The sequence below is a fragment of the Bufo gargarizans genome, chromosome 7 (genome assembly GCF_014858855.1).
Source record: "Bufo gargarizans isolate SCDJY-AF-19 chromosome 7, ASM1485885v1, whole genome shotgun sequence".
In the NCBI taxonomy this organism is placed as follows: Eukaryota; Metazoa; Chordata; class Amphibia; order Anura; family Bufonidae; genus Bufo; species Bufo gargarizans.
The window spans coordinates 22,181,789-22,311,105 of record NC_058086.1 but is presented as its reverse complement, the minus strand read 5'-3'; the positions used below and the strand labels follow the sequence as shown (position 1 = coordinate 22,311,105).

The 129,317-nt window shown below is 43.9% G+C and overlaps 1 protein-coding gene across 1 annotated transcript; it reads right to left on the bottom strand.

The window, feature by feature from the left end:
* Positions 1-25,184: 25,184 nt before the first annotated feature.
* Positions 25,185-127,026, bottom strand: EFCC1 (EF-hand and coiled-coil domain containing 1). The gene is made up of 9 exons (XM_044302349.1): positions 126,015-127,026; positions 107,945-107,988; positions 103,966-104,372; positions 39,939-40,063; positions 36,742-36,868; positions 33,349-33,514; positions 31,848-32,006; positions 29,543-29,612; positions 25,185-26,505 (listed from the first exon to the last, which is right to left on the bottom strand). The coding sequence occupies exons 1-9, from the start codon at positions 126,577-126,579 to the stop codon at positions 26,375-26,377; spliced, it is 1,794 nt and encodes a 597-aa protein (XP_044158284.1). The 5' UTR covers positions 126,580-127,026; the 3' UTR covers positions 25,185-26,374.
* Positions 127,027-129,317: the final 2,291 nt, after the last annotated feature.

The following is a 129,317-nucleotide window of genomic DNA, read 5'->3' as shown; positions in this document are numbered from 1 at the left end:
CATGTCAGGATAGGTTTCGATAGACACATAGCCATGGTTCACCTGATTAAAGCACTGTTTTAGTTTTGTTGATCCGAGGCTCCGTTTCCAAGTTATGATACTTGGGGTTGTCCCATGAAAAATATTCTACAGTTTTAAAACCAGCACCAGGATCTAAATACTTTTGTAATTGTATGTAAATAAAAATGTTGCATAGCCACTGAGTTATTCAATAAAATATATCTATATAGCGCCACCTGCTGTTTGTTTTTTTCTTTTTTCTTTGACCTGCTCACTGAGATGGCCGCACATGCTCAGTTTCATCCTTCAACTGCCTCCTGAGCTGTGATAGGGAGAGCTTAGACACGCCCCCTGAGCTGTGACACTCCCCTGAGTTGTCGGCTTGATATAAATCTCACAGAGCAATGAATGTGGAGATCTCTGGATCCATGTGAGGTACAGGGCTGGTTCTAGCTTTGTTAGAAAGAGAATGTCATGTACTATATGATGTATGGTTTTTATTTTTATATTAGTCATGGGATAACCCCTTTAATATGCAAATTAGGTCACCATTGCTCTTTTTGCATCCAAGCTCCACTCCATTCTGTGGCCATCCCCTCTCTCACTGCTTTGCTACCGCCTGGCCCTGTCAATCAAAGGAACAATGAAAGGACTGGCCTCAGAAATAAGTAGAGCTAATTTTTTTCATTGTCACGTCAAGTTTCAAAAGCTGTAACTTGTTATTTTTCCATCGATGTAGGAGGCCTGCTTTTTGCAAGACAAGTTGTAGTTTTTAATGGCACCATTTTGGGGTACACATCACTAACTGATTCACCTTTATTAACTTTTTCTGGAGGCGGATGGGAAAAATAGCATTACTGCCACTGAGTTTTTAGGTTATAAACTTTGCAGCTTTCATTTTTTACTGTAACCTTATTCTCTGGGTCAGTAAAATTGAATGATACCAAATACATATAATTTGTTATGGTTTACTACTTTTGCACAATAAAGAAAACCTAATATATATTTTTTGCATTGCCACATTCATAAGCTTATAAGTTTTCTTTTTTATGGAGCTGTGTGAGGGCTTGATTTTTGTGGGATGATGTGTAGTTTTCATTGGTACCATTTTGGGGTTCATTACACTTTTTGACCCCATTTATTTCGTTTTTTTTGGTGGCAAAAAAGCAAAAACTGCAATATCCCTTGCGGGATATACAGTATTTGCATGATAATTGTGCATTGCTGGTCGTTACAGACACATTGATACCAAATATGTAAAAAGGATTATGATTTTTGCCATTGAAAAGCATGCTTTCAAAGGTGCATTTTTAAAAATGTAATAAAACTTTTATTCAGTACAGTGTATTATACTGTCAGAGCTTATACTGACAGGTATTCTTGAGCAAATCGAGCTTAGGATCATAGATCCGAAGTCGATTAGTTCAAAAACTTAAATTGTCACCATCTGACCTGGCTGAAAATCCTTACTGGTGCAAGAGAAGATTTGCACTTAACATCTGCTGCTACTGAATGTATTTGAAGTTCTATATTGCACTTAGAAAAAAAAAATTGTTACGTTAAATTCTGGCATTATTCTTCAATACGTCATTTCCCCTCCCCGATCCCTAGGTAGCAACGGCCTGAGGAAGCATGTGACACAACAGTTCAACAGGGCCACTACCAATCCCATCCACTGCATCCGCTCCTCTGAGGCTCAGTGCACTGGAACTAATGCAGAACAGCTTATTGGCAGGGGTTCAGGGTGTCACACCCCTGCCGATCAGAAATGAATGGTCTATTCTGAAGGTAGACCATCAATATTAAAATGTTGTACATCCCCTTTAAGAAATCAATAAAGAATAGACTTAGAACTCTTTGCATAAGCACATTTGGGGGGGGGGGGGGGGCGGGGGGTTGAGCAGAGGCTTCAGAAGTACAGTGCATGTGTTCTTCATAGTGCACTTTAACACAGAATTTAAATCCGTTCAATGGGCAGCAAGTTGGATTGTTCAATATTCTAAGACAGAAGCGAATAGTAGAGACAATTTAGAAGGTACAGGATTGCATTTAGTTACCTGGAGACCAGAGCTGCCTAGTGTCAGCTATAAAAGTTTTATGTTCAGCCGGCTCCAAAAATGAAGAGAATTTACTGTTTGCAGGTTTAAAGAAACAGAGCGCTCCATCATGCATTGGGGCCACAACTTGTAAAACTAAAACAAGCAAATATTCCCCAATCAAATTTAGCTCAAATTTTACTCGTTTATTTTTATTCTTTTTTGGCCCACCCACCCTGAGTACAATTAAAGGGAGTCTTTCCATGTTTAACCCTTTGCATCACAGTGTAGCTCTCCTAGTGTGATTTCCAAATATATCTTTGTCCTGCTCCCTCTTCTCTTGACCCTTTAAAGAAGGTTTTTATAATTATGCTAATGAGGAATGAAAGACACCAATTGGCTGTACTTATCCATAAAGGAGCCCAGCCGCGTCCATTAGAGTGGAGGCCCGCTCCTTCTCTCTTCTTCATCCCTATATGGAGCATACTAATGGCCGGCCTAAAGGGTGTGCGACCTGTGCGCTACCCTGGAATCCTGAATGGGACACCATATGGTCCCCTTTTTACCGGCACCCAGTCACCCAGACAATTCACCCAGTCTGGGTCTACAGCATGACGGTGGGTGGTAATGGTATGTTTTGTGAAACTACCACTCCCAGCATATCTTTACACCTGTTCAGACCATACTGGTACCTGTAGTTTCACCCTTTACATACTTATATATGAAGGGCTAACCGGACCATGCAAATTATATCTGTATTGTGGTGTTTTTGAGCTGGTTCTGTATGTATGTACCATATTGGTTATAGTACTGTATTTACAGTGCTGCCCATAATTATTCATATCAAATTTTGTGAAAAAAATAGGACCTGTCCTATTTTTTTCACGGACAACGGTTCACGGAACCATTCAAGTCAATGGGTCCGTGAAAAATCACGGATGCACACAAGATCGTCATCCGCGTCCGTGATCCGTGTCCGTGATCCATGTTCTTTTTTTTACTATCATTTCAAAGGCAAACTTGACTTAGATTTTTTTTTCATTTTTCATGTCCGTGGATCCTCCAAAAATCAAGAAAGACCCACGGAAGAAAAAAAGGACACGGATCACGGAACAACGGAAACCATTTTAGCTGACCGCAAAAAAAAAGTCTGTGTGCATGAGGCCTTAAAGTTACTTTTATTCAACCAGCAAGTCATTTTTGGACGGGAAATGACATAGGTGTCTCCCAAAAGATAATAAGACGATGTACAAGAGGCATTATTGTGGAAAAAAAAACATTTCTCAGCTTTTATTTACATTTGAGCAAAAAGTGTCCAGTCCAAAATTATTCATACCCTTCTCAATAATCAATAGAAAAGCCTTTATTGGCTATTACAGCAATCAAACGCTTCCTATAATTGCAGACCAGCTTTTTGCATGTCTCCACAGGTATTTTTGCCCATTCATCTTTAGCAATGAGCGCCAAATCTTTCAGGATGGAGGGTCTTCTTGCCATCACCCTGATCTTTAGCTCCCTCCACAGATTCTCAATTGGATTCAAGTCTGGACTCTGGCTGGGTCATTCCAAAACGTTAATGTTGTTGTCCGCTAACCATTTCTTCACCACTTTTGCTGTGTGTTTTGGGTCATTGTCCTGCTGAAATGTCCACTGGTGCCCCAGGCCAAGTTTCTCTGCAGATTGCCTGATGTTGTCGCTGGGAATCCTCATGTATTGCTCTTTTTTCATGTTGCCGTTTACTGTGATTAGGTTCCCTGGTCCATTGGCTAAAAAACACCCCCAAAGCATTAGGTTCCCACCACCATGTTTGACAGTGAGGATGGTGTTCTTTGGGTTGAAGGCTTCTCCTTTTTTACGCCAAATGAAGGAAACATCATTGTGACCAAACAATTCAATTTTAGTTTCATTTGACCATAATACAGAAGACCAGAAGTCTTCTTCTTTGTCCAGATGAGCTTTTGCAAAGGCCAAGCGAGCTTTTGTGTGCCTTATCTGGAGAAGTGGCGTCCTCCTTGGTCTGCATTGTGCAGTGTCCGTTGGATTGTCTGCCTTGAGACATTGCCACCAGCAGAGCCAAGATTCACCAGGATGGCCTTGGTGGTGATCTTTTTTTTACCTCTCTAACTATCCTCCTGGCCAGCACAGGTGTCACTTCTGGCTTCCGACCATGTCTTCTGACATTTTCCACAGTGCGGAACATCTTGTATTTTTTGGTCAAATGTAAATAAAAGCTGATAAATGTTTTTTTCCACAATACTGCCTCTTGTACACCATCTTATTATCTTTTGGGAGACACCTATGTCATTTCCCGTCAAAAAATTACTTGATGGTTGAATAAAAGTAACTTTAAGTCAAAATTTGCCACGGGTATGAATAATTATGGGCAGCACTGTATGTAATAGCGTGGTTCTGTATTCATGTGCTGTGTTTGGTTCTGGTGCCGAATTATATAATGAGCTCAGTTCTGTGCTTTATTTATGTTCTTTGCCTAGTTCTAGTGTTGTATTTACCCATATGTACTGTGCTTGGACCTGGTACTGCATTTATGTGATGAGCTTGGTTCTGGTGCTGTATTTATGTACCATGCTTGGTTCTGGTACTGTATGTATGTAGCATGCTTTGTTCTCGTGCTGTATTTATATAATGAGCTTCTTATGGCACCACTACTACTGTGCATGCATGGCATCCTATCCATTCACTGCTAAGGAACTTCTGAAAATTTCTATGGGGGTGATTGCACATCGTTGCTGAGGTATGTGTGTTGGGGGGGGGGGGGGCACACAAAAAGACATCTTGCACAGGGTGCTATGTAACTAAAGGTCAGCTCTGAGCATACTGGGCCAGAAGTCAATGGGCAGCCAGATTGGAATATCAAAAATCATAATACATGCAATGGTGCAGTGTGTTTTTCAACACGCTGTTTGTTAACAATGTCAACCATGCATTTACCCAAAACTATATATGTCAGCGTCACATTGAAATTATTTGCTACTACTGTCATTACATTAAAAGAGCTTAAAGAGGGAATGGGGAGTGGGAGAGCGAGAGAAATGTAAAAAAAAATATGAAAAGATATAAAAATCTGATTCCTAGGAGACCTCACAGTGCCTTATACAATTTTTCAAACCAATTGGAGCATATTTGATTCATGTAGATTTGGACACTAATTGAATTTTTTTTTAAAAAATTGCCAATTCGGACACAAAATGATTTGCTCGTCTCTATGTTAAATATATTTTTACTCTTCTGGATCCTATTCTGCCCGATGTTGGACAGCCTTGCTGTACTGTATCCTGATTCTGTCCAGACCCAGGACATTGAGTGTGCGATTGTATAGCAGCACCATTTAAACTGGAGCAAAAAAAATTGCCAGGAAGCTAAGGACATCCAGGCACCTACAATATCCAATTCTATTTTGTGGGCACAGTATCTACCTGCTGACTATCTGCTCGCTTTATCAGATGAACTGTGCTGAATCATAGGCCCCAGTCAGCAACCGCCCCCTCCCCGCCGCGCCATCGCCTGCACTTCATTTTTATTGAGATTGAGGCTGTCATGTGGCAAAACACGTAATTGCAAAATCGCGACAATGTGTGGTCAATTATCTGGGCGTGATATAAATAAATAAATATATTGTATATATATGCATATATTGTTTGGATTTGCTCTGGTAGGCAGGGTAAGCGGACGCAGTACAGAGGCAAAACAAGTTCGTAAATCAAAATGTCAGCGTTTATTCACACAAAAGGAAAAGGAAAAACCACTCATAACAGTCTTGGTGTTAATTCACACAACGAAAAGTCCATATAACAGACACGTCACCTTGCTAGTCTTTTTATCCCCGGCAGTCCACAGCAGGCTTTAAGGGCCTGTTTCCCAGCATACAGCGGCTCTGAACCTTCCAGCACAGCAACCATGCTTCAGATCCCAAGACAGAGACTCAGATTCTGATCACAGCTGCATATATAAAGGAAAGCCAGGTGCTGCCAAAACTCGGACCGCCACTTAAACTCCAGTCTGGTATTTGATCTCACCTGGCTGGAAATCAACCCAGCCGCCCATGTTGGGAGAACAATACCTGCCTTCCCAAACAAAACCCCTTGCTATGTCACAATATGTGAGGAACAGAAGTATTTGAACACCCTGTGATTTTGCAAGTTCTCTCACTTAGAAATCATGGAGGGGTCTGAAATTCACATTGTAGGTGCATTCCCACTCTGAGAGACAGAATAAGAAAATAAAATCTGGAGATCACATTGTATGATTTTTAAAGAATGTATTTGTCTTGCACTGCTGAACATAAGTATTTGAACCTGAGAAAATCAGTATTAATATCTGGTACAGAAGCGTTTGTTTGCAATTACAGAGGACAAACGTTTCCTGTAGTTCTTGACCAGGTTTGCACACACTGCAGCAGGGATTTTGGCCCACTCCTCAACACAGATCTCCTCTAGATCTGTCAGGTTTCGGGGCTGTCGCTGAGCAACAAGGAGTTTCAGCTCCCTCCAAATATGTTCTATTGGATTTAGGTCTGGAAACTCGGTTAGGCCACTCCAGAACCTTGATATGCTTCTTACGGAGCCACTCCTTAGTTATCCTGGCTGTGTTCTTCGGGTAGTTGTCATGTTGGAATACCCAGCCACGACCCATCTTCAATGCTCTGACTCAGGGAAGAAGTTGTTGCTCAAAATATCACAATAAATGGCCCCATTCATCCTCTCCTTAATACAGTGCAGTCGTCCTGTCCCCTTCACAGAAAAGCACCCCCAAAGCATGATATTACCACCCCCATGCTTCACAGTAGGGATGGTGCTCTTGAGATGCAACTCATCCTTCTTTTTCCTCCAAACACCACGAGTGAAGTTTAGACCAAAAAGAACAAAAAAAAACTTTGGTCTCATCTGACCACATGACTTTCTCCCATGCCTCCTCTGAATCATCCAGATGGTCATTGGCAAACTTCAGATGGGCCTGGACATGTGATGACTTGAGCAGGGGAATGTTCTGTGCAATGCATGATTTGAAACCATGACTGCGTAGTGTTCTACCGACAGTGGCCTTTGAAACTGTGGTCCCAGCTCTCTTCATGTCACTGACCAGCTCCTCCGTTGTAGTTCTGGGCTGATTCTTCACCTTTCTTATCATCAGTGATACCCCACGAGGTGAGATCTTGCATGGAGCCCCAGTCCGAGGGAGACTGACAGTCGTCTTTAGCCTCTTCCATTTTCTAACAATTGCTCCAACAGTTGATCTATTTTCACACAGCTGCTTGGCAATTGCCCCGTAGCCCTTTCCAGCCTTGTGGAGGTCCACAATTTTGTCTCTGGTGTCTTTTGACAGCTCTTTGGTCTTGCACATGGTAGTATTTGGCCTCTGACTGACTGTGGGGTGGACAGGGGTCTTTAAAGAGCTCAGACAGGTGCTACTAAGTTAGATTAATGAGTGGAGTAGAGGTGGAATTTTTAACCCCTTAAGGACACAGCCTTATTTCACCTTAGGACCAGGCATTTTTTTGCAAATCTGACCAGTGTCACTTTAAGTGCTGATAACTTTAAAACACTTTGACTTATCCAGGCCATTCTGAGATAGTTCTTTCGTCACATATTGTACTTCATGACACTGGTAAAATGAAGTAAAAAAAATATATTTTTTTGCACAAAAAATACCTAATTTAGAAAAAAATTGGAAAAATTAGCAAATTTCAAAGTTTCAGTTTCTCTACTTCTGAAATACATAGTAATACCCCCAAAAATTGTGATGACTTTACATTCCCCATATGTCTACTTCATGTTTGAATTATTTTGGGAATGATATTTTATTTTTTGGGGATGTTATAAGGCTTAGAAGTTTAGAAGCAAATCTTGAAATTTTTCAGAAATTTGCAAAAACTAAATCTTTAAGGACCAGTTCAGGTCTGAAGTCACTTTGCGAGGCTTACATAATAGAAACCACCCAAAAATGACCCCATCTAAGAAACTACACCCCTCAAGGTATTCCTAACTGATTTTACATACGTTGTTAACCCTTTAGGTGTTGCACAAGAGTTATTGGCAAATGGGGATGAAATGTGAAAATTTAATTTTTTTGCCTTATTTTCCATTTTAACTCATTTTTTCCACTAACAAAGCAAGGGTTAACAGCCAAACAAGACTGTATCTTTATTGCCCTGACTCTGCCGTTTACAGAAACACCCAATATGTGGTCGTACACTACTGTACGGCCACACAGCGGGGCGTAGAGTGAAAGGTGCGGCGTTTGGTTTTTGGAGGGCTGATTTTTATGGACCGGTTTATTTACACCGTGTCCTGTTTCAACCCCCCTGATGCACCCCTGGAGTAGAAACTCCCTAAAAGTGACCCCATCTAAGAAACTACACCCCTCAAGGTATTCAAAACTGATTTTACATACGTCGTTAACCCTTTAGGTGTTGCACAAGAGTTATTGGCAAATGGGGATGAAATTTAAAAACCCCCCTGATGCACCCCTGGAGTAGAAACTCCCTAAAAGTAACCCCATTTTAGAAACTACGGGATAAGGTGGCATTTTTTGGGGGACTATTTTTAGGGTAAATATGATTTTTGGTTGCTCTATATTACATTTTTGTGAGGCAACGTTACCAAAAATTGAAATTCTGAAATTTCATCTCCATTTGCCATTAACTGTTGAGGAACACCTAAAGGGTTAATAAAGTTTGTATACTCAGTTTTGAATACCTTGAGGGGTGTAGTTTCTTAGATGGGGTCACTTTTAGGGAGTTTTTACTCTAGGGGGGCATCAGGGGGGCGTCAAAAGGGACATGGTGTCAATAAAAAAAGGCCATCAAAATCGGCCTTCCAGAAACCATGTCGGTCCTTTCCTTTTGCGGCCTCCCTTTTACTGATACAGCAGTTTACGACCACAAATGTGGCGTTTCTATAAACTGCAGTATCAGGGTAATAAATTTTAACTTTTGTTTGGTTGTTAACCCTTGTTTTGTTCCCGGAAAAAACGGATTGATATGGAAAAGTGCCCAAAACAGCGGTTTTGGCACAGTTTTTCTTTTTTTAACCGTGTTAATCTGGGAGGGTTAGGTCATGGGATATTTTTACAGAGGAGATTCTTACGGGTGCGGCAATACCTAATTTTTTACAAAAAGGCCACCTTTTTTTTACAATTATTTAGGTTTTTGACTATATTATCCTTTTTGATACAATTTTTTTTGCTATCTCTAAAGTCTAAGTGTCATTTTTTTTATTTTATTTTTATCCAATTATCTTATGTGGGGGCTCATTTTTTGCGGGATGAGACGACGGTTTTATTGGCACTATTTTGGCGGCTATTAAACTTTTTGTTATGTAAGGTGACCCAAAAATTATTTTTTTGCACCAATTTTTATTTTATTTTTTGACCGTGTTAATCTGGGGGGTTGGTTCATGGGGTATTTTATAGAGGAGATTCTTACGGACGTGGCGATACCTAATAAGTCTACTTTTAATAAATTAGATGATGAGGAGGACGCGGATGACAACAGGAATGTGGGGTCATCCTCGTCCTCACTGGGACTCTCGGAGTCAGAGGCAAGCTAGGCGTATGCCTCCTCGGCCGAGAACGTCCGGCGGGCCATAGGGGAGTGTGTGTCTGAGTGTGTATGTGCGTGTGTGGAAATCTTTATTTGGTGTGAGTGTGTGTTCACGTACTCACCCTAAAACTAACAGAAAAAAATATATAAACTAACTAAAAAAAGGGCAAAAAATGTGGAAATTTTTTTTTTATCAGCGGTGGGGTGTGCGATGCGCTAACAGTGGTCGGACGCTAAGAATGCTGGCCGCAGTCAGCGTACACAAAAAAAAACAACTGCACCCCAAAAAAGGTGGGGGGCCAAGCAGCAGCACCCCTGGGGGGGGGGGGTTAGGGTCAGCTGACCCCAGACACCCTAACTAGGGTGATGCAATAAAAGTTTACAAACTAACTTTCCCTTTTTTTTCCCTGCCTAACCCAAACTTTGCCTATGCTTTCCCTATGTACCTGATGGGGGGTGCGGGGGGGCACAGATCGGGTCCTGGGGGCACAGATCGGGTCCTGGGGGCAGCGATGGCGGACACGTGCAGGCAGCTCCTCTCTCCTCCGGCTCCGGAAGACAAAAGGAGGAGGAGCGCCTGCCTCTTTTGAATCTGCCGCCGGACCGCCCACAGACCAATCAGAAGCGATCCTGAGTGGTGATGTCACCATCACCACTCAGGATCACTGGATGGTGATTGGTGAGGTGAAATCACACCACCATCACCACCCTGTTCGGGGTTATCGGGTCTTCAGAGACCTGAATAACCCGGAAACGCAGAAAACCGCACGTCTGAATTGACCTGCGGTTTTCTGCGATCGCATACATGGGGGGTCACAGGACCCCCCGGCGCATTTGCCCCAAGGGCTCCGATCACCGCGCGGCGGTGATCGAAAATACACAGGGCGTACATGTACGCCCTGTGTCCTTAAGTACCAGGACACAAGGGTGTACCTGTACGCCCTATGTCCTTAAGGGGTTAAAGGCACAGTAACAGGTCTTTGAGAGCCAGAATTCTTGCTGTTTCTCAGGTGTTCAAATATGTTCAGCAGTGCAAGACAAATAAATTATTTAAAAAAATCATACAATGTGATTTCGTAATTATTATTTTTTTCAATCTGTCTCTCAAAGTGGAAATGCACTTGTGAATTTCAGACCCCTCCATGATTTCTAAGTGGGAGAACTCGCAAAATCGCAGGGTGTTCAAATACTTCTGTTCCTCACTGTATGTACGTATATATATATATATATATATATATATATATATATATATATAGTAATTAATGTATTGTATGCACTCTTTTATATTTTGCATTGCTTTATACTCAGTGCCTTCATATTAATAAAGCCTTACTAATAGTCCTTGGAGTATTCTCTAAGTAGATGAACAGGGAATTATTTAATTACATCCGTACAGAAAATTAAATGCACAAAGCACAGAACATTTCCAATCATATATGAACAAATTGCAGCTCAATGACACCGCTTTTGAATGACTGAGGAGCCGAGCTGAATGTAAATACAAATGTGTTAAACAGCTATTTTAAACTATATTGAAAAATATATTGAATAATCTACATGGCTGTCTGTACGTGACATCTCATGACTGATGGGGCTTTGCTACCTTTGGAGCTCCCCACAAAACCATGTAGAGTGGCCTTTTAGGTAGACATGCAGTTGGTCTGAAGTGAGGTCCCAAGCCTAAGGGATCCTTCCATATTTCACCAGGGTTCCTGGGAAAGATGTTTGGACTTAAAGGGGTATTCCCTCTTGAACACTGGGAGCATGTCACTAGGTTAGGTGCAGATACAACCTCTGTGACCCACATCTATAGAGATCGGAGCCAGAAAAGTGCCAAAGGGTGCACCATGCTGTCACGACCATTCATTTCTATGGGACTGTTGAAAAGGCAAGCGCGGCCACCACTCCATTTACGTCTATGGGGCTTACAGAAATAGCTGAGCCACCACTCAGATATTTTAAGCTGTCCCATAGAAATTAAGGGAAGGAGGCTGCGCATGTGGTGGTGCACCCTCTAGCACTTTAGGTGCAGTTCCCAGAGGTGGAACCCACACCAATCAGACATTGGGGGGCATATCTTAGCGATATGCCCCCAAAGTTCGAGATGAGAATACCTCTTTAACCAGTAGACTACCCAGGTCACAATCCTCAAAGTAGTCATTGATTAGCAGGGGGACAATCATCACAATTCTTTTGTGAAGCATTTTATACTCTGTACCTTTTTTTATTCCTACTCTGGAAATCAATGAGCTGGTACAAGCAGGAATTACCCCTTTTTTCTGAGGGCTTCATACCAATTTTTTTGCTGTATATTATCGCCCTGTGGGCATTCAGTTCTCTAAATGTGTTGCAAAGTACCTTATCTGTGCTGTGAATTTAAAATCACATATACCCCTTCTCCACACCACTACTGACCCTCCTGTTGTGCAGCTTCTTTAAGGCGTTGGCCCTGCATGGTTTTTGTTGAAATGTTGGTCATTGTTCACCTGTTGTTACGTCATTATTAGAGATGACCGAAGCAAAGCATTCAAAGTAAAATTCGGAATTTAGGAAAACTTTGATTCAAAACAATCAAAATTTCCTCGCGCTTCATGGTAACAAATTAGTTTTTCCTAAAATGGCGGCTGCATGTGTTACAAAGTGAAAGTAAGAAGCCCAGGAATGCGAGATCACCCATAATGCTGTCCAGCCAGCCAATCCAGAGATAGCCAAGACTACCTCTTGAAGCTCATCAAGAGAATGCCAAGAGTGTGCAAAGCAGTAATCAAAGCAAAAGGTGGCTACTTTGAAGAACCTAGAATATGACATATTTTCAGTTGTTTCACACTTTTTTGTTATGTATATAATTCCACATGTGTTAATTCATAGTTTTGATGCCTTCAGTGTGAATCTACAATTTTCATAGTCATGAAAATAAAGAAAACTCTTTGAATGAGAAGGTGTGTCCAAACTTTTGGTCTGTACTGTACCTTTCTTATTTCTTTCCAGGCCATAATCGTGTCCCTAAGGAGTACAGACCTTTTGATTTGGACTGGAATATCTCGTAACCTTGTGTGCAGTAAGGCTGCTAAATCCCAGGGATATGCTAATTCTCGTTCTAGCTGTCCTGCCGAAAAATATGAGGTTTCCCAAATCCAATCTTTTACATGTCTAAATAAAGCAGCTAAGTTATAGTGTCTTACATTTGGCAATTGCAGTCCCCCCTCCCATTTTAACATACATAGTTTCTTGTATGCTATACGCAGTCTCTTTTTTTTCCAAAGGAAAGATGTAAATGGTCCCTTTTACCAGGCACGGACATGTGTATCCACAGCGCATGCGCGAGCTTATGGCTCAGCAAACGCATTCCGTGGATACACGTCAGCGCCTGGAATTGGCCTCACAGGACGCACTGCACATGCGCCAGCCGGCAATGAGGAGTGAATAAATTAGCAGTGGGCGGTGCTGGGCTCCAGGAGAAGGGGCGCGTCTGGGCTCCAACGGGCGGAGGGATAGCCCCTTGGGCACCTTACTCAGGTAATTACCATATTAATAAAAGCGATTTTCTAGACAAATGACAACACGTAGGGTAGTAATACTAGTATATTTTAATGCAAAACGAGCAGACTGATGTGATGATGTTAAAAGCTCTGACACTAAAATCCAGGTGACAGAATCCCTTTAAGATATCTTAATACCATCATACGTTTGTGTTGCGAGCGCAAGCCTTTTACATTCCAGGTGATAACCTTCATGTCAATCCTATTAAATAAAATTGCTGCAGGAGACACACCCCAACGAGAGAGACCCCCTCCCCGGATCCCCTCCTGATTTGCGACCTTACCAGCATGGAGCATAAACATAACCCAACCCCTTCCCCCCACTTCCCCCTCCCCTTCCCGAACCTGAAACCCCAAACATTTCCCAACAACGATGTCATAAACTGTTGTGACTTCTCTTTTTTCGCACAATCCTGGGTGTAGTCGTTGTCACTAGCCATCCCAGAATAACATATTTTCTTTCCTTCTTGATATCCCTACTCCGCTACTACCATGGCCCTACATAACACCTTATCTATCAATTCTCCCAGATAACATCATTTACCTCTCACAATTTTATCCTCTAGACCTGGGATCAGCAACCTTCGGCACTCCAGCTGTGGTGAAACTACGACTCCCAGCATGCACACCTCCTTGGCTGTACTCAGAACTCCCAAAGGAGTGAATGGAGCATGCTGGGAGTCGTAGTTTCACAACAGCTGGAGTGCCGAAGGTTGCTGATCCCTGCTCTAGACACCCTGAACTACTCCTCCCCCCAATTACATATGTCACATTTAAGGCATTGAAGAGTTGTGATTAGGCACAAAAAATAAATAAATAATAAAAAAAAAATATATATATATATATATAAAACGATATTTTTTTAAACTATCACAGTCGCCTCTGTATCTCACATGACCCGTCGGGTATTATGATTTCTTTTCACATACTGTATGTCCCGTCCAGTGTTATTCTATCTTCACTCCCATACTGAACTCTGTTCTTGTGATTCTCCCGGAGCATCAATGTTGATTGGCGATCTCGGGGAGCCATGTCTCACCGCCACTCTCTCACGTCTCCCTCTGCCTGAGAAACCACCTCTTTGCGATATGCTAGCTTGGTAAGATGGCAGATCATTTTCTTTTTTTCACATTTTTTTATAGAATTTTTCATTGCCAAATAGAAGTATACAATCCAATACAAACATAGTCATTGTTGTATTCAACAACAAAAGGAACATCATATAGGCAAAATTTCTGAAAAGCTTACAAAAATAAAAATAACCCAAAACTGAAAAGATTACTCACCCCCCCCCCCCTCCCCCACTCCCTTTTTCAAACCCAAATCTCAGCCTATCTTCACCCTCCTCCCAGTTGAACATTTATGGCAAGGCAGATCATTTTCTATGTCCAAAGCCTCCATAGCATCTTTTGGGGAGAGAAAGGTCTCTGTACAGCCATTTGGACTAAATACTCTCAGTGTCGCCAGGTATAAGAAGGCGAAATTGATTTTTTTCTTTACCAACGTGGAGCAGACATGTGAAAAGGACCTTTGCTACCTCAGCCGAATAATCACTGAAAAGCAATACTTTGTGGTCCCGCACTATCAGCGACTGGAAGCTGCGTCTGTACTTGTTAAGCATTGCCTCCTTTGCTTCATAATTTAAATATTTCCCAATGGTGGGTCTTGGTCTGGGTTTTCCTATCTCTGGATCCGAGGCCATACCATTACCCAGGTTGGCAATTGTGTGCACCTCCACAAAGAGGCCAAAATATTATGGGCCACATTCTCATGGCTGTCATATATTGCTCCTCCACCTCCATACCATTTGCAACCACCATATGCCTCGCCACAGCAACATGTACTCAAGAGGTACCCTTCTAGCACTGATGACCCAAGTGGTGAGGAGGACAGGTCACATTTGTGATAATGTTTATTTCTTTAATATAATAATATTAATAAACTTTTTGGGTTCTTCGATTTTTCTTCAAGTTTGCGTGCCTGTGTGGGTGTTTTATTGCAGTTATTCTCCAATAAAAGACATTCTGCTTCCCATATGCACTTTCACTGTCTGAAATCTCCACAATACTGGTAGTAAACACTGCTGCCAGCATTTCTATTATATTTTTGGCCACATTAAAAAAATAAACAGCCAATAAGGGAACCTTTGCACTTTTGTTCAGTACACAGCAGACCATTTATAGTGGACAATTTTCAAGAAGAAGTGATGTGCATGGAAATGGTCAATACAATTGAACTGGAAACTGTTTTGTTTTCAACTATGAAAATGGGACTGAAGTGGATGTCTATCATGTACTGGTTTGTTAACTTCAAGGGTTTGTCCATTTTGGATATATTGCTCCACAGGATAGGTGAGAAGTATACTATTTCTTGTCATCCAACATCTGCCACCAACAATCATCGAAGAGCTGCATGTAAAAACACAGTGGATGCAGGTGGAAGGAATAGATCCAGCAACTGGATTTTGGCATGATGGAAACAGTAGCTGAAAAACACACGCTGGGTGTCAGACCATCAACAATGTGGACCATCAATAAGTGGAGTTCTTGCATAGATATAAACCTTCAAAGCCCACAAAAAATGCTGATCCTAAAATAAAAGCTAACAAACTTTGTCCTCCACAAGGATATATACATCAGAATCAGAACTATAAGAATCACAATGCGAATCAATAATTTCCTTTGAAAACAGGACAAAGTGAGCTCAAAATACGTTTATCCGTACCAGTCGAACCTAATCAATTGTGTTTATGCATGTGTTTACATCAAAACAACACAAGAAACCAACAAAAGAGATTGAGGCGATTGCACTTTGGCCAAAGTAAACAAAAAAATATAATGACTTGCATATTTAGGACTAAATACATACTGTAAGGCTGCAACCCACGTCAAAGGTCATCATCATCTTGCAAGTTCCTATCAAAAGGGAGACACTAAACCAAATCCAGTGACAAAATACAGGCCAAAAATGTATCTGCAAACAGGAATACAGGCCTACTGCCGTCAGAGAGCTCCCTCAAGTGAGATAAAGTAGTCAGCAAATTGGTCGCCGAGACAGAGTCCAGATAGCCCAGGTCTTCCTATTGGGATTTCTTCAGTATGGTCTGTAGAAGCCGCATGATGGAGATCCTGAACAGGAACTATTGTGGCATCATAGATCCAGATAAAATTATGCAGAACCATACACACTTTGATGACTACTTAGAAGTTATCTGGAGAGTGCTCAGGAACACTCTCCATTTGGACATGGGAATGGCAACCATGCATTTAACATATCAACAAGCTCTTGACAGCCGAGATTTAAAAATGCACCTACGCTTGACCAACCTATGGCGTGCAGCAGGGCGCATCACATGACTAGTGAGTCCAAAACTCTGATCTGCCAATATTACAAAAGTGGCTGGGGGGGAGGGGGCTGAAAATCTAATAAGTTGGCGTGGTTCAAGTCCTCCAGCAGTCTGTCGAAGGTTGTTATCAACAGACGGCAGAAGACTATAAACTTGCGAAAATCTGCAAACAGGGTATGGAAGTACTGTTTGCTGGACCACCGAGCCTCTTGCGCCTCCACATTTCTTCCTCCAGCTTCAGATGTCACTTTCCAAAATGCCTACAGAGGAGCCACACAAGTGCCAGATGGTCTCATGTTGGACATGTTTGGCAGAAAATCAAACCATCAACAGCCAAAATGCTTGGATAAGGGAACAAAGGGAAGGAATATCAAAAACTAAAGAAAATGCCATCTAAGGCCTTCCTTTTATGTAATTTTAGTAGGCTGGCCTTTAATGGGCCTACTTCCATTTTCAATAGGTTTACTTCCGTCCTCTACTGCCATAGAGGACGAAAAATTGAACCTTTACAGAAAGTGTCATGGATGAAACACATACATTGATCTGGTGGATGAGATGTTAGATGTAGATGCTCCTGAAATATGAAGAAATGAGTCACTTGTCATAAATGTTACATACAATAAGCAGGTCATGCTAAACAGTCATTTAAAGGAGACATTTTGAGGTGATTATAAGATATTTTAGAAAATACCTGGGAGCTTGATAAAAGAATTGATGTTGATAGAAGCAGCAGATGGAATTGCTGATGTGAGCAGGAGAGATGGTGACTGGTTCAGTAGATGTAAATTTAGATGGTCATAGATCTTGTGTTAGGCCTGGGCCTTCTGCCATACCTCCTGCTTTCTCACCTGTCATATCCCCAGCATCTCCTGCCTTGCCGCCCGCTGATGTCTCCACCAGATTTGGCAGGTGCATGCCTGCCAGAAGCGTCCTCCGGCCACGCTGCCTCCGTGCTCCAGTCCCTGCTTGCCTACCCTAGGGGCACGCGCCCACTGCTTTTTGTCATTTATGGTTCTAGCGGCGTGTGCTTCCTGGCTCCCAGCACGGCCCTGGGTTACAAGGTTGAATAGCAGCTTCCTCTTCCAGAAAGTTGCCTGAGCGCTGAGTTACTATCAGTAATAGCAAAGGTGTTCTGTTCTGATCTTCTGTGTTTGACCCAGCCTGTTTGACCATTCTGTTTGCCTGCATCCACTACTGGACCTGTCTGACCCTGAGCCTTTGTGACCCTCTGTACCACGCTACTATCTGATACCAGCTTCTGACCTCTGGCTTGTCTCTGACTATGCTTCAGCTTCTACCCCTGCAATCATCATCATCAGCTGCTGCTGCCAGTCTTCTCTGCAATATCTGCTATTGGACTCAGTTCACACTAACTTTGGTTCTTACTGCAACTTGAGCTATAGAAGCGTTACCTGTTGTGTGACTCTCTGAGTCAGCTGTCAGCCATATTAGCTATTCCTGTAGGTAGTGGTTCAGTTTTTCTCTTGCTGCATTCTGTCCTGTCTCCTGTGTGAGTGCTCAATAACACCCTAGGGTGTCAGTGGCTGCCATCCCTTGGTTGACACAGAGAATCCATACTCTCTGGTTTGACCAGTGGGTCCCACGCACTGGTTGTAACACGTTGGTAGTGATAGGTGAAGGGGATTGGTCCATTTTAGACTTGCTGATGGTGTGGTGGATGAAATGTCAGGTGCAGATATTCCTGAAATGTGAAGAAAAGAGTCACTTGTAATAAATATGACATATAAAACAGGTCATGCTGAAATGACTGAAATTTAAAGGAGACTTTGAAGGGTGATATGAGAAAATTAGTAAAATACAAGAGTTTGATAAAATTGATGTTGATGGAAGCAGCTAATAAAGTTGCTGATGTGAAGAAGAAACAAGTACTGAAGGAGGAGAGATGGTAATTGCTTCAATGGTTATAAATTTAGCCGCTCATAGATGTTAGATGGGTGGACTTGTCCTTGTAAGCCTTGCTGTTGTTATTGCAGCTTAAGAATGCACTTCCACCAGTCGATGACATAGGAGAAGTCGCAGAACAGCTTCTGATCCTCTGGTGTTATAGGTTGCTTTTGATCTTCTAGCATAACATAATTTTTGGTGGTATCCATGAATAGGGTCTATGAAAGGGAAAAATCAAGTTAATTAATTAGCTAATTAATTTTACCAACCTCTTCCAAAGGGTGCTATTACATGTGTAGCTTCAACCATGAGTTCCACACAATGGTCACCACGAATTGTCGAGCTGTATCTGGACTGGCAAGTCCAGAAGCAGCCCAGAAATGAGTAATCACTACATTGTGGTACCCACTGCTCAAGTAACACATGTAATAGCACCCTTGTGAATCCAAGTTTACTCATCACACAGCTTGCTGATGAAATAAAGGCACTTAACTGAACTTTCCATAAATATGTGAGCATCTCTCCATTCTGCCCCGTTTCCTCATGTTCACACCGGCAGTGGAGACTATGTATAATAGTTGCCCATTACTTGAATAGTACTTACACATATTACAGCACTGCATGAAGGATAATGTCACAGCATAATAAACTGTGTACTTACAAATGCCATTGTAAATGGCGGACGTGATGTTCCCGCCTCTAATTCCACCCAGTTAATGGGCTAGAAGAACAGATGTTCTTTTAAATTGCCACAAAGAATCTGTCTCTTCTTTGGTGACTTACACAAGAGCTATGAATACATAATATCCATTATATTTTATACACTAATATAAATCATGGCAGAAAAGCAGCGGTTACACAATCTTATCTTGATTTACCTATAGAAGAATTAATGTAAGAATTATTCTCAGGGATGTGTATGTAACATCCATAGCTTAGAAGCCAACACTCTTAATATACAGTATTTACAGCTCACTCATTTTTTACATATCTATACTTTCCCTTGTCTCCAGCCATAAGTGTCTATATAAAGTATAGTATAGTCTGAGCACTCACATATGGGCATATGGAACGAAAATCATTAATAAAAACATTTAATAAACATTATAATGCAATACAATAAAGACTGAAAACAAAAATAAAAATAAAAACCCGGATAATGAGACTCCAGTTGGGGATGTATCTATATAAAGTGCTTGTGCTTGGAAACGTATTTCGTAAGAAAATAAACGTCCTGGGAACGATGAATAAAGTTGATACAACTTTAAACGGGGTGATGCATACGAAACACCATGAATGTGCACAGATAGTTACTGAAAAAACCTGCCAGTCAAAAGGGACCCACAGCAATAGTTAAATCCAAACCAAGTTTGGCAAATGTGGTGCGGTACTGATAACCCACACGCCGAGGCGTCCCACGGCTGTGCGAGACCAACACCACTTGTTACCTGTCCCGAGGTCTTCAGATGGAAATACCGTCCTCACAATAAGTAAGTAGTACGTCCTGCTGTGATGGGCCCAAACAAAAGCCACACCAAACGAAGGTAGAGAATGCTGGCTTGTCACGTGATGTGTCGGCAGGAAGTGCTGGCTGGTGACGTGATGTATCACGTGGTCATGGTGATCCTGATATCCTCAATCGAGTATGAAGAAAGTGGATCCAATAAAATAACCATCCAATGGTGTAAAAATAGCACAAAGTTCTGATTCATCCAGGGAATCTTCAAACTGACATGTCAAGATGGGTCTCTTAGAACCAAACAGGTTTCGGGGTAAACAACTGCCCCCTTCCCTGACCACTGAGGAAGAGGGCAGTTGTATACCCCGAAACGCGTTTGGTTCTAAGAGACCCATCCTGACATGTAATACCGTATTACACCAGCATAGCTGGTATTTTGCTCAGACTTTTTTACAGGCCCATTGACTCTCTACAATGCTTGAAAGTCTCTGCTCAGATTCCAAATATGTCTGTACATAAATGAAGTGAGGGACACCCCTGTGTATTTAACTTTCATTCAGTCTTTATTTTTAAAAATGTATCTCTGCCAGTAATCTAACCAACAGCCATCTGTATTGAAGGACCCTAACAACTGAGCTATAGGGCTTAATTCTAGTAAATGGAAAATTTTCTATGGCTAAAAACCTCAGTAGTGGTTTTCCTGTGTATTATATATTCAGATGTCCAATGTACTGGAACCTACAGATATATCTCTATATATACCAGGACATTGTATGGGAGTTTTTTCTGTACATATCTGCAGGACATTTAATATTGTTTAGCAATTGCAAAAAAAAAATGTAGCACAAGGTAAATTACAATAATCACAAAACTGTCCATTATAGAAGAAGAACAATTAAAATAAAGGAAACATCCTCTCTATCAAATGACAGAAATGAACGTCACCTGATGGACTATAAGGCCACATGCACACAACTGTATTTGTTTTGCAGCAGATCCATAGCTGAAAGATACAATCTTCTGGTGAACAAGCAAGAGAAAAGAGGGGTCTAGTGTGTCTAATGTTAGTACACCAGAAGAGAAGCCTGTGTGAGGATCCAGGGAGACACCTTCACTGAGTAATTTACAGCTACCAGAAAATCAACTTTGCTAGGATTCAACCTTTGAGGGAAAGAAACATTGAAGTTCTATAGAGGGTTGAGGACTATAAGGGACAGTGGATGGGCATAGACAGTAAAAGTAATGGACACTTATGGCTTTGGACTTTACTGCACATGGCTAGAGTTAGTTGCTTCTGGCGCCTGCCACACTGCTAAAACAGACTGGCAATTCAATCCAGGACTGCACCCCGCAGTCGGGAACCACAGAAATATACAGCAAGGGTTTAAACGCCTTTGTTAATTTGGGAAGATAGCATGGTATTCCTAGAGACAGACTTAGAGGGGACCATCAAATTGCCCATCCTGTATACAAAACCTTTTGGGAATGTGAAATACTTGAGAATTGTGCTTACTACTTGTATTTGCACCCATCATCTATTAACAGAGAGGCTTTATTTGACCAAAATCAAGATGGCCTGGTCATTGGTCTCTGTTCATCTAACATTAAGGGCACCCCACCAGGCAAGAGGCCCTAAGCCTAGGACGTGCCCCGAGGGGAAGAAGTAGAAACGCCACAAGGAGGTTTGCATTGCTGGATCCCAGGTTATATGGCAGTAAGGATTTGTGTATTCTGCCGAGATCTCCTGTTTAATGTTTAATCAAATATTGCCTGTTGATTAACTCAGCTATCAGTAAGGGTGTAGTCCACCTGAAACGCGCAAGAAGTGTAGGCCATTTTAATATGAAGAAATAAAGATGGATATTTTATCCTCAATGCTGGGATTTTGCATTTAAGAAACTATTGCCTGTTGATTCCCGTTGCTATTAACTTGTAGAAAAACAGGATATTAATAGATCCTGTATTTGATAGCACAGAAAAATGTCAAATAATGCGGACACTTCATGCGGATAGACCATCAATAGGAAAATCCTTGCATACCCTTTAATTTATTACAACTACATGAATGGTCCAAAAACAAGATAATTTATTGAATGCAATAGACATTATTAATTCAGCTGAAAAATATGCATATTTTATTTAGTCACACAGTCGAAAGCCTCTGTAAAAATAGATCTGTATAGAATGAAAACAATATAATAAGTGCCAAGCTTCAAGCTCATCAAATATTTTTAAGACATATCTCATAAAAAGAAAGCTAAGAAGCAGTTATTGAAATACCTTCAGGGGTAGAAGAGATTGAAAAAAAAAACATTCTTTATTAACCTTTTTAGATTAAAATATCAAGTTCTATGGAATCTAATCTACATATATTACCTTTATTACCTTTAATCTAATCATCTGCCAGATGTAAATACATTTCCACATGTCATCACTATGCTCAGGTAATCTATTGTACCTTGGGAATTTTGGGGTGTTTGGCTAAAGCTTTACTTAATTGGAGTCTCTCTGAAATGGGTCTTGGAGGTTAAAGCAAAAACTGTTGCTTCCTGTTTCATAAGTAGTCATGCAGTCCTGGTATCACAAGTCAGCTCCAGGGTCATCCAGCGCATGTGCAGTGCAAAGATGTAGCCGGGGCCGGCACACCTCGCTTTACTGTGCATGCGTATATGCTACTGAAGCTGGCCTGTGATGCCAGCTCTGCATGACTGCTCCTAAGATTATTCCTTATTAGCACATGCTCATTTCTAACTCTTTATTTTCATTTATGCTCCAAGGCCCATTTCTATATAAAGGTATTATCATCCGGTATAGCACTAAAGGGGTAGCTAAGGGATGGGATATGTGATGACAGGTTCTATTTAAAGGAGAAGAACATCACCAACTACATCAATGTTCACGTACATGATTCGTGGCAGATGTTCACACAATGTTTTAGATCAGGCATCCTCAAACTGCGGCCCTCCAGCTGTTGTAAAACTACAACTCCCACAATGCCCCGCTGTAGGCTGATACCTGTAGGCTGTTCGGGCATGCTGGGAGTTGTAGTTTTGCAACAGCTGAAGGGCCGCAGTTTGAGGATGCCTGTTTTAGATCCACACTATATGTTGAAGTGTCAGGCCACATAACAAGAAATGTTTTCATGAGGACCTAGATGTAGAGACGCTGCAGTGAACAGTGATGGCGAATCTTTTAGAGACCTAAACTGCAACCCAAAACCCACCTTTTTAAAGCAAAGTGCCAATTTAACCTGAATACTGAAAAATACCGTCCAAGTTAAGCTGTGGGGGCATGGCTTATAAAAAACGTCCCATTAGTGGACCCCAGTATTAATAATGCCCTAGTAGTGCCCCCCAGTATTAATGAGGCCCCCATCAGTGCCCCCCAGTATTAATAAGGCCTCAATTAGTGGATCCCAGAATTAATAAGGCCCCCATTAATGGCCCCCAGTATTAATGAGGCCCCCCACTAATGGCCCCCAGTAAAATTAATTCCACCATTAGTGCTTATCTGAACACTGGCTTTGACTGCCTTTATTTTGGACGCCTTCTGGATAATTTGAGCAGCACGGTCCTCATTATGATTCCCCATAAGTGCCCCCCTAGTATTATTTTTCCTCCATTAGTGACTCCCAGTATTAATACTGCCCCATTAGAGGCCACAGTATTATTAATGCCCCCTTTCCCACTGTTCTTGTGCAAAAAAATAAAATAAAAAATAAATAAAACTTGCCTCATCCACCTGAACCCTACGTGGTGAACACTTGCTGCTCACTGGATGTGCAGGACAAGACCTGCGCTCCAGTGTGATGACGTTTCGCAGGTCCTGCTGCTTCCAGTCAATGCTGCCAAAAGTCATCACTCTGAAGCGCAGGTCCTGTCCTGCATCCAGTGAGCAGCGAGTGTTCCCCGCGGCGCGATCAAATGGATGAGGTGAGTTTTTTTTTTACATAGGCAGAAGCGGGGAGCAAAGGCTTTACTAATGAGTGCTCCAGAATGGAAGAGCTCATTAGCTATAATGCACAGGAGGCAACCCTACACACGGCCCGCGCAGAGCCGCATGCCCACAGAGATGGCTCTGAGTGCCCACTCTGACTCACGTGCCATAGGTTCGTCACCACTGCATTAGAACAACCTCTTTCGCATTATTTCATCTCCCACAAGAAGATGATACCGGGCTCCTCCACTACTGGAACCACAAGATAAATTAAAAGGGTGTTTTGGTAATTTTATATTGATGGACTATCCTCAGCCTATATCTGATTGGTGAGGGTCCGAAACCCCACACCCCTGCCGATCAGCTGTCTTGCAGTAGTTCTTGAAGCCTGAGCCATAACTACACAGCTCCCTCCTTTGTGTAGTGGATGGAACTGGTAACTGCAGCGCTTCTCTTATAACCAGCTCAGTCCATGGCGCTGACTTACTGCACCCAAACTGCAGAATGTCTTGACCGAAGGTGGTGGTAGCTATCGGACCCCCCAGATAACATATTGATGGCCTAGCCTGAAAATAGGCCACCAATATCAAAAAGCCCTTAAACTGAAATTTTATTATTGCCACACAGGGTGCATGGGTATAAAAAAAGGCCTGTCACCGCTGCTCCTGTCCAAGCTCCCCTGTCCTCCGTTTCTGGTCCCCATTTGACCTGAAGTGTAGCATGCCATCTACAGTATGTGCGTGTCATCGCTGTTGCCTGATTGGCTTCAGTGGCTGCTGCGCTCATGTCACCGCTGAGGCCACTGATTTGGCAGCAGAGGCGGCATGTATGTAGATGGTACACATCACACTTCCTGTCCAGTAGGAAGGAGGAGAAGGGAGTTCAGCACTGGAAACAGACCTCAGGTAATAGGTGTTTTTTTTATATCCTTGCATCTGGCCTGTCAGGGAACCCCTTTAAAGGGCATCTGTCAGCAGATCTGTACCTATGACACTGGCTGACCTGTTACATGTGCACTTGGCAGCTGAAGACATCTGTGCTGGTCCCATGTTCATATGTGTCTGCATTACTGAGAAAAATGATGTTTTAATATATGCAAATGAGCCTCTAGGAGCAACGGGGGCGTCACCATTACACCTAGAGGCTCTGCTCTCTCTGCAACCGCCGCACCCTCTCCACTTTGATTGACAGGACCAGGCAGTGAAAACATACTCAGACCTGGTCCTGTCAATCACAGTGGAGAGAGTGAGGCAGTTGCAGAGAGAGCAGAGCCTCTAGGTGTAATGCTAACGCCCCCGTTGCTCCTAGAGGCTAATTTGCATATATTAAAACATCATTTTTCTCAGTAATGCGGGCACATATGAACATGGGAGCAACACAGATGTCTTCAGCTGCCAAGCGCACATGTAACAGGTCAGCCAGTGTCATAGGGACAAAACTGCTGACAGATGCCCTTTAAGTATTACACTGAAATCAATGTTCTGCATGGATGTGTCAGGTCCTCCAGATTGACAGGTGATTTAAGCTGTTTTCTGCACAGGCCTTGACAGAAGAATTATCTAAAAAAAAGATAATTTACCGATATTTACAATTTCATACAATACGTTTTTACACATTAATAAGTATATTGGGGAGTAATTCTTAAAGCATAAACAAATGCTTTTGGGAAGTATATTGTAATATATAATGTTATCTTTTCACTGCTCCATTAGACAGAGCGATTTGTGAAATGAATTGATTTTTTTGTCACACACCATCACCAGTATTAGTCCTGGACAGGGGCGTAGCTATAGGGAAAGCAGGGGAAGCGGCTGCTTTGGGGCCCTGACCCAGAAGGGGCCCCTCCAGGAGAAGGAGGACTATAGGATTTGGTCAGGTCCCCCTCAACAGTATTACACAATGAAATTAAATACAGTGGCAGTATAGACAGTGTAGAAATCGGATGGAACAGCTGTCGGGCCTGGTCTGAGCGAGCGATCTCTTTACTAGTCATGAGAATGGGGGCGGCATGAAAGGAAGGGGTTGCGAAAAAATTACTGGCGGAGGGGGGGGGGGCCCATTCAAAAATTTGCTGTGGGGCCCAATAATTTCTTGCTACGCCACTGGTTCTGGATGAGTACACTGTTGAACAATAAATGGCTATGCTGTCCTCTCTGCAATATCACAGTCAGGGGCCCCTAGTCGGGGGAAATCTGGCATTTCATTGCTATATTTTTATTTTAATTGTTCACATTTTAACTTGTTCCCATATGGCAGTCATTGGCAGTGCTAACTGATGAATTCCTTTCAGGCACATGGGCCATCTGCAGGTAAAAAATTAATTTAATTTTTTTTGGGGTCTGTATCAACCAATGAAAATGTTTCATGTGCTCATTGTCTGGGCTCTTCTTGGGCTGCTTTGCCCGGAAACAGTCAAGCAAATGCTCCGGCTCTGTGTGATCCAGCTTGTGGAGTATAGCTTGGGGAGATGGATTAGTGCTGGTTTCTCCTTGTCATCCAATCCAGTTCACTCACAGTCTGTCTCAGGGCATCCAGATAGTTTTCATGCTCCTCTGAGATGCACTGTCACGGATGACCCATAGATGGCGCTGTTGTTCAACAAGATACAACTAGGGAACCGGCCAAGGACTGCCCGCTATCTCCTTCATTGTGCTGGTGATGAAGTAATTCACAGACAGATAATTCATGGTATAAAGTGTCCAAAACACCAAAGATATGTTCCTTTCCTAAAAAAACAAAAGGACAAAAGTTAGATAGCACTGACATTAGTGATTAACGGCTGCTTTTCATACATTTGTGTCAAGTATTTGTTTATTCCGAGATAAAAATCTATAACCGGTGAAAATAATTTAGCCATTCACGCAATAAAGAAAACTGTGGCAGGAGCACAGCATGCCTCACGTTACCGCTTCTAATTGGCATTGTTTAGAGGCAGTGTTGGACTGGGATGCCTAAGGCCCACCAGTAAAATGTATTCTGGGGCCCACTGCACAGACGCAGATATGACCTCCTCACACGGCGCCTGCAGCAGCAAGACGCTACAAGATGATTGATTGTGGGGGTCCCGTCAAGAAGATGGGTCCCTAGGAAATGAGAATAGGGCTCCCCTACCTCCAAACCTAGAAGTCATCTCAGCAAGCTGATGCATCTATAATAATAAACTGGGTGGTTTGTTAAATAATGCACCCAGTTTTTATAAGAACATAGGCTGGTGGAGGTGCTGCACGCTGCCTATCTGTATGCAGTAGCTCTACTGTGCCATGTGTCACTTGTGCAGGTGGTGGTGGAATAGGGCCCCATCCTGCTCATGGGCCCACCGGGGGATTCACCTGTACCTCTGTGGACCAGTCTGAGCCTGCTTAGAGATGTTATTATGTCTGGGTACCAAGATTGAATATTGTTTTAGACTATGTCCAGTTTTGGAAGGGTTGCTAGGTAATCAGGGGTGAGACTTCCACCATTAAAAAATTGCTAACTTGTGTGCCAACTTTATGAAGGGGAGGGCATTTTACTTTCCAGCTCAGGCAGCTGAAGACTGGCAGCCGCCACTGCGTTTACAGGTGACCTATCATAATAAGTTACTGTGCCAGAAACATATGTACCTATGAAAGCGGTATTCCCATCTCAGACAATGGGGGCATATCTCTAGGATATGTCTATCTCATAAAGGCAGCCGGCAAAGTCCCGGAGGGCACACTGTGCACGCGCGGCTGCCCTCCATTCATTTCTATGGGGCTGCCGAAAATAGCCGAGCGCTGGCTCGGCTATTTCTGTTGACCCCAGAGAAATGAATAGGAGCGGTGGCCACACAAGCACAGTGTGCTCCCATTCACTACTATGGGGGAAAGCGCTTGGTGGTAGCCGGACCCGGGGAAACCCAGTAACCACCAGCCATCACTTTCTCCGCTTCATTCTCGAAATAGGTGCAGGTCCCAGAGGTAGGACCTGCACCTATCAGACAATGGGGACATATCCTAGCGATATGCCCCCATTGTCTCAGATGGGAGTACCTCTTTAAGAAAGTTGCAGTCCATTTACATCTAAAATATAAAATCAAGTAACTGTAAATTGTCTTTAATAAATATATCCTACAGTTTTGTGTACACAGCTTCCAGGCAGACTTATGTGTCTCTGTGGTGACAGACTACAAACAAACCCTGTATAGTCTAATCCTGCAGCCATACTCTATTGTTCCCTGCTTCCTGCTATCCTACATTTGGTACAGTTATGTCCTTCCTTACCTTTTTGTCTCTTTTAAGATATCCCAAGATAAATGCTACAAGAGGACAGCTTTAAATAAAAATAAAAAATTGCAGGAACTGAGAGAAACACCACAGTCTTTTTTTATTTTTCAAAGCTGATCATCTTGCACTTTTTATTATCTTGAAACAGGTGAAAAGTTAAAGGGAACCTGTCACCGGGATTCTGTGTATAGAGCTGAAGGACATGGGTTGCTAGATGGCCGCTAGCACATCCGCAATATCCAGTCCCCATAGCTCTGTGTGCTTTTATTGTGCAAAAAAAACAACGATTTGATACATATGCAAATTAGCCTGAGATAAGTCCTGTCTGTGAGATGAGTCAGGGACAGGACTCCTCTCAGGTAATTTGCATATGTATCAAATCGTTTTTTTTACACAATAAAAGCACACAGAGCTATGGGGACTGGGTATTGCAGATGTGCTAGCGGCAGGGGCGTAGCTAAAGGCTCATGGGCCCTGGTGCAAGAGTTAGGCTTGGGCCCCCCTTCCCTCAGTGCTTTGTGTGTCTTCTTATGCAGCACAAGGGTCTTTGGGCCCCCTCAGGCTCCTGGACCCGGTAGCGACTGCTACCTCTGCACCCCCTATAGCTACGCCCCTGGCTAGCAGCGATCTAGCAACCCATGTCCTCAGCTATATACACAAAATCCAGGCGACAGGTTCCCTTTAAAGACTATACAGGCATCAGACGGGATTTGTTTATAGTCTGTAACCATGGAGACATAATTCTGCTTAGGCACTATTTTAATTTTAATTTGAGATGCATTAAAGCAATGAAAAACATGTCTGTAAAGGTTGTTAGGGAATTTATCACGCCCTGTACTCTAATTCTTGCTTCAAACAGTCGCATAATAGGCCTTTGCGACTTTTTGTGATCATTTACATAAATAACTTGCAACATTTTGCAAGTACTTTACTTAGATTATTTTTTAAAGTAAGTGGGAATGTGGGCATAGTTAGATTCTTGAGCTGATTTATCTACTGCAGCTTTTTAAAAAAATCTGAAAATCACACGTCCTAGAATATATTCTTCCAAGCTGCTGTCATTGCTAGAATCTACACAGAATAACTAGATGGTATTATCATTAAAGGGGTTATCCAACCCCAAAAATGTCTGCCCCCCAAATACCCGGGCCTCTCGCACAGGTTCTACTTACCTCACTCCTCAGCACCCTCGTCACTCCTGATGACCGCATGGCTGCCGCTGCATCTCCCTGTCCTGATGCTAGTTCCCGTTGCGGCCTGCTATTGGCTGACCCCCATTCCCTCCCACCCTCACACTGTCGCTGGATGTTTTGATCGCGCGACGGGAAGATGCAGCGGCGGACATCAGGAGCGACGCGGGTGCCTGGGAGGAAGGTAAGTACACTCTGTGGGGACATTATTGGGGTTGGATAACCCCTTTAAACATAACAATAGCAGTACTGTCACTATATCAATCCAACTCAATAGTGTTATTTTCAGTATGGAAAAATCATCTCTAGAAATATATCCATTTTCATACCATTCTGCGGTTCTCTACATCTTTCCAGGGTGTTTAATAGGACTCTTCCCAATTCCTGATGCGGTATTTGCTAAAATAAACGTGTACAAGTGAAATGAGTGACCTGTGACAATCAATCACGGAGAAGCGCAGGATACAAGCAGCATGCAGAATGCAAATAGCAGCGTTCTGATTTATGGGAGCAGGTACACAATGGCATATGCACAATATAACGAGCGCTGCATAGATTATACTATACTGCAAGATTCATCGGGAACGGCTTGTTTGGGCTTGTTATACCATTACAGAACCTTTTGCTGATTTGCTAAACTTCACACACGTATTTAATACAATAAAGCAGAACTAGAAAGCAGGCAATGTAAATCTCTGTTCACATTTATTTTCCATGAGTTTTCCAATGGTCACAAGTGCCGGGTGCCGGACTCCAGATGGTCGGCGGGAGTGTCGGGTGCCGGACCCCAACCATTCAGATATTGATGACCAATCCAGGGGTGCACCACCAATGAGGCCAGGTGAGGTGATCGCCTCAGGCAGCACCAGGTAGGGGCAAGAGGGGGGAAGCAAAACGGCCATGGGCAATGAGCGCTTTTATTGTGCTGTTTCAGTTTTTGCCTCAGGGAGCAGAAAGGCTAGGTGCACCCCTGGAGCTATCCTGAGGATAGGTCATCAATATAAAACCCCTTTGACTTTGTCTACGTGCTAAATGCTATTTGCTGAAGAGACAACCCCTTTAATGCCGTTACTATTCTACCTTTTGAGCAATAACTTCTATGTATTAGAACAATAAAACAACTCACGGAAGCTTTGATCTTATCTAATATAAACAGGCAGCAATAGCAATAAAAACATAAAATGTTATCTCATTTACGCTGGTTATAGTGATGACAGGTGAAATATTTCTTTCCGATGAAAGGTGGGCAGTGCCTACCCGCCACATAAAACCGCCAGACTGGCAGTAAACTTGTTCTTTGGTTTAATATACACAGTTACAAGCATGAAATGCCCTTTATATATTACCTAAATGTGTTTTTTCAGTGAAGTGAATGGATTACTAAATGCTTGTGAATGCTAACAAGTCTGCTGCATAGATAGGGAGGTATTAAAATGTGTTATTTCGTAGTTCCCATTAGGTAACGTCTCATTTCCATGAAACGTCCTGGAGAAAAGATCTGCCACTGTATTTACAGCGTGTCCCCGCGGTAAATGGTCTGCCATTGTCTTCGGATCCTTCAGCTTCGCTCCATGTCATTACTTATATTTAAAAGGAAAATATTTATTTCCAACTCAGCGCTTCTAGAGAATCACACGCATACATATTCATAAAGAATGAGTGAGAAAGTCACAGCGAAGGGAGGTGGAGGATTGCCAGAATATTTGAATTATCCTTGACGATAGACTATGAAAATATATAAAATGCTAATAAACGACAAACTGGGGTCAACAGAGTCTTGGAGTTTAAAATGGATGAAGTCCAAATCCTAGTGGAGAAGTGTTTCATATTTGGATATTTCTCGCTCTTCTTCAGAATTTCCATAGCATTCATTCTTCAATCTGTGCTCCTATGTTAAATCTACACGTTTGTGACGGCTTCTGATTGGTCCTGTAGACCTGCCATTCTCCATTGACAGCTGCTTCGAATGAAAGCATCTAGGAATTGGGCTTTCTCATTCAGATGTCCTACCAATGGCTATTCGGAAGTCTTGAAGTCTCCGGAAGTCTTGCCAGACTTGTTAAGTGAGTAAATCAAAGGCAGTAAATATTAGTGTAGACCAAGAATAGACTTGGCGTTTTGACATATCACAACATAATAAAAACATCTGTTCAGTTTTCTTTGTGTGGAGATGAGAAACTTTAAAAAAAAAAAAAAAAAAAACAGCACAAATAAGGAAAAACAGGATAAATAAAATCGAGTGCTGGTAAAAAAAGTATCGGTAAAAATCCCCAAATTGCATGTATTTTGGTCATTAACTTTGTAATAAAATGTATATATATTAAAAAAAACTTATTACCATGTGTCCCATAGGTAATGCTTCCCACCTGAGGCAAAGTTGACCCTGCTTTGGTCTCTTCTTTTATAGCAATGTACCAGGAGTACTATTTCAAAAAATTGCCATATCTCCACCCTCTACTGTGCATTTATTTGAATGGTTGCCTTCTGTGGTTCCTGTGGTGGATATCAACTTATCTCTGAAGGTTTCTGAAGCTGGACCCACAGTGATTATCTAATCCCTGGCTTTAATCTGAAAATGGGTTGCTGTGATGAGACAAATTGAATTGCTGTGTACTAAAATGACCAATCTCTTACCAGATCCCCTAGCTGTTGAAGAATCTGTAGAACATCAAGAAGTTTTTCCTCTACTAGGGAAAGGCGAACCCTCTCTGTCTCCAACATCTGAAGGTCTAACCTTAATAGCTCAATCTCTTCATCTTTTCTTTCAAGTTCATCAATCAATGGATCCTTGGTCTAGCAAAATGGAATGAATAGCTTAGTGTAAGGTTAACACGGCAATAAGAGAGATCAAACACAGTTCGTGATGAACAGTGGAACCTTAATACAGACATGACTAGAAACAGGGAGCTCACACCACGTAAACATGCACAGTGGGCATACTTTTGGGCATACACACAGTAGATCAGATTGTCAACAGATACCAGCAAAACTTGCAGAACCACAAACATTTATCTAACGTCTCTAGAAATATACGAGCAGATAGGCCAATAAAGGCCATTACATGAACTAGCTGAGCAGGCAATTATTGGGAACAAACCATTCATTCCCAATAATTGCCTGCTTTTCAGAGGACGTTAAAGCTACATGCAGCAATCACATCCGCTGTATGAGGATTAGGCTAGTTTCACACTAGCAGCAGGGGACTCCGGCAGGCTGTTCCTGGCGGGTGAACAGCCTGTTGGATCTGTCCTGCCGCTAGTTCACCTGTGCCACCGGACTGCCTGCTCCGTCCCCATTGACTATAATGGGGGGCGGGGGTGGAGTTCCGGTGGCAGCACGCAGTACTTTTAGTCCGGATGCCTCTCGGCATGCGCTGCCGTTCTGCCGCCGTAACTCCACCCCCATTATAGTCAGTGGAGATGGAGCGGCAGTACGGAGGCATACGTGAACTTGCGGCAAGACAGATCCGACAGGCTGTCCTCTGCCACTAGTGTGAAAGAACTCTTAGTAATTGTTATTGCAATCGCTTGGGCCCATACTGATTCCATGTTTCTGGGCAGCAGATCCAGGGCAATCTGCTGCCCAGAATCAATAATTTTGGTGTCCACATCAGCTATGCTTTTCACCCGATGAAAGAGCATTTGCTCATTCATTGGGTGAACCTTGGTACCTTTACATGGGCCAGTTGTCCAGATAATTGCCCATGAAGAGGGGGCAGTCTTAGATTTTTAAACAATTCTCTGCATGGTGAAGTCTTATACAGCGGCAGGCTGGAGGAATGGAGGCAGCATGGGAGAAACAGAAGGAGCTAAATATGTTGATTATACATGTGTTATGCATAGTCGAATTTTAGGTTTCGGCTGGAAGGTTATTCTTAGTCAATGTAAAAATCTAAATTATAGACAAATATTATTGCATGCACAGTGTTATGAAGAGCCTTATGTAAATACGACAGAACAACTGGGTAAACGTTTCTCCTTTTAAAAGTATGACTTTCTTCATAGAACTAAATTGCCTCTTGCTAATGACTACCCATCTATCTTGGTCCCAGCTGGCTCTAGTTAGATGCAGATATTGGTGACATCTTCTGTCATCACCTGTGGATGGATCACCAGTTACCGCGACTTTTAATTACCTCTTCCATCAGCAGTTCTAGATCCCTCATTTCCTGCTCTTTTACCGTCAGCTCTTCAGTCAATTTGGAGATCCTTTCCACCAATAATGCAGGTAAATCCCTGGGATCAATAATATCAGTTCCAACAATATCAGTCAGGAGCTTCCATATCCTTCTGTCCTCGCACCTGAGATTGGAAAACCCCACATGAATGTAACACGCTCCACACTAACTTTTATTACCCAATTTAAAGAGATATCAGGTAGAAAGATAAAACCTTGCATAATACATAATACAACCATCACACTAACACATTCACAGAAGCTGTGGTGGATATATGGTGCATCTTCATATTCCGGGGAGAAGACGCAATTTATGTATATCAGCAGATTCTGATACTGAATAGATAATGAATGGGAATGTAAAGTTTTCTGAAATACAGACAAAGGGGCACATTTATTAAGACCAGCGTTTTAGACCCCTAAGCTGGCGGTGGTTACGCCGAAGTTATGAAGAGGCGCCGGCCTTAGTCGGATCCTCCGCCAGTTCTAAATGTAAGACAGCTTCTGAGCCATCTTACATTTAGACCTAGAAAATAGTAAATGAGACGGGCCTCCCAGTCTGTTTCCTTCCCGCCCATGCCCACAATTTTAGACCTGGCGTGAGCGGGGTGAAGTAGCTCAGCCTAGTAAATGACCCCCAAAATGCTATAGTAGTGTTATACCACATTTTATGTAAAATAAAAGGTCCTCATCACTTCCTAGAGTAGAGCCACATATTTCCTGCAGCAGATCTGGCTAAAAACCGCCCCCACAAAAAACACGCAAAATGGGATGGTTTTTGTGGTGTCATTGATGCTGGTACATCTCAAGAGGTCGCAAACTGACATGCTGCAGGTTTTCTCCACAGTGTTTGGGTGGAATTTCTGAAATATCATCCACTTTGCTTGTGCTGTAACTGCTGCAGATTTTCTGCACAAAATTCAGCTGGAGAGAATGCACAGCATTTACGCCATGTGTGGCCGTACCCTGAGGGTACCAGTATCATTTAGTGTTTTGATTAGGTTTTGTTCATGTTTTTTTATGCCATTTTGAAGCCAAGACCAGGTGAGGATCAGAAAAGGAAGGACAGTGTATTAGGCTACTTTCACACTTGCGTTCGGGCTTTCCGGATGTGAGTTCCGTTTGAAGGCTCTCACAAGCGGCCCCAAACGGATCCGTACAGCCCCAATGCATTCTGAGTGGATGCGGATCCGCTCAGAATGCATCAGTATGGCTCCGTTTTGCCTCCGTTCCGCTCAGCAGGCGGACACCCGAACGCAGCTTGCAGCGTTTTCGTGTCCTCCTGGCCGTGCGGAGGCAAACGGATCCGTCCAGACTTACAATGTAAGTCAATGGGGACGGATCTGTTTGACGTTGACACAATATGGTGCAATTTCAAACGGATCCGTCCCCCATTGACTTTCAATGCAAAGTCTGGACGGATCCGTCTGACTACAAATTGGACTTAGACTTTTTTCTGAAATATAATGCAGACGGATCCGTTCTGAACGGATACCATTGTTTGCATTATAGGAGCTGATCCGTCTGTGCAGACACCAGACGGATCCGCTCCGAACGCAAGTGTGAAAGTAGCCTTAGGCCTCATGCACACGGCCGTGTTCCACAGCCGAGAGCGGACCGTGGAAACCCGGCCGGGATTCCTGCTGACAGCATGAGCGCACAGCGTCATTGGTTGCTAGTATAGTGTATTACTGTACAGCAGCGGCTGCATGAAGCACACGGGGTCATAGCAACCAATGACGCCGTGCGCTCATGCTGTCAGCAGGAATCCCGGCCGGGTTTCCACGGTCCGCTCTCGGCCGTGTGCATGAGGCCTTAGGTAGATTCTAGATCCACTTTTTTTTTAAATCCACTATACGTGCTAAGAACCTGAATGTGTACTGGCACTCTTAGGCTGGCTTCACTTCTGCAGAGGAGGTTCCTTTAGGCACCCTTGTTCTAGGTTCCAAACCCTAACACAGTCTATAGGGTATTGGTGTCCAGCATAAGCCAGATCTAACTCTTCATTTTTCGGAAAAGTGCTGCAGAAGTGAACTTAGCCCACGGATGGTATTTCTAAGGAAACCAGTACAGTGGGGAACATAGTAGACAGACAATGATACAGTTCAGGACATATGGTCGCCTAAACAATCAGACCACCCATTTTCCTATCAGAATTTCTAATCTGTCAATGAAATGCCAGAATCATCATTAGGGCTCATGCACACGAATATATTTTTATTCCGTTTCTGTGCTGTTTTTTTGCAGCCCATTCACTTCAATGGGGCTGCATGAAAAACTGAATTTACTCCATGTCTATTTCCATATATTGCATAACGGACAAGGGTAGGACAGTTTTATTATGGGCCAGACGTTTCATTCCGCAAAATGCGAAACTCACACGACCAGTATCCGTGTTTTGCAGATCTGCAATTTGCGGGCTGTAAAACAGCCAACGGTCTTGTGTATGAGGCCTTACAGATTTCCTTTAAGCCAGTCTGAGAACATAGTAAACAGACCCTATTCATCTATTTTCCACATTTAGTAGGTCAGACCTTCAGGACTGGAAGGGTATGGCCACACTTGCAGCTTCTTTGATGCAGTTTTTGAGGCCAAATTCAGAAGTGGATCATAAAAAGAGAAAACAAATTAAGGATATATACTACTTCTGTTATTTGAATCAATGAATCAAAAGAGCCGCACACGTTGCCGCACCCAAAGACTTTTTGGTTACTTACACAAAGACATATTAGCAAATATGTCACTTAGGATGACATTAATATGGGCAACACGGTGGCTCAGCAGTTAGTATTGGTGCCCTGCAACCGCTGGGACCTGCACCTATATCGAGAATGAAGCGAGCAATGTGGTGGCAGGAGGACCCATAGAAGTGAATGGGAGCGCACCACGCTTGCATGGCGACCGCTCCCTTTAATTTCTATGGGGCCGACTGGCACTAGCTCGGCTACTTTCAGCAGCCACATAGAAATGAATGGAGGGCAGTCGTGCGGTGTGCCCTCCGGGACTTTGCAGGCTGCTTTTACGAGGTAGGTGCAGGTCCTAGCGGTGGGACCCACACTTATCAGACAATGGGGGCATATACTAGCGATATACCCCCATTGGTTGAGATGGGAATAACCCCATAAGTTCAAATCCAACAAAGTTTGGGTTTCTTTCTACACTAAAAAAAATATACGGGCAGGCTTCTGTCAACATTGGTCTTATTTGGGTTGGTCCTAGAAGGTTATCAACTATTTACATCATAGGAGATAAGTTTGTAATAATGATGGTCCAACTGCTGGAACCCCATGAAGAATATAACACAAAGATAGTAGCGTGTATCATCTGATATTTAGCACTGTAGTTGACATACCCGCTCGTGCAGCATGAGATGCTGGATAGAAGCCCTTGCATTGCATCTGTTGGGTTCCCGGCCCACTTGTCCTCCTCTTCATCAGATGCTGCTTGTCCTTCCACAGAGCGAAATATCTGATCTTCTGCTACAATAACACATAGTTAAATGTTGAAGTCACTGTGCATGATTCAGTACTGGGGTAAATGTCATGTTGTTACTATATATTTCAGTATGGGAGATTATGTAATATTCACTATTATCACCTGAAACGTAAAAAAAACAACCAATGAGAAACATTCGATGCATGTATTAGTCAAAAGTGAAATAGGCTGCAATGTAGTTAATGGCAAGGAATAAAGTAACCCATGGGCTAAATCTGTAACCAAATGAAATATGGGCTTAGGGTGGCGAGACTGTGTTGCCATCCATTCCATAAAAGTTCTAGGCGCCTAGTAACTGGCATGTGATTGGGAGCCTTAGGTCAGGGGCGGATTGGCCATAGACCCTGCAGGGAAATTTCCTGACTAGGAGGGACACCCAAGCCCTCCTCATTGTTGCCAGCCGGGTTCATAACGAGCTGATTCTGTCTTTTGCACCTGAACAACAGCCACAGGTGCCCTCCAGTTGAATACTGTGGCACAGGTGGCAGAATTTTGTACTGCACTGTGGTATTTGGTTCTGCTGGGGCGGTATATTGCTCTGAACTAGGGTATTGCTGGCCCTCCTACTTCTGTTGCCCTGTCTCCTGTCAATATGGACCCACCTGCAACATAAGGCCACTTTTAGCTTTTTTTCCAGGGCCACTTTTAGCTTTTTTTCCAGGGCCACTTTTAGTTCCCAGTCTGCCCTTGCCTTAGGTGATCATAGGTTCTGGCTTAAAAATAGGGAAAATGGCATGATTTCTGTCTGAGGAAAGTACTGCCACCTCCCTCGACTGCAGATTATGTAGATGCATCCACTGCCAACAGCTGATCGGCGGGGTACCCCACTGATCCAACACTGGTAACCGATCCTAAGGACAGGTCATCAGTACTTGAAGGGGTTATCTCACAAATTTAATTTCACCTTATCTATGGGTGGGTAGGAACTAACATGAGACAAACAAGCACCTGCATCTCCCAGGATTCACTGCAATTAGCTCTTGTTAACCCCTTCCTCCCCTGCAAATAGTCCCTTGCATATAGTCCTGGTGATACATATGGTATGTAATGTCAACACAGTTTCCTCCTCCACTGTCTAGGAAGAGATATAGCTGTATACAGGGAGTGCAGAATTATTAGGCAAATGAGTATTTTGACCACATCATCCTCTTTATGCATGTTGTCTTACTCCAAGCTGTATAGGCTCGAAAGCCTACTACCAATTAAGCATATTAGGTGATGTGCATCTCTGTAATGAGAAGGGGTGTGGTCTAATGACATCAACACCCTATATCAGGTGTGCATAATTATTAGGCAACTTCCTTTCCTTTGGCAAAATGGGTCAAAAGAAGGACTTGACAGGCTCAGAAAAGTCAAAAATAGTGAGATATCTTGCAGAGGGATGCAGTACTCTTAAAATTGCAAAGCTTCTGAAGCGTGATCATCGAACAATCAAGCGTTTCATTCAAAATAGTCAACAGGGTCGCAAGAAGCGTGTGGAAAAACCAAGGCGCAAAATAACTGCCCATGAACTGAGAAAAGTCAAGCGTGCAGCTGCCAAGATGCCACTTGCCACCAGTTTGGCCATATTTCAGAGCTGCAACATCACTGGAGTGCCCAAAAGCACAAGGTGTGCAATACTCAGAGACATGGCCAAGGTAAGAAAGGCTGAAAGACGACCACCACTGAACAAGACACACAAGCTGAAACGTCAAGACTGGGCCAAGAAATATCTCAAGACTGATTTTTCTAAGGTTTTATGGACTGATGAAATGAGAGTGAGTCTTGATGGGCCAGATGGATGGGCCCGTGGCTGGATTGGTAAAGGGCAGAGAGCTCCAGTCCGACTCAGACGCCAGCAAGGTGGAGGTGGAGTACTGGTTTGGGCTGGTATGATCAAAGATGAGCTTGTGGGGCCTTTTCGGGTTGAGGATGGAGTCAAGCTCAACTCCCAGTCCTACTGCCAGTTTCTGGAAGACACCTTCTTCAAGCAGTGGTACAGGAAGAAGTCTGCATCCTTCAAGAAAAACATGATTTTCATGCAGGACAATGCTCCATCACACGCGTCCAAGTACTCCACAGCGTGGCTGGCAAGAAAGGGTATAAAAGAAGAAAATCTAATGACATGGCCTCCTTGTTCACCTGATCTGAACCCCATTGAGAACCTGTGGTCCATCATCAAATGTGAGATTTACAAGGAGGGAAAACAGTACACCTCTCTGAACAGTGTCTGGGAGGCTGTGGTTGCTGCTGCACGCAATGTTGATGGTGAACAGATCAAAACACTGACAGAATCCATGGATGGCAGGCTTTTGAGTGTCCTTGCAAAGAAAGGTGGCTATATTGGTCACTGATTTGTTTTTGTTTTGTTTTTGAATGTCAGAAATGTATATTTGTGAATGTTGAGATGTTATATTGGTTTCACTGGTAAAAATAAATAATTGAAATGGGTATATATTAGTTTTTTGTTAAGTTGCCTAATAATTATGCACAGTAATAGTCACCTGCACACACAGATATCCCCCTAAAATAGCTAAAACTAAAAACAAACTAAAAACTACTTCCAAAAATATTCAGCTTTGATATTAATGAGTTTTTTGGGTTCATTGAGAACATGGTTGTTGTTCAATAATAAAATTAATCCTCAAAAATACAACTTGCCTAATAATTCTGCACTCCCTGTATTTCTATGAATTTAGAAGTGGTGATGAATGAATGAAAGATGTCCGGACCGCTCTACCGGCTTCACTATGATATCACTATGCTGGCACTGAGGAGAAGGAAGCATGGACGCTACTGAGCATGTCCGTCCACCTCTGAATGCAGGAAAAGATGGACCAAAAAAATAAACAGCAGGGGGCGCTACCAGAGAGTAAAATGTAATATACATAAAGAACCAAACAATATTTGTATTGCATGTATATTGCAATAATACTTCATTTGAAATGCCTTGTTCGCTGCCTAGTAAAAAATTTAGTGGGATAACCTTATTAAGTCCTAGAAAACTATTTAAATATTATAAAAATTATTTGTTATTTAAGTTACATACAATGTATAATATGAAGTGCTACATACCACTGTGATCAGCATGTATATCTTCAGTGGGCGATCTGTGTTTTGTCTTGACAAGTAAATGATAAGGCTTCAGGGTCGGGAGTTTTTCCTCCGATTTTGTTGTATTAATCATGGTTGCTTCTGACCTGGAATAAAATGTAAGACACCGATGACAATACGATATGGCATGTACATAAGGTACCTACACTATTATCTGTGCTGTATCCCTCCTTCTACCATTGTATGGTGATGCATGCACTTGTTGATAAAGGTGTTCTCATATGGGTGGCCTGGACTGTAGCATAGTGGCCCAGTAGCAATAAAAACCTCTATAACTCCTAGAATTGCTACTTCATTAGCAATGGTGAAAAATAGCTTAAAGTAATGAATGCAATAGATCAATGGGGTGGATCAGGCCCCATCACTGGGACTTATCATAGTAGCGCTATTACAGTAGTGCTAAGGCCCAGGAAAAGTAGGTTTGCCTCCTGCTTCAGTCTGATTTTCCTGTATGGACATTGACTATATTGGCCATCCATGATGCTGCATGAAAAAGCCGAGCGAGATGATGTGGCATGACGCTTTCCTAATCCTACTCCTTTTTTAGCGATCCATCCCCGAGAGACAGCATGGTTCGACCATTTAAAAAACATGGGCTACAATCTGTATTTTCAGCAACCAGTCATTAGTCCAAATTTACTAATCCTATAGAATGTTTAAACGTAAAGGGGTTGTGTCACTTCAGCAGATAGCATTTATCATGTAGAGGAAGTTAATACAAGACACTTACTAATGTATTGTGATTGTCCATATTGCTTCCTTTGCTGGCTTGATTCATTTTCCATCACATTACACACTGCTCGTTTTGATGGTTATAACCATCCTGCAATCCATCGCTGGTGGTCGTGCTTGCACAGTATAGGAAAAAGCGATTGCCTCTTTGGTAGCTGGGAACGTGGTGGCGCACATAGAAAGGTGCTTTTTCCTACAGTGTGCAAGCACGTCCACCAGTGATAAATTGCAGGATGGTCGTAACCATGAAAACGAGCAGTGTATAATGTGATAGAAAAATGAATCCAGCCGGCAAAGGAGGCAATATGCATAATAACAATACATTAGTAAGTGGCTTGTATTAACCTTCTCTACATAATAAATGCTCTTTGCTGAAGTGACAGAACCCCTTTAAGCTGGCCACATTAGGCTTTTGCCGGCCGAACTCAGTTCTAATGTGTCCGGAGAGCTGCCGAATCTCCCCCAACATATGATGTCGCCCAATCCTTTTCTTGTCCTGGGAGATAAGCCGCCATCAGAGGTGTCTGGCAGAGGCTTTCTTTTCTCTCCCCATAGAACAAACAGACATGTTCGGCCAAGTCAAATAGGGCGTATGTGTATGGGGAAGACGGGAAGGAGATGGGAGAGATAGCTGTCGGTCAAATGGTTGTTTGACGGACAGCTTTTGAATGTGTATGGACAACCTTAGACAGGCTGGAGGATAAAGCTGGTGCAGGACTGGATACTTTTGTCTGTCGTTTGCCTTTTGGTGCTAAACGGTGCATGTTAGGCCACAACCTCTTTCCCCTCAAAGCTTCGCCCTTTTTGCTAAGTCATGCCCCTTTTTCGAGCAAGATTGAAAAAATCGTAGAGACTCTAGTTGAGCTAAAGGTTCGCCATTTTTAGACAGATTCTAAGCACAGACACATTAGTTAATCTAAGCCATTATTTTAGCCATCATTCTAAGCCATCATTGGCCACACTCCCAATAGCAGCCGACAGAAAGTCTCCATCTCTCAATGACATAAAAACACAATACTGATTTTGCATTGCTACGACGGTCTCGTGCACAGATAATGGGAGGGAAGTCTCAGAGAGAGAAAATGCCTTTTATCTAACAGCTGCTATCGGTTTGTAAAGGATCGACCAGAAACTGACATAAATCCGCGCATCTGGAGAGGCCTTCCGGGATCAATGAGAGAAATGAGGAAAGTTCTGCAGAAAACAGATGACTAATTTCATTTATCAATTTCATTAACTGGACATCTGTTCAACAATTTTATGGCAAGTAACAAGGGTGTGAGGACCGCCAAATGTGATCATCAAAAAAGTGTACAGAAACCTCAGTAATGACCTATCACCTAGACACAGTGGGGGCAGTTCTGTACCCTAAGGCAAGATTCAGTAGGGTGAGAACCATGGGGGAGATTTATCAAAAGTAGCATAAATAAAAAGATGGAAACCAATCAGAACCCATTCATTTTTCAGAACTCCTTTGGAAAATGAAAGGTGGAATTTCGAATGGCAACTAAGCCAGTTTTCCTTTACACCAGTTTTGATAAATCTGCCGCTATAAGAGGCACAAAGGACTGACCTCAATCTCTTAGGGAGCTGTGTCAGCCAAAGGAATTATGTAATCATTGTATGTTCTAGAGGGATTGGGATGACTTAGGAGGCAGAGTTGTCAGATCATGGCAGACAGTGAAGGAACTGCCTAACAACCTGAGAACAAATCCCGTCTGGTAAGGGTGGGGGATTGCAGGACGGGGATAGGTTTCTATGGAGATCTTAAAACAGAACTCATTCATCCCGCTTCCCTTGTGTTCAGAAAAATGGTGGTTGAATCTGTAGTTAAAAACAATGGGTGCGAAAATTCAGAGTGATAATAGAGCTGTAATTGGATTTAATGCAGAAATAATAGCCTTGGTTATTCCATTTCAGAATACCAATAAACAATGTGATTGAGTGTAACATTAGGCTCCTCTTCTGAGTTCCACATTTTGAATATACATTTTGAATTATTTATTAAGCAGCATTTATTAAGCAGCTAGAGGTAGATCCCCCGAAAATTATGAAGAGATGCCAGCGCCAGTCCAAATGTAAGTCAGCCTCCTTGCTGTCCTACATTTAGACCATGTTCTATGCCAAAAACAGATGTAGAAAATGATGAATGAGACGGGCCTGCCGTCCCCTTCCAGCTCACGCCACGTACATTTTTTCAGACTTGGCGTGAGCAGGAAATGTCGCAGAAGGTTATTTGCGCCACAATCTGCGCCAGAAATACGCCTTACATAGGCGCAGGGGGGAAAGCAGGGGAAGCGGCTGCTTTGGGGCCCAAACTCCAAACAGGGCCCACCCAGGATGAGAACTAAAAGATGTTATTGTCAGGGCCCCTCAATAGTATTACACAATAAAATTATATACAGTGACAGTTTATACAGCGAAGGAAATGGATGGAGCAGCTGCCGGGCCTGGTCTGAGAGAGCGATCTTTACTAGCCACAGGAATGGGGGCGGCATGAAAGGAAAGGGTTGCGAAGAAACTACCGGGGAAAGGGGGCCCTATTCAAAAATTTGCTGTGGGGCCCAGTCATTTCTAGTTATGCCACTGTATAGGCGTATTTCTGGGTAGTAAATGACCCCCATGGTGTTTCACTGTTGTCTCTGGTACATGCCAAACGAGCAGACACTGCCGCGATTCGGTCAGTAGTCTATGTAGGAAAATCTCAGCATAAATATAAGGGGCACAGAGATTCCAGGTGCACCCGAACCTTGACCCCCAGAAATTACTGATGTGGTTTTTTTACCCACTTTATTTATGTTGCACGGTGAATAGTCCAGCTCTACACCTTCGTGTATCACTATGTATGCTTGCAGAATGTGTGTGGGCTCATTAAAGCACAGCCATGGGGAAGTCGTATAGAATACATTATGACGTTGACATTTCTGACCTCACAACCCTATTTGTATTAGCTCTGAAAAGGATTTTAGGCAACAGTAGGTTTTCAATGGTTGAGTTTCCCAGTCCTCCATACCCTCCACCTCGCTAGATTTCTTTGACAGAACAATTCTTTTTTTTTTTTTTTTACTCTACACAAGTCATAAAATCTCTTCAGCTCAAAATCTGAAAAAAATAAATAATAATCCAGTCTTTGATAACGTATATGTTACAAGCATTGTACAAAATGCAGGCATTGTATAAAATGGATTAAGTATTTAGGCAAAGTATAAAATGTCTTTGTTATTTCAGTCTTTTACATACTTGACCTAGGCATTGTATATAATTTGATCCCCGGAAGAAGCCTGTGTGGCGAAACGGCGTTGGGAGGAGGTGACTGCAGAGTCGGCGTGCTACGGATGGTACCCATATGCATTGTTTTCCTATCCTACCCATGTATAAGTTCTGTCAGTAACCCATATCTGGCCATTGTGCCCTGGGCACTAGTAAAGCTTTCTGTGGGCATATTGTGATAGTGGTTTTACTGCTGGATTATATTCTGTGGGGGACGGACTCTGCGGGTCCCTCTTTGCCCTCTCTTGGGGTTTCAGCTTCTGCTATTTTACTTACATGTTTTTATAAATATTACATGAATTAGATAAAGTATATCTTTATTTTTTCAATCTTTGTGGAAGAAATGTTTATTTGGTGGGTTTGTTGTATGGATTTTTTTTCTTCCTGCCTATATACTCATTGACGCCCTGGTTCATAGTTTGGTACGCTCAACTCTGGGGAAAAGAACCCACCAGAAAAGAGAAAAAAAGGTCATGGAGGCAGAGGTAGGGGTAAAATGATGTTCAATCGTTCGCTATTCATCTTTGCAAGAAGCTGAGAACTCAGAAGGACACCGAAAACGGTATCAGAATTTTAAGAGCCCAGGGCTTAGTGACAACGCGGTCCGTGAAAATGATGTCTCACATTATCCCAGTAGCTACATTTGCAATATCCAATAAAACCTCTAAATATTTAGGATAATTATGTGTAACCTGAAGCCTTTGGTACACTGCATGGTAGAAACGTCATTTCACTGACCAAATTAGTAACTCCATTACTGCGTGCAATAGGTTGCTGTGATAAAGCCAGATGAAATTATATTTGCCTTTGATGGAATATTAGATCAGAAATAAAAAAGAAATCTACTGCAGAGAACAAGAAAAGATCTCATTCTGGATATCCTGCTAGTGCGTGTAAACAGCCGATACTGTTCTGGTGTCATTGAAGTAGAGGGCTCAGTATGAACCGCATTACAGCTCACAGTAAGCTCCTGAATCATAACTTATCCTTCCATAAATCAACCTGAATTACACATTTCACTGCAAAGCAGAAACAATTACTGCAAATGCAATTCTGTAATTTCCTTTATGGAAATAACTTTTTTGAAATTGGGAACTAATATATGTTAGAAATTTTAAAGGGGGTGACTGACAAAAATTATTTCCCAGTGTTCCAGTTTGTCTATGAAGGTTCTTATTTATCCAGGTCATGGTATATCAGTGTAACACCCAGGAATGGTGTTACCACTCTGGCACCCTGCTACCATCTCTAATGGGCTAACACTATCTCATCTTGTGTATTTTTGTCCAGGTCCTCCACAATGTGCATCTATAATCTCTTTATGCAACTGTTATGTTCATGTAATTTACCTGGTTCACCAGCAGGTGGCAGCAAACACGGCAGAGCTATATGTATGTAGAATGGAGCGTTCCATTCTATTCTCCTCCCTTTGCGCAGAGGTGGGCTAGTCCTACTTACTGCAGGAAGGGTGGGGATCAGTTAGAGTTAGTCTAGTTGACCCCCAGCTAGGGGAAGGGTATGCAGAGGCATGTCTCTGCTGGACGTGCCCATGCCAGCCAGAGCACCTTAAGCTCTGCTGGCCATGGAGGCCAAAGCTTGAAGCCTCAGGAGCCAGTAGGAAAGTTCCCTGGCATAACCTAGAGCCAGACTACAGAGAGAAAGTGCAGCATCAAGAAGAAAGCAAAGATACTATTTAAGCTTGTCAGTACAGCAGAGTGAGACAAGGATAGTTCTTTCCAATTCATCAATTATTCCCCCTTTTCATTGCTTCGGAGCCAAAGCCTGGGGTCCAGCAGTATCCAGGTAGGAGCACTGTGATACATAAAGAGACATTTAGGCGCACTACACCACTCGGCAGGCTCAGACTGGCCCACCAGGGTGGTGGGGGATTCCTAGGTAGGCCCCCAGTCTTCTGCGCCTGGAGATAAGATGAAGGAGTAATTATTTCTCTTGTTTCTCAGGAGAGATATTTATTGTAGTTACTAGGTGGCAGTATCGCACAGTGATGCAGTCTCCTACTGGGGTAAATTGTACAGAAGGCTCGTAGTATCTTCCAAGCTTCCCGGGCTGCTGGCAGTGAAAGAGGAGAGAACATGTCTGGCCATCATCCTTCCCTCCCTGCTGTCAGAAAACTGTGGTTGCTGGAGAGAAATGCATCGTCCCACTCGTGTACGTGGGCACTGCAAAATCTTGTTATATTGTATGTTACACCATGTTGTATTGCACCTTTGTATAAAGATCCCTATTAACAGGCTGATAGGTACACTTCACACATTCTATCACTAGATGGGGATAGCACCACAGTATATATACACCACAGTTCAGGCCTAGGTAGCCAGGTTAGAGTGTGGGAGATGTAGTAGAATGAGTAGTGAGGAGCAGGGGGAAGGTGAGGACCCCCTCCTCTCAGCTCTCTGGAGCTCCATGGCCCAGAGTAGTCCAGACCTATCTCAGTTATCAAAGCCAAGGAATAGGCAAAAAGTGGGACCTTGCTTCTACAGTACACCCTTCCGGGTGCCCAGTGAAAGATTATTTTCTATATTAAGGCAAAGGAGGACATTAGCCAATATTCTGGGCTTTCATGCACCTTTGTATACAGGTGAAGGACGTATAGCTTCCGGCAGTACAAAAAGGCCATCTGTAGCAACACTAAAGTAGAAGATTAGGATCTTAAAACCACCATCACTGAGACCAGGACTAGATTCAGGACTAAATACCTTTGAGTACACAACCTCCTACTGTAGCCTGAGATATAACGACATATACAGCCTGTTACCTGGACTTACAACATCCGACCTCCATATTTATAAGAGACTGTTTATATCTGGATGTAAATTGCTGTCAAGACCCTGTTTACAGTAAAGTTCTGAGTTGGATTCGAACCCTGTCTCATTCTTCATCTCCATACTACAACCACTCTCATAATTTTGCACCACCAAGGTGCTGGCGTCACAACATTACCTAATTCAGGGGCCCAGCCGCACAAGCACCCAGAAAAGCCAATCACCATCAAGGGCACCTCGATCACCACCTGGCCGGTGTCCAATGTAATACAATGTGCCCCGGAGAATTTTGGTGCTGTTCTCCCCTTCACTATACTGCTGGCCCAGGGAGGCATCTGCTAACCGTGAGTACACAAACTATTGCACCCATCAGCCCACCATGAGCCTCACGTGTTCTCCCCTGCGGTCCGGCACACTGCAGAAGGACTCCTCTGCGGTGCTGGGCTGATTTCTCAGGTGTGTGACAGTAGTGAGCTGTAGAAAAGAATGGAGGGCCACAGCAGCGTCTCGCCAGAAAACTTCTTTATTCAGGAACACTCCTCACAACAAGGCATATAAAAAGTAGTTTGCAGCAACGTTTCGGCTAGGAGTAGCCTTTGTCAAGCTTGACAAAGGCTACTCCTAGCCGAAACATTGCTGCAAACTACTTTTTATATGCCTTGTTGTGAGGAGTGTTCCTGAATAAAGAAGTTTTCTGGCGAGACGCTGCTGTGGCCCTCCATTCTTTTTTACATGCTATTGGACCGCTTTGGATCTGCGTTCCCCTGCCCAGCTGCAGCGTATTCACCATTTCTGCTCTTCATAAGCCGTTTGTGTTGCTGCTCCTGAACCAATCTATTTTCTTTAGTAGTGAGCTGTAGGAGACTGTAAGGGGGAAATAGGGGATTTGTTTATAGTAGACTCAGATCTGTGTATGTGTGCTGCTCTCTGCAGAGTTCAGGGTGGCATTGAGGGGACTCTGCCCTAGGTCTCCCCAATGCCTCTGCTTTAGGTGCACCCCCATTAGTGCCACAGCTCCAGATGCCCCCCAATGCCCCCACTCTAAATGCACCCCTTATATTGCCTCTTCTCCAGTCGCCCCCCCCTAATACCTCTGCTCCAGGATCACCACTATTACCCTGCCTCAGTGTCACGGCTGCTGGGGGCGCACGAGACAACCAAACAAGGACCGTGTTTTAATTTCGGCAGTATTCCATTTATTCGTAAGACAACGCGTTTCGGGGTAAAGTCCCCTTTATCAAGTCTAAAAGAAAAGTTAAATAAAACAAAAACAGAGAAACATATATTTGAAGACATAAATTTTGTGCTTCCCTATAATAATTCTGTATAACAAAAGGGATATATAAATAAATAAATAAGTATTGATAAATATAGCTGTAAATATAGGTACCAAAAAAAATAAAAATAAATGGTAAGTATCACTAAAATGCACAAAAGAAAGGGATTACAAAATATATATATATAAAAGTAAATTAGTAGTAATGATCGTAAACAGTAAAATAAGTACGGATTAAAAATAATATTATTGTATCTATGCTGCTATATTTAAAATACAATTTCTATTATGAGAATAGATTTTGTGTTATATTAGCCACAGAATGGCAGAATAATAGTGACTAAAAATAGAAATTGTATTTTAAATATAGCAGCATAGATACAATAATATTATTTATAATCTGTACTTATTTTACCGTTTACGATCATTACTACTAATTTACTTTTATATATATATATTTTGTAATCCCTTTCTTTTGTGCATTTTAATGATACTTACCATTTTTATTTTTATTTTTTTGGTACCTATATTTACAGCTATATTTATCAATACCTATTTATTTATTTATTTATATATCCCTTTTGTTATACAGAATTATCATAGGGAAGCACAAAATTTATGTCTTCAAATATATGTTTCTCTGTTTTTGTTTTATTTAACTTTTCTTTTAGACTTGATAAAGGGGACTTTACCCCGAAACGCGTTGTCTTACGAATAAATGGAATACTGCCGAAATTAAAACACGGTCCTTGTTTGGTTGTCTCGTGCGCCCCCAGCAGTCCACACGCTCCACTTAAGGTTTAGCGCACTTCTCTTCATTTCCATTACCCTAGTGGCAGGGTGGCCCCTGCCCAAGGTGTTAGGACGGATCTTGGCTGCACCAACCATCCCTTATCTATACTCGATCTCCATTGCAGTTGCATCCAATTGATGCAACCGCAGTAGGTGAGCAAACCATTTATTTCATTAGAAATTTGTTTGTTTGAATTTACTTACCCTATGAGCGCCTTCTCTATCCCATTGGCCATCATTTGCTTTTTCAGTGTCACAGCTGTAGGTAAGCAACAAGAGCCTACACAGTGAATAGCAACTGACCGGACCCAAACTAGGGAGGATAAAGGGTGACCCCTGTCAGACCCTAAAAGCTCTCCCTAAGCTGCTAAGCACATGTCCAGATCCAGATGGTGGATCGAGACATGCCCGCGTACCTAAGGCTGATGACCACTGAAACCCCTACAATAGTGGAAGGGGCACGGCCACCGGTGCCCTGCTCAGTATATGGACGGAACTGGGGTCGCCTCGGATCCAGTCAGCAAAGAAACAGAAACACACAATGTCTGAACACTTAACTGAAGGAGCTGCAGTGAAAACAGATCCAAAGTCAGCAGACAATATCCGGAGTACTTGCTTCAGCAGAACACAGATCCAGTGAAAAGATATCACACAGGTGAAGATACTCAAGTGAGAGATACAGCTCAAATGAAAAGTATAATCCACACCTCTACAAAGGAGGAGGGGTGATTTAAAGGCAGCGAAATCAAACACAGGAGGGACAGCTGGGAGGAAGGAAACAGAAAGTAAAGACCTCATCACAGGGGCGGAGAAACAGGGCAGAGGGAACTCCTCCAAGCTCTAGTAGTGACATCATCACAGGGGTGGAGAAACAGAGCTGTGAGAACGTCTCAAAGCTCTGGTAGTGACACTCAGGTGACACTAATGCCTCTGCTTTAGGTGCACCCTCATAAATCATAAATGCCCGAATCTCCAGATGCCCCCACTCTAAATGCACCACTAATATTGACTCTTCTCCAGTTACCCCTGCTCCAGGATCCCCACTATTGCCCTGCCTCAGGTGACCCTAATGCCTCTGTTTCAGTTATGACCCTCCGTTTGTGCCCTTTGCTCACGTTGCTCCACTAGCACCTTTTCTTGGGCTTTGGTAAAGGGTATGACCTGCAAAGGGGGTTGGACTTTACATGGCGGTAGTGATGATATTCCGTATTTACAGGCATCACTGCTGCCATGTAAAGAGATACTGGTGGTGGCGTGGTGGAGGATTTAAAGGGGTTGTCCAGGTTTTCAAGTTATCCTCTCCACACCATAGGGCATAACTATATGATTAGTGGGGTCAGATTCTGCGACTCCCACTGATCACAGGAACTGGTCTTGTTCCCCCTTTTTGATGGTATGGTAGGACACACATATGCCCTGCTTCTCTATTTATTCGCTGTGGGACCAGTGGAAATAGCCAGCGCTGTACTCTGCCATCTCCATAGAGAATGGATGGAAAGGCAGGGCATATGCTCGACCTGCCACTCAATCAAGAAGGGGGATCAGTGGGGGCTCCAGCGTTCAGACCCCCACAGATCACATAGTTATCCCCGATCCTGTTGATACAGGATAACTAGAAAAGTGGACACAGGTTCTTTAACGGGCGAGCATTTCTATTTTAGTTTGACACATATTTTGGGCCAAATTTTTAATATTTTTTTATTTATTTTTTTACACCCAAAGAAAACCTTTAAGGATAGGGAATGTGAAAAGGTCCAACAGCTATGACACGACAGGTGATAAGTGTCTGATTGGTGGGGGTCTGACTGCTGGGACCTCCATGATCAAGGGAACGTCGTCTTAAGACCCTTCTGTACATAGATCGGCGGTAATGTAATTGAATGTCTCAGGACCCCTTTTATTATGATCAGTGGGTGTTCCAGCAAGTTTCATGCCAAACATATATGCTTAAAGGGGTTAAAGGGTTTGTCTCACTTCATGTAAATGGAATTTATCATGCAGTTAATACAAGGCACTTACTAATGGGATTGTCCATATTGCCTCCTTTCCATCACATTATACACAGCACGTATCCGTGGTTATTATCACCGTGTAATCCAGCAGTGGTCGCCGTGCTTACACACTATAGGGAAAGGCTGGAAGTGCGCATAGGCCAACACCTTTACCTATAGTGTGCAAGCACGGCCACCGCTGCTGGATTGCAGAGTGGTCAAAACCATTGATCCGCGTTGTGTATAATGTGATGGAAAAGAGTCAATATGGACAATCACAATACATTAGTAAGTGCCTTGTATTAACTTTCTCTTCATGATAAATGCCAATAGCTGAAGTGAGACAACCCCTTTAAGTGTGCTACACTTAATAGGGTTAGGCATAAATGTCTTGGTGTGTGCGTTGCGTGTTTCCTTTGTGTGATTGGTGTGTGCTATATATGTTCTATGTATCAGTGATGTATGTACAGCATGTGACATATGTATCAGTGGCATATGACCCATGTATAAGTGTCTTGTGTGCCACATGTGTCCAATAAGTGATTGGTGTGCGCTGCATGTGTCTTGTTTCTGACTGACTTAGGCCTCATGCACACGGTCATTGTTTGGGTCCGCATCCGAGCCGCCATTTTGATTCATTTCAATGGAGCCGCAAAAGATGCGGACAGCACTCCGTGTGCTGTCCGCATCCGTGGCTCCGTTCTGCGGCACCGCCAAAAAATATAACATGTCCTATTCTTGTCCGCAATTTGCCCTTATTAACTTTTATATTGCCGTGCCCGTTCCGTTCCGCAAATTGCGGAAGGCAACACGGGCGCCTTCCGTTTTTTGCGGATCCGCAGTTGAGCTGCAGGCTGAGCTGCATCTCCAGGAAAATCCCAGAAGTAGAGACTGAAAGAACGGGAGTGCCGGAGGATCGGGGAGTGCCGGAGGATCAGGGAGTGCCGGAGGATCAGGGAGTGCCGGAGGATCGGGGAGTGCCGGAGGATCGGGGAGTGCCGGAGGATCAGGGAGTGCCGGAGGATCAGGGAGTGCCGGAGGATCAGGGAGTGCCGGAGGATCCCCCATTTTGTATACTTGTATCCCACTTTGGGCACTTTTTACAGACTCTTCTCCCACTAGACATCCCCTAAATATGCATACTACATAAAGAACTGAACTGTGATACCTTGAATTTTCAGTTTCAGATATCATAGCAACTGAAAGCGCACCAGCACACAGTGGGTTAATCTGCATTTGGGTACAGAAGATTAATTCTGTGGCAGATGCTCCATTGCCACACTGCACACACCATGTTCAATTCATGATGTGTGGTTAACAGGGTGATTAATGGACCGACCAGCGTAAAACTGTCGAGATGAGTACAGAATTCTAATACTGTCAAAAACGTGATTATTGAGTTCATTGCTCCTCATTTACTAATGACTGTTTTTGTTAAATTAATAGTCTATAAAATTTATTGTGATTGCATTCATTTGTTTACACTTAGGCTTAAAAGTGTATTTTACATTTCATATACTTAATTTATCGGATGAATTATATGTGGAAGGGTTCATCATTTTAAATACAATTCAGCTGCAACAAGCTTTATGACCATGATGACCATGATAAATACAGGCACATATGAGGGTTATTCCGGAGGCCCCCTGCTGCTCCCCTGAAATGACCGGAGTGGCCGGTTGGGACATGTGAGTGGTCACTCCATTCATTTGTATGGGAGCTCCAGATATAGCGCTCATCTATCTCTGGAACTCCCATAAAAAAGAATCGAGTGGCCACTCACACGTGTGACCGGCCGCTCCGGTCATTTCAGGGGAGCAGCAGGGGTCCTGCAGAGGGTACGGGGCCCCCATTCTTGTGATTCGTGTGGGTCCCAGCGGTCGGACCCACACCGATCTGACAGGTATCCTCTATCCTGTTATCCTGGGATAGGGGATAATTTTTATCCACCGGAATACCCCTTTATTCTTCTTGGAATAAAGAACTATCTCCTATAGTCAAATATATTGATATGATAATCCTGGCTTCTTGAAATGCTCAATGATAGCCTTAAAGGCCTTGAAGCCAACAACCCTGCGGTCCTAACCTGTGCCCCTGAACATGACTCCCCACCCACACCTGTCTGTGGTACCATCGCTACTCCATTATCAGACACTTCTTGCCCCCACAGGACCAGGAAGCGGCATGGTCCCATGACTGCTGGGGCCAATCACAGGCCTTAGTGGTCACAGCAGCTTGAGGCCTGTAATTGGTCACATCGGTCACAGGACAAAGCTACTTCCTAGTCCTTCAGAAACCAGAAGCACCTGGGAATGGAGTAGTGATGGGACCGTTGACAAGTGAGTGTTTTTTTTTATATTTAGGGCATAGGTTAGGACTCCAGGAGTTGTCAGATCCAAGACCAGACAACCCCATAAAGATTAGAAACACTGATAAGTGAAGTGAATAACATTGATTATCTTGTTACAATGGAACCTGTCCAACCTATGGGACCCATAAGAATGGCACCCCGTTGAATACTGCAGTCATGCACAGCTCTTTCCATTCACTTCTGAAAGTCACCAAGCAGGTGCACCCAGCACATGCACAGCCTTGCTTCCCATTCCCTGCCACATGTGACAAGGTCTCACAGGTGGGACCAACATCTATTGGACATTTATGGCATATCCTATCGTCCATATTGGAATATCCCTTTAATGGGGGGGGGGGGGCATACATAAATTAGGCAGCAAGTGAACAGTGAACTTAAAGGGGTTGGCCTATCTCACACATTGGTGGCATATTACTAGGATATACCACCTATCTCTAGAATGGAGCTCACAAAGTGAAGGAGAGCACACCACGCATGCTCGGCCGCCCTCCATTCATTTCAGGCTCGGCTATTTCTGTCAACCCTATAGAAGTGAATGAAGCGGTGGCCGCGCTTGCACAGTGTGCTTCCCCCCATTCATTTCTATGGGACTTCTGAAAATAGCCAAATGCACTGATCAGCTATTTTCAGCACTTCCAGAGAAATGAATGGAGGGCAGCCATGCACACGAGATCTCGCTCTCCTTCACTTTGCAGGCTCCGTTCTAAAGATAGGTACGGGTCCTAGAGATGGGACACCTATCACACACTGGTGGCATACTGTACCCTAGCAATATGCCACCAATGTGTGAGATGGGCCAACCCCTTTAATGCTTTGAAAGCGTCTAGGCGACTTTCCTCCCACACTCTAGTCCAGCGCAGTGGATGCTGGAATGAAGCCAGACGTACATTCATAATTTTATTCACAACACTTTTCAAGACGATTCCGCACAACTGAACCCCAGCAACTAGTTAGTGTACTGAAGCATTAACCTTGGAAATATCAGTAACGCTGCTTTCTGAGAAACCAGGCATGAAGCTCCAGCCGTGATTCCGCATCAGGAAAACTCATTTTACATATAACCATAATAAATATAATCAAATTTTGCATTGGCAAGAAAGATACAATGTCAAAATATGTTTAAACTAGTATAATGTATTAGAAATTATGATTTGGAAAGGACATAAAATAATGAAGCAACGTTACAGTGGTTATAGAGAGTCACTGGTCGTGGAATAAGCTTGTGTGCATGAATTCTAGGTATCAGACGTAATCCCCAAGGTCATATTATAGATCCAGCCCTACAGATATGAAATACAGTCATGAGGCTGGGTACACTGCAACTTCTGTGCTTATGGGCTCATAGCAACCAATCAGATTCCACCTTGCATTTTTCACTGCTCCTTTGGAAAATGAAAGGTGGAATCTGATTGGCTGCTATGGGCAACTAAGCCAGTTCTACTTTACACCAGTTTGATAAATCTGCCCCAAAATCCTTTAGAAAACTAGCTCATGCCAATGTGATCTACTGAAGACCAGTCAAAGATCTACCAGTAGATCTCAATATATTAGTTTGTTACCTAGGAGAAACATTAAGGGGGACATTTACCGACTGATATACGCCAGTTTTCTGGCGTATATATGTCACAGATTGCGGCGCAAAAGTTATTAGCGACGCCTATCTGCGACTTCTTCCCCGCTCATACCAGGTCTAAAAAAAGGGGGCGTGGTGTTGGTGTGGAAGGGGGCGGGCCACCAAGCCAGTCTCATTTATCATTTTCTACATCTGTTTTAGGCATATAAAATATTCTAAATCTAAGCCAGCAAGGAAGCTGGCATAGATGTAGACCGGCAGTGGATGCACCAAAGTTATGCAGGGGCCAGCGAGGCGGATCCTCCACCAGCGTCTACAATGCTGGTCTTAATAAATGACCCCCTAAGATTACAGATCAGTAGAAATATATTAATATTTGTCCCTTCTGTGTTTTACAAATTGCACATCTGAACTCACCTCTGCCTTTAGCCTTCTTCACCAATCATCAGACTAAGGTAATACAATAAATAAAATGCCATAAAACTAGAGGCGGACTGGGAGTGTAAAGTGGCCCTGGAAAAAATACTAAAAGTGGCCCTGTTTTCTGGTCCAAATTGAAGGAAAGCAGGGCCAGCAATGCCATATTGTGGCACATTATACCATCCTAACAGAGCCAAATACCACAGTCCATCACAAAATACTGCCCTAGCAGCACAGAATACATCCCTAAAAACTTCCACTGGCTGTGAGGAGGGCTCAGGCGGCCCCCTGGGCATCGTCCCACTGGGAAATTTCCCTGTAAGGTCTATGGCCAATCTGCCCGTGCATAAAACACACAAAAACTAAGCAAAATGTCTAAAGTTTTCGTGTGCCATGACACAATTGGATGACACGATCATCCATAACACTGAAACCACTGACTGGTCAATTAAAAAACATGTTGTGACAATGGCATCTGTCAGGGGGTGGGATCTATCACACAGCAAGTAATCTGTCAGTTCTTGAAGCTGAAGAGTCGGAAGCAGGAAAAATCCAAGCCTATCTAAAAGACTGACTAGGGCCAAATTGTGATGTCTAGATGACTGGGTCAGGGCACTTCCAAAATGGAGGATCTTGTGGAGTATTGTCATGTATTGACTGGTCAGTGCTCATTTGGCAGCGCTACAGGAACCTACACAATATTAGGCAGGTGGATTTAGTATGATGGCGGACCGATGTACATTCTATGCAGCCATGAGATATAAACGGATAAAAACACATGGAATAGCTCACAAAAGGAGAGATCCTCAGCATCTATGAAATATACACAGAAGAGATATAAATATAGTAGAGAAAAGAGCACAACAAAGCCAGGATCAAAGGGATTGTGTCACCATTAAATGTTGTTCTGATACAATTCAGCATAAAAAACTAGTTTCTGTTAGAAAAATGCTCCAGTTGTGAGATTTTCTGTATAATTCATTATGAGGACAGTCAGCAGCTACTGCCCAGCCAAGATCAGGAGGAGACATCCGCCGCTTCCTCTGGTAGGCCATGAGACCGTTGAGGGGGACATCAGTGTTGTGCAGTTAGTAGCGGATGATGATGATGTAGCCACTTAGGAGCCAAAAAGGCAGTACCAGCCCTGCACAGATATGTAGAACAGAAGGTGGGCCAGTCCTTGAGCCTGTCGGTGTCTGCCAAAGTGCATGGCAGCGCCATTTGGAGCTGTAACTATGGTCAAGGACAATATATGTCCTTTACGGTCCACTGGGTAAATGTGGTTCCTGCCCAGCCGCACCAGCAACTTGGCCAGGTGACGCCGCTTCTGCCTCCATGTTCTCACGCCGTTGGTCCTGCGACAATGTCCACCTCTGCCTCCTCATCCTCCACCGTGTCCTCAGCCTCCACTGCAGGGACAATTTACAGTGCCCTTCCAGCATCCCACATGTGCAGGGCACGGCGGTGCACCCAGTTTGCCTGGGCGAACAGTCACACAGGGGAGGAACTGCTCTGCGTCCTTCATTAAGAAATCGAATCCTGGCTTTCTCCTCGAAAACTCAAAATCGGAACCATAATGACCGACAACGGGAAGAACATGGTGTCAGCGCTGCATCAAGGAGGGCTGAGCCATGTGCCCTGCATGGCGCACATGTTCAATCTGGTTGTAAAGCGGTTCCTGAAGTCTTCTGTCCATCTGCAAGACATCCTGAAAATGGCCAGGAAACTTTGCATGCACTTTAGCTACTCGTACGCCACAAAGCATACCCTCCTTGAGCGGCAGCAGCAGAACAGCATCCCCAACATAGGTTGATATGCAACGTTTCCACCCGTTGGAGTTCCACCCTCCATATGTTGGACCGACTATATGAACAGAGAAAGGCCATAAACAATTTCTTGATGATACAGGCGGACTGACATACTCCCCTGTGTAACTTCGATGTTAGCCAGTGGCAGCTCATGTGTGACACCTGCCATTTGCTATGGCCCTTTGAGGAGGCCAATTTATTTGTCAGTCGCCAGGACTACGGGATGAACAACGTCATTCCACTAATTCATGTCCTGGAACAGATACTGCTAAATCTGGCTGGCCAGGGGACAGGAGATGTGGCGACTACATCTCATGGCCACATGAGCACTGTTGGGGGCTGAACTGGAGGAGGAGGACATTCGAGCACAAGCAATGTGTAGAGAAATGGGTAGTTTTTCTACACAGGTGACAGGAGAGGAGGAGCAGGAGGAGCAGAAGCAGCCAGAGGAGCTACAGGGCGATGAGACAGAGGACCCAGACACATACTGGCAGTATGCAGTAGAGATGGAGGCAGAGAGTCCCTCCGAGTCACTTGCGCAAATGGTCACTTGCTTGAAATTAATGGGACTGCTTGGGTGTACTTACACCTGCTCACCGCTGCAGATGCAACGGCGAGAAAGTAAACAGTGAAGAGGAGGCAGCGCTGGCACGGCGCACGCCTTCTCTTTAAACAGCTGATCGGCGGGGGTGCCGGGTGTCGGACCCTCAGGATAGGTCATCAATGAATATAACTTGGACAACTCCTTTAAGTCTAGAGTCGATGATGAGCAGTTTTCTTCACCCGCCTACTGAAGAAACTACTCACCAGCAGCAGCAGGTAGACATAGAGCAGAACATTAATCAGCAGTTTGTGGCATACTTGGAGTGCACCTGTGCGGACTGTAAAAAACAGAAGACATACGTAAGTCATTTGTCCGCAAAATGCGGACACACGGTTCCGTTATTTGCGGACCGCAAATCGGAAAGGATTACACACGGTCGTGTGAATGTACCCTTAAAGTGTTTTTTTCTGGTAACACAACCCATTCATCAAACATTATATATTTTTTTATTCTTTTATTTATACAAGAGAAATAACATCAACAGCATACAATCATGTTGCATATCATAATACAAACGGGTACAACACATTTTAGGCCTCTTTCACACTTGCGTTGTCCGGATCCATCGTGTACTCCATTTGCCGGAATTACACGCCGGATCCGTAACACCGCAAGTGAACTGAAAGCATTTGAAGACGGATCCGTCTTCAAAATGCGTTCAGTGTTACTATGGCAGCCAGGACGCTATTAAAGTCCTGGTTGCCATAGTAGTAGTGGGGAGCGGGGGAGCAGTATACTTACCGCCCGTGCGGCTCCCGGGGCGCTTCAGAATGACGTCAGAGCGCCCAATGCGCATGGATGACGTGCCATGCGATCACGTCATCCATGCGCGTGGGACGCCCTGACGTCACTCTGAAGCGCCCCGGGAGCCGCACGGACGGTAAGTATACTGCTCCCCACTACACTTTACCATGGCTGCCAGGACTTTAGCGTCCTGGCAGCCATGGTAACCATTCAGAAAAAGCTAAACGTCGTATCCGGCAATGCGCCGAAACGACGTTTAGCTTAAGGCCGGATCCGGATTAATGCCTTTCAATGGGCATTAATTCCGGATCTGGCCTTGCGGCAAGTGTTCAGGATTTTTGGCCGGAGCAAAAAGCGCAGCATGCTGCAGGTATTTTCTCCGGCCAAAAAACGTTCCGGTCTGGAACTGAAGACATCCTGATGCATCCTGAACGGATTTCTCTCCATTCAGAATGCATTGGGATAATCCTGATCAGGATTCTTCCGGCATAGAGCCCCGACGACGGAACTCTATGCCGGAACAAAAGAAACGCAGGTGTGAAAGAGCCCTTCATTGTATATAGATTTCAGTCATCCCTTGCACTACTGTAAAATTCCCTATCCCATCCCTAGATCCCTGAGCTGCTGACAACGCCTGTCGCAGTCTCGAGGCTGAGAATACCGTGTTTGGAGAGTTGCACCACGGGCCTCAGACCTTTTAAAAATTTTAGGCTTGTTACGGTGTTACAGTGTGCCTCCAGTTCTCCACATTGTGGGCACGCTGTAGATGATGCTCTACCCATTCACTGGAGCCTAGTTGGCGTTAAATATGTTTGATGAATAATGTACAGTTGTATTATTATTGACTGCTGGCGATACCAGTAAATGTGATTCCAATAAATCTTTTATGGATTCTTCTGTGAGTGTGGGAATCATTTTTCTCCATTTATCTATTACCTTTAGAGGGCTGTTCTTGACCTTTGCTTGTACTAAATGGAAATAAATGGCTGACACTGTTCCTCTAAAACCCTGGGTTTTTAACAACCCCTATTAGTGGATATTTCGAGATTGTGGTGTTAGTGCTCGGGAATGCGGCCTTTATGGTCGACCTAAGTTGTAAATATGAAAATAAGTGAGTGTGAGGAATATAATACTCCTGAGACAGTGTTTTAAACGTCATTAATACTCCCTGATCATAGATGTCACCAAGAGTTTTAACCTCCGCTGCCTGCCATCTTTCAGCCCCATGACTACTTGTACCTGTGGCAGCGATGGATTGGCCCACAGAGGTATATCTTAGACAACCCCCGTAAACTGGGTCAGTAATTTTGCTTCTTTCCAGATCGTTTCTGCCAGCCTATGCAGCGGCAGCAGCGGTTTCTGGAATCTAGGAGGCATTTCCAAGACCGACCATATTAAGTAACAATTTAGGAAACGCTTTAGAAAGAACTCTGAAGTGGGTAAGTACTCCGCAGTATACCAGGTTCTTATAAGCCTCAACTGACCTGCTAAATAGTACATATAGTAATCTGGTAAAGCCATACCTCCTTCTGTTTTTGGCCGTTCTAATGTGTCTAGACTTAGTTTAGCACGTGATCTTTCCCATATAAAAACTCCAGTCAAAGAGTCTATTTCCCTAAATATCGATTTAGGTATATGAACCACTGAGTGTTGAAGGGCGTATAATACCTTGAGAAGTATAATCATTTTAATTAGGTTAATACGTCCTGCCACCGAGATGGGTAATGTTTTCCAGTTTTGGAGCTTGTTTCGTATATATGATCTTTTAAGGGGTAAATATTGAGAGACAAAGCTTGTGAATATCTTTTAGTAATGTGTACCCCTAGATATTTGAATGGATCTACTACTTTTAATCTTTTCACATGGGGAGGGCCTGACCAACCTGCCTTACCCAGAGGCATGTAGACAAATTTCTCCCAATTGATTCAATGGCCTGAATACTCCCCGAATTCATTTATCAAAGCCACTGCATTTTTAAGGGTCAGGTGACGATAAATATAAAATCATGTCATCGGCATAGAGTCCTATACGGACTTCTCTTTCTCCCATGGACACCCCAGATATAGTGCCACCACTCCTTAGGCCTTATGCACACGACCGTTGTGTGCATCCGCGTCCGTTCCGTCATTTTTCACAGTTTAGCGGAGGTCCCATTCATTTCTATGAAGCTGTGAAAAAAAAAAGAGTTTTTTCTCATCGTCCATGAGAAAGATGAGTTTTTTCTCATCGTCCATGATCCGTGATTCCAGTCCGTCAAAAAAATATAACCTGTCCTATTCTTGTCAGTGGAAAACGGAGGACGGACCAATTCAAGTCAATGGGTCCGTCAAAAAAAATAGATGCACAACTGGTATGTCATCTGTGTCGGCATCCGTTTTTTTCTACAAGACCTTGGTGCAATAAAATTACACTTTTCATTAACCTTCCTTTTTTTCCCCTGTCAGACAAAAAAATAGGAAGACACAAGGAAACACAACTGAAGCAAAATCGGACACGGACCACTGAAGCAAAATCAATGGCATGAGGCCTTATCCTAATCGCCAGGGACTCAATTGCCAGTGAAAACAGGAGTGGTGACAGGGGGCAACCCTGTCTCGTACTGTACCTCTATGGAGAGGACATTTTTCAGATAACTCTCCATTGATCCATAGCCTGCTGACTGGGTTGCTGTACAGGATAGTAATCCATTTGAGAAATTGTGGGCCAAACCCAAACCCTTTCAGGCAGTTAATCAGATAGGCCCATTCTATAGAATTGAATGCCTTGGCAGCATCTAATGAAGCCAAGGCCGAATCCTCATTTAATGAGAACCCCACCTGCGTAACTACCTGGACCCACCTGATGTTCTCAGTGGTGGGTTTTCCAGGCATGAATACCGTCTAATCCAGATGTACCAATGATAGGATTACCTTATTTAAACGAGTAACCAGAATTCTGGTCAATATTTTGTAGTCTACATTTAATAATGCAATGGGTCTATATGAACCACACTCTAAAGGGTCCTTATCAGGTTTAAGTAAGAGTATAATAGTGGCTTCCATAAAGGTCTCGGGCAAGAGTCCCCTTTTAAAAGAGAATTGGAGGGTGGATAACATTCGAGGGGCTAGTACCTCCACATATTTAGCATACACTTCTTTGGGGAGTCCATCTGGGCCAGAAGATTTCCCAGCTTGCGTTTTTTCCTCTAAGCTAATTGGTTGATGTTTCATGAAGAATAGTTTTCTATCGGCTTTGTCCCTAAGTGTTGCTAAATATTGTCTGCCCGCTTGAAGCCAAGCTGTCCTGTTGGCGTCTGTCAGGTGATTAATATATTGCTGCTCTAGTGTAGTACATAAGGACTCCAGCTCCACCTCTGAACGTTTGGTATCCTTTTTTTTATAAAAGAAATGCTGGAGTGCAAGGACCCTCGAAGAAATGCCTTTAAAGTGTCCCACACCAGTGCTAAATTAGACTCGTTTGTGTGTAATTCCAGAAACTCTCGTAGCTGGTAAGGGATTCCATCTGCTGAACCCAAGAGGTTTAGCCAGAATGGATGTACTGTATATTCATCCTACACAGTGCCCAGTATCAGTGAATGATCCTAAATCACCCTGGGTAGGTATGTTATCGCGCAAAGGTTTAACATCACTATCTCATTACCTAGCATATAGTCTATACGGGTTAGGGAGTTATTTCCGCTACTGTAGCAGGAGTATACATTATCTATGGGATATTTAGCTCTCCAGAGGTCCAACCATCTAAATTCAATCAGAAACCTGCTGAGTTGTGAGGGATTCCTTGCGGTTATTGGATCCGCATTGTCCAGAAAGCGGTCAAGAGAGGGATCTAACGTCATGTTGGGATCTCCCATGCAGATGACCCTAGCTTGTGGATAGGTGGCTGCAAATGTAGCAGCCATGTGTAGAACCTGCATGGAACCTGGGCGTGGGTTATAAATTCCTATTAATGTATATTGTACATTGTCAATTAGAGGTTGAACAAAGACATATCTGCCTTCTAAATCAATGACTAGGTCTTTCACCTCCCAGTGCAGTTGTTTGTGTACTAACAGGGACACTCCTCATGAAAAAGAAGTGTGGTATGAGGTCCATTGAACCCGAGGTCTCCTTAATACTTGAGATGTGTTAGCAATAAGATGCGTCTCTTGAGGGCATAACATTTGTGGACTAGAATGCCTGATGAAAGCAAGCACCATAGATCTCTTTTGTGGTGTCCCCAGTCCCCTAACATTCCAATAGTATTTTTAGCTCAGCCATGGATTCAGAAGCAGGTATATGTGATCAGAGGTGAGGTCTAGCGCAGTGGATGTATTAGCATGCAACATTGCTACATGAATAACTGCAAACAATGAACAGAACATAATTATTGCAGAACCAAAAGAAGCTAAACTTGCGAACAATCTAAGTTCTCCAACGTTATTTTTCTAAATGTTAGGACTGTAATAAATTCTTATTTCAGACTATAGGCCAGTAAGTTCGGGTGCCCCTGCCTATATTGTTAGTTGCCAGAGGCATGCGGGCTGCAGCCACAGAGATGGAGTACCCATTGTACTTAGCTGTATATATATAATTAAGCCCTGTGTCATTAGCGAAAGTAAGGCAAGATGTGAAGAAGGAGTTATAGAAGAATTACAACTAAGATATGACTCATGAAAGTAAACCAGTCCGCTGATGTCGTTTGGTGACCGGCCCCTAGATGTACCAAGTACCTCAGGGTCCTGGAGATCTTCTCCGCAGGGCCAGCCATTCAGAGACGTCTCCAGGGGAAGTAAAAAAGACCACTTTGTCGCCGTCCACCTCTTTGAGTTTGGCAGGATAGCCCATAGAGTACGGGATGTTAGCTTCTCTCAAACGTCTCTTGACATCCATGAAAGTAGCACGTTGTTTCTGTAGTTCCATGGAGAAATCTGGAAAGATGGAGACTCTGGCATTTTCATACTTGATTTCCTGTTGCCTTCTAGCTGGAGCCAGTACCCTGTCTCTGTCCTTGCAGTTGAGGAACCTTGCAAGCATGGGGAGAGATGGTGTCCCCGGTGGAGGAGATTTTGCTGGTACTCTATGAGCCCGTCTGGCAAATTCGCACAATTTGTCAGCAGCGCTCTGTGCTTTTTGTGGCCCCATTGTTGTAACAACATTGTAGACAGTTCTGCAATATTCGGGGCAGATTTCAAGGCACTGAAGGTGTAGAATACTATATATGTATAGTAAGGTTGGTAGCAGATTCAGAAATTATAGTGTCCAAAGATGTCTGGCACTTTTGTGCGTGCCACAGTGAGCCAGCTATACTGTCGGGCAGTCTAATCCTGCCTTTGTGGGCTTCTATACAAGGAGCTATATCTGAACTGTGGGGTAATCAGGAGGGATGCTGTGTGCACTGCTGCAGGAGCTCTCTCTCCTCAGCGCAGCCAAGATGGCTGCCTGGCGGGAAACTTCAGCGAGCAGTCTCTGAGGTTGGAACCTCTTCCCTCCGATACAGGTATCATGTCTGCCACCTCCCGCTCCTATCCCCTTATGTCTCACCAGGTTTAAGGTAGTAGAGCACACCACGGGTCTTCCACCTGGACGTTACCGGTGACTCTCTGTTCTAGTCATCGGAGTGGCTCCCGGCGTGGCTCTCGGCGTGTCTCCTTTGGTTCACACTGTACTGGGGACAATGCACTGCAGGGCTCAGGCAGGAGTTTATCCAAGTACAAATGGCTATGGATTAGCCAGGATTTATCCTATTCTGCGTTGTCAGCCGCGGAGCTCTCCTTACATGCGTCTGGCCATCTTGGCTGCTGGCTACGCCCCCATCAAACCTTTTTTAATGTCCTACATACATAGATTATGCCCTATTCTATGAATTACTCTCGGTTTACAAGAACAGCCATAATCTTCCATCACACTAAACCCCCCTCCCCAACCGCACTGCCTCCCACCACCACCGCCACCCCGCCAGGTGTTTTTGTTCCTAGTTAAGAAATTTACAAAGTTTATTATCTGGATGAATCTGACATTTCACCTTTATTATGCATTTATTAATTATGTTCTCAATGCCAAATTTCAGATTCTGCTGGTAATACGACCCCATGATAAATTAATTTGCCTGGAGTTTTTAATGTCAACCAATTAACCAATTAAATATATAGAGAGTAGTGATTAATTGAACACATTAATCACTGTGAGCTGAAAGGCATTCATTTCACTGAAGCTGCAAAACACAGATCCTATATTCCCACAGAGTCATTTTAAAGTACATCTCATTATGTAAACTTTTATGGTACGGCCACACGTGATGCATACTCTGCAGAATTTCCGTAGTATTTACAGTTAATTAATGCTAGGAGTATCAGGTATTTATGCACCTGGTCAGCGGCTGCAGGAGCCTTCCCAAATTCAGCTGTATCACCATCCTCAGGACTGCTGCAGGGGCAGCAGTATTTTGTGCTGCACTGGGGTATTGGTTCTGCTGGGGCAGTTTTTCGTGTTGCACTAAGGTGTTGCTGGCCCTGCCTACTTCTGTGGTCATTATAGACCTGCCTACAACATGGGGCCACTTTTCAATTTTTTCCAGGGCTACGTTAAGTTCGCAGTCCACTCCTGCCACCCTCTAATGCTCTTCACCTTTCCAAATGCTTTTACTTACCATTTTTGCACCGCTTCTGTGTTCAGACGTCCAATCACGTGACCTCGCTGAACACATTCTTAACTTCTCTTGATGTTCTAACAGAGAAGCAGCCACTTCTGGGTATCTTCTAGAACGACACTTCAAAGTAAGTGTAAGGGGGGTTGTCTGCAACATCCAGAAAGAGTGCACCTGTGTGAGATCTCCTCGGCGCTGTAAAGTTTGCTCATTAACTTGTGCATGTGCCATCCACGAGAGAAGAGATCCAAGAGGGGAACTGGAGTACCAAGATGTTTGATTAGTATGTCAGTGTTTTTTGGGGCAGGCATTTTTGGTGCAGTCAGAAGAGAGTGTTGTCTGCCAGGATCTCAACTTCTCAGCTCTTGGTAACAGCAATTCGGCGAGAGACAAAAGAGAAGGGAGAGGCGCTCATAGGGTGGTGGGTAACGGTTATGTGGTTTAGCGAAGTGGTTGAAGTGTGCTCACCTTTTGGTGTTGTGCGGGTTGGAGCACAACGTCCGTGGAGGCAGGTACACGTGGAGAAAAGGGGGGGGGGGTTTGGTGGTCGGTGCTGCCAATACCCGTTCGGTCCCTTAGGGTGGAGTTGCCAAGGACTCCTAGGGACTGTGAAGGAAGAGGTTGCTGGTTTGTGTGTGGATGCACACAGTAGGGTATTTGTTTGGCGCACAAAAGACGACCTCAGTAAGTGGACTTTTGGTGAAATAGCTGTTTTATTGTTCAGTAGACAACGCATTTCGGAGTTTATAACTCCTTTATCAAGTCTGGAGCGTCTGGTTTGCTTGGAGTGCCGCTCTCCATGTGCCTGAGCGCGCGCTACAAATAGCGCTACAAATAGCGCGCGCTCAGGCACATGGAGAGCGGCACTCCAAGCAAACCAGACGCTCCAGACTTGATAAAGGAGTTATAAACTCCGAAACGCGTTGTCTACTGAACAATAAAACAGCAATTTCACCAAAAGTCCACTTACTGAGGTTGTCTTTTGTGCGCCAAACAAATACCCTACCGTGTGCATCCACACACAAACCAGCAGCTCTTGGTAAGTGACGCAGCATCAAGACATATAAACAAATGGGGCTCGTGGCAGGAGAATATGGGAACCATCATAATGATATGGAAGCAATGTAGCAGCATTTTGGTGTTGTTTAATCAGCTAAGTCCATGTTTTACTGCATATGGCTTTGTGACAGGAATATCCCTTTAATTTCTCTGAGTACTGAAGCTCACCGATTCTATGTATAATCTGGCCGTCTACCTCACTAGCTCTTCTACATTGTACTGATCATGCCGTACACTTCTGTGCCTATTTGATGCATTCCATGGTAAATGTTTGCTTTGGCAGCAGCTGCCTGGCACTGGCCGCTACAGATTTGTCTTTCTCCATGTCATTTCACCTAGTATATAATAGTGACATTTTTTCCCCCTCATCTTAAAGGGAACCAGTCACTGGGATTTTGTGTAGAGAGCTGAGGACATGGGTTGCTAGATGGCCGCTAGCACATCCGCAATACCCAGTCGCCATAGCTCTGTGTGCTTTTATTGTGCAAAAAAAACTAGTTGATACATATGCAAATTAACCTGAGATGAGTCCTGTACGTGAGATGAGTCAAGAACAGGACTCATCTAAGGTTAATTTGCATATGTATCAAATAGTTTTTTTGACACAATAAAAGCACACAGAGCTATGGGGACTGGGTATTGCGGATGTGCTAGCGGCCATCTAGCAGCCCATGTCCTCAGCTCTATACACAAAATCCCGGTGACAGGTTCCCTTTAAGTGCATAGCCTTACAGTTATCTATGTTAAATCGTATTTGCCACTTTTCTATCCAAGCCTCCGACTTCTCCAAACCTGCTGCATAACACAATGATAAGTGATATAACGATATGCCAAGCACAGCGGTGGCATTGCTGAGTATACAGCCATTCAACGCAGTAAGTATTTTCTTCACCTAGCAAATTGTATTATTTCCAATCAAATAAGAATAAGGGCCGAGTCAAAAAAATATCACTTACGGCTAAGTTAAGTCCGATTTACATTCTTAGACTTTTTAAGCTTTAAAGCGGAAAATGCCAATTTTCGTAATAGGATTAGCATCAGGCCCAATTGTGGTAGTCAAAGCCTCTCGGGGAAATATGTTTTCTCACTTACAGCTGTAATGACGGTTTATTCTCTGGCTGTAATATTTGTTTTTTGTGTTTATGCTGAAGACTCTCAAGCATGAAATTAGCTGTGTGCTTGCCGGCTCTCCTTTACTCGGGCTGCAAATCTGCTTTCTCCTAATTATAATATTTAAGATCTAATTAGTTGTTCTTTTTCTTTTGTGCAGAGTAATGAGCAAGCCAAGTCACTGAGATGCTATTTGGAAAATGCAGCATTTTGTTAATTAAATGTATATCCTGTAGGACTACAGAAATAGTGGTTTTCACCGGGGAAAAAACAAAGTCTTGTAATATATTCTCCTAACAGAGATGACACAATGGAGCAGATTAAGGGCTCATGCTCACGACCATTGCCCCGCCGTGGCCGTATTGCGGCCCGCATACAGTGGGTCCGCAATACACGGGGCACTGGTCGTGTGCATTCCGCATCACAGATGCGGACCCATTCACTTGAATGGGTCTGCAAATCCGAAGATGTGGTGTGGAACGGAACAGAACCACCGAACGGAAGCACTACGGAGTGCTTCCGTGGGGTTCCGTTCCGTGCTTCCATTCTACAAAAAAGTAGTGCATGCAAGTGAATGGGTCCGTAATCCGCATGCGGCTGCCCTATGGTCGTGCCCGTGCATTGCGGACCGCAATTTGCAGTCCGCAGCATGGGCACTGATCGCTTATGCTCGTGGCCATAAGCCCTAAGGCTACTTTCACATCTGCGTTTTTGCTGGATCCGGCAGGAGATCAGCAAAAACGCACCCGTTCAATAATACAGCTATCTGCATCCGTTCAGAACTGATCCGGTTGTATCATCTCTAAAATGAACAAGACGAGTCAGTCAATGGGCACCGAATCCATTATTTTTTTAATGTCCGAAAAACGGATCCGGCACCATTGACTTAGGGGCTCATTCACACAAACGTATTTTCTTTCCGTGTTCGTTCAGTTTTTTTGCGGACGTATGCGGAACCATTCACTTCAACGGGTCCGCAAAAAAAATATGAAGTTACCCCGTGTGTATTCCGTTTCCGTATGTCCGTATTTACGTTCCAGAAAAAAATATAACACGTCCTATTATTGATCGCATTACGGACAAGGATAGTACTGATGTATGAGGGGCCAGCTGTTCCGTTCCACAAAATACAGAATGCACACGGAAGTCATCCGTATTTTTTGCGGATCCGTTTTTTGCAAAAATACATACGGTTGTGTGCATGAGCCCTTACACTGTTTTTCATGATCAGTATTCCATGACGCACACAAAAATGCTGCTTGCAGAGGTTTTGTGTCCGGCATGGGAACGCAACAAAAGGGAACAGAATGCATTCTGGTGCACTCCGTTCCGGTTTGTTCAGTTTTGTCCCCAACCGGACAGCACAACATAGATGTAAAAGTAGCCTTACTACTAATCCTGACGATGGCGTAAACTTAGACGGGCTGTCTAGAGCTGCACCAGATGTATCACAGGGGCTCAGGCTGGATGATAAATCTGGGGCCGGTGTAACGTAACATTTCCCTACTTCGTGAGATTTCCCTACCCTCGTCACTTCCGGTCGCACCGGACATGACTTGAGGAGGTGTGCCGCCCAGGCGCACAAAGACGGGGTTGGGAATTTCACAGCAGAGTGCGCAGGCGCCGGGAGCCTCGCCAGTGGTTAGGGTAGGGAAAAATTTGGGTCAGTGCGCAGGCGCGGTGATCGGATGGATGTTCTCAGATGGACACCGGCCGACACTGCGCATGCGCTGGGAGCCTCACCAGCTGTTAGGGGTTAGGGAAAAAGCACTGGCCAGTAACTGGCCAGGAGCCTAACCGCTGGTGAGGCTCCTGGCGCATGCGCAGTGTCGGCCGGTGTCCATCTGAGAACATCCATCCGATCACCGCGCCTGCGCACTGGCCCGTAATTTTTCCCTGCCCTAACCGCTGGCGAGACTCTCGGCGCATGCGCACTCTGCTGTGAAATTCCCAACCCCGTCGTTGTGCGCCTGCTCGGCATGGCACACCTCCTCACGTCATGTCCGGTGCGACCGGAAGTGACGAGGGTAGGGAAATCTCACGAAGTAGGGAAATGTAACGTTACACCGACACAGAGACTCTCGTCTATCTCTTTAAGAACTAATTGTTGTCTTAGGCCTCATGCACACGACAGTATTTTTTCACTGTCTGCAAAACGGGGTTCCGTTGTTTCGTGATCCGTGTCCGTTTTTTCTTTCGTGTGTCTTCCTTGATTTTTGGAGGATCACCAGACATGAAGGAAAGTTAAAAAAAAAGTAGTTTTGGTGTCCGCCTGGCCGTGCGGAGCCAAACGGATCCGTCCTGACTTACAATGCAAGTCAATGGGGACGGATCCGTTTGACTTTGACACAATACGGATCCGTCCCCCATTGACTTTCAATGTAAAATCAGGAGTCCCTATCTGAGTTTTCTCCAATCCGATGGTATATTTTAACTTGAAGCGTCCCCATCACCATGGGAACGCCTCTATGTTAGAATATACCATCGGATTTGAGTTAGATCGTGAAAACTCAGATCCGACAGTATATTCTAACACAGAGGCGTTCCCATAGTGATGGGGACGCTTTAAGTTAGAATATACTAAGAACTGTGTACATAACTGCCCCCTGCTGCCTGGCAGCACCCGATCTCTTACAGGAGGCTGTGATCCGCACAATTAACCCCTCAGGTGCCGCAGGCCCCCCTCCCTCCCCAGTTTTAAATTCATTGGTGGCCAGTGCGGCCCCCCCTCCCTCCCCTGTATTAAATTCATTGGTGGCCAGTGCGGCCCCCCCCCCCTAATTAAAATCACCCCCCCCATCATTGGTGGCAGCGGAGAGTTCCGATCGGAGTCCCAGTTTAATCGCTGGGGCTCCGATCGGTTACCATGGTAACCAGGACACTACTGCAGTCCTGGCTGCCATGGTTACTTAGCAATTTTAGAAGCATTATATTTAACTGCACTGTCTGTGACCGGCCAGGCGCTCCTCCTACTGGTAAGTGAGAGGTCTGTGCGGCGCATTGCTTATAGCACAGACCTGTCACTTACCAGTAGGAGGAGCGCCCGGCCGGTCACAGACAGCGCAGGTAAGTATAATGCTTCTAATATTGCTAAGTAACCATGGCAGCCAGGACTGTAGTAGCATTCTGGTTGCCATGGTAACCGATCAGAGCGCCAGTGATTAAACTGGGACTCCGATCGGAACTCTCCGCTGCCACCAATGATGGGGGGGGTGATTTTAATTAGGGGGGGGAGGGGAGACCGCACTGGCCACCAATGAATTTAATACAGGGGAGGGAGGGAGGGGGGGCCGCACTGGCCACCAATGAATTTAATAGAGGGGAGGGAGGGGGTGCCGCACTGACCACCAATGAATTTAAAACTGGGGAGGGAGGGGAGTCTGCCCCCTGCTGCCTGGCAGCACCCGATCTCTTACAGGGGGCTATGATACGCACAATTAACCCCTCAGGTGCGGCACCTGAGGGGTTAATTGTGCGGATCACAGCCCCCTGTAAGAGATCGGGTGCTGCCAGGCAGCAGGGGGCAGTCATGTCCACAGTTCTTAGTATATTCTAACTTAAAGCGTCCCCATCACCATGGGAACGCCTCTGTGTTAGAATATACTGTCGGATCAGAGTTTTCACGATGTGAAAACTCAGATCTGAAAAGCTGTTATGCAGACGGATCTGCGGATCCGTCTGTGCAAAAGTAGCCTACAGACACGGATCAGGACGCGGATGAGAATCTTGTGTGCCTCCGTGTTTTTTCACGGACCCATTGACTTGAATGGGTCCGCGAACCGTTGTCCGTCCAAAAAATAGGACAGGTCATATTTTTTGGACGGACAGGAAACACGGATCACAGAGGCGGATGACAAACGTGCATTTGCCGAGTTTTCAACGGACCCATTGAAAGTCAATTGGTCCGCAGAAAATCACGGAAAACGGAACAACGGACACGGATGCACACAACGGTCGTGTGCATGAGGCCTTAGTTTGAGAGACCTTAGTTTGGTTGTCTTAGTTTTGGAGCAAAATGTTGCATATTAGCTTTTGAGTTTTTGGTGAACAATTTAATTAGATCCACTAAAATTGGTGACAGTTAAAGGAAGTTGTGTGCATTTTTATTTGGTAGCTTTGTGATCCACAGGTTTGATCTGCGTGTCTCTGCCAAACTTTAGCCACAGGATCTAAAAACAAAATTCGGATCTGAGCTACTTGTCTCTCTTCAAGCAGTGCATTAGTAAGGCCTCTTTCACACGACGGTTTTCTTTTTCCGTTTATGGGCCGTTTTCTGCGTTCCGTATACGAAACCATTCAAGTCAATGGTTCCGCAAAAAAAACGAACACATACGGAAATGCATCCGTATTTCTTCCGTATCCGCTCTGTTTTTGCGGAACTATCTATTTGAAAATGTTATGCCCAGCCCAATTTTTTCTATGTATTTACTGTATACTGTATATGCCATACGGAAAAATGGAACGGAAAAACGGAACAGAAACACAACGGAATAAAAAAATGGAACAACGGATCTGTGTTAAAAACGGACCGCAGAACACTGGAAAAGCCATAATGTTGTGTGAAAGAGTAGTGTTGAGCGCGAATATTCGAATTGCGAATTTTTTTCTCGAATATCGCAATTTCGAGATTTCGCGAATATTTAGAATATCGTTCTATATATTCGCGAATTCGAATATTCGTTTTTTTTTGATTATTATATTTTTTTCTTTCCCACTTCTCTAAAGTTGTTCTTACCTGTCCTTTGGATTCCTGGCTGCTCCAGTCAGTGGCGTTTTCAACTTACTGCTATATTCCATATTAGCTAAATTACAATCTAATCTATATGTGTATTTTACGAAATTTCGCAAATTGCGATGCGAGTAATATAATACGAAATAATCGCATGAAGATTTCAACTTAGCACTGCTATATTCCATATTCTAGCCTAATATGGAATATAGCTGTGCTAAGTTAGCACTGCTCTATTCTACACTAGGCTAGAATATGGAATATAGCAGTGCTAAGTTGAAATCTTCATGCGATTATTTCGTATTATATTACTATTTAATAATGCTCTGATATTAAATAATAATAATCTATCCAATAGAGGCCAAGCGGTATGACGTAGCGGAGCAGCTGCGTAGGCGTGCCGCGCGTCCGCATGGGTACCGCCCACCTCCTCGCCTCGTCTCGGCGTCTCGGCGCCCTGGCCCTCGCTGCTGCTCTGCGTCCCCCTGCCGAGATCTGACCGTGGCAGGAAAATGTTGAGACGCTGAATGGCCGGATGCTTGCCCTGCTGCCTTGCTGTGCCCTGCCGTATCTTGCTGCTTGCTGCTACGTCCTGGTATCGTGGACTGAGGTGAAGATCGGGCTGAGGCTTGAGGATCGGTGCCGGCGCTCACCTGACTCACCTGACTTTGTTGGCGGTGGATCTGGAGGTGTCTAGAGGCGTCGTCGGGCGCAGTTTCTTGTATGCTGTATGCCGGGATTGCCGACGCTGGGATCGCCGACGGTGGATGGCTGCGGTCTAAAGGGCTATGTGCACACTGATGCACTTGATGACTGGATGCTGGCTGTTGGCCGCTGCCGAAGACCGGTGAGATCACCTCTGTGTTGCGTGCGCCAAGTCGCCTATTGTCAACCCCCCTTACTAACCCAGGTTGTTTACATTAACTACGGGCGCAAGGATAGCCGCCGGCTGAATGGTACAATTTTCGGCCTATCTGCTAACTACCAGTTATTGGGTTAGTTAGGTGTAGGATCCCTGCATATATTTTCTGGAACGGTGTGTGGGATGCGGGATGCCCTGTCATAACCCCTCAGGAAATTCGTGACGGCGGGGACGACACTCCATTTGATATGTGGGGACTTGCTAACTGCATGGCTGGTTGACACGTGGTTCCCCTGCAAGCTCCTGTCGTTGGTCATTTAATCCCTTGGCGGCAATAGCCCCCACAGTTTCCCCTATGATGGATTAACACTGAATCAGTATCGTGCTGAACAATACTGAATAAGTATTGAGCATTCCTACACCACAAGGAACGTATAACGATCTATGGGGGCCTATAGTTGATACTTTCCGTTAAAAAAAAGAAGCGGGGGAAGGAGAAAACACACATAAAAAAAAAAAAAAAAAAGAAAGGAAAAGGAAGGGGAAAAAAAAAAAAATCAATAGAGGTGATTGTGTCGAGTTTGGTCGGATTGGATGGACTACCTCCACATTATTATTGATCACTATTGAATTTGTCTGCACCACCAATCTTAATAGTGCTTTTGACTTATGTTTGATATTCGCCATTATAGCTTGATATCGTTTAAGGTCTTGATATTTTGTTGATTTTCTTTTTCCTTTTTTCCTTGCTACGTAAACAACTGACGTTCCATTATGTACGTATATGTTCATGTAGTTACACTTCTCCCCATATAGCTATAACGTCAAGTTTGTATACAAACTTCATTTTGTCAATATTGTCGTGTTGTAGCGCCAGATGCTGTGGTAGCGCTGGGATATCTTCACCATTGGGTGGCGTTGTGACAGCATCTGGGTTTGGAACCTTGTATATTGTACTTTCGTTTGATAGACTTCGAAAACATGCCTGCTAAATATAACAGGAGATCCGGGGGTACGGGATCTCCCAGGGCAGGTGGCAGTAGTAGTCCACAGACGAGAATGGATAAATACTTGAAATCGCCCCCACCGAGACAGAGGGGGGGAAAGAAAACACCTGAACTGGCTGAAACACAGATAGATCCATCTATTCAGACTGAGCAACACACGAGATTTGATAATATCGAGAACAAATTAACGGATATATTATCGGTGGTACAGACCACCAATCAATCAGTTTTAGATGTCTCCATCACCGTACAGACACTGCAGACGGATCTTACTCTTATTAGAGAAGATATGAACCAAATTAGGGCCAGCATCGCACTTGTTGAAACCGGGTTAACTAAGGTTCAAACAGAACAGTTACAGATGGGAAAAAAAATTGTAGAATTGGATAAGGAAAATAAACGTATTAATGCAAGACTAACTGATATGGAGGACAGGGCACGACGTAACAATCTGAGAATAGTCGGCCTCCCTGAGGGGGTAGAGGGGGGCAACCCCGTGGCGTTTATTCAAAAATGGTTAATTGAAATGCTTGGTTCTGGTGGAGATACTCCCGCACTATGTGTGGAGAGAGCCCATAGAATCCCTGTAAAAAAGATGCCGCCGGGTAGCCCCCCCCGAGCCATCCTAATTAGGATACTCTCCTCTAGTGATAGAGACTGGGTGCTCCGACGGAAGAGAGATCTAGCTGACACTACACTTGACGGACATTCGATACAGATATACCCCGACTTTTCTAGGGACACCCAAAGCAAGCGTAGGGAATATTTTGACTATTAAGAAAAGATTACGTGAGGGGAATATTAAATATTCAATGCTTTACCCCGCTAAGTTAAGAGTGGTGTATAGAGACACCGTAATGTTTTTTCACTCCCCCAGAGAAACCGTTGAATGGCTTGACTCTGTCAGGGTTTAGACGCCGGACCTCGGTTGATGTGGCAGCAACGCCCCTCAACCTAGGGGTGGGGTAATAGCGGTGGGCGGCCCATGGACGGATGGGCGAAATGTAAGAGGTTGACAACGATGCTTCGCATCAGTGAACCAGTAAGGGGGTTGATGGGGGGTGGGTATCAATGGGTGTGGGTGGATAATGGGTGGGGGGGGACCCCGGCTTGGTTGCGGCTGCCTTTGGGGGGTGACGGACGCCTCCTCCATAATTCATGATGACTAGTAATAGAGTCATGATATGGAATGTGCGTGGACTGGCTGATAGAATGAAAAGGGTAGTGGTCTTTGATTTAATTACTCGACACCTCCCCGCAATAGTTGCTTTATTAGAAACGCATGCCACACCGAATATCCCTGAGTATTTAATAAAGAGATGGGCTGGACATCAATTTCACTCTGGTCTCTCGGCATATTCCCGAGGGATCAGTGTGTATATACACCATAGCATCGACTTTATCCTGCTAGACCAGTCGATCGATAGAGATGGGAGATATATCTTCCTCTTCGCCCAATGGAATGGTAGTAGGTGCGTCCTTGCTTTCTTGTATATTCCCCCACCGTTCACAATGACAGTTTTAAAGCAGCTGGCACTCTTTATACATAATAGAGAGCGCTCTCCGATATTAATATGTGGTGACTTTAACTGCGTGCTCGACCCGGCGCTGGATAGATTTTCAACCGCCCGGAAAAGTGCGCAGGATAAACATGTTCTACTTCGCGGGTTCTGTGAGGAGATGGGTTTAACCGACGTCTGGCGATGGCTTTACGGCAACAAACAGGTGTTCTCCTGCTTTAGCAAAGCGTATAGCGCTATGTCTAGGATCGATATGGCCTTGGCCAACGAGCAGATGCTTGAATCTATCTCAAAAATGACATACGAGACCCATGGCATATCCGACCATTCACCGATCTTACTGGTGATGAAGACCGGACAAAAAACCGGGATCAGCAGATCGTTCAGATTGAACGAACACTGGCTAACTATATTAAATGATTCCGCTGGGATAGATAAAGAACTCTCACAATTTTGGCAAGAGAATATCGGTACAGCTCACATTCATTTTGTTTGGGATGCCATGAAGGCATTTATGCGTGGGCTGTATTTTTCTAGAATAAAAACGAAAAAAAATGATTTCTCTGCCGAACAAAAAAAGCTGGAGGCAAATATTGCATATCTGGAGGGCTGTATCCGAGTACGAAATGATATGAATACGCGTACTAAGCTAAAATCTGCCAAAGATCATTACATTACCTTTATGAAGGAAAAAGCACAGAATCAACTATTTTTCATGGGCTATAAAGATTTCTGCGAGGCGGGTACCCCGAGTAAGCTATTGGTTTCTATTATAGCAAATCAAAAACCCCCCCAAAGAATTAGACAGATACTGACGGGGGATGGGCGTAGATTGGAAAGAGGAATGGAGATGGTAGCAGAGTTTTTTAATCACTTTGATAATTTATATCGATCTGAGGCGGTAGATATAGTGACCGAAATAGATGCCTTTTTGGAACAAGTCAGGATCCCGGCGCTCTCGGTCTCCGATTCCGCCTCTTTGTGTGCCCCCATCTTATTGGAGGAATTACAAACGGCCCTGCAGGGGACTCGGGGTTCTTCTGCGCCGGGTCCGGATGGACTTCCATTTGGCATCTATAAGCGCCATGCGGAGATACTCTTGCCCGGACTGTTGCTTGTTCTAAATGAGTCTAGTAAACGCGGAAAGCTGCCCCCGTCTCTGGCCGAAGCAACGGTTACATTGATCCTTAAAAAGGGGAAACTGGGAAATAAAGTTGAGGACTATCGCCCAATATCACTGCTCAATGCAGATTATAAAATAATTGCAAAAGTCCTTTCCAATCGCTTAAAAAAAGTAATAGCGCGCCTGATACATGTGGACCAGACAGGGTTCATTCCTGGGCGACAGATACAGACCAATATACGGCGGACCTTTCTTAATATCCAGATTGGCGGAGGGGAGGACCGCTCGATACTATCATTGGACGCCGCTAAAGCGTTCGATCGTGTCGAGTGGCCCTTCCTCTGGCGTGTTATGTATAGGATGAATCTGGGCCAGGAATTTATTGGATGGGTTAAACTGCTATATAGTGAAACAACTGCTAGAATTAAAGTCAATGAGGTGCTTACCCCTGCTGTTTCCCTAAAGCGGGGAACACGTCAGGGCTGCCCCCTTTCTCCTCTCCTCTTCGCAATCTTTATGGAACCCCTTGCCTGCAGGATACGGACTGAACCTGGCATATCCGGCTTCGGGGGGAGAGGGACAGACGATAAGATTTGCTTATATGCAGATGACGTCTTACTCTACCTGAATGATGGTTGGAGAAGCGTCCCCAATGTTATGCGGATAACAGAGGAATTCGGCAGAATTGCTGGGTATGAGATAAACTGGTCTAAGTCTGTACTCTTCCCCCTGAACCGGATGCCCCCCCCTAACGATCTTAGGATCAGAATTATTCCCCCGACAGATCATTTAGATTATCTCGGGATAAAAATCAGCAATAATATCAGGGAATATAATCAGTTAAATATTTCCCCTTTAGTGGGGAGAATAAAAGACAAAATAAGAGTGTGGCAGAAACTCCCACTTTCGCAGATCAATAGGATTGCGTTGATTAAAATGGTTTTGTTACCCTGGATATTGTATACGGTCAGCTCCTGCCCCACTTGGATTGAGGATAGCGTCTTCAATCTGATTGACCGCTTGATAAATGATCTGATATGGGGCAGAAAAAGGGTCCGCATCAAACTACAATACCTGCGAATGGCCGTAAGTAACGGGGGCCTAGGCCTGCCCCATTTTCAAATCTATTATCTCTGTGCACAATTACAATGGTGCGTCAATGTCGGGGATGGTGTATTAATATCACATATCCTAGGTCAACGCCCACTACACTCCAATAACATTTTTAGTATATTGGAATCCGGAATGTTTCAACGTACAGATTACTTTTGCCCCATCGGAGCCGCGCTACAGAAAGTTTGGAATAAAATTAAGATATTGATCCATGCCCCTCAAATTCTGGATTTCTCCCCCTTATGGGACAACCCTGCCCTAACTGAATTTTTGACACTTAACGAAAACGAATTCTGGACTCGAAAAGGTATTTCATTATTTTCACATATATACACAAAAGGGAATAGTAAATCAATACGGGAATTGATAAAACAAGCACCAATAACTGCACTAGAGCACTATAGATATTGTCAACTACAACATGCACTATCATACACTCTCAAAAAAACACCCTTGATAAAAGTTACTCCGGGGTTCTTATCCTTTTGTTATAACATAGTAGGGAATAAAGTTAAGATTTCACTAATATATAGGAGATTCATCGAGGAAATAAGCACTATCACTAAATTTAAAAGTGTGGATAAATGGAAGACAGATATTGGGGAATGTAACCCCTCACAATGGCAGGAAATATATCAAAATATAAAGAAGGCCTCTCTTTCACGACAACACCGATTGATACAATTCAAAATAATACATCGCTTATATGTTACTCCGAGCCTGTTGACTAAAATGTACACTAACAAGGGTCAAGAATTTAGCTGCCTTAAATGTTCTTGTGTAGCCGCAGGGCTTGTACATATGCTGTGGGACTGTCCAGCTATTAGGACTTTCTGGGGCTGCATATTTCAGACAATGGTGGCAAACAGCAGGAACAGTCCTCCCATGACTATTCAAGTAGCAGTTCTTGGATTGCTTCCTCCTGAGTATAAAAACAAAACCACTAAAAATGAACAGGTATACTGGTTAAAGGGGTTTCTTTTGGCCAAAGTGATAATCTTGAGACAGTGGGTGAAAGATAGACCCCCAACAATCAATGATTGGCAAAGTTTAATGACGCGAATAACACATTTTGAGGGCATGAAACGACGTGGATTAAACGACGCTACCGGAATGGGCCCATAGAGAAGGGAAATAGCCAGCCGTAATACCCCAGAGCAGAATTGATGGCTAGTAACTGGGGAGACCACTGATATACCCCAACAAACCATTATATATTCCTAGATAAACTCTATCAACACAGCCCACGCCAGAATACGTGTGAAATTGTAAAGGCTCTAATGAAAATCCTTATGAGGGGGGCAGGAATACTCCGCCGCCCCTCGCGGCGGCCGCACCAAGCCGGGTGGAACGGGTGGGGGGTGAGGGGGCGGGGCGGAGGGGGGTTGGGTTTATGGTTTTTTTTTTTTTTTCTTGTGTGTTTTTTTTTTTGGGTTGTGGATCCCATGCCTATGTACTGGTATTAGAGCTGACTCCTCTGGTCACAGATTGTTTTGTTGTATGTGTCCGATATATGGCATGGAGACGATACACTGTCTAATGTGCGCTATTATATTATATCTGATTGGAAATTTGCTTTTATATTGTCTGTAAAATAAAAATACAAATAAAAAAAAAAAAAAAAAAATAATAATAATGGCTTAGACATGCTAGTAGTTATAGTCCTCTTCTGTTATACCTCCTGAATTAAGGCCAGGACGATGGATAGGCGAGGGTAGTCATCTGCCTAGGGCGCCACTTCACTACCCATAAAGGGGGGCGCACTCATGGCCGCATGTGTGGCCATCCAACTTCACAAGACTCAGGTCGCTAAGCCTCAAGCCTGTGAGGCATAAAAACAGCGCTAGAAGCCACAATCACATCAATGGGACCTCCTGCGCTGGGTCTCGCATGATGACATCATCACGCAAGAGCAGCAGTGGTGATGTAATTGGGACGGCATGCATCAGGACACAGCAACACAAGCCACAGATAACACTGTGGTCTGCATCGCAGACAGCGGCGGGGGAAATGGGAGTGAGGTGTTTTTTATACTAAATGTCAGCACTGCTGGGGAGGAATGGAGGAGCATTATATACTGGCACTACGGGGTACATTATATATATATATATATATTGGCACTATGGGGGAAGCATTATATATTGGAACTAGTGGTAAGCACTACAGGGGGACATTGGAGCCACTGGGAGCATTATGATTATATTATTACTACTAGGGTACTGTAGGGGCACGGCACCCATGCCAATCAGCTGTTTGAGGAGATGGCGTGCTCTGTGCGCACGTGCCTTCTCCTTTCTTTCTTCCTGCTCACTGCTGTATGTCTAACCCTGGGTTCACACCTGAGCGTTTTACAGCGCGTTCAAACGCGCTGTAAAACGCTCAAGACATGAAATCCAATGCTTCCCTATGGGAATGGTTCACACCTGGGCGTTTTACAGCGCGTACGAACGTGCTGTAAAACGCCCGACGCTCAAACAAGTACTTGAGCTTCTTTGGGGCGTTTTGACGCGCGTTTGTGGCCATAGGACACTGCAGTCAATGACACAAACGCGCGTCAAACGCGCGTTTACTATTACAAAAACGCGCGTCAGAAACGCGCATTAAAAACGCGCGTTTAACGCGCGTTTGGGAAACGCTCAGGTGTGAACCCAGGGTAAGGGACAGCAGCAGTGGACAGCACGCGCCGTCTGCTCAAACAGCTGTTTGGCGGGGGTGTCAGGTGTTGGACGTCGGACTGTGTTTTTAGCACATTATTACAAGATTTGGGGCCCCACCTTTGATTTTGCCCAGGGCCACATTTTGTCTAATACCGGCCCTGCAGCCAGTGACTCTATCTGTCCGTCTTAAAAAAGGTCACGTTTCATCCTTATTTTAACCGACCGTGACGTGGGACATTGGTGCTGTCCTTGAAATATATTGTTCTATCTGTCAGTCTGTCACCGTGTATGAGGTTTTTTTAATTATTATTTTGCTCCGTCTTTGTTCTTGCGGGTGTTTAGAATCTGCTATAGTATAACTATACTGTTATAGTGCAAATCTTGCAGGGAGGTGAAATAGTTTTTTGTCCCTGTGGCCCACATTTTAGATAATTACAGGTAATTACTAGTAAACCTAATTACAGTGTGGTGGTTAATTCTGCTCTGGTGCATTTGTGCCTGTCTAATTTTTAATAAGAGTTCCTCATTTGAATCTATGGGCTGTCATATGTGCAAAAAAATTTTAAATATTATTTTCATATTTAATCATTCCAATGATGATCTATTGCTTCATAACTTACAACCCTGCATGCATACTGTACAGATTAGGTAAACCAATCTTTAGATCACATTATTTAAATTTCTCATGATTGATGCAAAAAAAAAATCAGACATCATAAAAGCTGGAACCAGCCCTGTACTTCACATGGTTCCAGAGATCTACTGATTCATTGCACACGACAGTATTTTTTCACGGTCCGCAAAACGGGGTTCCGTTGTTCCGTGATCCGTTTCCGTTTTTGTTTCCGTGTGTCTTCCTTGATTTTTGGAGGATCACCAGACAGGAAGGAAAGTGAAAAAAAGTCAAGTTTGCCTTGCAAATGATAGGAAAAAAACGGACAAGAATCACGGACGCGGATGACACTCTTGTGTGCCTCAGTTTTTTTTCACGGACCCATTGACTTGAATGGGTCCGCGAACCGTTGTCCGTGAAAAAAAATAGGACAGGTCCTATTTTTTTGACGGACTGAAAACACAGATCACGGACGCGGATGACAAACGGTGCATTATCCGAGTTTTCAACTGACCCATTGAAAGTCAATGGGTCTGCAGAAAATCACGGAAAACGGAACAACGGACACGGAACACAACAACGGTCGTGTGCATGAGGCCTTAGTTGAAGCTGACAGCTTAGGGGGCGTGTCCTTTCTCAGAGGGAGTGGCCAGTGTGCTGCAACAGGTGACAGTTGAAGGATGGAACTGAGCATGTGCTTCCATCTCAGTGAGCAGGATAGAGAAATTAGAAAAAGAGCAAACAGCAGGTGGCGCTATGCAAATTTTATTTTTATATTTTTAATTACATGGAATTATAAAAGTATTCAGACCCAGGTGCCGCGTTGAAAACTGTAAAATAATTTTTGTGGCACAACCCCTTTAAATCACGAATAACTGACCATACAAAACTGGAGATGTCAAAAGTTGTCCAACATGCCAATTTAGGTGGGATTAGCCAATTTTCTAACGTGAGTGGAGGTCTCTGCACGCACCCCCCAATAGCAGATTTCAAGGGGCAATAAGGATTAGGCATGTCTTGGATCCTGTGTTCCTGGGAATGAGATGCCTGACAGCAGCTTATTCCCCTCTCCCCATTAACCCTGGGTTCACACCTGAGCGTTTTACAGCGCGTTCAAACGCGCTGTAAAACGCTCAAGACATGAAATCCAATGCTTCCCTATGGGAATGGTTCACACCTGGGCGTTTTACAGCGCGTACGAACGCGCTGTAAAACGCCCGACGCTCAAACAAGTACTTGAGCTTCTTTGGGGCGTTTTGACGCGCGTTTGTGGCCATAGGACACTGCAGTCAATGACACAAACGCGCGTCAAACGCGCGTTTACTATTACAAAAACGCGCGTCAGAAACGCGCGTTAAAAACGCGCGTTTAACGCGCGTTTGGGAAACGCTCAGGTGTGAACCCAGGGTTAGGCTACTTTCACACTAGCGTTCGGCTGTCCGCTCGTGAGCTCCGTTTGAAGGGGCTCACGAGCGGACCCGAACGCAGCCGTCCAGCCCTGATGCAGTCTGAATGGAGCGGATCCGCTCAGACTGCATCAGTCTGGCGGCGTTCAGCCTCCGCTCCGCTCGCCTCCGCACGGACAGGCGGACAGCTGAACGCTGCTTGCAGCGTTCGGGTGTCCGCCTGGCCGTGCGGAGGCGTGCGGATCCGTGCGGATCCGTCCAGACTTACAATGTAAGTCAATGGGAACGGATCCGCTTGAAGATGTCACCATATGGCTCAATCTTCAAGCGGATCCGTCCCCCATTGACTTTACATTGAAAGTCTGAACGGATCCGCGCAGGCTACTTGCGCACTTGCGAATTTTTTTAAAGTTATTAATGCAGACGGATCCGTACTGAACGGAGCCTCCGTCTGCATTAATATGATCGGATCCGTTCAGAACGGATCCGATCAAGCGCAAGTGTGAAAGTAGCCTAATCTCTTCATGACCAGGAAATTTTCTGTTTTTGCATTTCTGTTTTTCACTCCCTGTCTTCTCAGAGCCCTATTTTTTTTTATTTTTCCATGTACATAGCCGTATTAGGGCATTTTTTTTTGCGGGACAAGTTGTACTTCCTAATGTCGTCATTTACTATTGCATACAAAGTTGTCAAAAGCTGGCCAAAAATTTCAAATGGGGTAGAATTGGGAAAAACTTAATTCCGCCATAGTTTTATGGGTTTTGTTTTTACAGCTTTTACCATGTAGTAAAACTGACCTATTCCCTTCATTTTTCTTACAATTACTGCGATACCACGTTTTTTTTAGCTTTTCTTGCTTTTTAATACTGAAAAAAAAAACTTTTAAAGAAAAAATATTTGTTTCTTTGCTTTGCATATTCTGACCACCATAACTTTTTAAAAAGTTAAGTTTACAGAGCTGTGTGAGGGCTCAATTTTTGTGGGGTAATCAGTGTTTTTTAATGATACCATTTTGGAGTGTGTATGGATTACTTTTTATACAATTTTTGGAGGGGGAGGTGAAGCAACAAAAAAATGGTGAATCAGCCATTTTGATTTTCACTACATTCACTATACAGGATAAATATATTTATATTTTAATAGTGCAGATGTTTTTATGATGTGGCAATGCAAGTGATCTTTATTTTTTATTGTTATTTCTATGCCTATTATGGGGAAAGGAGGGGTGATTTGAAGTTTTATATTTTTTTTATATTTTTTAAAACTTTTTAACACTTGTTTTTTTACCTTTTTTTAAGTCACCTTAGGGGACTTGAATATGCGATCTTCAGATCTCTTCTCCCTTACACTGCAATCGAGTCCTGCCACCTGGGGGCCTCCTTAGGAACTGCAGCTATAAAAGCTTTAGTTCTTTCAGGGAGACCCAAGCTATTATATAGAATGAGCAGCTTCCCCAATCACCATGCAGGGAAGTCATTTGGCCCTGGGAGCACAGTGTTCACAGGGAGAGCTGCCTCAGATGGCATGGTCACAATTGATCACGGCATCTGAGGGGTAAATGTCTGCGATTGGCGTTGTCGCTGATCGCAGACATTAGCTCAGAGTGTCTGTTTAAAACAGCAGAAACCCAGCAGCTATAGTGCCTGCCTGCGAACGGGGCACCATTTTTAAACCTCGGACTTCCACCATACATGCAAAAAAAAAATTGCACACTTGGCTGTAACTGGCCTTCATGGACAGGTGTATCGAAATCTTTGAAAGGGTCACTGAGCTTTCACAAATTTTTTGATAAATTACAGCGACATCTGAATGGTTTTAATCGGTATAGGTCTGAGTGCTGAGACCCCCACCGTTTACTAAAATGAGGAGAGAGAAATGCTTACATACAGCACTCTCTCTACTCGCTGCAGGAAACAGGCTCCATCTCAGCTCCGTCTCCTGCAACGAGGAGAGAGAGTGTGCTATGTGAGCGCTTCTCTCTCCGCGATAAGTGAAGGTCTCAGCACTCAGACCACCACTGATCAAAACTTTTTATAAGTCGCTGATATCGCCGTTTGCTCCTTTGTCTCGTTCTCACAACCAAAAACAGCTGCCAGAAGTACAATTGGGAAATCCTTGGTGTAGTGTGCGTCGATGTGTGCGTAATTCCTCCAAAATAACATCACAGAGACGTTCTCAAGTAGGATCCAATAATGTGCCTGCTTCCAACGGCTAGGCGAGGTTTATTTATACCAGAAGATGGGAGGAGGTCTTACAATCATGACCAATGGGGAGACAGGTTATGGTCTGAAATGATTGGCTGGAAGGCAGTCTTACAATCATGACCAATGGGGAGACAGGTTATGGTATGAAATGATTGGCTGGAAGGCGGTCTTACAATCATGACCAATGGGGAGACAGATGATGGTATAAAGTGATTGGCTGGCGAAGATGTGAATGATCGCGCAAACTTATGTTCGCGCGTTCGCACACCTATTCGCACCCTTTCCGTTGCAGCGCTTATCCTCGTGGATGAAGAAACCTTTGTTCGACAGTCCCCATCCCTCCCCCCTCAGCCGGCGCCATGACACTGGTATCCTGCAGTAATACCAGACCGGGCACAAATCAGCTACAGGTCGGGACGACGAGACCATCGTGCGAAAGTTTCTGCGCGATACGAACGCGAACGAATTTGCGCATCTCCATAGGATAGATGGCGACCATACAGCGAACACTAATTTTCCCACAACATCGCTATAACATCACAAAAGATTTGTTAAAGCTCAGATACATTTTTAAGGGGTTTTATGTAAATAAAGCTCATTACAAGAAAGGGCTCTGGTTACTCCTCCACCTGGCTCAATTAAACATAATCAGGTTTTCATTAACTGACAGCAAGCAGAGCTCATGAAAAGACACCTGTAGTTGTCATGAATACAGCCTAGAAAATAAGGTAATAAAAAGGAGATGAATAGATAGTGACTATGACGATAACTGTACACGGTACCACATTTCTCTTAGCTAGATAGAAATGCGCTGGTCACATCGTGCAGTATTTTATGCTAGAATCTCTATAAAACATCATACTTGAATTACAGTATTACAGATGGGCCTTCATTATTACTTGTGACTCGTGAGTAAATCTATCAAGGCTGTTTAGCAAATGATGCAAGTAAAGGACTGCTATTGAGTAGTGTGCGGCAGAATGATGTACAGCCTAATACTGATGTCAGCAAAGTTCTTTTGGCCCAGTGAATGGCGCAGATGCTGGAAGTGCTGCGTGTGCACAAATAATGCACCACTTATTTCTTCCTTCATCGGCTTCGGTGACACAGTTAAACAGCCGGCTCTATCACTGAGCAATAATTAAGTGCCCCTGCAATCCCTAATTGAGACCCATAACTCGTCTACCTCTGCTCTAGCTGCATCACATTACAATGCATTGCCATGCAGGCTACATTACCGGTTATTCTCTAGGACAAATAGATATCTATTCTCTAAGTATGTAGAAAAACTTTTTCAACAGGGACTTTGGGGACGGGGTCAAACGTAAAGGGGTCATCCCATCAATAATGTATCGTATAATACGTGACAATCTCTTTCTAACAAAGCTAGAACCAGCCCTGTACCTCACATGGATCCAGAGATCTCCCCACTCATTGTTCCAATTGTTCTTCAAGATTTACATCAGGCTTTTAGCTTAAGCTACTTTCACACTCGCGTTTGGTGCGGATCCGTCATGAATCTACACAAACGCATCCATTCAGATAATACAACCGCATGCATCCGTTCAGAACGGATCCGTTTGTATTATATTTCACATAGCCAAAACTGATACGTCTTGAACACCATTAAAAGTCAATGGGGGACGGATCCGTTTTCTATTGTGCCATATTGTGTCAGTGAAAACGGATCCGCCCCCATTGACTTACATTGTGTGTCAGAACGGATTTGTTTGGCTCAGTTTTGTCAGACGGACAACAAAACGCTGCAAGCAGTGTTTGGGTGTCCGCCTCCAAAGCGGAATGGAGGCTGAACTGAGGCAAACTGATGCATTCTGAGCGGATCCTTGTCCATTCAGAATGCATTAGGGCAAAACTGATCCGTTTTGGACCGCTTGTGAGAGCCCTGAACAGATCTCGCAAACGGGAACCAAAATGCCAGTGTGAAAGTAGCCTCAGGGGGTGTGTCCTTTCTGCTGCAGCTGGTGGCAGTTGAAGGATGGAACTGAGCATGTGCTTCCATCTCAGTGAGAAGGACAGAGGAATTAGAAAAAGAGTAAACAGCAGGTGGCGCTATACAGATAGATTTCATTGAATAACCTAGTAGCTGTAATACATTTTTAATTACATGCAATTACAAAAGTATTCAGATCCAGGTGCTGGTTTGAAAGTTGTAGAATATTTTTTGTAGGACAACCCCTTTAAGGAACATATGACCAGGTGATCGGCTGTGGTTTTGCAATAACCTACTGACTTCCCTCCTACAGTCATACAGTGTACAAATGCCCAGGCCATCAACTTGGGTCAGAACATGTGTCACCTTTTCAAAGTAAAGACCATAAGTGTTTGATGAAGCTGTGGGATCATGCTCATGTAGAGAAGGTGGCGTGTGTGTCTTTTATTCTCTATCATCAAGCTGGAAGGAAGTGGCAGAGATGCATGGAGGCGATGTGGAACCATATGCTCTGCAGACTGTAAGAACGCGCCCTACACCCATCAATGACACCCCCTCAATTCATCTTCTCCACCTCTTGCCAGCTTGATTATAAAGAACAAGAGGCATGGGATCATTTAGATGTTAGCTACATGCTCAGCAGGGTAATTAGATTTCTATAAAACGTTATTGTCCAAATGTTGTTTTGTGAAGTTTAAAAAAAGTTACTGAATTAAATCTATACCCTATTAAAACATAACATTTATTAGTTCTCTTAAAATGTATATATGTATATCCCCCCAGACTATCCATTAGCCACATATCAGTTATGCCATTGTGCTCCCTCAACTGGTCCCCTGATGAACCGATGCATAATTAGGGGAAACGCGTCGGGACCTTCTTAACCTGAGCTTGCATGGGACATCTGTTTTATTTAATTGGCATCATCTACATTTGGGAATATTGGACAGGTAGGGAATCCGTGGTAGGGTACAGCCACCGATAAGTGGGGCCGCCCCTTTCGGGGCGATTACTCCGCTTTTAGGCAGGGACAGATTAGAAATTGAGGGACAGTCTCCCTGGTGCCTAAAAGTGGTCTTTGTGATAATTTTTTTGCCTCACATTTTGGCAACCCATCCGGGATCCCCTCAACTAATACCAGCCAAGGCAACACCGATTTGAGCAACCTGAAGTTACGGATCCGATGATTGAAAATCCATCTGCTACAAGGACCTTGAGTAGCCACAATTGTGGCATTATTATAACGTTTGTGACTATAATGGTTGCTGCATTCAATTACTCCAGATTTTTGGTTTATGTCTTCTCTCTATATTTATTTTCTATTTGTGGGGATTTACATATATACATTTTAAGAGAACTAAAAAATGTTATATTTTAATAGGGTATATATTTAATTAAGTGACTTTTTTCATTTACCTACCCTGATTTATATTGTTATATACCAGTGACAATGTTCCAATTGTTCTTCAAGATTTACATCAAGCTGGGAACTTGAAAATGCCCTGGAAAAAGAAAAAATTAAAAGTAAAAGTGGCCCCATGTTGTAGGCAGTGCAGATTAACAGAAGGTTGGGCAACCCAAGTAGATAGGGCCAGCAGAAGTAGGCAGGGGCAGCAGAAGTAGGCAGGGGCAGCAGAAGTAGGCAGGGGCAGCAGAAGTAGGTGCAGCACAAACTATCACCCCTCAAGAAGCAAATATCAGTGCAGAACACACTACTGTCTCATCAACCATATCAGTGTCCTGAGGATGGTGATACAGTTGAATTCAGGAGGGCACCCACGGCCATGAGGAGGGGTCGGGTGGCCCTCTGGATGTTGGCCCACCGGGAAATTGCCTGTGTCAGGCAAATGGCTATAGACCTTTTGGTTTCTACTTTGATGGCTTTTGATAAGTTGCTTTTCTTATGTATAGGCTTCATGTTTTGATGTTTAGATTTGAGACAACCTGGTCTATGTAGGACCTCAGACCAGGGGTGTGCTGGGAGCAAATCCAGATGTTAGCAGTTACCGGCTGCACAGACAGACCACATCCTGTGTTTGTTATAGATCCGACTTTTACCATAATATAAGTGGGGCTGCAAAGTTTAATCACCCACACTGTAAATCCAGATATAAAGAGGTTTTCGCCTGCTTGCAGTCAGTCTGGCCCCTCTGCACAGCTTGTAAATTACATCTGAAAGCTGCTTATGCTGAAATGGAGGCAATTTAGGGCAATATTTAAAATAACAACTCCAGAGAGATATATTCATTTTTAATATCCAAAATTAAGAGAACGGCCTGGGTTTGCTGAGTGCACCTTAACAGCACACTACATATATTTTGCAATAAAAAGTTACTTTAACTAATGAATGTATTATTAGAAAACATTTGCCATAAACATATTTTCTAATTCCCACTTATATGCTTGGTGCATCCTATATTAAAGAGGAATTATACATTTCCCGTGAAAAAGTATCTCCTTCACAAACAACTTTAATGAAGATTAATGATAAACCATTTGCTTGAGCCAGATAAAATGTGCGCTGCCTATAACCCACGTTTTACATATATATTTTAATTAAAGGAACAGAAAACCTAGTGCGTTGCATGAAAATCGCAGCATGTTCTATATTCTACAATTTTCACACAACTCTGGCCCCATAGAAGTGAATGGGGCTGCGCAAGCAAGTGCAGATGCGATGCGATGCGTTTTTCACTGATGGTTGCTAAGAGATGTTGTTTGTAAACATTCCGTTTTTTTTTATCACACACGTGCAAAACGCATTAAATCGCATTGCACTCGCGTGATAAAAACTGAACAATTGAACGCAATCGCAGACAAAACTGAATGAACTTGATTGTAAAAGTGCGCATTTTTCACTGAACGCATCAGCGAACCCATCCAGACCTATTCCGCTCACGCTCGTCTGCAAGGGGCCTAAAGTAAACAGGTAATCCACAAGATATGTCCACCTACTGTGCAAGATAAAGTATCCATAACAACCACGACAATGTATATTCACCACAATAGAAGGTATACTCATCAGTAGAGATGAGCAAGGTTTTGAAAAATTCAATTAGTCTGCTTCGGCAAATTTTGACAAGAAATTCGATTTGTTACCAATTTCTTTGTCACAAATCGCTTTCCATTATATGGAGTGGGCACAATGACAGGGAACAGCGATTGCGCTGCCCCCTTGATTTAACCCCTCAGATGGCGTGTTCAACACTGATCTGTGAGTCAAATTCAGCTGCTCAGGAGTTAAAAAAAATTATACTCACCTCATCCACTTGCTCGCGGAGAGGCCATCTGCTCCTCTCTCAATTGAAGAAAACCTGCCAAAGGACCTGCGGCAAGTGTGATGACGTCAACAGGAGTCATCCCTGATAACGTCACCACACGTGCCCAGCGTGGTCCTTTGGCGGGTTTTCTTCAATCAAGATGGGAGCAGACGGCCTCTCCGCGCTCAAGTGGATTTTTTTTTACTTTCAGCTGCTATTTTAGGAAAAATTTATTTTTTATCATGAAGTGTGAGGAAATTTGGCGTCATGGCAAATTTAAGTTTTCCTGAAATTCGGATTAAAGTCCACTTTGGTTAGTTCGATTCGCTCAACACTATTCATCAGAAAATATGTTTATTTATTCTACATAACAAATAAGGCCATCTTGACCATAAAATCAAGCTAAAGTAACAGCAAAAACCAACAAGAGGATGGTGGTTGGTAAAATAATATGTATCACAAATGCAATGCCCCCCATTGGAATGAACACAATGCCACGCCTGAGAATGCCTGAGAGGAAGGCATTACCATTCAGAAGGGAATAACCACAGTAATTTCCGGCTAGGGGTGGGTATATTAACAATAAACTAAAATGACAGTAACACTTTAGGCTACTTTCACACTAGCGTTCGATCGGATCCGTTCTGAATGGATCCGATCATAATAATGCAGACGGAGGCTCCGTTCAGAACGGATCCGTCTGCATTATTTTAGCATATAACAGCTAAGTGTGAAAATAGCCTCGTACGGATCCGTCCAGACTTTCAATGTAAAGTCAATGGGGGACGGATCCGCCTGAAGATTGAGCCATATTGTGGCATCTTCAAACGGATCCGTCCCCATTGACTTACATTGTAAGTCTGGACGGATCCGCACGCCTCCGCACGGCCAGGCGGACACCCGAACGCTGCAAGCAGCGTTCAGCTGTCCGCCTGTCCGTGCGGAGGCGAGCGGAGCGGAGGCTGAACGCCGCCAGACTGATGCAGTCTGAGCGGATCCGCTCCATTCAGACTGCATCAGGGCTGGACGGCTGCGTTCGGGTCCGCTCGTGAGCCCCTTCAAACGGAGCTCACGAGCGGACCGACGAACGCTAGTGTGAAAGTAGCCTTAGTGTTACTGTCATTTTATTTATATTTTTTTAATATAGTGCAGGGACGTTCAACATTTTTGTAATATACTTTATTAGGGAAATATGTTTATTTGTACTAGAAAACAGGGTGTAAAGAGTCTTCTTAGCAAAGCTCTAACTGTGTTGCTTAGGAAATTCTGTCTTCTGTCTTCAGTTCTACTGAGCACTTAAGACTCCTGTGTGTAACAAGTCAGATAGGCATGGTGATGGGCATTGATAGTTAGGGAACATGCACATAGACAGGGACTGAAGTAGTGACACGTGGCAGGCTGGAAGCCTCAGTATGTTACAACAGGCATCATTAGCAACCAGTAGCATGCTGAAGACTGAAGACAGACTCTCCTTAGCAACACTCTAAGAGATTTGCTAAGGACACTCTTTACACCCTGTTTTCTAGTACAAATAGTTATCTTTCCCTAATGAAGTATATTACAAAGATGTTGAACGTCCCAGTCTCTACACAATATTAAAAATAAACTCCAACAACAGTTACACTTTAAGGAAATTGCCAAAAGCTGTGCTCCACTGTTTCCATGGTTCCTATAGTCAATGTGTATTACAAACCAGAGAGATATCATAGTCAACCACAATTTTTCCAACTAGCACCTCAAATCTCGATGCACATTTCATCATCAAGCTTCCTCTAGGTAATTTGGAACCTGTCAGACTCTTCTTTCCACAAATGAGAGATGAAATGGCTTGGGTTATCCGCATAGACATGAGATTTTTGGCTTGGAAAGATTCTTTGAAAAAATCTCATGTCTATGGTTGGCCTGAAACGTTGGGATGTGTGAATACATGAACTATTTATCACTCAGTGCTGCTTTTATCGTATTTATACTATTATTTATTTTATGTATTATTTACCTTCATCGTTGGTTCTACATATTGGGACTTTGGATTGGCACCACTGTGCTGCTGTTTTGGTCAGCTTGGAGAAGGCATAATTCAAGCTTCATAGTAGGATCTGTCATTTAAATATGGGGCCAGCTCAGGAGCTCAGCTGGCAACATAGTCGGCGAGTAACTGCTGTGTTATACAGCAGACACCTGAGGGCAGTATCCATGACTGAGAACAACTTGGTCATTTAACCCTCAGATGCCGTAGTCAACTGTGACCATCTGAAAAGCCATTCAGAAGGAGGGGGCTCCCTATAATGGCTGAACTACCCCTTCCCCTCTGCAACAAGAAGAAGGGGAAAGCTTTGTAGTTTCCAGTGCCAGTGCACCACAGATTAACTTCTATTCACTTGCCTGAATTATTAAAATATAAAAGTATTTATCCTGTTCGGTGTATGCTGTAATGGAAAAAAAATCTAACTGCCTAAACTGAAGTTTTCTGGATGTTTCACCTACCAAAAAATTGAAGAAAACTTATACAAAAAGTCATACACACTAAATGGTAGCAATAAAAACTACAAAAAAGGAGCACTTTCACAGTTCCTTAGATGGAAATATAATTTTTTTTTATGGGTGTCTGAATATGGAGATGCAAAGACAAAACCTTTTTTAAAGTTTTTTTTTATTTTTTAAAGTTTTAAAACATAACAAATACCATATAGATTTGGCATCACTGTGATCATTCTGACCCACAGAATAAATGTGTGATTTACCCAGTGACTGCTGTAAAAAAAAACTAAATGTAGCAGTGGCAGAATTGCATTCTTTACCAATTCCACTCTGTGTATTAAACAGGGCCATTAGAAAGTACAACTTGATCCACAAAAAAAACAAGCCTCAAACAGTTATGTGAATATAAAAAAATAAAATGATAATTATGGCTTTTGGGAAAATAAAATGCAAAAATGGCTATAGCAAAAAGGGGTTGTGCCACAATTAAATGTTATTTTAATATCATTCAGCATGATATGAATTACTTACTTTTGTAACTTACTTTCTGTTAGGGCTCATTCACACGACTGTATCCGTTTCTGTGAACCGCAAATTGCAGATCCGCAAAACACAGTTACTGCCCATGTGCCTTCCGCATTTTGCGGAACAGAACATCCTTCTCCATGATAGAAATGCCTATTCTTTCCGCAAATACAGACAAGAATGGGACATATTATATCTTTTTGTGGGGTCACAGAATGTAAGTGCGGATGCGGAAAGCAGCTTTTACGGCCCCATTGAAATGAATGGGTCTGCATCGGATCTGCAAAATTGCCGAACGGATGTGGACAGAAAAAGACCGCCGTGTGAAGACTCTCACAAAAATGCTCCAGTTGTGAGATATTCTCTTTACTTCATTGCGCCCTGTATCTGTATAGTAATAAGCACGGCCACCTACTAAGGTGGACATGCATGCTCAGGTCCATCTTTCAACTGCCACCAGCCGTATCTACTGTTAGAAGCTGTAAGAGATATAGGGAAAGGCCTGCAGCAGAAAGAACGTGTTCACTGAGCTGTGATAGGAAGAGAGCTGCAGTAGAAAGGACACATCCCCTGAGAAAGGGCACATCCCCTGAGAAAGGGCACATCCCCTGAGAAAGGGCACATCCCCTGAGAAAGGGCACATCCCCTGAGAAAGGACACATCCCCTGAGAAAGGGCACATCCCCTGAGAAAGGGCACATCCCCTGAGAAAGGGCACATCCCCTGAGAAAGGACACATCCCCTGAGAAAGGACACATCCCCTGAGAAAGGACACATCCCCTGAGAAAGGACACATCCCCTGAGAAAGGGCACATCCCCTGAGAAAGGGCACATCCCCTGAGAAAGGGCACATCCCCTGAGAAAGGACACATCCCCTGAGAAAGGACACATCCCCTGAGAAAGGACACATCCCCTGAGAAAGGACACATCCCCTGAGAAATGGCACATCCCATGAGAAAGGGCACATCCCCTGAGAAAGGGCACATCCCCTGAGAAAGGGCACATCCCCTGAGAAAGGGCACATCCCCTGAGAAAGGACACATCCCCTGAGAAAGGACACATCCCCTGAGAAAGGGCACATCCCCTGAGAAAGGGCACATCCCCTGAGAAAGGGCACATTCCCTGAGAAAGGACACATTCCCTGAGAAAGGGCACATCCCCTGAGAAAGGGCACATCCCCTGAGAAAGGGCACATCCCCTGAGAAAGGACACATCCCCTGAGAAAGGACACATCCCCTGAGAAAGGGCACATCCCCTGAGAAAGGGCACATCCCCTGAGAAAGGGCACATCCCCTGAGAAAGGGCACATCCCCTGAGAAAGGACACATCCCCTGAGAAAGGACACATCCCCTGAGAAAGGACACATCCCCTGAGAAAGGGCACATCCCATGAGAAAGGGCACATCCCCTGAGAAAGGGCACATCCCCTGAGAAAGGGCACATCCCCTGAGAAAGGGCACATCCCCTGAGAAAGGACACATTCCCTGAGAAAGGACACATCCCCTGAGAAAGGACACATCCCCTGAGAAAGGACACATCCCCTGAGCTGTTAGCCTGCATAGAATCTAGCAGCGCAATATGGAGTTACAGGGCTGGTTCTGGCATTTTTAAACAGATTGTCATGTACTATATGACATATGATTTTAATTTTTTACATTAGTCATGACTAGGGATGAGCAAATTTCATATTTTGAAATTCGAGTTCGGGTTGTGGTATAATCTGAATTTTGTTATGGATTCCGTTACCACGGACCATAACGCAGTTCCATGACTGAATGCATAACGAGGCATTCCGTTATTCATTCCGTCATAATAGAAGTCTAGGACCTGCATAACGGATCCGTCCGGTTTACGTTATGCATTCCGTCATGGAATTGCGTTATGGTCCGTGGTAACGCAATTCAGATTATACCACAACCCGAACTCGAATTTCAAAATATTAAATTCGCTCATCCCTAGTCATGACATAATCCTATTCATTTTTTCTCTAGTAGATTTCCTTTAAAATCCAAGGTCCCATCTGACAAATAATATAAAAATATGACCTAGATTCTAACATAAAGTGTTAGAATGACTCAATATCCTCATGTTGCGTTCTCCACTTTCTTGTTGTATTTACAAAGGGAAAACCAATTAAACTTAACTCTTGTTGCTGTCAGTGCTCATTATTCCACCTCATTGTCTTGCAGTGTCAAAGGGTGAGACAAACAGCTCCCCGTTCTCTGGCCCTTCTCCCACTCTAGAGAATTAGGCCAAAGCTTGAGGGACTCTGCCATTTTCCAGACTCTTTAAGTTATTGTTGCAAAGAGAAAAGCCTCTTCTCCTTGGCAGAACCTCTGTGAGACATTTGCGCTGCGTGATAATAAAAAAGCAGGAACAGACAGCTGAGCATTTTCATCTGTCTCCAGCTGGTGATTGCCCTCCAACAATGCTCCGCGCCCCTTTTGTTTCATAGATTCTGTGTACTTTTCCACCTTTTTGGCAGGCGGCTTGATTTAAACCCTTCCTTTCACAGGTCAGGTAAAGGCCACAATTGATAGCTCGATGAATGATGTTTATCTGAAGCGGCAACAATTCTCCTTTTATTGGATAAAATTTTCATATTTGTTTTTTAGGTATTTTTTACTTGAGTGATTTTGATGCCCATGCCGCATTAGTATGTGTAAATATGAGGGCAGAATACCAAAGACTGTCAGTGCAGCTAGTAGTACTGTAAAGTTACTTTACATCTATACTTCAAAATATATCTAATATATATAACATTATATTACTGGCTTTGTGAGAGTCACCCAATAATGACCAAATCATTAGATAAGCTATTTAAATACCAAGGACCAAGTCATCTGATGTAAAACTGATGGTGAAGATGCCATTGCCATATCATCGTCTAATCTATCAGCAAGTGTATTACTGCTGTCATGAGAAAGTCATCAAACATGCCAAACACAGTATGCCACTGACAGCTCTGATATTCACAGCCAAGAAGAAGAATGAGAGACTCTTCTTCTAGAAGGTGTCGGTAAAAGGAAACCTAATAAAAGAACAAACAGCACCTAGAACACCAACCTGTGCCCCTCTAAACCAGCTAGTAAGGCCTCAGTGTATCAGTTGGAGGACAAAAAAAAAAACATTAGGGTGGATCAATGCTATCCAGTGTCCAGATGAATATCTGTGGTGCTCCAACAGAATCATCAAGAACTTCTAAAGTAAGTTCTCCCCAGGAAGCTGGCAACAAAACAACGATTGCTACTGGAAAATCCAAGCATGTAAGTTTCAGTGAAGTGGTGTATGTTTGACCAATACCTCCTAATCACTATAATAGAAAGGCTTATAGATCTAAAAAACATCAAGAAAGAATATTCATCTATGAACTTGAACCCATACAGGAATGGTGACAAAGAAACATCATCAGAAAGAACAAAGCATCCTGTCACGGATCCTGCACTCCATCAGATGCATCTTAGAAGACCTGTGTTGCATCTGGTGCTACACAAGCAATGAAGAAAACTGATGTAACAAAGAGGAATGTTACAGCTTTTATGGAGGAGATCTACACCATCATAAGTCCACTCCATGGTCAGACACGCCATTTACTATAGTTTTAGTAATACATCGGCACGGTGGCTCAGTGTTTAGCACTGTTGCCTTGACGCACTGAAGTTCTGGGTTGACATCTGAGACATCTGCATGGAGTTTGTATGTTCTCCCCGTGTTTGCGTGGTTTTCCCTCAGTAATCCACTTTCCTCACACACTCCAAAACATACTGATAGGGAAATAAAAGCACATGTCAATGAGCAGTTTGTTAGTGGAGTAATATGCAATTAATTTGGTACTGGGGGGGGCTCTCCTCAATTCCCCTATTCATAATATAACCACCAGTCCTTACAACCTTCTTTTGAACCCTCTCCAGCTTTACTATTTTCTGAGTGCTGAATTAGGGTACTTTCACACTTGCGGCAGGACGGATCCGACAGGCTGTTCACCATGTCGGATCCGTCCTGCCGCTATTTCGCCGTGCCGCCGGACCGCCGCTCCATCCTCATTGACTGTAATGGGGACGGGGGTGGAGCTCCGGCGCAGCACAGCGGTGCACGGCGAAAGCCGCTGGACTAAAAAGTCGGACATGCAGGACTTTTTAGTCTAGCGGCTTTCGCCGTGCACCGCCGTACTGCGCCGGAGCTCCGCCCCCATTATAGTCAATGGGGACGGAGCGGCGGTCCGGCGGCACGGCGAAATAGCGGAAGGACGGATCCGACATGGTGAACAGCCTGTCGGATCCGTCCTGCCGCAAGTGTGAAAGTACCCTTAGTAACTGTACCCCAGTGTGAGGTGTCATAAGGGCTTTATCGCTGTTATTATGTATTTGGTTTTGCAGCTGCTGCTTGGCATTGAGCGCCCAGATACTTACAAATATGCCCAGATACTTCTCTTGCTCTGTTATACCCATATGGATAAAATATAATACCAAAAAGGGATTTCAGCTCACCCACCGTCCTCCTTCTATGTCCACAGATCCTGGACCAAGAATCAGTAAAAACAGTAGAAAAAAAATCCAGCAGCAGGCTTAGGATAAAATCCAATTTCTTTATTTCTTCACTATAAAATTAATAGGCTGACCAGACAGGCAAGGTCTACGCGTTTCGACTGTACGTCTTAATCATGACCGTGGTGGTCATGATTAAGACGTACAGTCGAAACGCGTAGACCTTGCCTGTCTGGTCAGCCTATGAATTTTATAATGAAGAAATAAAGAAACTGGATTTTATCCTGAGCCTGCTGCTGGATTTTTTTCTACTGTTTTGAGCCATTTGGATAACATACAATGTACTGTATATGGAGCCATACTATTACTGCACTATCTTATATAGTACTTATGTTAGGAGGAAGTGGAGGATAGATAAAATTATCTTGCATATGCTGATCCACATTACCTCTATACAAGGTAACAGTCTGCATTTAGAAGATATTTCTATGGTAATTGTATCTTATGGAAAAGTATTACAGAAGTCCTGCCCAGTATGAGAGGTGAGCCACAGTTCAGTTCTTAATTCTGGCTTGAACAGAACATAGCAGAGAGTTTGTGCTCTCTTAATGTTACATCATCTAGTTTAATGGAAAGAATGTTGTTATTCCTCCAAGAAATGTATGAATAAACTGGATGCTTTGGTGTCCGTGCCTCTGCACCACAAAAGATAGGAGATGGGTCCGTGCTGCAATTCGGGATTCACACGTAAGGTGCCTGTGCATTGCCGACCACAATTTGTGGTCCGGAGCACGGGCATGGGCAGCTTACGTTCGTGTGAATGAGGCCATACAGTGCGACTGGTGTCCCACAGTGTAGGCAAAAGCTCCAAGTCAATGCGGTTTACAAATAAAATAAATGTTAATTTGTTGCAAATTCTAGTTTTTTCACAGATTACAGATGATCGCCGCGGGTCTCAGATTGGAAATTATTTACATGCTCCTATTGTTCATGCGCCCATCATTCAGCGATTAAAATTAGTGCGTTTATATTAAAAATAATCTTTGAAAATGTACCTTTCTGCTGGTGGAGTTATTGGAGCATTGACCTGGATGAGGCAAGACATGGAGTCATCCCCCGCTATCCTGCACATCTTCCTCTCATAAACCTCCCCCTCTCTCTCACAACTTTCCACTTGGCTTCCTTACGTCAGCGCCTCGCCACGCTAAATCTTACATGTCAGGATCACAGCAGCGTAAGGAGGTCTTCTGCACCTGTGTGGGATTTTGCACGGTGAGGCGCTGACATAACAGAGCGAAGGGGAGGTCTGTGAGAGGGAGGGGGAGGTTTATGAGGAGTAAGGTTGGCGGGATGCAGGGCTGCCAACCGTCCAGAAATTTGACATTCCGTAAAAAAGGCAACTTCTTTCCTGTGACCATGAGAAAAAATAAATGTGTCCATAATTTTCCTGAGGCTGATGGTACATGACTAGATTGTTTTGGTTTCTTCTGGCTACCTGCCTCAGCTACTGTTCTGATGCTGCCACCAGCCTGATACCACACATCTGATGCCAAGTGCTCCTTTATTTCACCCACCATCTTCAGCTGGAACTGGTATTGCCACCCACCTCCCATTCTGTCACCGAGCCACTCTGTGGTCTCCTGATGCTGCTGCCACCTCCACACTATGTCACCTTGCCACTCTGTGGTCTCCTGATGCTGCTGCCACCTCCACACTATGTCACCTTGCCACTCTGTGGTCTCCTGATGCTGCTGCCACCTCCACACTATGTCACCTTGCCACTCTGTGCTCTCCTGATGCTGCTGCCACCTCCACACTATGTCACCTTGCCAGTCTGTGGTCTCCTGATGCTGCTGCCATCTTCACACTCTGTCATTGTGCCACCCTGTGGCCTCCTCCTGATGCTGCTGCCACCTCCACACTCTGTCATTGTGTGGCCTCCTCCTGATGCTGCTGCCACCTCCATACTCTGTCATTGTGCAAATCCGTTGCCTCCTGATGCTGTTGCCACCTCCATACTGTCACTGTACCACCCTGTGGCCTTCTCCTGATGCTGCTGCTGCCGCCACCTCCACGCTGTATGATTGTGCCACTCTGTGGCCTCCTGATGCTGCTGCCACCTCCACTCTCTGTCATTGTGTCATTCTGTGGCCTCCTCCTGATGCTGCGGCCACCTCCACACTATGTCACCTTGCCACTCTGTGGCCTCCTGATGCTGCTGCCACCTCCACTCTCTGTCGTTGTGCCACTCTGTGGCCTCCTGATGATGTTGCTACCACCTCCACACTCTGTCATTGTGCCACCCTGTGGCCTCCTCCTGATGCTACTGCTGCCACCTCCACACTCTATTATTGTTCCACTCTCTGGTCTCCTCATGCTGCTGCTGCCACCTCCACACTATCATTGTGCCACTCTGTGGCCTCCTCCTGATGCTGCTGCCACCTCCACACTGTCATTGTGCCACTTTGTGGCCTCATCCTGATGCTGCTGCAGCCTCCAGACTCTGTCATTGGGCCACTCTGTGATTTCCTCATGCTGCTTCTACCTCACCACTATGTCATAGGGCCACTCTGTGGACTTCTCATGCTGTTCCCACCCTCCCCACTTCATGACTGGGCCACTATTTTGCCTTTTGGCCTGGCTGACATCACCATTTATTTGACCCTTCTTCTGATCTGTCAGAAGGAAGGAAAAATTAGACGCACAACAGATCCTGTCTATGTAACAGTTGTAAGCAACTGTAGCCAAAAGCAGGAGTGGGTACAAAACACAGAAGACATGCAAATATTCCATTCACGTGTGATCTCTGTTTTGGATCCACTCCTGTTTTTTTGGGCATTAATACTGATGGATTACTGCCCAAATGCTGACCAAGTGAAGGCGGAAGCTCAACAGACAGGATCTGTTTTTTTTGGGTTATTGTTCTGACGGATCAGAGGAAGGGCAAAATAATCAGTGACGTCAACACAAACTTACTGCTGACACTCTCTCCACTCTGTCGGGGGGCTCTACTTGTATAAGCGTTTAATAGAACAGGTTCTGTAGGCATCTATGTAGAATCAGCTGACGACGGTGTAAAAGGAGTGCGCTTCTTCTTGACACTAACATTGACCTGTAAGGCTGAGTTCACACTTGAGTTATTTGGTCAGTTTTGGCTCCGTAACTGCCAAATAAGTGAAGTGTGCAGTGATTCTAAGAGCGACGCCTGTCATCTGCTTGTCATACTGACACAGTATTGTTTCACTACAACAGCAGACTCCTTATGCGTGTTACTGCAAGGCACAGTGTTCTACACCACTATAAAGGCTCTCTGCAACCAGGAAAAAGCTGTTTTTTAACGCAATTTGCCCCGAATAAATTTGTATCGAACCAAATTTTTTAGACAAAATACGACGAAACGACTGAATCTCTAATTATGGTTTTCCAATTTGTCCATACAAAATGTTGGCTGTCTGTAATTTTGGAATATGTTGTTGAGAAAAAATTTGGGTTGGCAACCTTGGCGGGATAGTGGGGGTTGACTAACACCCCAATAGAGCTCACAGTTGATGATGTCAGGTGCATTTTCAGATATGATTTTTGATATAAATGCACATATTTTTATCCTGAATAAAACTTGTTTCTGGATTATAGGAGCGTGAACAGTAGGAACATGTAAATAGCTCTGTAGGTCATTTCTGATGACAGGTACTCTCTAAGTTTGGTTTCAAACATGGAATTTTTTGGTTGAAAACCAACACTGCAGTTTTTGATGCATTTTTTTTGTGTTTTTTGGGCGGGTTTGAGCCAAAGAAAGAAGTCAATCCAGCTAGAAGAAGTAGAAGTTCTTCCTATATATTTCTCATTCCTTTTGACTCCAATTCTGCAGTTTCAGTTAAATTCTCAGTGACTACTACTGCAACTTACTATTATTATGCAGAAAGCCCCAGAGAAGTTGGTGCAGAGGATGGGGGTGGTAGTGGCCCTGATAAAGCTTTGGGTGGTAAGCAATGTTCCTGCCAACCATTTGACATCCGTTTCTTTAACTTTCCTATATTCAAAATAATACAAATTGCAAATACCCCCAGCTCTAAAGTAATTCTTCACATGGGGGAAATGTATCTTTCACTTTTGTATACAGTGAGTCAAAATATTGACCCAAATCATTGTGTCCATAAAAACTGAGCAAAAACTTCACGTTTTGCATTGTGCTGGGCAAACAAAAAAAGTAGGCTTGGTGTACTAATACCACAAAAAAACGTATATTACTGGCACTGTAGGGTATTGTCCCAAGCAGATTTTCATTTTGTTCTTGCCAACATGAGCAGAGTGTTATTATACTAGTGATGGATGCGGCTGCGATCTACAGAACAAAGCCATCACCATTCATTCTGACTGAGCTAGGACAAATTGAGAGAAATGCGATGTTAATTAGACAAATGAGCAGATGTGACCTGGAAGTCGGGCACTAAGTAAAAGCCTAGAGTCAAAGTTGTATCAACATATGGTCTGTGTACGGCGTATGGATCTGGTCTGGCAATCACATCACAAGCTAATATGGCAAAGAATAGAAATGGAGGCGTCTATAAATAGTGATGTGTCTGCGGCTGGAGGCTTTATTTTTATTATTTTACTCACTTACTGCATATAGTGCTGAGATATTCTGCAGCGCTTTACAGACATTATCACTCGTTGTCCCCAGTGGGACTCACAATCTAAGTTCCCTATCGGTATGTCTTTGGGGTGTGGAAGGAAACCTAAGTACCTGGAGGAAACCCACACAAAAACAGAGAGAACATAAAAACTCCATGCAGATGTTGTTCTTGGTTGGATTATGAACCTAGGACACCAGCACTGCGAGGCACCATGTGATTTGGAGGCACACGGTGACTCCTGCTCAGTTTCATGCACAAGGTGTCTACTGGAGACGGCGATCAATTGATCAATCACAAAATTGAATAGCAGAGCTGCTGGGGCCTAGCAGACCTACTGTCACTACATGGAGGCGTCTCGTGGGCAGGATCCAGCAGCTTTGAAAAGCGAAGACTACTATGTCTAGTGAAATATCTGACGTATGTAATTATGTTGGCATACAGTAGCTCAGGCTCGGACTGGCCCACAGGGGTACAGGTAAATCCCCCGGTGGGACCCTAGTATCCCACCCCCTGCACAAGTGGCACATAACACAGTAGGCTTACTGCACTACATATATATATATATATATATATATATATATATATACAGTGTACAGCACCTCAATTAGCCTATGTTCATATAAAACACTTGATAGTTTATTAAAGAAACTTTTCCCAAGGACCTACCTTCTCAAAGTTGCTGCAGAGACCACTATATTAAATCACCTGGCAGCATTGTGCTGCCGTGTTAGCAGGTAATATTTGAATATATCCATACGGTGGGCACCCAAAATAAATTTTACTAGTGGGTCCTAGGCACCCCAGTCCGATACTGCAGTAGCTTATGTTTGACCATACGTTCAGTGCCACCAAATGTAATCCTGAATGAAGTGTGAATTTAGCCTAAAACCATACACAGAAATCACACCTTCATAACTACTGACAGATGCTACGGGAAGCTTTAATTTGATAAATACCAAACTGTAACTGATCTTTTAAAGGAGTTGTCCAGAATTTTTACATTTATTTTTTTTACTCAATTATATAGCGCTGACATATTCCTCAGCACTTTACAGGCATTATCATCACCACTGTCCCCTATGGGGCTCACAATGTAAGTTCCCTATCAGTACCGCACCTCACCATACAGGAGGAATCGCACGCAAACACGGGGACAGCATACAAACTCCATGCAGATGTTGTACTTGGTTGGATTCGAACCTAGGACATTGATGGCCTATCCTCAGTATAGGTCATCAATATGTGATTGGTTGGGGTTTAACACCAAGGACCCCCACCAATCAACTCCAGTGAGTGCTGCAGCTTCCTCACAGCTTACCAGACACAACGCCATACATTATATAGCGGCTGTGCTTGATACTGCAGCTCAGCCCCTTTCACTTAAGAGGTTAATTAAAAGCCTGCCTAGTATATATATATATGTATAGAAAGGAATAGGTGTCTCTGCTTTCAGTGCTCTGATAGGAACATCACAGATATGGAAGTATTTTGCATGAAACGTGCTTGGATTTAATCCCACTTAAACAGGACAATTTTAGGTGTAATGCCTCTCCTTGTGTACAGCTATAATTTACAGATTAGTTTTACAGTCGTGGCACCCGTGGCAGGAATTTGCTGCAGATAAAAGAGTTATTGATTTCTTTCTTTTGCTTGAGAACGTGTTAACTCCCAGAGGCACGAAGAGCCAGAAATCATTAATAATGGTTCTTAATTGAGGTGTTGTAAAGCCTCCTGGTTTTCGCCAGTGGCAGTTTTGTATTTTCTTTGATGCCTATAAAATTACCAGCTTGAGCTAGTGTTCAGTAATATCAGGAAACACACAATTTGCAACACTGCTGTGATGTGGGATGCTGGTGTCTGATGCTGGCGGGATCTTTACTTAATGCGCGTTTCCCTCTAAAATCACGGAATTCAGTATTTTTTATCTGCCTTCAATAGGTCTTCCTGGTTTTTAGCTCAGTATCATCACATAATTAGGGACCGGTACCAAATCCACATCTCAGGAGCCTATAGGCACAGATTGCCTGGAGCCTTAAAGGAATTATCCCAAGATTAAGGAAAAAAAAAAGAAAATCAGTCATCATACAGTACATGGCAAGTTCTCTTTTTATCAAAACTAGAACCAGCTCTGTACCTCACATAAATCCCTATAGAACAAACAAAGATCAATCCAAGTAATCAGTACTGTATGTTGCGGCATATCATAATGAAATTCAATAACTTACCATAGTAGGAAAAACCCTAATAATTATAGACATTTTCTCACTTACCGGTACTTATAATATTGTAGTTGGTTTTCCAGCTGTTCTATATGCCTCTGGAGCATAGGAACTTTACGTGATTTTTCTTCCAAGTCCTTCACTTTGCTATAACATGCCAGGACTGCTTGACGTGCATCTTCCACCCTTCGTGTCATCACTGCCTGTTCCTTCAACAATTGCTGGTTAGAGTCCTCCAAGTACACTAGAACTTTCTCAGTTTTGTTCAGTTTCTCTTGCAGGTCTTTATTTAGTCTGGTCACTTCCTCTATTTGTCCATTGCTGGAGTTCTGAATCACGTTGATTTCTCTCTGGACACATTTGGTTGTCACAGTGTAACTCTGAGATAAAACCCTTCTGTTGGCATTAGTGGCAGTCATCTCCATTGGTTGTGATGCACGACTTCTATACAGGCCAACCTACAGGAACATGATGCAAAAACATGCTTTAAAATATACTGTATGTTGAAATATTATGTTATGTCAAACTCATCTTGAGGAGCATCATGGCTTCTAAGATCTGAACCCAGCATCATCCCATCAGCTGTTCAGTAACTCTGTCACCAGAAGGTGACACTGGAACTACACATCATTGTCAACCTTGTTGTGGAGGTAGCTCTATACTACAGTGCTGCTCCCATTGAAGTCAATGGAGCAGTACTGCAGTGATGAGCTCTGTCTACTACAAGGTTGACGGTAACCTGTAGTTCTGGTACTGACGTCCACTGACGGAACTACACTCAATCAGCTTATCAGCTTGGACCCCACTGATGAGCTAGCAAAGGCCTATCCTGAAGATAGTCCATCACTTAGTAACAGCTAGACAACCCCTTTAAATCAATTGACACCGTTTTTACTACTTTAGCCACTCATTTTTGAGCTTCACGTGTCCATGATCACAAAATGCATGAGTGTGTAAGGCTACTTTCACATCTGCTTTTTTAATTCCGCTATTGAGGTCCGCATTGGATCTCAATAGCGGAAGAAAATGATTCAGTTTTGTCCCCATTCATTGTCAATGGGGACAAAACTGAACTGAACGAAACGGAATGCACCAAAATGCATTCCGTTCCTTTCGGTTGCGTCTCCATCGCGGACAGAAAAGCGCGGACAATGTAAGTCAATGGGTACGGATCCGTTTTCTCTGACACAATAGAAAACTGATCCGTCCCCAATTGACTTTCAATGGTGTTCATGACGGATCCATCATGGCTATAGAAGACATAACACAACTGGATCCATTCATGACGGATGCATGAGGTTGTATTATTGTAACGGAATCATTTTTGCAGATCCATGACGGATCTGCCAAAAAACGCTATAGTGAAAGTAGCCTAAGGTAGTAAAATCTTCTTCCTGCTCTATTAAGTGGACTCTACTGTACAAGCCAAGTTTTCTTTCGGGGCAATGGGAGGGACAGGAGCATGTAAAAAATGTGCCACCTAATTTGTCAACCTTTCCTCATAATATGAATAACTTGACTTAGAACTGTTCTTTATTTCTGCTTGCGTTTTTTTTTTTTAGATTAAATCACTGGAAATGTGCATGACAAAAATTAACCCTGAGCATGAGTGTCAAGAAGATGAAACTCTGAAAAAGCATGTACAGCAGACTGCAGATGTCACTACAAATGTCTCACAATGTTATAGAGAGGATAAAAAAATGTAGGGGGGGAAGGACAACCACCTAAATAGCACCAAACTAGATCTAATCCATGAGGAGGAAGTAAAATATTGTTGAGATGAATAAATAAAGTAAAAACAGTGGAAGGATGAATGAATCAAATAAATGAGTAGATAACGCACAAGGCCTAAAAGAGCCAGGCTAAGATAAAATAGAAGATCCTTCTATGAAGGTAAATTCCTTGTCAACCCCCCGAAACGCATTGTCAACCCCCTGAAACACGTTGAGCCCACCTGTGATTTTAAGAAATAAAAAGGAAAGCACTTGAAGTACTGGATACTGCCTTGTTATTCCTACTACACTACAGTAGGAATACTACACTAACCTGGCTGGGGAGGTTGTGTCCTTGGGTGTCTTGAGCTTTATCCCTTGGACCTCCTCCTCAGTGAAGTAAGTTAACTGCTTTGATTTTAAGTAAATTCTTTTGATTTTATGGAATTTACCTTCATAGAAGGATCTTCTATTTTATCTTAGCTGGGGTCTTTTAGGCCTTGTACATTATATACTCATTCATTCATCTTTCCACTGTTTTTACTTTATTTATTTATTCATCTCAACAATATTTTAGTTCCCCATCATGGATCAGATCTAGTTTGGCGCCATTTAGGTGGTTGTTCCCCGCCCCTACATTTATTATCTTCTCTATCTTCTGATGCGGTAGGTTTTCCTACGCCTCCAGCCACAATAGTCTGCCTTGGTTTTCGATCTTCTAAGTAGGTTCTTTTATCTCCTTTCCTCCTGTCCCCCCTCTGGCGCCATGCTAGTTGTCCTAAGACCCTCTACTTAGGGGTTCTTCCAATTAACACTCTTTTTGTAAAATATATATATATATATATTTTCTCACAATGTTATACCAGCACTGCACATGTCCAAGAACCAGAGTTGAACACCCTTTCAGCGTCTTGCTCACATGGTGAGTCTAACTTTGACTAATAGGAATGACCCAGGAACATGGCCAGCCAAATTTTCAGATACACAAAAAGTGCTGAATCTGATGTCAGTAACAGTTTAAGAGAAGGCAGAAAACTCTCAATAAAAAGTAAAAAAATAAATAAAAAAACATGCCAAATGGGCAAAAAGTAAGACAGCCATGGCTAGAATATAGCAAATCAAGAAAGCCTTATACTGCATACCTTGTAGAATGTTTTCACATGTGCATTCTGAACAAAAATACGCTGATTTTTGGCAAAAGATAGATATAATAAAGTGAGAGCATTCCTGAACATGAAAATTCTTTGAGCCACAAAATGTGTTTTTGTTCATGGAAAACCCTTGAGGCCTCGTTGAGTAACGTTGGGTTGGGTAAGGGTGGCATTGACCGAAAACTTCAAGACCAGATAGTTCAGGAAGAGAACCACTAGAGGGAAGTTCTTTATGTAATTATTGATGTGATAATGCACTTGGCCTGACAGGGTAGTGGTTTGAGAGGTTCACAGGAAAAAAAATTTTTTTGCAGATCCTAAAAGTGGAAAATTTCTGAATATGATTGAACTTGTTGCTCACTATCATGTCCCTTTGTGTTCTCATGTGCTCCGCCATAGGAAAGGACAAGTGAGCTATTTTTCACCTAAGATTCAAAATGAGTTTTTAGACATCATTGCTGGCAAAGTAAGGGAACAGATCCTTAATGATGTCAGAGAAGGAAAGTGTTTTTTGTGATGTTTGACTGTACACCAGATATAAGCCATTTGGAAGGAATGTCTGAAGTCATTAGATACATTAAAATTGGCCCTGAAATTGTTGAGTTTTAGATTTGTTTGTAGTGAGTGAGAAGACAGGCCTTGCCCTTACTGAAATAATCCTACAGAAAATAGAAAAGGTTGGCTTAGATATTAAAATTTACAGGAGGCAATCATATGACAATGGAGCCAATACGGCAAAAAAGTATAAAGGGGTTTAATAACGTTTGCTTCAAGAATATAAGCTAGCATTTGTTGTACCCTGTGCAGCTCATTCCCTACACCCAGTTACTGTGTCACGAGAGGCACAGAAATTTTTGGGAACACTACATTATCTGTACTTGTTTGTTGCCTCAACTTTCCGATGGGAAGTTTTACAGAAATATGTAAGGCTTGGGCTACACTGCGACATTTATTACACAACGTCTTGTCGCAGAACAGTCGTGCAACATTTTTTTGTAATGATAGTCAATGGTGTCACACTGCGAGATGCTGCGACTGACACCACAGTTACAAAAACTCCTTCCAAGTTTGATTTTTGTGTAACTGTCATGTCGCAGTCGCAGCATGCCGCGTGTCACAGTGACACCATTGACTATCATTGCCGTGTAGCTCTAGCCTAACAGTTACCCTCAAGTCACTAAGCAAAACCAGGTCTTCAGCAAAGTTTGAAGCTGTAAAACAAATTTATATACACCTAGTAAAAATAATTGACACTTTAAATGATTTAAAAACCAGTTATGTCACAAATATGGAGACGAAAACCTAGGTAACTTCACTGATTTCAAGAAGTTTGAGTTTGTTGGCATGTCTTGATTTTGGTACAAAGTAATAAGTCAGATTGATCGTGTCAAACTTCTTCAACATGAAAGTATCACAATTGATATGTCTGCAAAGCATATTCATGGTCTCTTGAACCTGTTAGAGTCAACTAGGAAACTAAGACAGGTGAGGCAGCTGATGCCATAAATGAAACAAAAACAATTGCAAAAAGGTGTGGCCTGGATCCACACTTCAGAGACATAAGAAAGTGAAAAATCAATCGGATGTTCGATGAAGAATCTGAAGATGAGAGTGTGCTATTGTCACAAGAAGACAAATTTAGGAATTAACTTGAGGAAATAAGTGACAAAATTCTTTCTGAAATAAGAATGCGGTCTAAAGCTATAGATAAGGTTAATGCTATTTTTAGTTTTCTTACTGGGCCTCAATTTGACTCATTAACTACACAAGAGATCAAGGAAAAGGCCAAAGAACTAGCCCGAGTATATGAAAATGATCTTTATAAAGATAAACTAATTGGAGAGTGGTGTCACGGTGCAGTGTGGGAGAACTCCACACCGAACAGCTATGGGAAGCGGGAATAGAGACTAGGCCAGGACACCGGGGAATGGGAGCAGGGAACCTCCTACTGCATCTGTAAACCTCGTCCTAACTCCTAACCGTATGAGCGAACCCAGATGGTAGGAGGGCTCATACGCAGGAACCTCGGGCCCTACTAACCCTAAAGATCCCTGGAAATTAAGGTCAGGAACTAGAGACGACCTGTTCCTCCACAACACGGACGAACAGGAGTCTCCACAGGCCTAGCAGCAAAGATAGGGGAAGACAGTGAACAGCAACTGAATCGGCAGGTAAGAACAACAACACACCGGAACAACAAGCACTTACCTGCCGCAGCAACAGGGTGGAACATCAATAACTACCTGGAACCCCATGCACACAGGATGCATGCTGGTACCAGGCAGAGACGCTCACTGACTTGTAGTTCCCCCTCCGGGGAACCCAGGAACCCTCTCACCAAAGGCACAGACAGACACAGGAAATGTCTAGCAATCATGCTGGACTACAGACACCAGACCATACATGGAACACCAAACTAGACATAACAACACACCCTGAACATAAATCACACAAAACAAAGCAACAGGTGAGGTTAGGTAAAGGACATATAAACAAGGGTAAGAAATAGGAGAGACATTGATGTCTAACTAGGTTGCCCTCACACTGGACAGATAGAAAATCCAGACAAGAGCAAAGCTCCATCACCAACCAAGGCAGGAATACCACTGACCACAATCTCACAGCAACAGGATAAGTAGAGCCATGAGACCACACCCAGATACTCACCTTGAACCCATAACCACCAGACTAGGGAGAGACCTGGAAACAGAAGCAGTGCACACACATGCAGAAACAACACGTTGCCCCAGGCAAATGCATGCACGGCAGACATGTCACGGCAAACTACACCGGGACCGAGACACAGCCAAGTGGAGAGCTTTAAATATCAAGCTCTGGATTTTAACAAAAGTATGAGGATTGCTGAGTCTGTTGAGCTTCATTTACAATAATGGACTACAAGATGTTTACCCCCAATATAGCCATAGCTTTGAGAATCTTCCTCACTATACCAGTAACGGTTGCTTCTGAAAACATACCTTCGAAGTGTAACACAGCAACAACATCTTGAAAATGTAAGCATTATTTCCATTGAGCATGAGGTTGCTGTAAAACTTTCTTATGATGACATCATAAAAACATTTGCAGCAAGGAAAGCTTGTAAAAATAAAAATTGTAGTTTCAGTTTATGTTAATATTGTGCAAGGACAGGGATGCTTAACATTTTTGTAATATAATTTATTAGGGAAAGAGGTTTCTTTCTATTGGAAAGCAGGGTGTAAAGAGTTTTCTCAGCGAAGCTGTCTTCAGTCTGCAGAAGACGCCTGTGTGTAACATACAGAAGCTCCCAGCCGCCTCTTGTCCCTACCCTAGTCCCTGACTCTGGACATGTGGCCAATGTCCATCATCCTGCCTATCTGACTTGTTACACACAGGTGTCACCCGCGCTTGGTAAAACACCAAAGACAGACTCAACTCTTTAGTAACTCAGTTACAGCTTTGATAGAGAACTCTCTAAACCGAAACATATACACAAGGTTTAATAAGTTCTATTGCTGGGGGAAGAGGGCATGACAAATAACATTAAAAGGGTATTCTCATCTAAGACAATGGGGGCATATCATTAGGATATAAATCCCCATTGTCTGATAGGTGACCCCGGTCCGGCCACCACCAAGCGCTCTTCCCATAGAAGTGAATGGGAGTGCAACGTGCATGCACGGCCACAGCTCCCATTCAATTCTAAAGGCCCGACGGAAATAGCTGAACCAGCGCTCAGCTATTTTCGGTGGCTTCATAGAAATGAATAGAGTGCGGCTGTGCATGCGCAGTGCACCCTCCACCACTTTCGGTGCTTCATTTAGGAGATAGCTGTGGGTCCCGCACCTATCAGACAATGGGGGCATATCCTAGTGATATCCCCCATTGTCTCAGATGAGAATACCCTTTAACCACCTCCCGACCGCTGTACGCGTATATGCGTCCGGGAGGTGGTTGCTTTATTCCTCCTGGACGCATATACGCGTCTTCTCGCGAGACGCGAGATTTCCTGTTCACAGGAACAGAAGGTAAGCGAGTGGATCTCCAGCCTGCCAGCGGCGATCGCTCGCTGGCAGGCTGGAGATCCGAATTTTTTAACCCTAACGGGTATATTAGACGCTGTTTTCATAACAGCGTCTAATATACCTCCTACCTGGTCCTCTGGTGGTCCCTTTTGTTAGGATCGAACACCAGAGGACTCAGGTAGGTCAGTACAGTCCCACCAAACACCACACTACACTACACTACACCCCCCCCCCCCGTCACTTATTAACCCCTTATAAACCCCTGATCACCCCATATAAACTCCCTGATCACCCCCCCTGTCATTGATCACCGCCCTGTCATTGATCACCCCCCTGTCAGGCTCCGTTCAGACGTCCACATGATTTTTACGGATCCGATCCATGTATCCATGGATCCGTAAAAATCATGCGGACGTCTGAATGGAGCCTTACAGGGGGCTGATCAATGACAGGCGGGTGATCACCCATATACACTCCCTGATCACCCCCTGTCATTGATCACCGCCCTGTCAGGCTCCATTCAGACGTCCGCATGATTTTTACGGATCCGATCCATGTATCCATGGATCCGTAAAAATCATGCGGACGTCTGAATGGAGCCTTACAGGGGGGTGATCAATGACAGGCGGGTGATCACCCATATACACTCCCTGATCACCCCCTGTCATTGATCACCCCCCTGTCACTGATCACCCCCCTGTAAGGCTCCATTCAGACGTCCGCATGATTTTTACGGATCCGATCCATGTATCCATGGATCCGTAAAAATCATGCGGACGTCTGAATGGAGCCTTACAGGGGGGTGATCAATGACAGGCGGGTGATCACCCATATACACTCCCTGATCACCCCCTGTCATTGATCACCCCCCTGTCATTGATCACCCCCCTGTCAGGCTCCATTCAGACGTCCGCATGATTTTTACGGATCCGATCCATGTATCCATGGATCCGTAAAAATCATGCGGACGTCTGAATGGAGCCTTACAGGGGGGGTGATCAGTGACAGGGGGGTGATCACCCTGATTACCCTGATCACCCCCTGTCATTGATAACCCCCCTGTAAGGCTCCATTCAGACGTCCGCATGCGTTCTGTGGATCCGATCCATGTATCCATGGATCCGTAAAAAATCATGCGGATGTCTGAATGGAGCCTTACAGGGGGGGTGATCAGTGACAGGGGGGTGATCACCCTGATTACCCTGATCACCCCCTGTCATTGATAACCCCCCTGTAAGGCTCCATTCAGACGTCCGCATGCGTTCTGTGGATCCGATCCATGTATCCATGGATCCGTAAAAAATCATGCGGATGTCTGAATGGAGCCTTACAGGGGGGTGATCAGTGACAGGGGGGTGATCACCCTGATTACCCTGATCACCCCCTGTCATTGATAACCCCCCTGTAAGGCTCCATTCAGACGTCCGCATGCGTTTTGTGGATCCGATCCATGTATCCATGGATCCGTAAAAAATCATGCGGATGTCTGAATGGAGCCTTACAGGGGGGGTGATCAGTGACAGGGGGGTGATCACCCTGATTACCCTGATCACCCCCTGTCATTGATAACCCCCCTGTAAGGCTCCATTCAGACGTCCGCATGCGTTCTGTGGATCCGATCCATGTATCCATGGATCCGTAAAAATCATGCGGACGTCTGAATGGAGCCTTACAGGGGGGGTGATCAGTGACAGGGGGGTGATCACCCTGATTACCCTGATCACCCCCTGTCATTGATAACCCCCCTGTAAGGCTCCATTCAGACGTCCGCATGCGTTCTGTGGATCCGATCCATGTATCCATGGATCCGTAAAAATCATGCGGACGTCTGAATGGAGCCTTACAGGGGGGGTGATCAGTGACAGGGGGGTGATCACCCTGATTACCCTGATCACCCCCTGTCATTGATAACCCCCCTGTAAGGCTCCATTCAGACGTCCGCATGCGTTCTGTGGATCCGATCCATGGATCCGTAAAAATCATGCGGACGTCTGAATGGAGCCTTACAGGGGGGGTGATCAATGACAGGGGGGTGATCAGGGAGTCTATATGGGTGATCACCCCCCTGTCATTGATCACCCCCCTGTCATTGATCACCCCCCCCCCCCCCCCCCCCCCCCGGTAAGGCTCCATTCAGCCATTTTTTTTGGCACAAGTTAGCGGACATTTTTTGTTTGTTTTTGTTTTTTCTTACAAAGTCTCATATTCCACTAACTTGTGTCAAAAAATAAAATCTCACATGGACGCACCATACCCCTCACGGAATCCAAATGCGTAAACTTTTTTAGTCATTTATATTCCAGACTTCTCACGCTTTAGGGCCCCTAAAAAGCCAGGGCAGTATAAATACCCCACATGTGACCCCATTTCGGAAAGAAGGCACCCCAAGGTATTCCGTGAGGGGCATATTGAGTCCATGAAAGATTGAAATTTTTGTCCTAAGTTAGCGGAAAGTGAGACTTTGTGAGAAAAAAAACAAAAAAAATCAATATCCGCTAACTTATGCAAAAAAAAAAAAAATTCTAGGAACTCGCCATGCCCCTCATTGAATACCTCGGGGTGTCTTCTTTCCAAAGTGGGGTCACATGTGGGGTATTTATACTGCCCTGGCTTTTTAGGGGCCCGAAAGTGTGAGAAGAAGTCTGGGATCCAAATGTCTAAAAATGCCCTCCTAAAAGGAATTTGGGCCCCTTTGCGCATCTAGGCTGCAAAAAAGTGTCACACATCTGGTATCGCCGTACTCAGGAGAAGTTGGGGAATGTGTTTTGGGGTGTCATTTTACATATACCCATGCTGGGTGAGAAAAATATCTTGGTCAAATGCCAACTTTGTATAAAAAAATGGGAAAAGTTATCTTTTGCCAAGATATTTCTCTCACCCAGCATGGGTATATGTAAAATGACCCCCCAAAACACATTGCCCAACTTCTCCTGAGTACGGCGATACCAGATGTGTGACACTTTTTTGCAGCCAAGGTGGGCAAAGGGGCACCTTTCGGATTTCGCAGGCCATTTTTTACACATTTTGATTTCAAGGTACTTCTTACACATTTGGGCCCCTAAATTGCCAGGGCAGTATAACTACGCCACAAGTGACCCCATTTTGGAAAGAAGACACCCCAAGGTATTCCGTGGGGGGCACGGCGAGTTCCTAGAATTTTTTATTTTTTGTCACAATTTAGCGGAAAATGATGATTTTTCTTTTTTTTTCTTTTTTCCTTACAAAGTCTCATATTCCACTAACTTGCGACAAAAAATAAAAAATTCTAGGAACTCGCCATGCCCCTCACGGAATACCTTGGGGTGTCTTCTTTCCAAAATGGGGTCACTTGTGGGGTAGTTATACTGCCCTGGCAATTTAGGGGCCCAAATGTGTGAGAAGAACTTTGCAATCAAAATGTGTAAAAAATGCCCTGCAAAATCCGAAAGGTGCACTTTGGAATATGTGCCCCTTTGCCCACCTTGGCAGCAAAAAAGTGTCACACATGTGGTATCGCCGTACTCAGGATAAGTTGGGCAATGTGTTTTGGGGTGTCATTTTACATATACCCATGCTGGGTGAGAAAAATATCTTGGTCAAATGCCAACTTTGTATAAAAAAATTGGAAAAGTTGTCTTTTGCCAAGATATTTCTCTCACCCAGCATGGGTATATGTAAAATGACAGCCCAAAACACATTCCCCAACTTCTCCTGAGTACGGCGATACCAGATGTGTGACACTTTTTTGATGCCAAGGTGGGCAAAGGGGCACATATTCCAAAGTGCACCTTTCGGATTTCACCGGTCATTTTTTACAGATTTTGATTGCAAAGTACTTCTCACACATTTGGGCCCCTAAATTGCCAGGGCAGTATAACTACGCCACAAGTGACCCCATTTTGGAAAGAAGACACCCCAAGGTATTCCGTGAGGGGCATGGCGAGTTCCTAGAATTTTTTATTTTTTGTCGCAAGTTAGTGGAATATGAGACTTTGTAAGGAAAAAAGAGAAAAAAAAAAAATCATCATTTTCCGCTAACTTGTGACAAAAAATAAAAAATTCTAGGAACTCGCAGTGCCCCTCACGGAATACCTTAGGGTGTCTTCTTTCCAAAATGGGGTCACTTGTGGCGTAGTTATACTGCCCTGGCAATTTAGGGGCCCAAATGTGTGAGAAGAACTTTGCAATCAAAATGTGTAAAAAATGCCCTGCAAAATCCGAAAGGTGCACTTTGGAATATGTGCCCCTTTGCCCACCTTGGCAGCAAAAAAGTGTGACACATCTGGTATCGCCGTACTCAGGAGAAGTTGGGGAATGTGTTTTGGGGTGTCATTTTACATATACCCATGCTGGGTGAGAAAAATATCTTGGTCAAATGCCAACTTTGTATAAAAAAATGGGAAAAGTTGTCTTTTGCCAAGATATTTCTCTCACCCAGCATGGGTATATGTAAAATGACACCCCAAAACACATTCCCCAACTTCTCCTGAGTACGGCGATACCACATGTGTGACACTTTTTTGCTGCCAAGGTGGGCAAAGGGGCGCATATTCCAAAGTGCACCTTTCGGATTTCACCGGTCATTTCTTACACATTTTGATTGCAAAGTTCTTCTCACACATTTGGGCCCCTAAATTGCCAGGGCAGTATAACTACGCCACAAGTGACCCCATTTTGGAAAGAAGACACCCCAAGGTATTCTGTGAGGGGCATGGTGAGTTCCTAGAATTTTTTATTTTTTGTCGCAAGTTAGTGGAATATGAGACTTTGTAAGAAAAAAATAAAAAAATAAAAATCATCATCATTTTCCGCTAACTTGTGACAAAAAATAAAAAGTTCTATGAACTCACTATGCCCATCAGCGAATACCTTAGGGTGTCTACTTTCCGAAATGGGGTCATTTGTGGGGTTTTTCTACTGTTTGGGCATTGTAGAACCTCAGGAAACATGACAGGTGCTCAGAAAATCAGAGCCGTTTCAAAAAGCGGAAATTCACATTTTTGTACCATAGTTTGTAAATGCTATAACTTTTACCCAAACCATTTTTTTTTTTTGCCCAAACATTTTTTTTTTATCAAAGACATGTAGAACTATAAATTTAGCGAAAAATTTATATATGGATGTCGTTTTTTTTTGCAAAATTTCACAGCTGAAAGTGAAAAATGTCATTTTTTTGCAAAAAAATTGTTACATTTTGATTAATAACAAAAAAAGTAAAAATGTCAGCAGCAATAAAATACCACCAAATGAAAGCTCTATTAGTGAGAAGAAAAGGAGGTAAAATTCATTTGGGTGGTAAGTTGCATGACCGAGCGATAAACGGTGAAAGTAGTGTAGTGCCGAAGTGTAAAAAGTGGCCTGGTCATGAAGGGGGTTTCACCTAGCGGGGCTGAAGTGGTTAAAGAGAAAATGTAACGTCTCCTGACATGTCATTTTTAGTAACTACTTGCATTCCCCGTGTAATAACAATTCTGGAGCATCTATGCTTATGACTCTGTATTGTGCCATTCCTTTATTATTCCTGCTAGAAGTTTAGCAATACATTGCCAGCAGTCTGCAGTAAAGGTAGTGCTGTGCAGTACTGAGTCTTTGCCCAGGGTGCAGGAAAGCCTAGCTACACTTCCGCCTTATTGCAGTGCCCCTTGAGTACCATGAACCAGTGCATAGAGGGATAAAGAAAAACAAGGAGGGGCATTTATTAGGCCCGCTGCGACTGAACTGTGGTGCCAAAAAGTGACAAATGTTTGCAGAAGCCCCGATTTGTGAAAAAATGTCCATCCCTTTGCCATTCTGCATCACACTTACAAAGTTTAGAAGAGGGTGTGGTCTGACACATTTACCATAACTTACACCATTTTTCTGGTGCAACTAATGCCAGAAATGTCAGCTCCTAGCTGGTGTAGATGTCAGATTGTGGTGCACGAACCTACCAAAATTATTAGGAGGTGTGCGCCTGATAATTTTGGCCCATCTTACGCCATCGCAAACTACATCAAGAGTAGTATTACAAATGCCACTCTTGATAAATCTGAGCAGGAAGATACAGGAGCAGATGCCCTGAAGACATCAGTGGAAAAGCCCACAGCCAGAGTCAGGCTGTCATGTGAGTACAGCCTGGATCGCCAAATGGTAGGTAGTCGTGAAACCACAGGTTGTCTGAAAGATAGAACTTAGTCAAAGCCTTGGAGAACCCCTTTAAATCCATTGGATCTACTTGCAGGGGCACCATTGAAAGGTGCTTCAGGGTCACGTCCCATTGTAAACATATCATTTGCCAATTATATAAAATGTTAGATATACTGTTTGGCTGCACGTTATCCTGTGTTCTGTATTCCACATGTGAGGCTAGATTTGCACATGTTTTATGCTTTTCCCTCCATATGGTAAAAACTATTACAATGTCAGAACTGTGAGTAATGGTCTTTTTCTGTTTGGGGCCGTTATTCTGGGGCATAATCTCTACCACATTTTATGCAGCTAACCCTAAATCTGGGAAATACAGCTTTATGTAGCAAAAATCAATCAATGCCATGTGTCTATTCATTCCAGATGCCAGAAGACGGCGGTCTGACTATAAGAAGCACTAGCAGGGCACAAGGTCAAGCCGGAGTGGAATCAACACAGTCTGAAAGGAAATAACTTTATTTTACAATCTCACCAGGTAAAATATAAATTCTATTTCATTTACAGCCATATAATGTAGTGTGCAGAATTTGGCCAGGCTAGGACCTAACTTTAAGCCATGCAAAATTTGTAAAGGTGCCCCTCCGGGCAGGGCATTATTTATAGGGCTGGTGTCCTCTTATAGGACAAATGATCTTTTTGGCCTCCTCGGGCACCAGTATCTTGATACAAATGCATTTCCTATACCACCCCCGATGCCAGGACAAGGATCAACCATGCAGTACAGTTGCTGTCGGTGAAACAATATCTTCAATAGATCTTGTAAGCATAAGTTTGTCGTTTTCTGCTTAAGAAAGTTCTAGAGATGTAAATGGATGTGTTTTTGCTCAAGTTTTAGAGTTCACATCACCTTTCAGACTGCATGCAGGACTTTTGTCTCCACTTCCAAAAATCTTCCTCTGAGCAGAAACCTAACGGACCCCATTATAATCTGTGGGGTCCATAGGCTCTGTTCCGCTCAGTTATCTGCCGATTCCGTCCTTTCCGTTCTCCTGCCCCTATAACAGAGCAGGAGAACGTAAAGGCTGAACGCTGATGTGAACTCAGCCTAACAAGGTTCTGGAGATGTAAAGGAATTTTCTTCGACCAAAGTTTTTGTTTTTGCTACAGAAAGTAAAAGAAAAGATATTTGCAAAATTGTAGAAATTCTGCTCAGCTCTTCACTGCGAATCGGTATTGGTCAGCATCTTCTTTTTCTTAACTGTTTTTTGTCTGCACATTTAAAATTTAAAATAGCAATCTCATGAAGACAGTCCCTGCCCATATCCAATTGGGGGATTTGGATATCTTAGAGGGTGGTCCCCCACTTTATGATTACCTCCAGAACAGACGGTCACTCTATTAACGCCCTATAATATTGCCCGATTTTTGAGCCAAATATTGGGGACAAGCATTCACACGAAAGCTTGTTCCCAAAATTGGCTCTTATTGCTCATTCATCGGGTGATGGACATCCTTCGTAAGGATAAAAGGCGCCCGATTATCGGCAGCACATCCCTACATGGGCTGCCAGCAAACAATAACTATTATGCCGATAAACTAAGGGGGAATTTATCATTTTACGGCGGTGTATGATATCCCTTATGTTGCCGGATGATGTGCCTTATTTATAATGAGGAGCAGGCCTCGTCATAAATGAGTCACATCCTCCAGCAGGCCATGCCGGAGGAAGACTGAAAGATTTTAGACTTCCTTTTATGCCAGAAAACTGGCCTAAAAGAAAATAAATTAGCCGGGGAGATTGGGCCCGTCTGTCCGAAACCTCACCCAGCTCTCTTTCCTGGAAGGTAACGAGGATGGCATAGAAATGCCACTTGTGCTTACACTTTGGTGCAATGACATTTAAAAAGATGCAAACCAAGGTTTGCGACTTTTTTTTTCATGTGTTTATTGGCTAATTGTTGGTTTGTTTAGAAGGGCCTAAGATAATTTTCATACAAATGTTCATTTTTAATTATTGGCTCACGTTAAAGAAAAAAAAAAAAAAAAAAACTTAAAGGGGTTATCCAACCCTAATAACCCCCCTAATGCCCAAGCTCCTCCTATAGGTTATACTTACCCCACTCCCCAGCTCGCATCACTTCTGATCCTCGCACGGCTGCCACTGCATCTCCTGCTTTTGGATGCTTCCCCCGTCGCTGGATCTTTTGATCCACGTGACGAGGAGATGCAGCGGTGGCCGTGCGGGGTACAGAAGCGATGTGGGTGCCAGGTAGCGGGGGAAGTATAACCTGTATGAGAGGCCCGGGCCTTGGGGGGGGAGTCATTATAGGGGTTGGATAACCCCTTTAGGTGGTTTTCTGGTTTACAATAAATATGGGCAATTATTTGTATTGTATTATTCCCGTCTTATAGAGATTGTCTTGACTTTTGGCAGACGAACCCAAATAATTTTGTACAAAATGTATTTGCCAAGAATCTACAATTTTCAAAATAAGTGCAACATTAGCACCAGAACATTTTCTATTACTATGGCATTATTGTACTATATTTGGTTTGCAGAGTGTTGTTGCATTGTGTTTTTTTCTTTGTGTTTCTAGCCATGGCAGCGTGCACCTGCGCATTGGGATGTGCTGAATGACCCCCTTTTTTTGCAGTTGTACTGGAGCTGGAGGTGTGGCTGACTCCAGTTGGTCTTGCACCCTATGTCTGCACCATAAGCTGATTTTAATTTTAGAGTAAGTATAAGGGCTTGTTCATATGTGTTCCTATTCACTTTAATGGGTCCCAAATCCAGAGATGCGGAACGGAAGCACAGAACGCTACGGAAGCACTACGGAGTGCTTCCATGGGGTTCCGTTCCGTACTTTCATTCTGCAAAAGGATAGAAATGCGGAGCCATTCCCGGAGCTTGCACGAACGTTCTCCATGCATTGTGGACCGCAAATTGCGGTGCCCAATGCACGGAACAGAACATATACATTTGTGTGAACAAGCCCTAAAGCTGTAGCCTGCTCTCATTGTATTTATTGGAAGCCATTTGGCACCAGGAGAAGTATAAAGTGGGCTCAGCATGCATGTTGGTACCTGCATCCCTGGATTTAATGGAGGCTGTTATGGCACCAAAAATGGTAAAAAGCAGAGTGGACCCAGCATGCATGTGGAACCTGCACTCCCTAATTTTATGGTGGCCATTTTGGCACATAACAGATAGCATTTAGTGTTAGATTCCCGTCTTACAGAGATCGCCTTGGCGTTTGGCAGACGGGCCCAAATAATTTTGTACAAAATGTATTTGCCAAGAATCTAAAATTTGCATAATAAGCGTAGCATTAGCACCAGAATGTTTTCTATAATTATGGCATTATTGTACTTTATTTGGTTTGCAGAGTGCTGTAGCATTGTGTTTTTTTCTTTGTGTTTCTAGCCATAGCGGCGTGCACCTGCACATTGGGATGTGCTGAATGACCCCCTTTTTTTGCAATTATTTGTATTGTATAGCATACTGTCATGTTGTAATATACATTACTTATCTGTGTGGTCGGGGTCTCAAGTTTAGGACTCTGGTCACATGACCCTGTCCACTAAACAAAATGGAGCTTCTGCCAATGTCACATGCATTTCTTTAGTCTTCCGGTCCGGAGTTCATCACTACCATGGTTGGCCAGTAGGCAGTGGTGAAATCCTTTCTCCAGTCATGGCTACAGACTCTGTGTAAACAGCGTAAGTGCCATGACTGGGAAAGGCCCAGTTGCTCCTGGGGGGCCCAAGGCAGCTGCCTCTTGAGCCCCGCTGGCCACTGGTGACATGGGGGGGGGCAGCGGCAGGACACAGGGAGATGAGCGTTTCCATTGTGGAAGCGCTCATCTCCATAGTCATCTGTATCGCTATCCTCAGGACAGCGATACAGATGGAAGTGCTGCGGCGGGGCAGGGGAGTCTCCCTTCCCCGTTCCTCTGCAGGCCTGGTGCTTGCAGCCTATCAGAGGGCGGTGCAAGCAGCGCGATGATGTCATTGCGCCGCCTGAGCCGTACAGGACCGGAAGAGGCCTGTATCGCATCGCTGCCAGCCTGATGGAGGTAAGTATAAGTGTTTATTTTTTTTTATATGGTACTACTACTTACTGGCACATGATTGGGGGGCATCTATGAGGGTACTTGTTACTGGCACATGATTTGGGGGCATCTATGGGGGCACTTGTTACGGGCACATAATTGGGGGGCATCTAAGGGGGCACTTATTACTGCCACATGATTGGGGGCATATATGGGGCACTTGTTATTGGCACATGATTGGGGGGCATCTATGGGGGCACATCTTACTGGCACATTATTGGGGGCACTGTGGGGGCATCTATGGGGGCACTTCTTACTGGCACATTATTGATGGCACTTTTTACTGGCACATTATTGGGTGGCTCTATGGGGGCACTTCTTACTGGTACATTATTGGCGGCACTATGGGGGCATCTACTGAGGCCACAAAGAAGGGGTATTTTATATGGGGGAAGGGGGAGAGTAACACTATAGGGGCTTCTACTGAGGCCACAAAGAAGGGGCATTTTATATGAGGGGCTCTGTAAAGGGGTATTTTATACTGGGGCACATTATGGTGGGTACTATGGGGAAGGGAGAGAGGAGTACTATGGGCTCATGTATGGGGGGCACTAAGAAGGGGTATTTTATACTTGCAAATTTTGGGGGACACTGAGGGCATCTACTAGGGCACTATATAGGGGGCATTTTCTACTGGTACATTATGGGGGGTCTTAGGAAGAAGCTGGGAGAGGAGCACCATGGGGCATTTACTGGGGGCACTATATAGGGGTATTTTATACTGGCACATTATGGGGGCACTATAGGGACATTAGCTCAGCAGTGGGCATTAAATGGGGGTATTTTTTTGTACTGGCACATTATAAGTAGAATTATTACTACTGGGGGGCATTATGATGGTCTTTATTACTAATGGGGGTCTATGGGGAACATGATTACTAGTATGGGCATCATGGAAGCATTATTACTTCAGGGGAACAGTGGGACATGTTGGTGGCACTGTAGGAGCACTATTACTACCATCTGTGCTCTAGCAGAGAATTATTACTATTGGTGGGACTTTTGGGAGCACTATTACTGTGGGGGCACCTTAGCACAGTATCAGCTTACCACAATTATTTTTGGGGGATGTTATGTTTACATTATTAGTGTCAGGGGCACTATTTGCTGGGCGCAGTTATTTTAAGGCATTGTGTGCCAATAATTATTAAAGGGCACTATCTGCATGGTACTACTATTATCAGGGGGTTTATCTGTTTCTGCAGTATAATATTGGGGCACAGCGGCACAGTATTGGGGGTGGTAGGATGATTTGTCCAGAAGATGAGGATGATGGAAAAGTGGTAAACTAAGATTTTGTTTGTCAAACTGCAGAGACGAGAAATGGCTGAAAAATGGTGGTCTGGTCTAAAGGTCTGAAAGGAGAAGATGAGGAAAGAGAACATCTACATCAAAGAGACATCACTGGATGTAAGAGGTATGTGGCGCTGTATTACCCTGTATGTAGGGGTGGATGGAGGGGTTAGTAGTACAGTACTATCTGCACATTGTAAAAAAAAAAAGAAAAAAGTTATCTGCAAAATACTATATATTTGTGTCAGAAGTTGTGCTTTTTAAATTTTTAGAATAATGATACAGCCATTTTATTTGATACTTTTGTGCTGATTCTTTTTTCCCCTCTATATTAAGGGACACTATAGTCACCAGAACCACAACAGCTAAATGTAGTAGTTCTGGTGTCTATAGCATGTCTCTGCAAGCTTTTTCATGTAAACACTGCCTTTTCAGAAAAAAAGCAGTATGTAAATACTGCCAAGGAACACCTCTAGTGGCCACTCATCATTATTAAAGTTTACTACTCTATGAGGTGTGTGGATTATATTTTTTTGTGTGTGTTGTGGTGGAGGGCGTGATTGCATGCGGGAAGGCAGGATCCAGGTGGCCGAAGTAAATTCTTGCCCAGGTTCCAATCAATGTTAAAGACGGCCCTGTGACTGGGGTAAGGGTTCTGGCATCGCCTACTAACCACCAATGGTGGTGACGATCTCTGGACTGGAAGAAAGTAGAAGAGATGAAGTGGATGTTTTTAGTGGACACGGTCATGTGACTGGAGTTCCAAATTGGAGATACAGAGCACAAAAAAGGTATATTACAAAATGACAGTTCATTATACAACAAAATGAATTACTTTTATTTATTGTAGACCAGAAAACCCCTTTAAATGCTCCATAGAGTTGATAAAGGTGGATTCACAAGTGCAATAAATTCTCCATCTTAACATTTAAGCAGATGTTCATTTTCAACACTTGGCAAGACGTTTAGAACAATGTACGCACTGTACAATCTTTATTATTAACATGTCTGTTCTTCTAGTTCTCTAGGCACAAGGTAGTATTATGACTCTTGTGCAGGGGCCATATATTTAGAGCCAAGGACGGAACTGGATCTCGTCCAGTTAGATCAGGAAAGCCTTTCCTAAAGCTAGATTTGGCAAAGGTTTTCCTAATCTGGATTGGATCCAAACCTGTCCTTACCAAGCTTTGCACAAAGTCACAATACTATTATGTGCGTAGAGGCTGACACTATTATCCTTTGAAAGGACACGCCCTCCGGTAAAATATAATTGTCTAGAGAAATATCAGTTCAAAATATGAGTACTACACAGTGGCGTAGCTAGAAATGACTAGGCCCCACAGCAAATTTTTGAATGGGGCCCCTCTCCGCCAGTCATTTTTTTTCGCAACCCCTTCCTTTCATGCCACCCCCATTCCTGTGGCTAGTAAAGATCGCTCTCTCAGACCAGGCCCGGCAGCTGCTCCATCCGTTTTCTACACTGTCTATACTGCCACTGTATATAATTTCATTGTGTAATACTGTTGAGGGGGCCCTGACAAAATCGTTTAGTCCTCCGCCTCCTGGATGGGCCCCTTCTGGGTCAGGGCCCCAAAGCAGCCGCTTCCCCTATAGCTACGCCCCTGGTACTACAATAATACTGTGTCCAAACATGCCTCATAGATGAGTGCCATTCAAGGTCGGACTGGCTCGCCTAAAAATTTTATAGCACAGTACGTCCTGAAAAGATCATTGGGGTGAAACAGAAGAGAATCCACGTAAATATCAGGGTTTTGGTGCTCTTTTACACCTACCCTCTTAGTACTGATTATATGTTTTGTGTGCAGAGTTTATTATGCCACTCGTTCTGTATTCCTGGAGGGTGGGCACTCTGCTTCTCAGCAACCATTTGATAAAAAATAGACAAAATGCTGTAGACACCACACATCAGACAATCTCCAGTCACCAGGCAATAATAATTTGTATAGAAAGCCAAAGAAAAAAGAAGATAGTAGTGTGTTTAGGGCTGCAGCTAACGATTATTTGAATAATCGATTAGTTGCCGATTAATTTCTACGATTAATCGATTAATCGGGAAAAACGACAAAATTACAAAACAGAGGTTTATATGATCTTACTTGAAAAATTATGTTCAAAGGCCATATTAAAACAAATTGTGGACGACACTTATGGGGGATCTGTGGACGACACATATGGGGGATCTGTGGACGACACTTATGGGGGATCTGTGGACGACACTTATGGGGGATCTGTGGACGACACTTATGGGGGATCTGTGGACGACACTTATGGGGGATCTGTGGACGACACTTATGGGGGGATCTGTGGACGACACTTATGGGGGATCTGTGGACGACACTATTATGGGGGATCTGTGGACGACACTTATGGGGGATCTGTGGACGACACTTATGGGGGATCTGTGGACGACACTTATGGGGGATCTGTGGACGACATTTATGGGGGGATCTGTGGACGACACTTATGGGGGGATCTGTGGACGACACTTATGGGGGGATCTGTGGACGGCGTTTATGGGGGATCTGTGGACGACACTATTATGGGGGATCTGTGGACGGCGTTTATGGGGGATCTGTGGACGGCGTTTATGGGGGATCTGTGGACGGCGTTTATGGGGGATCTGTGGACGGCGTTTATGGGGGATCTGTGGACGGCGTTTATGGGGGATCTGTGGACGGCGTTTATGGGGGATCTGTGGACGACACTTATGGGGGATCTGTGGACGACACTTATGGGGGATCTGTGGACGACACTATTATGGGGGATCTGTGGACGGCGTAGTTATGGAGAGGGGGATATGTGCACTGTTATGGGCATAACAGTGCACAGATCCCTTTCCTCATAACAGTGCACAGACCCCCCTTCCCATAGCAGTGCCATACACAGACCCCCCCTCCTCCCCATAGCAGTGCTATACACAGATCCTCCCCCCTCCCCATAGCAGTGCTATACACAGACCCCCCTTCCCCCTAACAGCCCCGGCGCTTGCATCTTTATTTTACCTTTTTACAATGACGCTCCCGCTCCTGTAACAGCCAGGCAGAGCGGACGGCGGCGTAACGTCACTCAATCACGTGACGCGCCTGCTCCGCCCACTTCATGAATGAAGGAGGCGGAGCAGGCGCGTCACGTGATTGAGTGACGTTACGCCGCCGTCCGCTCTGCCTGGCTGTTACAGGAGCGGGAGCGTCATTGTAAAAAGGTAAAATAAAGATGCAGCGCCCGCCCGCCCGCCCGCCCGCCCGCCCGAATAGCAACGAATCGGCGATTATTCGATAACTGGATTCGTCGACAACGAATCCAGTTATCGAATATAATCGATTACATCGATTAATCGTTGCAGCCCTAAGTGTGTTACTAGTGTAAGTATTCAAATACGGGCACATGTGATGCCCAAGTGTTAATGTTACTTGGTACAGACAATGGCACACAAACAGCGGCCTATAACCTAGCAGCACATGCTTTATGAGACGTGTTATCTAAACTCAATGCGTTAAGCAAACACCTTCAATTGCTTTTCAAAGGCTTTTGTTTCAAGAGAACGCGATGAGTTAAGAAATTTAAGTCAACAGTTTGTGTGTTAACCCTGCTACATCTGTATATCAAAGGGTCACATAAGATGTGGAATCTCATTGGCTGCCATGCCCCACCCTCCTATGTAAGCTTGCCCACTTGAAGCAGACCAAGATCCTTGGCACTTACTTGCAACTGCCAGGCAGCGGGCATCACTGCTCTGCAGCGCCCCCTTCATGTCCTCCAGCAGTTGTCGCAGATTCTGGTTCTCACCCTCCAGTCTCCGGAGTTCATCTTCAACCACAGACTGTGCACGATTTCTTGGAGCTTCCCTTTTTGACAACTGTGGGCTTCTCAGCCGGATCTCATCCTGGATCTGTTCGTTCTCGCGCCCCACGGGCAGCCTGGTAGCACCTGCTCTGGAGCTGAAATACCCGCACAGCCTGGCATGAAACTGTCTAAAGCTGAGCCGCTCCGGGAGATCCTCCAGCAGCTCCTCACATTCTTCTATGCCAGGCTCCAGCCCCAGTACCCTGCACAGAGTTCGGAACTCCTCCCTGGGGATGGTGCCCTGTGCCTGCCAGTCCAGGTGATGGAAGACCTCCTGCAGGTACTGATCCAAACCGGTGGCCAGAACGATGATCTCATTATCCAGCCCGTGGTCCAGCCCGTAGTGATAGGCAAGAGCACTTACCAGCCACTGGGTCCTGCGAACTGGCTGCAGTGGGCTGCACTGGTCACCCAGGGGATCCATGCTTAGTTTACAGGCTCCTAGGCATCCTCTGTGGGTAGCTGATTGACCAATATCTCCCTGATGCAGCTTGGTTCTTCTGAGAAACTTTTCAAAAACTTTTGCAAACTTTATGGAAGAAAAATAACTTTTCTGCACCTTGGTCTGTGTGCAACAGTCTTGAAGTCCCTTGTGTGAATGTTACATCCGTTGTGGCTTGTATGATGACATCTGGGCTCCTTGTGTGCTGTGCACAGAGCACGGCTCCTGGGGAAGAACTGTGCTGTGTAGTGTGGACTGTGTGAGTGCAGGCGATGTCAGTCCTTCCAGGCTGCACAAGTACAAGCTGCCTCCCTGCTATCCTAGTGTTGTCCCTGGTACCTCCCTTGGAGGAGGGGGAGGAGGAGGAGGGTTCACACAAGACATCTCTGGTCAGTCTTCTGTTCCGCTCCTATTGTCTGGCACATCCTTATTGTTTCATGTCTATTATAATATAGAAATAAAGACCCCTCAGATTTGTCTTTTTATGTTTCAGTCCAGATGTATTCAGGGCTGTTTAGAGACTGGAATGCTCCTGTGCATAAATCTCATTCACGTATATAGCACTTACATATTCCGCAGTGTAGCGCAGAGATTATCGTCACTCACATCAGTCCCTGTTCCCATTGAAGCTCGCAATCTAAATTCCGAATTAACCCATCTGCATGTTTTTGGAACGTGGAAGGAAATCAAACCACCCTAGGGAAACCCACACAAACAAGGTAAAAACATAAAAACTCCATGCAGATGTTGTCCTTGGTCAGATTCAAACCCAGAACACAAGAGCTGCAAGGCACCAGTGCTGACCACTGAGCCACCATGCAAACTCTTTTATATAGTGGCAGATAGGCTTTGGGGTTCCCTCAGGCACCAGTGCTGACCACTGAGCCACCATGCAAACTCCAATGAAGTTGGATCCCTGAGAGTGAGAGTAACCCAGTTGAAAATGACTACTGTTGCATCAAAAGATTGCAGATATACTTCATGTGAATGGCTTTTGCTGCAATGAGCGGTCATTTATTTCATCTGTATTGAAAAGTGGATGTGTGATAGTACACGTGAACAAAGGGAAAATCACATTCACTATATGGGCAAAAGTGCTGGGACACACCTCCTAATCACGGAAGTCAGGTGTTTCATTCAGTCCCATTGCCACAGGTGTATAAAATCCAGCCCTTAGCCATGCAGTCTGTCCTTACAAACATTTCCAAACGATTGGCTCACTGAATTCCACCATTGTAACTAGTCAGTTTGTGAAATGTCTTCTGTCTTAGATATTCCACCATAAACTGTGATGGGTAATATTGTAAAGGGGAAGACTTCAGCAACTTAGTCATGGAGTGAAGACCACATAAAGTTACTGAAGGAGGCTACTGAGTGCTGAGGTGTATTGTAGGCTACTTTCACACTCGCGTTTTGGCTTTCCGTTTATGAGATCCGTTCAGGGCTCTCACAAGCGGTCCAAAACAGATCAGTATGCCTTCTGAATGGAAAAGGATCCGCTCAGAATGCATCAGTTCAGCCTCCATTCCACTTGTCCGTCTGATGAAACTGAGCCAAACGGATCCGTCCTGGCACACAATGTAAGTCAATAGGGACGGATCCGTTTTCACTGATACAATCTGGCACAATAGAAAACTGATCCGTCCTCCATTGACTTTTAATGGTGTTCAAGACGGATCCGTCTTGGCTATGTTAAAGATAATACAAACGGATCCGTTCTGAATGGATGGAGACGTCTGTATTATCTGAACGGATCCGTCCATGGTGGATCCGCACCAAACGCGACTGTGAAAGTAGCCTAAAAGTCACCAGCGCTCTGCTGACTCCATGACTGCAGAGTCCAAACATCCTTTGGCATCAAAATCAGCACAAAAACTGTGCCGGGAGCTTTCCACAGCCGAGTAGCTACATACGAGCCTTACATCATCAAACACAATTCCAAGCCTTGGATGGAGTGATGTAAAGCAGAGCCCCACTGGCCTCTGGACCAGCAAAAACGTGTTCTGCGGAGTGATAAACCACGCTTCTCTATCTGGCAGCCTAATGGACGAGTCTGGGTTTAGTGAATGTCAGGAGCACGTTACCTACCTGACTACATTGTGCCAGCTGTAATGTTTGGTGGAGGAAGAATAATGCTATGGGGATGGTTTAAAAGGGTTGACCTAGAGCAGTGATGGCTAGCCTCTGGCACTCCAGCTATGGTGAAACTACGACTCCCAGCATGCGCCATTCATTTCTACGGAGTTCTGAGAACAGCCAAGCAAGTGTGCATCTTGGGAGTTGTAGTTTTACTACAGCTGGAGTGTCGGAGGTTGGCCATCACAGGTCTAGGCGCTCCTTAGTATTAGTGAAGGAAAATCTTAAAAGGGGTTGTCCGAGATAATTACATTCTCAGACAAGTATTTAAAAATGGGTTATACTCTACTGCTCTGGTCTGATCCTCCTGCAACAGCAGCGTTGATGTGTCAGAGTGCAACACATGGCTGCTGCAGGCAATCACTGTCCTCTGGAGGCAGCCACACGCTATTTACCTACATGTCACAGTTTAGATCAGAGCAATATCAGTTTTTTTTCCCAACAGGTCAACATTCTTTATAAAATGAATACAGTAAGGCACCATAGAAGACTTATGATTTGAAGACAGTTTTGCTTGAGTCTACATTGGTGTATTCTGTGCCAAGTTTATCAAACGTTGCTTTTCTTTGATACATTTATTTTTG

Bases quoted from the DNA above. Each gene is read 5' to 3' on its own strand.
- EFCC1 (XM_044302349.1), bottom strand. From the start codon at position 126,579: ATGGATCCCCTGGGTGACCAGTGCAGCCCACTGCAGCCAGTTCGCAGG. The intron at 40,064-103,965 runs GTAAGTGAGAAA...ATTTTATTCCAG, and splicing joins CTACAATATTATAAGTACCG to GTCAGAAGCAACCATGATTA. The intron at 32,007-33,348 runs GTAATTAAAAGT...CCATTTTGCTAG, and splicing joins TAGAACTGCTGATGGAAGAG to ACCAAGGATCCATTGATTGA.